The 116,139-nt window shown below is 48.4% G+C and overlaps 1 protein-coding gene across 1 annotated transcript; it reads left to right on the top strand.

The window, feature by feature from the left end:
• Nucleotides 1-23,541: 23,541 nt before the first annotated feature.
• On the top strand, nucleotides 23,542-88,869 carry LOC144153450 (sphingomyelin phosphodiesterase-like). Its single transcript, XM_077685094.1, has 14 exons — nucleotides 23,542-23,665; nucleotides 26,518-26,798; nucleotides 29,763-29,954; nucleotides 34,006-34,170; nucleotides 35,183-35,425; nucleotides 38,092-38,261; nucleotides 42,818-42,937; nucleotides 43,919-43,999; nucleotides 45,591-45,678; nucleotides 47,484-47,566; nucleotides 53,907-54,087; nucleotides 59,313-59,497; nucleotides 67,605-67,728; nucleotides 88,774-88,869. The coding sequence occupies exons 2-14, from the start codon at nucleotides 26,529-26,531 to the stop codon at nucleotides 88,816-88,818; spliced, it is 1,947 nt and encodes a 648-aa protein (XP_077541220.1). The 5' UTR covers nucleotides 23,542-23,665; nucleotides 26,518-26,528; the 3' UTR covers nucleotides 88,819-88,869.
• The last annotated feature ends 27,270 nt before the right edge of the window (nucleotides 88,870-116,139 follow it).

Genomic DNA, 116,139 nt, shown 5'->3' with positions numbered 1-116,139 from the left:
AAGAGGCGCTAGGCAGACCTGAACGAGGCTCTCGAGCCTATCATTGCTATATTATTCGCCTGAAAGAAGACTGGCGCGTGCTTGCCGAAGGGATCCGGTCCCCCTGGTACAAGAGGTAGGCAGAAGACGGAGGCCCCACTTATGCTTCGTCGCGGAGCGCATCCGATGCCAAGGTGTCGAAGGGACAGTTCTCCTTTTCTGGAGGAGATATATAGGATGCATATTTTTATTTTGTTAATTCAGTATTGTAAACCTTCCTTTTGTGTCTTTATTTTTGGATTTTTTAGATTTGTTCGACTAATTATCTCTTTTTTGTTTTTATTTTTTGTATCTGTTTTCTTGTTTTTGCTACATGTCTATTTTTTTCTATATAGGAATTGAGTGTGTCTACTGATTCAATAAGAGATTTTTCTGCGAATTAGCACACGGTTGGTTTTACGATTTTTTATTCGTCTTTCATCTCATTTCAGTTTACTTTCATTTATTTATAAGCTCCTTTAGGGTGGGTCCAAAGTATGTTAGGTGCGAACAAGTTAACACTTTGAGAGGTAATATCACACCGAAAAGAAAATTTCATTAGACAAAATAAAGATACAACATAATGGGGAATGCCATTTCAGTGTCGAGTTGCTTGAGGAAAGAAAAAATCTACAAAAGTAGTAGTATGAGCACAGGGGCGGGCGACTTGTAAAGAGTGGGATGTGCGATGACACGTGCGTGTGTAAGGAACGATGTAACCTGGGTAAGGAACGGGTGACCTTGGTACCCAGGGTGACATTTAGGAGACAGGCAGTGACTGGCAATGCGGCGACGCAGAATAAAGCCGGGAAGACCGGATTTTAATTTTAAGGACCATACGGTGACGTGATATCAACGCGAAAAATGAATGAATCTTGCTGCGCATTTCTGAACTGGCTCTAATGCGTCGCCGATATATGGCTGGGGTCGGTTCCAGGCAGGAATGCATATTGCAGTTTCGATCGAAGAAGGAATTAAGAAGCGAGTAGTTTAACATGCTCGGTACCGAGGTGAAGGTGACGTTTAAGAAAACCTAGCGCTTTGTTGGCGGATATTATGATACTGTCACAAGACGACGACGATGAGGGAAAAGAAACATAAGGCTATGGTCCCAAAATACTATGAAACAGGAGTTGTCTGGCGTAGCCTGCGCGGGCGCTCGCATCGCAGACATGTTGTACATACATGGCTTCGCCATCACCCATGGTTTTATTCATCTGTGCTATGCCGCCACGTAACATCTTTTGTGAAAGGTACGAGGTTCATCCCCGTTCTGACACCCCCTCCCCCCTTCGGCTCCACCCGTCTTAGCTCATGAAGCGGTTTCTTCCAGGGTCTTGGATCACGTCGGCATACCTCACCCCAGTGAGCTATGGGCACAACCATCCCCCAGCATCAGCCGAGACGTAACCTTCCGCGACATCACCAGACGACTATTCCACACCCCTGCCTCGTTCTCCGGTGCGTTTTAAAGAGCTTCGGACGCTCCTTCATGGCGCCGGTAGGCGTTGCTGTTCGGAGCTGGTGTTAATCAAAGTCATCATCCCCATCCGTGGCAGCGAGATCAACTTTATTGCATACAATCATGTCATCTTTCGTACTCGCCACACTCGCCCAACTACAACTGCCGCAATCTGCACGGCCGCCGTCAACAGCGGGGCTAAGTTTGAAGACGACTACGATGGCGAAAAAAAAACATGGGGCCGGGGTCCCACCATCCTACAAAAAAGAAGTTGTGTGTGGAGTAGCCTGCACGGGCGCTCTCATCGCTGACGTTGCAAATACAATGCTTCGCCGTCACTCATGGATTGTGTCATCTCTGCCCCGCAGGCAAGTATTAGTATTGTTGATATGAAGTTTCGGCGGCAGATCGTTAGGCAATGCGACACCGAAATAGTTGTAGGACTGAACGTGCTCAACGATTTGTGTTAGAGGTTGTGTAGTGGGACGTAAAATGATGATGATGGCATTAAAAAGAAACGGTTTTGCATTTATTTCGTCATGCTTCACTAGCCACAAACCACACCATTTTTGCACGTGAATAAGATTGTTTTGAATGGTTCGAATCGTCAATGAAAACCTCTTATGGAATGTTCATGTATCGAAGATCATTAAGGAATTCAGCAAGACTGTTCGGTGTCGATACTAAATTATGAAACTGGTACCTCCATGGTTTACGTTGGCATTGTATTATGCCCTCTTCTATTACAAATGCTCGTACTGTTTATTTGGTTTGGGGCAATACAACTGGTTCAAACTATCATAAGCTTTTACTGCTTCAGAAAAAAAAGCTTTGTGTGCAATAAAAGGCTATCGTGGCAATCCGATTGATCTGCCCACACTCAAGTCATTCAGTGTGACATATCCCATTAATTAGCAACCCACGGTAGTTAGAGAAATTCGCCTGTAACTGGAGGAAAAATGTCTGCTACCTGATTTGTGCACTGGAATGGCCTTCCCAATTGCCCAATCGCTGGGAAGCATACCTGCGGTCAGTGACTGCGAAAACAATAATGACAAAATAATGCCGGTACATTATTAGTATTTTTTTTTAATATTCATGCTAATTTCGTCAATGCCAGCCGAGGAAGAGCGTTTAACTTTATTTAGGAGAGAGGTACTCACGCGGTAAGGAATGTCATTTCTGGCATGAAATTGCACAATTTCCTGCGACTTGTCTATTGTGAATTGAAATTGAAACTTTATTTCTCTCTTGCTGTGGTACAGTAGAGAGAGGACGCATGGGAAAAAGCTGCAAACAACGCAGCTTGAAGACCCCATACGCCCAACCCGACAGCTTAGTTCATATACATTTCAATTCGTACATTGGGCAAAGCACAATTTTAACGTCTACGTAATATGTCGGTCGCTCAGAAGGATAAAATAAAATCACAAAACAGACTTGCACGAGAACAAACAAAACAAAATGAACACAGGCATAAAATTCATAGGACATATCTTTCTTCATTAAAAACTGAAGAAAATGCTATATTAATTAGTTAGTGCGCTGCCAGGCGTACAAACCTTCCCTGGGACTCCCTATCAGGACACCCACCAGAAAACTCTTCCCCACTTCAACGCCTGTAACACTCCAACACTGACGAGCAACACTGCTGCACCCTATTTATATTGATGACATCCCAACCATGTAGGACGCGCACACTTCTGCCTGGATTACAAAACGTGCGGGTAGCGGCCCTCCCTCGCAATATACGACGCATAGCACGAACACTCAGAATTTAAAAAGAACGTCGCCACCTCCCCTCCTTGTAATTCCTTACAAATGTACCACCATACCCAACCGGAAAGAGCACAGCGCTAGCAACTAAAAGGGCAGGATTGACTGCCGTGAATATGAAACTCTACAAGCCTCAAGAGGCCCAAAATAAATATCAATCGCTTTCGCCACCATGACAGATCACGACTTCCTCACGATTATCAGCGACTCCCACGCTGCGTACACAAACTACCTCAAACGTCAAGCTTTTCAACTAGCATTGAATATCCCCAGGCAACCCAAGCAACCACCAAAGCTCCAAATAATCTGGTTTCCTGCAGCCGCGAATTCCTCGAAGTGAACGGGCCGGCTCACGCTGCTGACCACGTCCCTCAAAAGGGCGAAGAAGACATTCCAACTTGAAACTTTTTCAGGTATGTTGCATAGAAACTGGGGGGGGGCAGGGGGGGAGGGGGGGAGGGGGGGGAGGGGGGGAGGGGGGGCGTGGACACCCACGATACCAAGTTGGTTTTGCAACAGCGGATATCCCTTGTGCGAAACCTAGGCTTCGTAGGATAGACTGCTCGTGGAGGACACCCAGACTCCAGGGTACAAGGTATTCGGCAAAGATCATGGTCTTATAAGCGCTGCTCTTGAGAACTTTCAACGCGCGGAGAAGCATATTTTGAGGTTCAGCGGGGTTCTGCACGATCTGAATCGCGCGCTGAATTCGATAGCATTTTGACTTCGTCGTACCATCATGGGCGTTTCGAGCCGCCCGGTAGGTGGACAATGAAACCAAAGCAGCCTTCGTGGAGAAGCTGGCGAGCCAAAAGCGCAGGATAACGCCCCATTGCAGTTGGTGAGACTATTCCGGTGGCTCCGTTAATGGAAACCATAAGTGAACAGCTGCCAGTAGCTTATGTCCCCCACTAGTGTGTTGCACCCTGCTTCTCTCTAGGCGCTGACGTGGCGCCCGCGGCTTACCACAAAAATCTGGCTGGAGGTTGACTGCGGGTGGATTCAGAGTCGAGCGAGTACGAGGTGGACTCTTCGTATGTCTCTGTTGAAAACGTAAACAGTCTACCGGGAAAGAACAGCAGTGTAGTGGGTGATACCGACGCCCTACAGACCAGCGCCGGCTCGAAGGACGACGAGGTAGCGCCCATGTTGTGCCATGACAGTGCGCGGTGCAGTAATTTATACACGTGTGCGTGAGAAACACGAATGAACAGGCGGGCCGCGGCATATTCCTCGCAGTTTAGTTGTGGCACGCCGCAGAACGATCGAAGCGGGGACAAGTACAGCACCGAAACGGCGGCGACGACGTTCTCATTGCCACATTGTAGGGTATTCCTTTTTGTGCCGTAACAACTGACACGGCGAGTCACACCAAGGCTTCCTTGGTGTCAAATGGCGGTCCATGTCATAGCATCCGCTTCCGTGCGGGTGCTTTGAGTATGCCGTCGTGAAAACGTCGTTTGCGCTCAATGGAATTCGCGGTAATGAAAGCAGAACAGGGCGCACACTGAGTTTCCGAGCGATTTCGCTTATGTATGTTAGAATCTCTTGAGGTGATGAGTTAGTGAGAGAGAGAGAGAGAAAAGACTTTATTGAATTTTCGCCTGCAGGAGGGACGAGGAAAGGCTCCGCGGAGCCACCCCGTCTCTCGACGCTGCCTAGGGCGTCCTCGAAGCATTGTGTCAGCTGTGCCTTTATGCTTTTCTTTGTGATGATGATGATGATGGTTGTTTTTTTGGCGCAAGGCTGACTAAGAGCAAAGAGCGCCAAGGAAAAGTTGTTTTAGGAGGACGAAGTGATATGAAGTGTAAAATATTTAACTAAAATATATGTGAAATGACATAAAGGCCATGAAGATGACTGGTGTAAAGGGCCAGGGTTTTTACATGCATGCTAAATAATGAGGTGTTAAAAAATTTCACCGTCTTCTCGTAGGGGTACATTCAGTAGTATGCGAGGCAGCCATGGGGTCGACTCAAGTTCCCATTAGTTCAGCTACACGAGCCCTCGTTGCATCAGTAGCAGCTTCTTGGCGGCGTTGACGTTTCCTTTCGGCTTCGCGAGCCCGAAGCTCGGGATCGGCCTGTCGCCGCTGCCGTTTCGTGGCAGCGGCTCGAGCCCTCTTCGCGGCGCTGAAACTGGCGTTGACGCTGACTCATCGCGGAGTTGCGGGAGGAGAATGAAGGGAGCGGAATGAGTCATTCATACAGCGGAACTACAGTGGCGCCCCCAGCGGAGTATGCAGCGGCTACCGCCGGTGTTGCCATTCGTTGCGCAATCCCGGAGAGGAGAGGAGGAGCGCCGAAGAGGAGAGGAGCGTCGAGAGGAGAGGAGGAATGCTTCGCATACTACTCAGGGTTCCCCTACGGGAAGATGACGACGGTGGTTGAAGGCAAAGCTATCTCGTGACGGATTCTTTGGTTGGCCAATCCCTAGGGGCATCCTGCCATAATCATCATCATCGGGAACTAATCAGTGTTCTCCAACAGGAAGATGACGACGGTGGTTGAACGCGAAGCTATCTCGTGATGGATTCTTTGGTTGGCCAATTCCTAGGGGCATCCTGCCACAATCATCATCAGCGGTGCCTGGTCAGGCATGCGCAGTGGCGGTGCGGTGCCGCATGGTGGAGGGAGGGGCATAGCCCCGACCATAAGATGCTCAGCATCTAAAACGTGACATCGCTAAGAAATTTAAAAGTACGCTTGTTGGTGAATATAGGGTCGACCCCTAAAAAGTACAATGGGTGTTGTGCAATGTGTTGTCTGTATAGTTGTGCAAAGTGTTTGTGTCGTGTTGTTTCGAGTGCCTTGCATTGTATGAGGAGGACGAGCACGAGAAAGCATTTATTACATCACGAAGATGCTAGGTCAAGTGGGGGAAGCGGGAGTAGAGGGTGGGATGTTCGTAGCTTATGAAATCTCGAAAATAAGCCGTTCAAGTTGGAACTGGTTGGCTCCTTACGAAGGCGGAAGAGGCCACGTGGGGTAGCAGAGCAGGCTCATGGCTCTAAACTAGAGAGTAGAGAGTACAGCCCAATTAAAGTTTGCGTGGATGGTTTCAGCGTTCGAGGGTCGATGTATAAGGAGGAGGCATTTGGACAAGGGTTGAAGGTTCTGAAACGCGTAAATTATATGGATTACGGATAGGCCCTCTCCACAACCGCTGCCCGTGGTTCTTGGAGATCCAGTGAGCAGGTGCGAGTGTGTTGCATGTGTGTGACCTATACGCAAACTTGCTAAGGTTACTTCGGTGTGTCTGTTGTGCGATTCAGTTGCGTATCGTCCCAACTGTGGCTTTATTACATGTAGTTTGTTATCTGTCTGTTCATTTCCTTGTTCTTGCTATTTGTTAGGAAGGTATTATCGAATTTGTGGTTTAAGGTCACTGTGTGGTAGTGTTATGCCTACTGTGTTCCTGAGTACGGCGGCTGCGGCCCTCTCATCATCCACGTCATTGCCAACGATACACGTGTCCTGGAACCCAGCACAAGACCACAAAGAGTTTTTGGGCATATATTGACATGATACTGTTGAGGACCATATTGAGAATTCTGTTTTTGCACGGCTTGTGTGATGCCAATGCGCGCACAACGCTCAAGGAATCATTATATATTGTTGCGTCCTGTCAAACAGGGACACAGGAAAGTTGTCTTCGCGAAGACGCAGGGGGAAAGTATTTATTAGGCGAGGTGCCTAATGTGGGAGAAACATACAGAGAGCACCGGTTGGTGGCTAGAAATACGGCGACCAAGAACCGAGCACACGAGCCGCTAGCTAACGCGCTCCTTCGTCGTCCTCTGCTGTGCCCATCACACGGCACGTACCCACGCGGGGGATTAGCATGTCCGTCCTACTTAATAATGATCTCATCCCACAGACTGGCACGTGACAATATGATAGAATTTGGAATTTTGTGTTCAAGAATATGTTGTGCAACGAGCAATATGCCATAGGCTTCAGCTGAGGAAATTGTGTTGTGTGTGCTCGTGGTTCTGCATGCATCAAAGTTTGGCCCATGAGCAGCGCAAGACACCATGGTTGCAGTTTTGGATGCATCACTATAAAACTCTGCACATTGATACTTATACTTCAGGGAAAAGAAGTGCTGCAAAATAGCAATTTGTGGTATCCTGGTTTTATCAGGTTTCAGGAAAAACAAGTCACAAGATACAGGTTGAAGCTTCCAGACTGGTAAAACGTCACTAAAAGATGTGTAAATGTCTAAAAAGGAGATGTTCAAACCCGAAGCTTCCTGCCTCACCCTAAGTGAGAACGGCAAACAAACGGACGGGTGATTTACAAACAGTGGAGATGCAGATGTATCATTAAAAACAGGTTTAAAAGGATGGTTATTCCGCGATGAAATTTTAGAAGTGTAGAGGAAGTCCATGTACGGTCGTTGGTGCTCAAGGCACGCCTTGTTACACTCAGCATACAAACTTCGGACGGGGCCAGTGCGGAAAGCACCCGACGCAAGGCGAAGCCCCAAGTGTAGCACTGAGTCGAGCATTCTTAATGCTGTTTTTGTGGCCGACCCATACACCACACTGCCCTAGTCCAAATGAGACCCAACCAAAGCAGTATGCAGGCGTAGTAGGATTTCTTTGTCGGCACCATACGATTGGTGTGAGAGGACCTTAAAGATATTCATTGCTTTGAGACAACAATGCTTCAGCTGCTTGATTTGAGGAATGAATGTGAGTTTGTGGTCAAACGCAACACCTAAAAACTAGTGCCCATTATTCACAGGAACCGACACGCCATTCAGAGTAATGTCTGGGTCCGGATGAACCCCACGCTTCCTGGAGAACATAGCGCCAGAGCTTTTTGCAGGATTCAGTTTAAAACCATTGTTGTCTGCCCAGCCGGCAAGTTTCTTGACACCAAGCTGGACCTGACGTTCGGAGATTGACATATTGCATGATTTAAAGGATATCTGGACGTCATTTACATACATGGAATAAGAGATTGTACGTGGCAATGCCTTTCCAAGAGAGTTCATCTCAAATATGAAATGAGTGCAGCTCAACACTCCACTTTGTGGCACGTCATTTTCTTGCGCGTGAATCCTTGAGAGTGCACTACCGACTATCACGCGAAAGGTACTCTCAGACCAGTAACTAATAAGGGTATTTAACATGTTGCCCGAGGAACCGAATGACGTGAGGTCACTAAGTAGGCCGTAACGTCATGCGGTGTCATGGGCCTTCTCTATGTTAAAAAACACCGTAAGACAAAACTGTTTGTGTATGAAGGCATCCTTGATATATGCTTCAAGTGCCACGAGTTGGTCATTCGTGGATCGCCCCGCCCTGAAGCCTGCCTGGCAGCTCTCTAGAATGCGTTGTACTCCAAAAAGTACACCAGCCACCGGTTTGTCATCTTCTCGAGAAGCTTGCAGAGGCAGCTCGTCAGGGCTATGGGACGGGAACTTGAGGGGGACGACGGGTCCTTTCCCTCCTTCAAGAAAGCCACTATTATGGCCTCCCTCCAAGAGTGTGGAATGTGCCCCGAAAGCCATATTTTATCATATAGATGAAGACGTGTTTCAAGTGTGCCTGCGTGTAGGTGTTCTATCATTGTATATGTGATGTTGCCGAAGCCTGGAGTTGAGGGTTTACACATGCTCAGAGCAGCCCTCAGCTCATGCAGTGAAAACTCTGAGTTGTTGACCTATTCTTATCTAGTAAATGCTTCTTTTCGGCCGATTGTTTGTGTTTCATCAAAGTGTTTGTGTACTATGCTGAACTGGACACGTGTTCGAAGTGTTGTGCGAGTGAATTAGCCTGGTCTTCCAGTGTGTCCCCTGTTGTACTGTCCAGGGGCAGGCTGTGTGTCTGATGTCCTTTGAGTTTGCGTATTCGTGTCCAGACTTTGTGAGTGTCGGTGTATGAGTTAATGGATGTTATGAATGAACGCCAACTATCTCGTTTTGCCTCACGGGGCACCCGCTTTCCAAACGCTTTTGCTCGTTTGAACAACAGGAGGTTACCTGAAGTGTGGTACCGACGAACAAAAGGATCATGGTTTGGGCCTGTTGGTGATGCATAATCGCAACTGAAAGAGCAAGAGAGACAGAGACAAAGAAAAGAGACAACAGGACGAGCGCTGAACTACCAACAAAATATATTTGGAAAAAACCCACAATTTATACATGTCAGGCTTTCCACTTGTTGGGCATACCAACCAAGGAGAAGCAAACCACTCCTCCTCTTTCATTCCCCGCACTCAAAATTGGTGAAGAGAGGAATAAATAACATGTTTTTTTTAGGAATTCTATCAAGAAATCGTGCGTCCATTCAATGGCTGCCATCCTTCGTCAACAATCGCAAAGATTGTCCTACTCGGGATATCGGGTTCATTTGCAAATCTCTGTTTCAGTCTTTGCTAAAAAAGTTGCGAGCCCAAACGCAGGAAGAGCAGCCAGCCTCACTCGAAACCCGTCCAAGGTATGCGGTTATACCTTATCTCCACAATATTTCCCACAACTTGAAGAAAATTGCAAGACGTGCCTATATTAGAGTGGTTTTTTCTGTCCCAGAAAAACTGCGCAAGTTAGGCACAGTGAGCAATCCCTGTCGTCAACGTTCTAACCGTTACGGTAACAAGCATGTGTAAGCCCACAACATGCACATTAAACGTGGTATACAAAATTCCCCTTCCCCGTGGCAAACGTTACATTGGGCAGACTGGTCGTTGTATTAATGACCGGCTCCGCGAGCACTCGGGCAATGTCAAGAATGGGAGTGGCGAGTGGCGCATCACTGTTCCACTTGTCGCTCCGAACCGCTCTTTGACAAATGCATCACAATAGGCAAGAATAAAGATAGGTTTACCAGAGAAATTATGAAAGCTGAAAAAATAAATAGGCTGCAGTCTCAATACGTGAGCACACCATCTGTATCCCTTTCTCAAAAAGAACTATGTTATCTCAGACGATTACAATTGCCTCTGCGCATGTGTGGCGGAATGCAAGTGAAAAGCGTGACATGTATAAATTGTGGGTTTTTTCAACATATATTTTGTTGGTAGTTTAGCGTTCGCCCTGTTGTCTCCTTTCTTTGTCTGTGTCTTTTTTGCGCTTTCAGTTCCCATTGTGCCGACGAAGGATACCCCCAGCCTTGTTGTTGGCCTCTCGCGCCCGCCTACAGTCCTGAGTCATCCATGGCCTCCTCTGATTGCGCGGGGCACCAGAGGCGTGGGGAATGGACTTTTCGGCGGCGTCAAGGGTGTGCGCCGTGAGCAGTTTAGTGGCTTTATCTACGTGTAGGTGTCTTATGGTTGTGTATTGTAGTTTGGATATCTCTGTAAATGTATTCCAGTTAGCTCTTGCTTCATTGAACCTGTTCTGGGAACACTGACTGCGTGGGGGTTTACCTATATATGTTAGTGAGGTGGGGAAGTGGTCACTGCCATATGGGTGAGTGCCCACAACCCACTCGAGAAGTGGAAAGAGAACTGCGGAGCCAATAGCCAAGTCAAGATATGAGAATGTGTTGTGTCCTATGTGACAGTATGTAGGCTGTTTATTCTTGAAAAGGCATGCTCCAGAGGATGTTAGAAACCTCTCGATCTGGCGACCCCGGGCATCCGTACGAGAAGAGCCCCAAAGAGACTTGAGAGCATTAAGGTCGCCTGTGAGGATGTATGGTTCGGGCAGCTGGTCAACCAGCGCCTCAAAGCCAGAGCTGGAAAATGCAAGATCAGGAGGAATATATAAGAAGCATACCATTATCATCCTATTAAATGATATTGTTCCTATTTCTACAGCCGCAAGGACAGTGTTCAGAGGGACAGGGGAGCATGCTAAGGATTTCCGGGCCACTATGGCCACACCTACAAAAGAGTGTGTGCAGCCATCCCTGTCCTTTCTGAACACAATGTAACTATTCAAGAAATTTGTGTGATTGGAATTCAAATGTGTTTCCTGTACACACACTGCACTTGGCTAATTACCCTGCAGAATATCGTGCACGTCCTCAAGATTATAAAGGAGGCCTCTGCAGTTCCATTGAACAATATCTTCTCTTCTCATTATGATGGGCTAGAGCTACTGGACTGTGACTATTTACGTAAGGTCTTTCGGGGCTTGCACTCTTGGGAGGGGTTTCCTAACCTTCTCTGGAGGGACCCGCTCTTTCCGCTGCGAAGCAGACAGGAAAGGTCCCACATCCGTGTCATTATCAGATTTGGGAGGGGTACCCGGCGGACCGGACCACCCGGACTTGGCACCCGTTCCGGTGCCCTTCGTTCGATCCGCGACCGCCGAGGGCGTCAGTAGCACCCCGGGTGGCACAGGCGGTGCGGCGGGGGTGGGAACTTCTGTGGTTTCTTCTGTCTCCATCTCCTCCGTGCTCTAGCGTGTGCTTCGGGCAGGTGGAGAGGAAACAGTGGATACAGCAGCATCCCCAGCAGACGTGGTTGCCACCACAGCCACTGCTGACTGAGCAGGCGGTGTGGTGGCGGGTTGGGCCGGCGGAGGCAACCCGATGGGGGCGGGGGCAGGACCAGGTTTGAATCGCGGTACCGGGTCCCCACCGAAACCATACGCCGCTCCACCCCCCGGTGAGCCGCGTCGGCGTACCTCCCCAGGGGGAACGAGGCGAACCTTTTTCGCGCCTCCGGGAAAGATGCTTTCTGTGACCTTTATGTTTATTATTTTCCTCTAAAGTTGAAACTTCTCACACTTTCTGGAGTACGCCGCGTGTGGGCCCTGACAGTTAATGCAGAGGAGTTGTTGTGAGCTACAATTATCTCTGGGATGGTCATGTTGGGCGCACTTGGCACAGGTTAGCGCAACACCTTAGCCACTGATCCACCGCGGCGAGTATACTTAGTATAGTATAGTATAGTATAGTACAGTAATCCCTCGTGAACCCGAAGTCGTAAAATAGGCTGAAAATTCCGACATAAGCGGAGTTTAGAGTTAGCGAGCTGCCAAGAATTTCTGGCCACATCACTGAAATAAGGGATAGTGCTGCTAACAAAAGCTCCTCTTCACAGGGGAGCTTTCGTAATAAAGGCAAAAATTTTCACAGGTAAAAAGAATTTGTATTATTGAGGAATAAAGAACTTCGTGATGTTCGCCTGTTTCGCTTTTGCATCTGGTCCAAGACGAGCGTTCTAGATCTGCTCTATACGTCGCATCAGTTTTTGGTCGCCACCGCTACATTTTACCTTGCTGCGAAGCAGGCGCAGCATCTTTGTTGTTTCTGTCGTTGTAGGCACTTCTCGAAACTCTTCGTCCTCGTGATCAGCCAGATCGTCCACAGCTCTCTCAACGATGTAGGCGTCGGACAGCATCCCGGTAACAAGAGCATCGGCCTCGAACAGTGTGAATTTGCCGTTCACAACCGAGTCCGGCGCGTAGTGGGAGCTAAGAGTTACAACGGAGACTGTTAAAAATATTAGAAGAGGAAGAGGTGGCTATTAGCAGCTGCCCTTAACAATCACCATCATTGAAAAGTTCCATCCGCCATTAAAAGGAATCACCCACGTCCCGCGGTCCCCGCCTCGGTTCTTCAACAAAATGGTGCCGTGACCAGGATTAATGGATAATACAGTTGAAGACCTGAGTGCGCACCGCCCCACAACAATGACGTGAGTGACCACAACGATGGGACTAGATTGTGACCGCTGACCACGGACCGCAGGCCGATGCGACTACCCAGGGATCAATTGAGGCCTCGCCAAGCGACCAACGATCAGACTGCCTCAACTGCGTTACCGACTCTTAACGAACGCCTGCCGGGACCAATGGAAGAAACGGCTTAGGTTTCTCGCCTACCATGACTCTACTCGGCGACCTACAGATATTACCGACGCCAAGCATCGACATGGAGGCCCTTTGCAAACAAAGAAACCTAATCCGAAACGACACCACTACACTGATCAACGACATAAAATCACGGATGAATACCGAGACACCATCAATCGGTGAGCTTATTTCGCTCAAGAAAAGCCTAATGACAAAACATGTGCTCCTAAAAAAGCTGGACAGCGAAATTGAAGTAGTTCTCGACTTGGATGATTTAGAGAAAGAATGTGAAGCCGCCTATGAATTCGAAGATCTGATCCTGTTGACCAAATTTAGAATGGAGCGATTGTTCCCGGAATTGGAAAAGCAGGATGGTATCGTAAACATCAACGAATCGGTTTTGGAGAACAGTCACCTTATGAACGAAAAGAGCAATTTGACGACGCCTCTGAAAGAACATCATCAGCCAGAAGTCAGGGAACAAGCTTTTTCCTTCAAGGAGGGGACTAGTTCAAGGAATAACCAAGTGGAGGAACCTGTTCCTGTTGCTCGCTCAGACGACTGCAACCCGAACGATGAAATTTCTCGATTACAGGCAACAAAAAGGACGAATAATTTGATCAACGAGACGGCTGTGCAGGAACCTGCTGATCGATCTTGTGTACACGTTTTTAGCGACAAGACGACGACATCAATGTGCAAGAAACGGCCTAATGAAAAACCACAGGTTAACGCAGAAGGACAGCAGAGCTATCGAAGCCAAAGAAGAAACTCAGGCTCACCCATGGAGACGCCGGATAGATGTCGCCTTTGCTGCAGCAAAGGTTTGAAAAGAATTTTACTGGCCCAGGTAAAACGTGGAAATGTGAAGACACCGACTTCCAAACGAAGACCACAAAAACAGCGAAACGCCGGGGCCCCACTATGCACACAGGCAACTAACAGAAGTAAGGTTTCCCCAAAGCAGCTGACCAACTGGCGTCTGATTGAAATAACGAGAAAGGAAAGGTGTGCGATGAACATCCGGACGAAAGGACCCAACCGGCACAGTAGTTCCCCCAACACACGCCAGGCTGTCCGATGCGCATTCAGCAATATGCTTCCGCGGGAATCGCTACGTGATTATCGAGGACGACCGACGCTCCAGACACACCGCTTACGACGGTCTGATTCCACAGAGCGGCTGTGCCACCGACGCTGGAAACAGAGGTGGAGACAGAGTGCAGCTACCACGGACATTACATCGATTTGATTCATGGACTGATTAATGAACTTTAATGAGCTTTGCTGTTCGGTGCAACGAAGGGAGCGACGCTAAATGGCCACTGAAAACTCTAGTTTCAGCACCTCCCTGTGCTAATCGCGCGGCCGGAGGATGTTAAAAATATTAGAAGAGGAAGAGGTGGCTATTAGCAGCTGCCCTTAACTATCACCATCATTGAAAAGTTCCATCCACCATTAAAAGGAATCACCCACGTCCCGCGGTCCCCGCCTCGGTTCTTCAACAGAGACCTTATCAGCTGCCTGCGGCGGACTTTGCCTTGTGTCTTTTCTGTCAACATTTCGAGATATCCGTGGTCCCCCTAAAAAAACGTTTCTAGATAAAGGAGGGGGTAAATACGTTGCGTCTATGGGAGGTAAATGTACGACGAAAAAAACTTTCGACTTAAGCGATATTTAGAGATGTCCGAATTCGAGTTAACGAAGGATTACTGTATACTATTGTATAGTACAGTATAGTATAGTATAGCTTAGTATAGTGTAGTATAGTATAGTATAGTATAGTATAGTATAGTATAGAGTAGTATGGTAAGCTTCCTCGGTTACTCAAAATGCTGGTATACAACAAATGCTTTAATGCGGTGATGATATATGGGGCGGAAACTAGGGGTCTAACAGAGCAATTTGAAAAAGGCTGATATTGATCCAACGGGATATGAAAGGAAGATTGTAGGTGTCACACTTTATGCTAAGGAAACAGCTGCGTGGATTACGGCGCAGACTCGTGTGGGAAAGATTCTAGTTCTAGTTGGGTGAAGAAAATGGGGATTGGGTGGGACACGCCGTGTGCATGAAGGACAACAGGTGGACCATCCGTCTAAAGGAGTGGCAGGCAATAGGCCGTAAACGCAATGAGGGTCGCTCAAGGACTCGATATTGGGATGAACTACGAATATTCGGGGGAAAAGAATAAAGTCAGCTGGCACACGACAGACGTGGCTGGAGATCTTTGCCTGATGTCTTCGTCCTGCAGTGGACGCAGCCGTGATGATGATACCCCAATTTTTCAGCGCGCCGAATTGTTTCGCTCAGATTTTTAGAAACCTCAAGTTTGTGCATGTGCTAAAAAATGCAACCACTTTCCACTGTCGTCTCATAATACCATGTGATGCATGTTTTGCTCATTCAAAAATAAGAATTCTGCTTTAGGCATCCTAAGAGGCATTCTGTTTTTGAACTCTCCCAAGTGTTGTTTTAAATGCGAATGCATTTCTTAGACGGGGGTTGTCGTGCGTTGGCCGGCGTGCGCCTAGCAACCGGAGCGCGTGATAGCTCGGGCGGCAGTAGCGGAGGGCAAGAGGAGAGGAGGAGTGCGCTCGGCGTGTGAAGGCGCTCGCATCGCAGAGCTCGGGCGGAGTAGCGGAGAGTGAGTGGAGAGGAGGAGCGCGCTCGGGGGTGTGAGGGCGCTCGCATCGCGGAGCTCGGCGGAGAGAGCTCGCGCGCGGGGCGGCCGTGTTGCGCGATGCCGGCTCCGACACGTGCCCCACTACCATTCACATGAGTTGCATTGATCTGGTCTTTACGCGAAACTGTGCCGCGCGTATGCTTCTCAAGACACTTTGACCGTGCACTTCAGCGACCACAAGGCGGTGATTGTGGCCGTCAGGTACAACTATAACACAAACAGGTGCTGATGAATGAATAAATGATTACGTTCACACTCTCGTCTCTCTTCATTTAGTACGCCATTAATAATAATTACTCGCAGCGCACTCATCGGTGCACCCAATGCATTCGCATTTCCGCACGATCCCCTTCGGGAAGGTGGGGGGATCTTTTTCGTCCTGTTTCCCTCACTTCATATTGAGTACTTGAGTGTAGACGCAATGAATGAACACAAGAGTGATGCTTATTTTCCTGAAGCAGAGCTCTGCTGGCGTCCCCAGACATCTATCCTGCTTAAGAAAAGAAACAGTGGACGTTCGGGTGGGCAAAGATTAAAGAAAAAGAAACATCCTTCTCTGCATGTGCTTTAAACAGCAAAAATATTTGTTAAATTCATACATGGTACGGAAACATTTCCGAAATCCGGCAGTTTTGCGGAATTTAAAATAAAAATCAAACCATTATGAATACCTACAAGGCTCCAGACTTCGAATGGCCTTACGGAGACATGATCGTGGGTGTAGACAGTTTCTTAGCCGCCGACAGTGCGATGCTGATTTTATGTAGGTTAATTTACGAAATTATATTCCTGTTTCAAAGTATCGATACGTGATTCTGTGCTTTTTTTCTTCCACGGCGATGGTATTTCCAAACATTTGGGTACGCTCATTGTGCCTACACTTTACATAATGATATACACAAGTATATTATTTTCTGCACAACGGGCCCCAAAGTAGCATTTTAGACAAATACGCTTAATTGCAGCTCTTTTTAAAAGAACATAAAGATTACAGCAAAGAGACCAAAGACGTCACCTTTATGAGCGTCACAAGCAACAGGAGCGGTGCAATGGCCTATAGGCTTCTCGCCACTTGAAAGATGGCGGCTGCCGGTTCTATCCCGTTGATGAGATGATCCAACCAATGTCACATATCCCCTATTATCATGCTTCAGGCAAGCCTAATAATAAATGTGAGGAGGCGCTTTGAAGAGCCGCAATCGGAGCAAAAGAAACGAAGACGACGAAGTGCGGGCCGAGGTTACAGAAAGGATCTTTGCCGCGCTGTACATTCATTCATCTTTGAATCACGCCGTCTACCGTGCTAGCCGCCAATTCAAGGTGGCGGGCTGCTCTTAAAAACATGTCTGCGCCTGTATCCTCTGCCTTCCCGCTCACTGCCTCTCCTTCTCTGCCGAATCTTCTTTGTTTATTTTTTTACGTACTTTACACGATTGTCCTTCGGCCTATCCTTTGCTTATTCATTTGTGTTGATTTTGTAGTTGGTGAGCTCTATCTTCTACCGCACCTCATTTTCTGGCATTTTACTTATTATCTTTTTATTCCCGTTTATACTCACCTTTTTCCTGTATTTATTCACTTTACTTCTCTTAATCCAAATTCCAGTTTTTCCTCTTCTCTCAGTTACCGCCCATTTCCTGGCTAATCCCCCTGAGTGGTACGAGCCATTTTTGTTTGGTACCAACCAACCAAGGACGTGTAAAAGGAGGAGGAGGCAGAAGTGGCGAGCGCTGGAGACAAGAAGAAGCAGGTGGTTCGAGAAGCTCTCGGCTGGGCGAGAACGCTAGGAGGTCTTCATTACGGAGCCGCCCCTTCCTCCTGGAAGCTCTTCGCTGGGCGTCAACGCTGACGAGATCTTCGCGCCGGGCTACGCCGGGTGTCTTCCAGTCCAGACCAGCCACGGAGCACCCGGGCCGTATCGGACGTGTTGTTCATCGGCCGCAACACCGGCATCGACAAGCGCACCGAGCCCTGTGCGCCGAGCCAGCTCATCGACGGGGACACACACGCGAGCGCGAATAATTGGGAGTGGGCGGTTTTCATGGGACTTTTTGTCATAGGACCGTTGATGTCAGATTAGCTTAATTTTCATTGGTGCACCTTACTTCCTCATTTGTGCCGTCAATATATTTGTTTTGTGTACATATCCAAATCGTCTCTACTCCTCTCTGCCTGATATAATTAACCTCCTCATTCAGAAAAATAACTTGATTCCCAGTAGGGCTAGAAAAAAAACTTTTTGTTTCTACAGCGCTTGACAATTGTAAAATATCACCCTTCCGGTGGTATCGAACTGACAACGCTGCCTGGAGATTTTAGTGTTTATGCCGTTTCCATTTGGCTCTTCCTGTTCTATTCAACATCCTGGTTCTATTCAATAAAAATGCACTTTAAAACCCTTGGAAATGTTAGGGAGGTCGCTTGTTTTGATCACGTAAACCGGAAATAAAGAAACGACGCAGCATGACCGGAAGTCGTAGTGAGGGCGTGTACTTTGTATAGCGAGGGTCTTTAGCTTTACAGGGACCTCAGCTTCACAGCCGAAAGATAGCACCATGGGAAAAGGAGGGCAAAAACTGAACCTAAACTGTCAATAGGCGACTTGCAAGGCCTGCCCGAGAGCCTTCTGTATAAATTCCGTACTCTGTAAGTACTTTTATTTCCCAAATCTATTATGCTGACGTTCACTACACGCCAAAAGATACACTTGCGACGTTTTGTAACGCGATCACAGATTTCTTCCAGCCCGCATAGGGTAGTTGGAAGAATTATTGCCCCAATGTATGTCGGCCACATCTCAGATGTTGTAAGTAGGTTAACGACCACCCCTCGTTTTGTTCTGTTTGTGTGGTGTTATTTTCTCCACGGTAAAATAACTCTTGCAGCACGACAAGGTGGGCACATGTGTTTAAGAGGACGGGCACATGCACGTACGTGGGAAAACGCGGAGACTTGAAAACTCGCATCGTTAGCTCTTTCTTCAGCTTTCGAAGGAAAGGCGCACGGAAAGCACACCAGAAAACTGAAGCCACAGAATTGGATGGTGACGACAATACCGGTAAGTTTTTCACTTTCAATGACTGTGAACATTGTCAACAGATACGTGGTATGCTTTTCCAATGAGTCATTGAAGGACTCAACGTTAAGCCTACAATCATGTGCCAAAGAGGCTTCCGTCTCCTCTATACTCGCATCACCTATAGCTTGCAAATTTCTAGTTGTTTAATATTGTTGTAATTAGATTATTTCTTTACGGTATGAAATGTGGTGCTATATATTCAACCCGTGATTTTAAAAACACGTGCGTCAGTGATTAGGATTACGCTCCACAGGCTGCACTTGTTATATATGATAGCTTATCTCTCCCCGAGGCTGCCATTTAGATCAAAGCAATTTTAAAACAGCGTACTCTGATCGGCCAATAAGAGGACACATACGCAATACGTAACAGTGTTCACAGTCAGAACAACATAGAGTCAGAACGGGAACACAAAACCCACCCATAAATTAATTCTAAGTGTACCAAAAAAACGTTCTAGTGTTTGTGCACATACATACTGTAAATTACAGAAGTAACTGAGAAAGAAGATTTTGGTTAGTATTTTTGGAAATTGGTACTACACACGATGATTTTATTTCCTCCCCCTCACTCGTTGTCGTCGGTCAAAGTGAAGCGTTCAAATTTGCTTCAAGACCTGAAGTGCTTCGACTGTGCCAGTCTGGCGCAATCGGATATACGTCGGCTTCATAGCGCGAGGGACCCAGGATCGATTACGCCAACAGCTAGGAAGCGTTTCCTTTCTTGTGTCATCAGCATCCTTACATGTAAAATTAGCTTTTCTGCAGTGCGCGTGCGGTAATGACACCGCCAGCAATCAGACCAAGATTAAAAACCGTTGTACATACACAGGGCAATATAATCAACCAGACGAGTCGAGCTCAATTTTCGGGGCAATCGGGTGAAGCGATTGTCATTTATGCGATTTTCTGCCAACCGGTATATGCAAAGGACATGGGTCGTCTCCGCTGCCACGTTACACGGGGTGTTTATTTATTTATTATACCCTCAGGGCCCGAAGGCATTACAAAGGGGAGTGGGTAATACACAAATACGGTGAGTGAAATTAGAGGCAATATAAAGCACAAAACTTTAACTTTAACTTTTAAAACAAAACTTTAACTTTAAAACTTGCCGGCTAAGCAGGCTTTTCCCACACCCCACCTGCTAAAATTAAAAAATATATATATTTTTTTTTCTACATAATGACTCAAAGAATCCCGTGAGCATTCACGAAAGAGCTTTGTACACATCCAACAAAATACTAGGTCTTATGCATAAGGGCACCGGAAACTTCTTATCGGTTTATTTGGTCAAATAATATAACGTTCTTCCACCGAACGAGAAGAGAATTCGGGAGAGAAAAACACACGGATCAAAATTAAGTGTATTTTTAAGCGCGTGCAGATTTCTTACGTCCTCGCGATAAATTCATTTAACGTCTATACATCACCAATTTTTACCTCAACGCTGCACGAAGTACCACCCACACAACTATCGAATCAATTGAACTATCGAATTGAAAATACTTTGAAATATTTAATAATTACAGCTACTGCTAACAAATGAGGCAAATTGTCTGCACGACCACTGCCATCACGGCTATAATGCATGAAGAAAGGAGCTAGTGTTTATTAAGGGGAACTGCAGTTGATATGCGCTGACTCCAGTTGCAACACAACAAACGCTTCCACTATTGCCTTTCGTTAATCCGAATGATCACGTGAACATGTTCCATTCATTCAAATTCGATGCAAATATTGGATCCAAATATCTGAAGTTGGAACTCCAACTGCTCCAAGGCAGACAACTGCGACTCAACACTGAGTAAAAAAGAAATCGCCATTCTCCATGGTGACTTTTTTGTAGGTTTAGGGCTTTGTTTTTTTCCCATGTTCTTAACCGGGTGCCAATTTCTTCGAACATTCAATAACTCTGCCCAATGCACTCCCACTGACTCTTGACTACAGGGCACACGCAGAAGTAACCCTATAAAAAAAGTCTATGCTGCTGTTAACGGCCTTGACGGCTCTAACGTTCCACTTGTCCAGGCAGCTGCGTCTGTTTCAGTACACGCCGTCGTTCGGGTTCTGTCGACGACGGCAACGTAAACGGAAGGGCTTACTGCCAGTACCAGCTGATGGAACGATACTCCGGAAATGTGAATGCTGCAATGCGACCCTGTGGGGGAATGCCATCATTCTCGCCATGTCGATAACAGCGATTAGCCCTACATACGTGGGATCCCGACGCTCACAAGAGCCGGTGTATGACCTCCCGCCAGAAGGATTGCGAAAACAAATACTGAGGTTGAGCTGCTGAAATGAAGTGAGCGCCCGGAACACTTAAACGTTAACTGAGTAAAATAGAGGAGCACCTCGTCATGGCGGCAGCCCCGATTATCGTGAGCCTTTGCGAGTGACCTTCCTGGCCGACAGCCGACCGCTTGCTACCCGCTATCTGCCGTCTGCTGCACCCTGACGACCTCTTATGACCATCTATCACGACGTCTGAGTGCTGAGGTCCCGGCAACCGAGACGCGGCCACCGCTGCCCCCGCCTAAGCTCACCTTACATCGCCCCATCCACACCCTAAGCGCCACTCGTCCTATACATTGCAATAGGGTGAACTTTTGATGTGAACTTTTCCTTGAGTTACTTTCTTAACTGTGTTTTTAAAAACTATAGTACCATTGGGCTACTTAAACCTCAGACTTTTGTCCTGTCAATCTGTTCCTAAATTCAGCTACCAGGCAAAAAGCTTTGGAAAGGTTTTTGCTTACGCAATATTATAGCATTAAGGGACAAAAAAGAGCGGAGAGGATCAGGGAACAAACGCATGTTAAGGACATATTAGTAGAAATTAAGAAGAAGAAACGGACGTGGGTAGGGCATGTCATGCGGAGGCAATATAACTGTTGGTCATCAAGGGTAACAGAATGGATCCCTAGAGAAGGCAAGCGTGGCAGGGGGCGGCAGAAGGTTAGATGGGCAAATGAGATCAAGAATCAAGAAGTTTCGGGGATAAATTGGTCGCAGGGAGCGCAGGACTGGGGTAATTGGAGATCTATGAGAGAGGCCTGTGCTATGCATTGGGCGTAGATAGGTTGATGATGGTGATGCTTTACTGGCAAAAGCTTTTCAAACCACTAAATCTGCTGCCGTACTTCGTACAAGTTCACTTCGTTCAGCAAAAAAACATCAGGCATAATTGAGGCAAAGCATTAGTGTACAACTTGTACTAGGCCGTGTTCCTTGAATTGAAAATACATGTCCGCTTCATATTTGCGGTAGCAAGTAAACAAATCCGCGTTTGAAATAATGTTTTGACGACCCAAAATGCAACAAGAGCTGGCACCTGAGTCTAGACCTCAAGGCGGCTTTTTATGTTTAAAAGTAACGAAATGTTCCTGTAGAGGCACGTGAGCAGTGGAACGTGGGAAAACTGAGTTTGCCTCAGAAAACGTGGGAGAGTTTGGCCAGCTTCAACGGTTTGCCTCAGAAAACGTGCCTGTTCATCGCGGGAGAGGCGAGACGGGAGCGAAAGGGTGTTAGAGTTGAGCTGAGCAGAGAGGAACGTCAAGGACTCGGGTTCGATTCCCGGCCACGGCACCGCTTTTCTAATGGAGGCGAAAAGCAAAAAATGTGCGTGCGTTCTAGATTTCCGAGCATGTTAAAGATCCCCGGGTGGTCAAAATTAATCGAGAACCCTCCGCTACGGCGCGCCTCATCGCTTGTGTAGCGTCAGTGCGTTAAAGGAGCCATGAAGACAAAATACAGGTTGAGTTTATTAGAAAGACTGCGTAGTCCCGATAATAGTGATACCAATATCATCGCAATCTTCGAACAAATAACGGAGATGTTAAAGAAAACGTGTGAAGCAGTCGCGACCCCCTAGCCGATTTCCCGCAACTTTTCTATAACGTCACGGAACCTTTTTTGTGCGATTGGCGGCCGTCTAACTGACCTGTCGCGACGACACATGACTGGACGTCTGTAATGGGGCCTCTAGTTCCATTTGACCGCATCACTTCAATTCTAACGTGCAGTTAACGCACTGAAAATTATGTTTTATTGTTGGCCCGTATGACGTCACTCTTGCTCATAACACGTCACTGTGGTGCAAAATTTGAAAGTTTTTATATACTTCTTGCTTTTTTTTTGTTAAAAAAAACATCTTTTGTGGCTGTAATGCAGCTGAGTGAGATACTGAATCCTAGTTCTTTCCAATTAAATGTATTTCTCTTCATGGCTCCTTTAAGCCCTACAATCAATCAATCAGCCAATCAATAAAACAATCAATCGATAATCGATCAATCAGAGTTAAATTTACTGACGGGGCATTGGCGGCAGAAAAATACCATCATTTGACAACCTTTGCAGTGAAGTGACCAGATACGCGGGCAATTTTTTGTACATTTGTTGCCAATTTCATTTCTCATTTCTACCCATTCGCTGTCTCTGACCAGTCGTTTCCACCATCTGTTATTCCTTAATATATGAAGGTTCTTGGCACGCAAAGGGTCACTCGTCTTGTTATTGCCAGTGTGGCATATCTCACTCGCCGCTGACCATATCAGACTTCTGCTGTTCGGTGTCCACGGCCGGATGCGATTGTGCAGTGAGCGTTTAGGGCGCGATCGTTACTGTTGCTGCGTGTAGTGTATGGTGGGGGAATGAGCTTTATTTATTCCCATTCGTTAGTGTTGTGTTCACGTCGGACCAGTGATAAGCCCAGGGCTGTCTGGCTGTAGTCAGCAGTCTGCGCGTTACTAAACACTTGCAGATGGAAGCAGGGGTCGAAGCTGGCCAGTGTCGCCGTCAAGTCTGAAGGGGTAGAGTTGGTATTGTGAGGGTCTGGGCCTAGCTTATTAGGGTAAAATCTTGAAGGGGAAAGATGCATCGATGTGAGTATTCGTTAAAGAATATTTTGTCACAGAGCGTGTTGGGTGGTAGGGGATAGAATCTGACGAAGTATATCAGGTCCTCTAAGGTGATTTTCCTATGGTATGGACAAACCGTTGACGTTGTACTCGGTTTTGGGAAGGTATGTTCTTGAGTGCAAGTACTGGTTTGGGCGTGGGGTGGATGTGTCAGGTTGGGATGTAGTTATGGCTGCCCGCGGTAACCCTGTGTACTGCTTCTTGAGCCGCGGTGTGTGCAGTGCTATTGCCGACTACGCTTGAGTGACTTGGTGTCCAGGAACTGCAGAGGTAAGGTAGACGAGTTGTTCTGGAGACTGTCCAATACACCTCGGCGACTATGCGCCGCCCTGCGGATACTGCGGTGGACTGTGTGAATTTTGAAACACGCGCAGGACGAAACACCCTGGAAGTAAACGTTGGCCATTACACCTCTATAGGTACCTGCAATGGCCTTTGTCGGCCGAACATTACGTAGTTCTAACGCTGCGCCAACCGAGGTTTCACGCAACGTCAAACGCATTGTACCTCAAGCTAGGGCGCTTTTTGGCGCCGTTAAACCTCAACGCGTACGGTTCGGCCTAGCGCCAGCCAGCTGAACTCATTTTCTTAAGAGGGGAATGGGAGGGGAGGGGGGGTAACCTCCTAGGGTTATAATTGCCTTTGTTAAGCTTAACGGTAGTAGCACTGCCATGCCATTGAGCTTTACTACGAACCAAGCAATGAGAAATGCGACTGTATGTATTAACGGTAGGCCTACGGTCTGGCCACCTGCAAGCCGTGGCGCTCCTTCCCTGTTTGAAACACGCGATATTCCATTCCGGTACAGTTACAAGCCAGGCATTTCCGGCGCGATGCATACCGCTAATGAAACGTGTTCACACCCAGAACTCCGGCCCTAAACCGACCTAAAGAATACCAAACCACCCGTATTTGAAAATGCATAGAATTGAACAAAGAGAACATTCACCATAAAAACTAATGGGTCTAGCAAAAATGTTAACCCTGCTGGTGCATGAACCAAGGCCGCTCGCACCAAAGCCCGGGATTCCACCCGTAGGCTACGGAGGGCGAACAGCGGTTTTAGCTGTTGCTCATAATAATAGAAAAAGCTTCCTAAGCCAAACAATAGATGGCGCGGGGTTGGTGCAGGAAGCAGAAGAATGGAATCTCCCCCGGAGCGAGCACGGAACGGAAAACATCCGCGGTATGCGTCTGCTGACCCATCTCTGCGGGCACGTTCTGCTGTTGCGCATTTATAACGGCTGTTTTCAGCTACAAAACAAAAATCCTCAGTTCTGAATTGTATGGCGTTAAAGTGGAGAAATGCCGGGGGTAAGAGTCGGCAGGCATTGGCCACTGCCTTTCTAAGGCTTAGCCTTCAGTAGCTGTAGTGTCAAAGTCAGAGCTGATTGATTGATTGATTGATTGATTGATTGATTGATTGATTGATTGATTGATTGATTGATTGATTGATTGATTGATTGATTGATTGATTGGTTGATTGATTGATTTTGGGATTAAACACGCCGGGCCACACCTGCAGGCAACGAGGCGCGCCGTAGTAGACGGCTCCGCAGTAATTTTCACCACCTGGGGCTCTTCAACGTGCTCCAAAATCTCGACACACGGGCGTTTCGCTTTTTGCCTCCACCTGAAAAACACCCACCGTGGCTAGGATTGAACCAAGACCCTTGGGCACAGCAGCACAACGCGTTAGCCCCTGAGACACCGCGGCGGGGCAGAGTCAAAGTGGAAAGCCTCACGACGAGCCAAGAGACGTGAAAGAAATTGTACGCCAAACTGGTGTGCCTGCTAACGTCGTGAGAACTCAAATCATAACGTTAGGCTACCTTTTTGCAGTAGCACAAACTCGTCCCCCACACAAGGGTCCTCTGGGAGAGGCGACATTTAATTCCAAAGTAGAACCAGAGTCTAAGAACTCTGGCACACCCAAGCCGGACACTTCATTAGGGTATTTACCACCATCCTGATGCTTCCCCTGGTGCACTGCATCCCCTGTCCTCATCAAGTGCTAAACGGACGCAGCTGTACGGCTGCCGTGCACTCTGAACGTAGAGTAGCGGGTTTCGATGATTATGGCTTCCCTTCCAGCTTCAGCATCTCCATCATTTTTTAAGACACGACCGGTGATTTTTTTACCGCAAAAAGTAGCCTCAGCTCAATTACACACATTCTTTTCAAAACGAGGCGCGGTTCGGTACTTTTTAGCTCGATTCGCGCATGTGGCGCCGAATATCAACGCATGTAATAAACGCTCTGTATGACGCCGCAAATTCCAGACTTGCACCTATCTCGGAACACAATTTCCCTCGAGAAAGTAGTCCTATGTAAACGGAAACGGGTTCAAGCGTACTATGGGCAAGTTGTGTTGGGCGTTGCGCGTGCTTTCCGACTCGCACGAAAACAAAAGACAGGGGGTAATCTTTGGTCGAGCGTTGTGGGTATGAATTTTTTCCTGCGCCGTTATGTTGACAGTTTAAGCTCCGTTCGGACGAAGCGAAAGCAAACGCCGTGGCGAAATGTATTACTGTCTCATTACTCAATTACTTACGCAACGTGTTTAACTGATTAGGCTTATTGATCCCGCCACACACAGCAAAAAATATCTTTTTTTTAAACAGTAACTAGCAAAGCCAGTGAATCATAAAAAGAAGGTATGCGGCTCCTTATATTCAGGTCACGGCATGACATTTTTACGAAATTGCACGCCCTTAACCTTAGGTATATTCAGTAGCTCCCTTGCCCTTAATGCGCATTACAGCTCCCTGAACCTAAATCCTTCAAGTAACTCGCAGTGTTTCAAAACCTAACAGGAAAAAGCACGATGCGAATGTTATCCTTGGTCTCCACCACGGTCGTCGCCACAGCGCTGCGCGTTGCTGTGGCCCAGCTAGCCTACTGGCACCTCCCATCTGGGCGGAACGCGACCAGCGTCCGCGACCCGGAAGAAGTGCTGGACGCTTTTTCCAGTCAGCAGTACAGCGCCTCCGTCGGCGACGACAATGAAACCGCCTTTTGGAGAGGGCAGCAGGACTGGAAGCAGGCGCTCGATTACCTTAACCGGTACAGATGGTCGGACGTCAGTTTTTCAGCGGTAAGTCGATACACCCCGATTCCGCAATGTGTGCATGACTGCTGAGGTTTCGACCGAGTCAAATGCTATTTTCTCATATTCTATGAAGGGCATATATAGGGGTTGAGTATACTCCGCGCATTCCTCTATCACCTGATTGATCGTGTGAATATGGTTCTTTGTTGAATAGCCTTTACGAAACCCTGCTTGATCTTTAGGTTGGCTGAAATCTAAGGTGGCAGAAATTCTGTTAGCGATTACCTCGGTAAGTACCTCGTAGAGGACTGACAGTAAGCTGATCAGCCTGTAATTTCTTAAGTTCATCATGTCACCTTTCTTGTGGATTAGGATGATGTTCGCGTTCTTCCAAGATTCCCGTACACTCGCGGTCATTGTGCTTTGCGTTTATAGGTGTGCCAGTTTTTCTAGTACAATTTTCCCGCCATCACTCAAGAGGTTTGCTGTTATCTGATCTTCACCAGGTGCTTTGTCCCCTTGCATTTCTTTCAAAGATTTCCTTACTTCTTCTGTCGTTGCTGGTGGGATGTGTCCCTACCCTGAGTAATTAGGCATTGCGGAACCATGGTGTACACGAGCATTCCGTAAGAATACTAGACGATATCTGCAATGGGTCCACAGCTACCATCGTCCTCCATAAGGAGAGCAGTAAAATACGTATAAGGAAGGGCGTCAGACAAGGAGGCACAATATCTCCAATGTTCTACACATAATGTTTAAGAGGTATTCAGAACAATGGATAGGTAACAGTTGGACGTAAGGGTTAATGGAGCATACCTCACCAACGACGTTGCCTTGCTAAGTAACTAGGGGGACGAATTGCAAAGCATGCTTTCCGCACTGGACGAACAGAGTAGAACCGTGGGCATGAAAATTAATATGCAGAAAACTAAAGTAATGATCAATAACCTCGGGACAGCACAGCGGTTTGAGATAGGTGGCGAGGCAGTGGAAGTGGTAAGCGAATATATCTACTTAGTCCAAGTAGTGACCCCGGATCACAGCCATGAGACAGAGATATTAGAAGGATAAGAATGAGGTAGAGTGTCTTCAGCAAGCATTCCCAGATAATGAATGGTAACCGACCATTGTCCCTGATGATAAAAGTATATTACATCTGCACTTTACCGGTACTCACCTACGGGGCAGAAACATGGAGGCTCAGTAAGAGTGTTCAACTTAAATTGAGAACAACTCATCGAGCGACGGAACAGAAGATGATAGGTGTAACATTGAGGGACAAGAAGAGAGTGGAGTGGGTTAGGGAACAACGCCTGTTCAGGAAATGTTAGTAGAAATTAGGCAGAAGAACTGGATGTGGGCAGGGCAAGTGAAGCCAAGGGCTTCATCACATCGCTCACTCTCTTCCCTGCCGGGTGGAGGAACACGAGCTAGCCGGGTGCATCTGAAGTGATGAATATGTGGGGATTCAGTTAATTGCAATAATAGCCCTTACGCTGGGATTAGGGTTGTTCGAGGATTATTAACATGAATAAAGATGTTTAAAGTAGACAAAATATTTGGGATGGACTTTCGACCTCGTAGTGATAATAGCAAAGATAAGTAAAGTGGGAATAATATGGATTAGTAGGGATAAAGTTAGTGAAGAACAGCTAAAATGAATTTATGTATATTACGATGAATTAGGTTTAATTAAGAAGAATTAAGGTGATTTGCATTGTATTACCGTCGATTAGTCTGGATAAAAGCAGAATGAACTGGAATAGGAAGGATTAGGTTAGCGTGGTTGCTGTGTCGACTGGCGGACGTGCATGTAATGGTGCCCGTCGCAATAATAAGAGAACTTTCGGTTTAAAGCAAACTTACTTACATGTCCCGAGAAACTTTTGCAAGGTGATAGTCAAGGCCAACGGCGAGGTGACCTGCGTGTTGGAGATTAGAAAGAAAACAAGAAGGCAACAAAAATTAAGTGGAAATGAAGACCCGCAATGAAATGTCGGAAACAAAACTCTAAATAAAGTTGTGAAAAAAAGTTTATCAAAGTGTAGTATTATCCTGAAAACAAGAATTGCTCCCAATCTAATATACAGCGTTGTACACGCAAGAAGGTTGTAATCGTGCCTCAAACATTGCCTACATTATTATAGCTGCACCAGACGCAGTTACTTCGGCTCTGGAGGGAATAATCACTTGAAAGTCAGTGCACTGAGTTGATTTGTTTCTTCCCATGGCCAAGCCTTCTAGCGCTGCTATATTTTTTGAAGTTACAGCTCAAACTCGCCAATTAATCCGCAGTACTCTGCCACGTACAAATTCTGCCATCACTCACGTACCCTACGCCATATTATCTTGGGGTGCGCATATAACCCTATCCCTCGCACCTGCAAAATTCTTCCCTTTCCCCTTCCTGAGCCGTGGGAGGACCTGATGGCCAGTGTAGGCTTGGGTGCCCAACAACTTATGGACTCCAGCGCTGAAAGAACACGGTTGTCACTTGGTCTTTTGGAAGGAGGAACCAGTCCGGCATCCCAATGGGCCTAATATACTAAATCTTTCCACCACCACCTCCAACGCTGAGCCCACACTATGTTAGTAATGGGCACTGCAACACGTGGTGCGCTTTCCTGCGACGAAGATATAACCTGAAAGAATGAATTGGTTCATTGTGCGAGAAATCCGGCGTCACCGACGCCATTGTCTGCAGCAGTGAAACAACGTCCAGGTATTCTTATTGGCTGTGCACGGGGGGTGTGCGCCAGCCTAGTTTTCTATGCAACATCGTGTGACCAAACGCGCGCGCACATGCGCGGTCTGATGTCCTTTTTGACCGCGGCGGTGCTAGCGGTAGGGGGAAGAGGCGCATGCACGCGCGGGCTTGATGTTAGGCCTAACGTTAATCCCGACGGCGGCGTCACAGCTAGAAAGAAAGTCGAACTGTTGGTGGCGCAGGGTCTTGCGGACCTCATCTAGCGGTGCTGAAGTCACAGTGATTTTTTGATCCCATAGGTTGCCAAGACCTTTGAGACAGGCATAACGACGCCGGAAACATGCGCGACCTGCGAGTTGGTAATGGACTTGTTGAAGAGGAACTCCAACCCAGTGTCCATGTCGCTTCTTGTAGGCTTACTGTGGCTCGTGTGCTACATGCAGTCCATTACAAGCACAGAAGTCTGCACAGGCCTTGTAAAGACATACAAGGTGAGTTTAAGTTGAAGCCCTAATTTACGCCTCGAGCCGATCGCTGCGCCTCCTGCCGCCGCTTCTCCGCGGAGTCTACGGGATGAGCGCTACGAGGATGATAGGGGCTCATGCAATGTTTTGGTTCTCTTTCGCTTCTATTTGGCTTTCCACGCACTAAACAAGTAGTTATGGACACGTCTGTACGCAAATGGTACGTATAGGGCACGTCAAAAAACAGCTCCGGATTGGTAGAGTGCTCTAACGCCAACAACAGCTACCCGAGGACGCGGCTCCGGGCACTTCCTGGCCGCTCTTACGGGCGTCGGCGACGGCAGCCGCATATCTCAGCCATCAGATCCGAACACGTCAGGCACAAGTAAATTTTATTGTCGCCTCGTTTATACCCGACACTGGCAGCGTGTACAATGAATACGGCTACGTTTTGAATATATACGTAGTAGGAGAATGTCTCACAGATGTGAGTATCCCAATACCTTAAAGCCACTTGTACCTTTAGGGAATACAAGCCACGCGCAAATAATAGGCTGCAAGGCTGTGCGTCGTTAAACAAGTGCACAATCACGCCTTATAGCGAGAACCAAAACAAGTTAATAAAACAACGGAGTAACAGATGACCTGATGTGTAAGTCGCGAAGAAACAGAATAGCTCATACGGTAATGACAAAACTGAGTGCAGCTTCGGAAACGCTAAAAAGGTTCGCGTTAGCTTAAGCTAGGTAGGACTCGCCAGACCCAACCAGGTGCGAAATGCATTGCTATTTCGCGGGACGTGGGGGAAAAGGGATGCTTAACTATTGTTGTGTCCGAACGCAGAACGAAACCAAGGAATGAACGTTTTAGTAATCACACCCAGAAGCTGCGCGTAGGCTTTCCTTTTGTTTTTGTTTTTCTTGAACGAACACTTGATCACTCGGCGGACGCATTTTTTGAAGTACAGGTTAGGCAGTTCACAAAGGATAAAAGCTGCCATTGGAAGAGTGTGGTATCTGATAAGGCCCTCTGATTTTAGTTTGTGCTGGTTTGTACAAGCTCCCTCTGTTGTGCTTTAATGTTTAAGAGGAGCGTTTAGTCGCGGACTCAGCTTGCTCTATAAGACCATCGCCGCGCAGCTCACGGAGGATATATGTAGCAGATGAGAACGTTTGCGAGGGACCTCAGTACAAGACGACCCAGCATTAAATTCTTTATGGTGTGCTGATCCCTCGGTATAATTTTGTATTATTCACCGTACGACTTTCGTACAATGTTCGTGAAATTTATGCCACATTGCTTGTCGAGGATAGTGATCAATATCCGAGGTGTGATATCGGCAAGCGTAACTGGCGTAGGGCTCCGCTAGGCTATGTAAGCGCACAAAACCAATTTATATCATTGTTTACAGCCGTAGCATGACCATCTGAGGAAACTCTGCTTACACTTAGTAAATTTCGGGGCAGTGGAATTAAAATCAGCTCCATGCTAATGCCGAATTTGCGATGCTGGTCCGTGACACACACCTGGCATGATACACACCGAATGTACCACACTAATATCGCATCAGGAATCTTTACAGTCTCGTAAATACACCACATTTGCCAACAGTAACTGCTCCACATTAGTATGCATTTTCAACGCGTACAAACGGTAAATCTCAGTTGTGAACGCGCCCCAAAAGCAGCGGTGACAGCGGGGAGAGAGAACCGTAGCTTGGGGGATTTCAGTGGCGCCCCTACAGGCAGCTCTCGAAGCGTAAAGCGACTGTAAACAGAAAAAAACTGCTATTTTATCGCATCCCCTCTGAATCGAAACTGGAGGCGCAAAAAGAACTTGCACTAGATGTTGCGGGAGTGTCGCTTGATATGTAATCATACCTTAGCGAGCTCTTAAGGCTTTTAATAAATTGCTTTTCTGTCAGCTCATCAGGACCATGTGGTTCGTTAATTTGAATTTGGCAGCTCATGGTTCATAAGAAAGTTTGTAGAAGAAAGCAACGCGCGTAGAAAGAACATGCAAACTGTAGGTACACACACTGCGCGTTTATTTGAATCACCTGTGATTGCGAACATGCATGATTGACACTTGACTGTCAAGTATAGAGGAAAACCCCGCTGGCACATTAAACGTTAAGCGGTATGTTTCACAGCTAGGAACACCTGCGTAGCAGAAACAGTTCTGGTGTCATTATGCCACTATTTAAAAAAAACCAGAAGAAGAATTAGTCTTGCTAGTATACTTGATAAATTTCATTTCCCCGACATAATATCTTTAGAATACTTCTTGTACACCAGACGCAGGATGTGATAACACAAAATTTGCACAAATGATATATGCAGGAGAGTTCAACCGATAAGCGATCGCGGAAAACTTTGTACCGATTAGAAACTCAGTCATGTGATGGCATAACTGAGTCGCGAACCGCCTTCTGGTTCCCTTTGTATCAGCGAGATACTTTGTGGAGAACAAAAGAAGGCACGCTTTCCTGTCCACTCCTTACAGCGTGGGCGCCTGGGCGCGGCCATCTTGGACGGCGTGAGTCGTTCAGCAATGGAGGCCGTTCTCACAGCTGTGTTCGCTGCCGCCCGCTCGCATCGGCGAGTGTGGCGCAGCTTTGTCGTCAAATTTCATCATTTGGTTTGCGTGCCCATCTTCCGAGACTACTAAGTTCCACAAAATTGCAGATAAGCTTGTTATTTATTGTTTTGGATGTCGTCCGTCGGCTAGTTTCCCGTTCGCACGCTTTGTCCAACATGACGCTGTTTCACGACATTTTTAATTTCTCTTCTGCGTAGTCTTTTGCGGCAGAAAAACTTTACAGCCGGAACATTACGCAACATGTATGACACAACTCTATGTTTTAGTGGTATTCAAAAGCTTATTTCCAGAGCTTTCCTTTCCAGCATACACTAAAATGATTGGACCTGGTCGCACGATTCTATGGCTATAGAGGGTTGTAAAACGAAAAAAAAAACCTTCATGGATGTAAAATTTCTATGTTTCTCTTTGACCACTGTTTCTTACCTTCCGACATATGATGAAATAGCTGCCGCACTCAGCATTACTTGTGAGTTAGCTCATGGCTGCCACGGGCAGACTTCTACACCTGTTGGGTGAAATCAGATGTTGCTGTTTGGTGTGTTCTAATGTGACGCCACATCAACATGCGTGTGATATAGTGGAAGGGGAAAAGAGCGTTAATATGTAAATTAACTTATTCCAACCATGAAGCGCGCTTGATCGCAAATCCCTCAACGTTACTTAACGTTTACGGTGGTTTCTAAAAGCTCCTTTTTTTTTTTTGAGCTGGGGCATGAAATTTATGCTAGCTTTTTTTTTTTACTTTTGCGAGTAGCTATGCGGTATTGGTTAGGCACGACATGTGACCTCAAAATTTTTGCCACCCCTTTATTTAGTTAGTGCGCCCTTTCTGTCGTGTTTACGTGTGTGTTTTGTTGCCAGCGTCCGGCCACGCACCGGCTGTCCTATCCTGTGTTCAAAGCGATACGCGGGTAGCTTGTCCTTTTTTGTAAGGTACACAGGCTATCTTATTTGGTAAGGAGGGTGTTTCACTCTCTCGTTACTACCAAGCATGTGCGTTACATGTACGTGAAGCTCGCGGACACCCTAGGCTGAAAATGTACAATCCGGGCTACAGTTGCCAACGCTAAATGCAACCGTTTTTTCGTTGGCAATCCTGGGCAACCAGGTTTTCTTTTTTGTGCTTACCTTGAGGAAAGTGGTAAACTGCAAATGGGCTTAAAAACGAACAATATTGTGGCCTGGGAGACTCGTAGGGCCACTCTTTCCACGCTTTCAGGTCCCAATCCAAGATCGTACAGCCAAATACCACGCGTGTTTGTTTTTTCCGTACATTCCACAATCTGCTAACGAAATGCTTCGCAGCGCACAATGGCTGTCTACGGCGGAAATCGCAAATGTCATGCCCTCAGAGGCCATAAGTGACGAGTGTGGCGCTAGCGCCATCTGGTTTAGGCAAGCCCACATGCTCGCTGTAAACTGTCTATAGACGGGTTTAACACATCACCTTTTTCATTTTTGTTCCTCGCCCAAGGATGACTTGGCTTACGTGATGAGAACCACAAGGTCTTCTCCGAACGAGCTATGCACACTGATGTTTGGCCGATCGTGCGGGAACCTGACATCTCCGGAGCACGTCTGGGAGATCACCGTTCCAGAAAAACCCTCAGCTCTATATGGGCTGAGAACGCCGATTCAGGCAAGTTACTATTCACGATTCTACCGCACGCCCAATTGTACCGCGCAGGACAATTTACGTGGGAAGTTTTAAAAAATTAATCTGATGCCCAATCTACCGAAGACAGGGTGCACGTACCTGGCAGGAAACACTTTATTTTACGCACGCAATTTTTCTAGTGAAAATTGCTTGCATTCATTAACTTGTCTATCCGAAATTTTGCTGGCACAAAAATGGAGCGGGGAGCATTGAAAGCGTTTGCCTTTTCAAGCACCTTGGTCTTCATAATTTCACACGTGACGAGCCGTTGGTTCATTCTCAGCCCCTTTATTGATTGATTGATTTGTTGATTGCTTGATTGATTTGTTGATTGCTTGATTGATTTGTTGATTGATTGATTGATTGATTGATTGACTGATTGATTGATTGATTGATTGATTGATTGATTGATTGATTGATTGATTGATTGATTGATTGATTGATTGATTGATTGATTGATTGATTGATTGATTGATTGATTGATTGATTGATTGATTGATTGATTGGAGGGTTTAACGCATCGACGCAACTCCGGCGATGAGGCGCACCGTAGTGGAGGTCTCCTTATTAATTTTGACCACCTGGGGATCTCGTACACACGGGCGTTTTTTCTTTTTGCCTCCATCAGAAAACCCGCCGCCGCAGCCGGGAAACGAACCCGCGACCACGTGCTCAGCAGCGCAACGCCTGAGTAACGTGCGCTCGGTGTCCGCCATTGCCACGTTGCCGCTGCCCCGTCCGGACTGCTTGCCGTTATAGCTTGAGCTGTACTTCGCTCAGTAGCTCTCTGCACGCGTGCTCCGCGGTGATAAACCCAGCCTATCTCTCTCCCTTACTTCTCTCCAAACTATTTTTTGTGCATGGCATGGGGTTGCGCTGGAGGAGTTTTCTGCGTACGCAGGACTACCAGACTTCTTTTCGCCTAGCCATACGAATCTTCGCTTTAATAAACCATGGCACAAGTGTCGGAGCCAAACGGCTGGTGTCCCCACAGGACACGTCACGGGGAGCCGATCTGCCACCGTTTCGTGTGCTCCAGCTGTCCGACACGCACTACGACCCGGAGTACGCCGAAGGGAGCCTGGCCGCGTGCGACGAACCGCTCTGCTGCCGGCTGGACTCGGGCGAGGTGAAGAACGACACCGACCGGGCGGGCCGCTGGGGTGACCTGCGCTTCTGCGACCTGCCTTTCCGCACGCTGGACAACATGCTCGAGCACATCGGTCGGGAGCACAACGTAAGGAGAACTGACCCATCGTTGTAAAATGCTTTTTACCAACTGCGTTTTAGGGCGCAGCCCTTTGGCGGCCGTCGCTGGGCTGAGCAGCGTCGCCGTCGGCGTAACCGAGTGAACGATAGCAAGACCGACGAGTGAGAGAAAAAGCGAACGATGAAAGAAAGCAAAAAAGGAGGCTGTCGCGCAGTTGGGAGGGGAGGGCGGTTCGCCGTGGCGGCGCGAGCCAGCGCTCTCCGAAAGTGTGCGGAGGGGGAGAAGAGGGGCAGTATGCTGTGCCCGCACGAGGCGCTCGACGGCGCGACGCTTGGCGAAAATGTGAGGGAGGCGTGCGCGTGACTATCATGTGCGTTCGCTTAAGACACAGTACGCGGTCCCTTCCTGAGACGTACATAGCGCCGCCGATGCAGAGGCATGAGTCATCTTCGCTGCCCCCCACATGCCAGTGCTGCCTCAGCGCACTGCTGCTGCGCCCAAATATCGCCTTAAGGAGAATACTAATCGACAGCCAACTTTTTCTTGTTTTTTTAACGCACTGAAGCTAAACCTGGGCGATTAGACGCGCCGTAGAGGGAAAGGGAGGGGAGGCTCGGGATTATTTTTGACCACCTAGGGATCGCTAATAGGCTCCGAAATCGTGACGCACGGGCATTATTGCTTTTCGCCTCCACCAAAAAGCCGCCACCGCGGGTGCAATTCAAACCGCATCCTTGGGCTCAGAAGCACAACGCCTTAGGTACTGAGTGTACGATTGAATTAGATTAGGTGCGTCCCGTGACATTTCTGTCTCGGCAGCCGTTACCCTCACTGTAGCAAAATCTGCTCCTTCTAGATTCTTTCACAAGCACAGATAATAATAGTCTTTATTTTATCTTCCAAGTAGGACACGAGGGGACGAAAGACAGAGCCGCTCTTGGCACCTTGACCAACACTACCCCTCCTGTTTACATCTGTAGCATATATCGCAACACATGAATCTTAACAATATATCAGGGCAAACCATCGAGGATTTCGGCTGTTTCACAGGTAACAATCGGTCAAGGAGTAAAAAGCATTACATCTTACTGCGTTAGAAACTTCCCTAAGCAATTGCGCGACAAAATCACACAATAACACTCATTTGAGTAGAACAGTAAAGCATTATGTTTATAAACACACTTCATCATAAGGCATGTTGAAAAAGACAGTGGAGTTGTGCACAGTAAGGCAAGCGACGACTTTAGACACAAGCAAAAATGAAATAAAAAGCAGAATTAAGAAATCAGAAGAATTACACACAGCTAAAAAGACAATGACAACAATTTAATTTACAAGAAAAAATTGTATATTACATTAGCATTAAGATTAACATTAAGGGACGTGCAAGCCACCATTTGGTCCGTCCTCCATCGCCACGAAGGCTTCTTTTCGAACAGCTCAGTAACTTCCCCACCCAAGGCGTCTCCTATTGCAATTGCGGCCGCGACCTACCATCCTTCCGCGGGCCGGTTTAGAGCAAAAGCTCCATTATGCTACATCTTTCGAGGTCATTGATCGCGCGGCATTTCAACTTGAGCCGCTGGCGCGCAAGCTGTGCCGTTCTTTCTAGTCGCTTTGCTCAATCTAAGCCTAGTTTCTCCAGTACCATGTGACTAGGCCAGTGGGAAACGTGCGTGCGCTGCAGCGCAGGCGAACCACCTGACTATGCGACGGGTTAACGTCTGCTTTGCCGGCGCTTGGCCCTCAATCTCTTCACCGATGGCGCGCTGGGTAGACTGTGTATGCGTGCCCATCAGCGCAAGCGAAAGAATGAATCCAATCATCCAGTACAGTAAATATGGCTAGACTTGAGGCTGGGAAATCGCAAGCAAGGGCAAACGTTCCCGAAGCATTAAATGGCAGGCGTTCACGAAGCACTATGTCTTTACTTCGCTCGTGGTAACTAAGTTTAGAAGCGTTAAACCTAACCCATTTTTTTCTTTCCCGGCGCGTGCTGCGCACACTTTCTCAGAGTCCTCCTCTTACCTTCCCCCTACAGAGCTGTCTGTTTTTGCCAACACGTGATTCCCGGCTTGTGCTCCTTAGCTCCCGCTCGCTCCAACTACAGCTTCAACTTTTTGTACCCGGACTCATTTTCTGCACCTCACACTGGGCGTGCTTAAGACACAGGCTTTCGCCCTAAAAAAAACTATGTGTTAAAGGACGTTGTAGAAGACAGGCGAGATAAAAGCTAACATTAAAAAAAATCTCTTCACACGCTGCTCCAAGAAGACAAAAACCAATATAGAATAAAAAAGACAAACAGTATTCCAACATAAGGCAAGCACGCAATGTGAACGCGAAACATTTGAATTAAATTGAACAAACCTTCAGTAATTTTGTCACGGGAGAAGCAAGTGGGGGAGGGATGAGTGGGGGTGGGAAGGGGTAGAGAAGAGAGGAAGTTCGTGGCAGTGGTGTGCACAAGCCTATCGTCTTTTGGCGACATTTGCAGAGACGTAAACGAATACGCGGCCAACGTTTTCTGCGTTCGAAGGTCAAATGCCATCTGGCCCAAACTTTTCGACTAAATGTTCCGCCCCCAGCCCTTATATTGCGCCTCTTGCGAACTTGGCACTTAGTAGTTTAGGTTTTAACCATCGCCATCACTCTCTTAGTAAAACTTGTAGTGGTATCTGCTTCTTTTGCAGCTGGATTTCGCCTACTGGACGGGAGACCTGCCACCACACGACGTCTGGAAGATCACGCGGGAGGCAAATACTAAGAACTTTAATACAACAACCGCTGCCATTTTCAAGCGGCTACGTGGCCTTCCTGTGTATCCAGTGGTGGGAAATCACGAGTCGGTTCCTCCTAACATGTGAGCTCGAACACTTACCGAAACGTCGGTCGAATCACCCTTCTCCGCTATAGTACAGCTTCTGCAAACGTTTGTTAAGGCATACAGAAACAGCACGCGTAAAACTTCGTTCGTGTTTATAAGCTAGAGATAACTGCAATAATTAATAAATATAAACAAAAACAAAGTTTTCAGAAACACCCCTCGAAATTATGTAGCCTCTAGGGGAAGGTTTGGTTGTTAAAACGTTCCTATCTGACTAATAAGTCAGAATAATGCCTTGTCAGATGTTTATATCGCCAAATGCGAGGTTTTTGTTAGAACTGTTGGGAAGTTGTAACAACCATTTCATAGAATATTAGGAAACATATTATGCTCTCCTCGCTTTAAGACCACTACCTCCAAAACTTGCACCTGACGAAAATGTGAATATTTGCGCCTCTCTGTTCAAACGAGTCCGCCTCTCTGTTCGAACGAGTCCGCCATGAATGGAAGGTTCTCCCAGACTATCTCTATTCCGCACCTTTATTCACAAAGGTGCGGAATATATTGGGATTGGCGTGGCACGGTCAAAACAATACACAGAAACAAGTTACAGAGGACATTAACATAACTAGATCCATCGGAAGCGCCAACGAGTGCCTACACATTTGCTACGCGCCCGAAAACGCGTATTCGAGAACGTTTTTCGCGCTTTGGGAGAGCCACCGAAGGCTGACTCTCACACTGCGTCACCTGTAGCAAGGACGTGGAATGCCTCCACAATTTCTCGCCTTTCCGTGTCTTTGTGCCAACACAAAGAGGTTGTTTCTTTCAACTCCTAAGAACAGTTGCACGCGCGGCAATGCTCCTCTACAGATGCAAGTGGGCTCGCTATTTTGCTGGACTCTCGCTCTCTAAATCTGACGTTCAAACATGCATCTAGGCGAGGCCTTGCCGCGCCTGCAAAATGCACCACTAGGTTGATTCCAACCGGTGACTTGAGTATGTTTACGTGTGTACGCGGCGTTCCAATGGTACGAACTTAAAATCGGCAGTAGCGAAAGGTCGTCGTTTCTGCCGGTCAGTACACCGCAGATGAATGAAGCGAAAAAATTCACTATCGTCCTCAACTCTCCCATTCACGGCGGCATAAACGAGCAGTGGTGGAACGCGTAGCCGACAGATCGAAGCCATTCGAAGTCGCTGAGGCGGATCTCGAAGCAAAGCGTCTCCTGGGGCGACTGCAAAGCCCTTTGACAACGCCAAGAGAAACGAGGCTTCGCAGCCATTCAGCTGGACATTTACGCTTTTGCATTCAAAGCCCATAAGGAGTGCTTAGGTGTCCTTGGATTGATTTATTTATTTATGTATTCACCTGTTTACATTACTGCTAGAGCCGATGAACTGTTCATAATAGGGTAGATAGGGAATATACGCATAGCACCTCTGCAAGACCAGACTGGATTTCATAATCGACCCCAATTTCTCGTACTGTGTCTGTCACGCAATAGGAGCGCAGAGATAAAGTGTTAGTCGAGCATAGGCGATAAAGCGCCGTGTACGTGCTCAAGCGGCCCCTCTGCCACCCTTGGGGTCAGCCAGTCACGGTTACGAAGATTAAAAACCCCGGTTTGTCATTCAAGAACACACGTGAGGGTGTAATATTTTGAGGCCAATAGGATGCGGAAAACGTGGAGAGACTCTTAACCCTTGCAGGAAGACCCCAGTTGTTCACCCCTTGACTTCACTGCCATGCTGTACATCAATAATAACTGAACCTGTGTTTGGACTTGCCAAAAATTTCAACCAGCTGGCTTGTGCTGTAAACGCTATCTGTAGCGAGAATGACAAGATAAGATACGCTTTTATGCTCCAAAGACCACAATATCAAGTTAGTCGGCAGATACGGGACCAAATTCTCCAAAAAAGGGCAGTCGTTTTGAAACGACGCGGGAGCGCCTTGAAAATGCATGTGTTTTGGGGCGGGGGCGCCGCTTTGAGGTGGGGAAGAAGGACGAGTGCAACGAAAAAGAAGCACTGTGGCAAGGGCGCAAAACCACAAGCAAAACGACAGAGGGCAGTGCCCGTCGCTTTGCGCATGCATCCCAGAACACATGCATTTGCAGGGCGCTACCGCGTAGTTTCAAAACGACGGCCCTTTTTCAGAAAATCGGGCCCATGGTTAACAGTTTGCTCATATAAGCACTGCCGTGCCAGCTACACATTTGCGTGGTCGCCGCATTCACTTGCGTGAACACAGATATTGCGCAAGCGGCCCTTAGCGAGTGCAAAACCTTGTGAAAATAAAAGACACGATACTACCAGAAAAAAATTAAACCAGTTCCACTCAATGTGAAAGCTGTCGGAAGTGCAGAGAAGTGATTCGCCATAATGGGCTGTAGAGCCCTTATCCGCTCTCTGCTACCACCCAATGCAATTCAAATTTCCCGCCTCGTCAGTGCTCGCGTGCCCGTGCCTGAAACTGCGCCAGCGGACGTTCTGTTCTTTTAAAGGCGATAGTCTTTCTTGGGCTACTTAAACCCAGAAATTTTGGCCTGTCTGTATGTCTGTCTGTGACTCGATTCAGCACCCGGCCAAAGCAAAACAAGGCCTGCGCAATAGTCTTATATAGTCACAGCTAAATGTTCCCTTCTAAGCCCAGTGTAATGTTCATACTTGTCAACATTGTTGAAGAACAAGACATTACGCAAATATAAGACAACAAATTAATACAGGAGTGATATTTGCAGCGTTCCCTTATAAAAAATCATACGTTTGATTTGTGCGAGATTTGCGAGATTTGTGCGAGATTTGTGCGAACTGCAGAAAAAAAAATTCACTCCGCCGTCGCCTGGTGTCGCCCGCGCCATATAGCTTCTGGCGGCATATTAAGAAATCAAGTGGCAACAGTTACGAAAGGTTCCACTAGATAGTTTCCACGTTCTGCTTGGAACGCACGTGGAATAGGGAAACGGGGTACTATAAACATTGAAGTAGGGCGCCTCAATTCACGCGCGTTTCGACCGTACGGCAGCGCTGACATCGAGGCACTCGGCCTGGAGCAGTGAAACGCGGTAAATTTAAATAGGCTTGAACAATCCTTTAGCGTGTTTCACTTGGGAGCAGCGCGATGCAAGAGGAACGACACGAGAGGTGAGCGGGAAAGCAAAAGGAGGCATTTACTTGGCAAATGTCGACAAAGGCTATCGTCTTTTGTCGACATTTGCAACGAAAGGAGCAGATACGCGGCCAATTTTTCGTTTACTATCGTAGGAACAAACCCAACGAGCGTTCCAACCAAAACAACGCGAGCGCTGCCGGTGAATTACGTATTTTTTGCCTCAAATGTACCTGCAGTTTTCTTTGCGCTAAACAACGGAGAGATGTATGACAGCAGCTAGCGGTCCACGAGTTTCGAACGCTCATGACTATATAAACCCCGTGGCTTTCGAAGCCTCTGGATTACGCAGCGACGACAGCCGCTACCACAGAACGCCATGTGGCTCTACTTGGGTACAGCGACCAAGGTACGACGAGAAGGCGAGCCCCTAAAGTGCGGTGCACTTAAAAACGAAATCATAGAGGCTTTACACAACAATGAGAGACGTTAATCTTGAGTGACTGACCAGCTTCCATATCTCTGTTTACTTCTGATCAGCATGTGTTTTATTTTCGTGCACTTTGTTCAACCCAACACTCCTACCAGATGACGTAACGCGCACGGGATCAGCGTTCTAAAAAAATTTAAATCCGCTCCACTCAATGTTAAAGCTGTCGGAAGGGCATAGCAGTGATTCGCCATAATGGGCTGTCCCGCCGTTATCCGCTTACTGCTACCAACCCATGCAATTCAAATTTCCCGCCGTCGCAGTGCTCGCGCGCCCTCTGCCTGAAACTGCGCAAGCGGGAGCTCTGTTCTCTTTGTGCTTTCTCCCCGCACGTGACGGCGTTGTACTGCCACATTTTGGGTTTGCTATCGTAAAAACCAACCCAACGGGCGTCCTGAACTAAAACATGGGCGCTGTCGGCTAATTACGTATATTTTTCCTGAAATGTACCTATAGTTTTCTTTGCGTTAAACAACGGGAAGATGTATGACGAGCGCCAGCGTTTAACGAGTTTCGAACGCTTATGACTATATAAACCGCTTGGCTTTCGAAGCCTCTGGGGTACGCCGCGAACAACAGCGTTACTTAAATTGGACTTGATTGGATTGGCTACACTGGCCGAGGTTGTCCAGTTTAGCGTAGCTCCCTGAGAACCGTGCTGCGCAAGCGCGAATATTGGATTGGATTGGATTTGATATGTATTGGATTTGGATTGGATGATAAGCAGCAGTAAGCATGGTAATCAGCTAATCCTAGACAACCAAGAAAGCTAAGAATAACCAGCTGAACCTTAGCTCACGCTACGTATATCCTGGCATAGCCGCTTGGCTTTCAAAGCATCGGGGTTATGCCGCGGCGAAGGGACCGTGACAGGCTACACCGTAACGCCGTGGCGATATGCTTGGTTCCAGCTAGGACGAGAAGGCGAGCCCCTGAAGTGCTCTGCACTTAACACTGCGTCTCACCGTAGCGTCAACCTTCATGCAGGTTCCCCATGACCGACAACAGTGACGCGGAGAAAGCCGCCAAATCCAAGTGGTTGTACGAAACCCTAGCGTCAGACTGGGAAGAGTGGCTCTCGCCAGAGGCCTTGGCGAGCGTGCGACAGTAAGTACCAGCCGCTGCGGAAATGAAGTTGAAATGAGCGGAAATAAGTCCTGGCATAACGGTCAAGGAAACTCAAGAAAAGGGCTCGCTTATGCTGTTCTTTATCGCCGAAAAACCGTTTGGTCACGCGTATTCCAGCCGCTTTTGATGATTGTTTTAAGCCAGTCAGTTTCATGTATGAATTTCCCCCGCAAAACAGCGTCAGCTTTTACACTTGCGGCTGCGTTTTAAAGATGATCATGTGTGTTGGGTGCACGAGCTAAGAGCTAACAAATGCTGCTTTCTTCGCCGAGGTGCAGCGTTCGTGAAGCATAGGTCGTAAATGCAGCAATTCCTTTCCAACACGCTGCGGATGATGCGGATGAAAAACCATTAGCATTGACGAATTGCGTGTGGTTAGAAAGGAAACTTTTAATCCAAAAATACATAGCCTTCTATTTCGAGGATGTAAATTGTTATGCCTGCCTCAGGCTGGGCACGACCAAGCTATGTCCCCAAGGACCGACGCAGGGGTGGTCTGGCAATGGGGACATCAGGTGGGGGGGGCATCGAGGGAGTTTTTATGAGTGTTTTCGGTCTATGCGCAACGAATAGGTATTTCGATGAAAGGTTCTTTGGAGTCGCGGATCTAGGAACGCTGAGTCTTTGGCGAATGAGTCCCGTAATGCGTGAGCGAAGCTCAAGCATTAAACAGTTTATGTACTGTCAAACCGACAGGCGCTCCCTGGTCTGACCTGGCAGGGCGGCTTCGCGTGTGTGGCAGACACCAGAAATACATAAGTTCTCATTGTCTTCAAAATGCAGTGAACAAAATAATTGCCATCTACTCGAGCATAGCGCCCATTTTGTGGGTTATTCACGTATATCGGCGAAAGCGTGAACAGCGTGAAATTTTGTTTTAATTTTGTTCTACCGAATCCGTGAAATATTCTTTGCTGCTGAATTTATTACCTTCAATACTGTTGTTTCTTCCTACCTTAGAGGAGGATTCTATGTGGAGAAACCAACCAAAGGCCTGCGACTTGTATCTCTCAACACGAATTTCTGCTATATTTTTAACTTGTAAGTACGGGTGGATGTTTAACTGGCTGGATTTATTGCGCAAGCATTTTTAGGATTTGCTGCCCCAGATATCTGTCCGTCCATCCGTAACGCATGACACTATGGGCTTCATAGGTATACATGGCTCATAATGGGTACCTAATAAAGGCCATTTGTTTATTAAAGCTCGTAATGAGACACTCCAGCCTCCTGACGTGTTATATGTGGCAGCCTCGTATGCTTACGCTACACTGTAACAGCTTCTAACCAATCAAACGAGAGCTCCCGAAGGCAGCTGTCATGGACACGGGCCAATTTTTTCGAGTGAGGTTATAGGCGCGTAGGGAGAGGGAATGATCTTTAATGAGGCCTGGCGACGTTAGCCGGGCTAAAATGTCGAGCTTGCTATGCCAGGTAAGCGCGTATGTTGACGCCGCAGCCAATGGGAATTGGGAACTGCACCTGAGCTCGTGGCTGCAGTTGTCCCCGTCAGTGTTCCCCCTCCCCATAACGGATATGTTAGGACTGTAGGTAGGCAGGTTAACATCGCAGACAAACGGAGATCTGTGAATTTCCCGTCAGATGTTGACGGCTAGTAGCCCCTCATCTGTCGTGACTAGCCAGTCTCTGAGTAGGTATGCGAGGATTGTGGATGGATGGGAGGACGGATGGACGGACGGACAGACGGATGGATGGATGGATGGATGGATGGATGGATGGATGGATGGATGGATGGATGGATGGATGGATGGATGGATGGATGGATGGATGGATGGATGGATGGATGGATGGATGGATGGATGGATGGATGGATGGATGGATGGATGGATGGATGGATGGATGGATGGATGGATGGATTGAGGCGAAGTAGTTATTTGAGCCTGATGACGTCAAAGTGGTTGCTCATTTTGGGAGAGCATGTGATGACTGGGCTGGCCTAGGCCTACAGGCTAAAAGTTTCTGGTCGTCAAAGTCAGTGGTGATCGTCAGGTTCTCCTGCAGGAGGGAAAAAGGGTAGATAAAGGGGGCAGGTTTTGACTAAAGGAGCTGTCGAACATCATGTATATTGGAATCCCTGGGTGATGGCAGTATTTTAATGAGGCGCGGGATCGAGTGAGGCAAATTCAATCCGATCGTCCTCTCGAGAGTATTGCTTCTTCTCCTTTTGGAAGGCTAGCGTGACGAGTGGGAAGTGTTGTCTTTAGGAGCGACATTGTTGGGTGACACCTTGGAATATGTCCAAGGAAATTTCCTTAGAGGCCTCGAAGGAAAGTTCGTGGTCTTGCTAATAAGTGGCTGCCCTTCAGTGAGTAGTGTCATGGGGTCAACACTTCTAATATTCTGGTCGCAGGCATGTTTGCTGAAGGAGCTTCCACGTACCACGGTCTATTTTACGCACTAAAAGATTATCGCATGCCGCTTAGCAGTCGGTGATTATGGTTGTTACCCGAATTTTAGTATTGCCGTAGGCAATGAAAATATTTCCTTAGGGACGAGTCGGTGGGGCTATATTAAGACTCCTCACCAATTTTCACGTTGTCCATATCCCATTTTACCTAGATCGGCGTAAGGCCGTGCTCAAGGGCCCTTAACTGCTCCCCTTTTTGCACAGCTGGCTGTTCGTCAACTCCACCGATCCTGGGGGTCAGCTGAAATGGCTGGTGGACGAGCTGTACGACGCTGAAAAGGCCGGTGATAAGGTACGAAGCAACTGACGGTCTGCAACAAGAATCCAAAGTGTGGTGATGTCAGGGTTCGGTGGTTATGAACAACGAGACTTGCGCACGTGAGAGGCAAAGACGGCGTAGCAACAAGTAGTTCCAGAACACGTGAAAACAACATTTATGCACAGACAGACGAAAGATAGAAAAAACTACTGAAAGAACAACTAAGGACTAACGTCCTACTCGCGCTAGTCCTGCTAGCAACCAAGCTAGGCAAATAAACCCACAAGATCACAGTTTATGCTGCATGGTAGAGCTTTCGGCGATCAGGCGTCGACTTGCTAGAAGTGACGTGAGCCGTGACCGAGGTCGTCGAAGACGTCGTAAACGGATGTGGCGCAATGGTGCTGTATTACCGCTGCCTAATGGGCCGAGAAATATACGACCGGACACCGTGGCAGGAACGGGACACCAAAGAGGTAGCCGAATCCAAAAAGGTCGCTGACTCTAAAGAAGACGCACGAGCTGAGGCTCCCCGGTGCAAGGCACGGGTGCCTTGATTTGTGGGAGGAGCAGGTGGTCCGCCCGACGACGTGGCGGCCACCGCAGGAGGGAACGATGACCAGGCTACCCGGCACAAAGCTCGAGTGCCTGGACATGGACGGGTGTCCGGCCCTACGGCGCGGGCCCCGCTGTGCCGGCAGAGCTGGCGACGTCCCAGCGCTGCTGCATGGTCGTCGCCCTCGGATGAATGTCGCCTTTCTGTAGGGCACCCGAACTCCAGCCGGTCTAGCGTTCCGTCATCCGACGTTTTCCGCTTCTTGCACGCCCTTCTGGCACGCTATTCTCTTCTGGCACATACCCGCGTGCGGAAGAATGTCCTGCTTTTCCGTTAACTTCTTCGCCTCCTTCTTTACTCTTTACCGGTACCTGGCATCTCACTACACAAAGTATAATTTGTGTGTGGCTGACAAAGACAAAGATTGACAAAGTGCGTGCACAACTCTTTACAGCCTAATCATGATTTTCACCACTTTCTTACTGTTTATTAAGGAATTGACCAAATGCCTGGTTCACACTTGTGCTAAAGTATCTGAACAGGGGGCTGCGGGTCACAAACTCCGACCTCTGGTTTGGTCATTTCTTCGCCGCCTTCAGCAACTACGTGGACTTGTTCATAAATGAAACGAAAAAAAAAATGAAATGCACCGTGAGAGGAAAAAGCCCGCCAATGTTGCCCAGATGAGGATGTGGGCATAGTGGTACATAGTGGTACACCGGAACATTTGTCGCACAGCGACACTATGTACCACATTGGCCTTCTGTATGCACCGGCCGTCGTATCACCATGAACGGTAGTCGGCCGCTTCCACATTCGCAGAAACCGCTTAGCTTGATTGGGTCGGCACTACACTGAAGCGCAATTCCCATTCTCACCATACGCTGCAAATCTTCTCCACCCTGTTTGCTTGCAACGTAAATCTAACGTGGTGCACACATGGGTGCTCCGAGGCAGCTTGCATAACAATGTAAATACATTAAAATTCCAGCGCAGAAGCGGTAACATTGGGTTTTAAATTTTATTTAATCGTAGCTTTCATTATTACCGAAAGTAATAAAAGAACTAGGGGCCGTCTTAAATTGTTATTTGTCTCCAAGTTTTCACTACTTCTTCATGTTGATGGAAGGTTCAACCGCGACGATTGGTAGGCTAGAAATTCATGTAGCGTTTCCTAACACTCTTTTCGCTTCTCAGGTTTTGCTTCATTCGTCACGTAATAAAATAATAGTTTGATGGCATGTCACTGAATGGGTAATCATATTTCATCGTTCTTTCACAGGTGCACCTGATCGGGCACATTCCTCCAGGAATTCCTGACTGCCTGGATACATGGAGTGCGATGTTTCACAGAATTGTCGAAAGGTAAGGGCACAACAGAGATCGGTCAATATGTCGTTAATTAACATTTTATTTAAGACTACCTCTAGACTTATTTAATATTTATATGTAATATCTGCAAATAATATTTAGGATACCGTACCTTTAAGTAAAATAAAAATAGGGATACTAGGTTAAAGAAATAGATTCAAGCGGAAACAGTCACAAGCCGAAGGTCACAAATAGGCATGTAGGCAACCAATAATGTATAATGGCAGATAATGACAACAATATCCTAAGAAATGTGATTTCAGTTGGCACCACTTGGGCGAAAGAAAAATGAAAAGGCATTTGAGCAGGCATATTGTCAGCGGAAATTAGTCAGCGATGCCGTGAGGTATGCGCGATGAGGGCGCAACGTAAATTGTGTTATTCAGAACTATACAAAGACTAAAACTGAACAATGGCTGGCGATGCCATGACTACTAAGACACTTACAGGATGCAATTCTTTTTAGTGTGTTATATGTGTGATTCGTGACTTTTTTCTGAGCCGTGTGCTTGGGGTGCGACTAAAAAGCCTTTTAAATCAGCGGTGGACAATAAAGTTTACCTAGCCTGACCTGACCAGTCCAAGTCTTGATAAAAAATTTTGCCGTGGTTGAACGCGGTTAAACCAAGTTTGTCGAACGGAAGGTCGGTTTTCGCACCGAGAGCACGCAGCGAACGCGCACACAATTACGCCGCGATGCAATACACAGACGCCTCTCGGCGCCGTGGGCGCGGTCGTAGATTAAACTTGTATGCATGCAGCTAAGGCCTCCTTGTATCATTTTCTTCTGGAATGAAGGAGCGATTGGTCGCTTTTGCTGTGCAACCGTACGAGGCGCTGGCTTGACCTTGGCTAGTTCGATGTCCAGATTGGCGCTACAAGGAACGAGCCGTTTTGTGGGCTTGTACATGAAGTAAGAGAGAGAGAGAGGAGAGACAAATCTTTATTTTATAAATAGCCCTAGTCCGGGCTGTCTTGCCGCAGCCTCTTAATTATAGGAGCCGGCCAGTCCGTAGAATTTCCAGAGGCCCTCACTTACACGAAGGCAGTGAGCCTCCAGGAGTTCTTGCGTCGACTTCACGACCATGGCATGACCCGGGTTCAGCCGGCTCTCTCAGGAAGCGATGCGGGAACGCAGGTGTGGCGGCAGGTCTGGTGGATGGCAGTCCAAGTAAAGGTTGAAAACTTCAAAGCGCACAAGAAAACGGAGACAGAGAGGAGCGACACACCCAAGCGCTTACTCGCAACTACGGGTTTATTGAAAAAACACAAAATTTATACATGAACACAAATCATTTATTAGACAAACATGGTGCCGATTAGCCCGTGCTCCTTCCCGTGAAGAGTGGCAGATTATTTGCTTACACACTTGTTATTATGTCCCTTGATAAAGTAGGCCTCGACTAGTTCCCTGACAATCTGATCATTATGCCTGTAGAGCACCACTGTCTCATCAAACAAAGGGTGACACTTACACTTTTTACAATGAGCAGGAAGATGGGCGCCTGTTGAATTTGTCGTAGTGGACGCATGCTGTTTTCGACGAACGTTTAGACAGCGTCCAGTCTGGCCCACATACACAGACTTGCATGATAACGGAATTCTGTAAACGACGCCAATCGCACAACGAACAAAAGGCTGCACATGGGGGACGCCACACTTGTTCCTCTTTTAAGTGCGAATGCACTTTATAAGCGACCCCAAACCATCCACCGCCGGCGGCGGCGGCGGCGGCGTCCGCAGTGCTCCTCTATATTTAAAAAAGAAACAGCATCCGGCGCCAGGTTTCGATCCGAGGACTTTGCGGCCGCAGCGCGACGCTCTACCGACCAAGCCACGGACGCGACGGTGATATCAGTGTTAGTGACGCGCCTTATATCTTTAACGCATTCAAACTACGTCGTCAGCGGCGTGCGTTGGCGACTCAGCGGCGTTATAGCGGCTTGATAACTGCGTGGTGTACACGTGATACTACAAACCCGATGGAAGAGATGGAAGAGAAGGCGGCGAGGCGGTGGGCTGCGGGGGCCGAGCGCAAGCGCCGCAAGCGGGCCGACAACCGTGCATTCGCACTTTCACATTCTCCCCCTCGGGGAAATGCGGGGGAATTTTTTTCCAAGGACGATCCTCGTTATTAACAACGCGGCAGAGACTGCCCACTTTTGTTTTTGCAGAGAACAACACCCTTACGCCGTATCGGGACCCCACGTTCTTCATACCGTGCGCCATTTTATGGACATACGGGACTACAGCACATTTTAGATGCAGAGCATCTGATTCACTCGCCTTGTCCCTCCGGCGTCGTCGTCGTTGTCGTCGGCGTTGTCCACCCCTCCCCCATTCTCCTCGCCGCGCCAGCTGCGCTCTCCGCCGCTCACCCCTTCTCCTCTCCGATAGCGAACACTCTCTCGTGAGGCGCATTGGATTGGATTGGATTGGATTGGATTGGATTGGCTTGGCTTGGCTTGGCTTGGCTTGGCTTGGATTGGCTTGGCTTGGCTTGGATTGTGTTGGATTGTGTTGCGTCATAGCTGCGGCAGACGCGCTGGGGCCGGCGCATGTGCAGTACTCTCTCTTCCGCGGTTTCCTCTCCTTCGGGCGCGCTGCGCATATAACCGGTGTGCCGTTCTCCGGCGAAGCAACATCCACGCTTGACTCAAACACCTAGAGTCCACGCCGCTTTACAAGTACGCCAACGTCGTCATCGACTGGGACCGGCTTGCGCAGTCCCCTCAACGTAATGCGCGCTATAAAACGCGGTCCCTTCGCCGCTCCGCCTATGCGTCGCATCTACACAGGGGTTCCCGCGAGGGGAGGTGGGAGTTTTTCTGTATCGCCGGTCCTTCTCCTCCTCTGAAAAGTTGCACTTGATCTTGCCCACAAGGCTACCACACACTGTCGACAGTACAGACGTTGTTTTGTGCGCTTTGAAGTTTTCAATCATGCGCCAACTAGTCCAGCTTGCGGTACTGTCCCAGTAAAGGTGTCATGCTGATGGGTAAGAGGGGCAGTTGGATTTAGGGAAAGCTACGCGCGAGAGGGTACCATGTATGTAGTGGATACGGGGTGGAGTGACGCAAGAGGAGGTTTGTGCTTTCCGGACCACAAATGCGGCTGCACGGCAGCTTTCACCCCAAACTTCCTAGGGGCACTTGAGTCTTCTTACGTGCTTTGAATGCAAAATGTTTTCCCTAGCAATCCTTGGTCCTTGGTTTTTGTTAGTTGGCGGGAAAAGTATAAAGAAAAATGGACACTGCATATTTTTACGAAGGCTGCAATAAAACTGGAATGTACAGTGTTCAGATCTGTTGTCTCAATCAGTGGAGGCCAATGATTTAATATTCACTGTTAAGGGAGCTTTGCGGCTAGATTGTCAAGGGGTCATTAAATATTACGCGAGTTTTCCGTCAGAGGCTTCTCTTCTTCGTTGTTTTTCCTCAATTTTAATCAATTTGCTAACGCCGATGTATCTCGCTATCCATCTGATAACTGCCAGCTTTCCGCGATACCATCGCGGAACGCCGAACAGCCATAGTGACAAAGCAAAAAGAACCATTGTGACAATGGTTGTTCTCTGCCAGGCGGCTGCTCCACCAGCTCCATCAGATGTTAGGCGGCTCCACCAGGCGGGCGCCCTAACATCTGCGCCCCAGGCTCGCAAATAAAGATTTATCAATCAATCAATCAATCTCTGCCAGTCTCTGCTGCGGCGTCGTAAAGAACCTAGTTTGGTAGGGTTGAGTATGATTTGCGATACGGAGGTCAGGCATGGTTACAACTCCTCCATTACAAAGCGTGGCAACGCCAAGACGAGAGTGCGATGGACGACAAACACCACCGAAGATCGCGCCCGAAAGGCCAATTGTAAGCGGCGTGAATATGCCGTTCTGACTGCAAAGTGTTGTGCGCGTCTGAAACGTGGTCAGCTCAGATGTATCAAGTCGACGGTCACACCGGCACCGCTTCTGAGGGGCGTATGGCATTGCGCACGGATAGCACTGCGGAATACGCAAAGGACATCTGCGCGTGAGATCTTATGTCCTGAACTCGCAGCATGAAGGGGTTATTGCGTGTGGCGGCGTGTGTTCCGTACAGACGGAGGACAAGATCGGGGTATGTACAATGTACATATCGCACACAATAGCTCCCTACGATAAAGAAAGGTTTCTGGCTACTCATTTTGGGCGGGCCTTTTGCGATGACAGTAACCGGGTGGTCGCAAGTCAGTGAGTTTTACAGAGGTGTGTCGGGGCCAAAACGAGCGTGGTTGCTCGTTCAATGTTACCGACATTTGGCTTGCGATGCCACACCGTTCCGGCCCTACAGACCAGCCAGAGGCGTTGGTGCATCAATTTGAGACTGTCTAAAAATGTGTCTGCAAGCCATTGTGACCATCGTTACAAAGTTACAATGTGTGATGCAATACAGTCACTTTCACGCGTTTTCTTACCACAATGTTTGCCGTTCCACCGGTCACACCCCTTGGAAGGTTTTGATTCCTCATTATTTCAGCCACTCTTTTCTTCGCGGTAGCCGAATTGATCATCGCACAGAGCCTTCAAACAATGAAGGCTGTCAAGTTCTGGCGTAGATATTATGAAACAGAGTACAGTGGATTGGTTTTCGTATATACCGTCGGGAGTTTTTGTTCTAGGACAGGAAAAGATTGCGTTACCGCAGCAATATGCATCCCCTACTGAAAAAAGCGGAGCAACAGGTGCTGGCAATATTGTGTCATCGTCTAGGCTGTTTCGGATCGCTAATAAACATTTACGACAGCAAGAAAAATTATTGCAAAGCTCAGTACACCAACTATTGTACAAATGAGGGAAATAGCAATATTTACGCAATTCTACTGCGATGAAACCGAATATAAACTGGCCCGAGACAAACATGCATAAATGATAATCTGAAGAAATCCGCAACCCCGTAACGACGCTGACGGCCGCGTGGGAAAACATGTTGTAAATTAGGCTGTGAGCGCCTATATCTAAAATAAAAGCAAAAATCCCGACAAAATGTTTACGCACAAAAGCTTTCATGCGTTCTGTAATCCTGCTGACTGCCGACACGCGAGTGAGCGTATCTTCTATTCAACTGTAAGGAAGCGAGGGTACATTTCAACCAGTAATTCACGCGCCAGCAGTTCTGTGTACTGCTTTTACACTCATTCTTGAAGCACAGTGCACTACCCGAGGGCAAAGGCAAGGACGCGGACACGTCCCCCCTTCTGGGCTTCAATAGCATCAAAGTGCCAACTAGAGTCTACACCCGTCGACTTCACTCGGCAAATTCATGGACGCCCCCGTTCCCCCGAAAGATCATCAATAATGTGAGCCGTCAATAATAACGAATCAACGTCAAAACCACAAACATCAAGGAATAATCAGTCCAGGAAATAACTCGGTTTATCGAGCTGATGCCTTCAATTCTACTGTTTCCAGAAAGCGCACCACGTACTGCGCGTCCCTCCTAATCAAGGTTTGCGATAGCTGTCTCCAAGCCACGGCGGGCTTCACGTCGAGTAACCGTTGGTCTTCTTCATCGGCTGCTTCTGTCGGCGCAGAGCTTTCTTCGAGTTACACCAGCTTAGCACCAGCCATTGCCTCAGCCGAACTGAACCGAGAAGCGTACAGCCTTGCCTTTATGCGAGACGAATATTTGCACGAAGGTATATCGTTTTGTTGTCTTGCCCTGAGTGAGGTCAACGAATCAAGAAAGGACTTGCTCTTTCCGGTGTACGCCCCGCCGGACAGTCTTGTTTGATAGGGAAGGAATGTCACCTTGTCGTCACTACCTTGCTGATGTTCGCTGATCACAAATATTCTCGATCTAATTCCATGGTACTGGATTGAATAGCGTTGCGAGTTAAATGCATGATTCGGCTTTGTATGCTTTGGCCAACAGTGAATTCCTGGTACGCGCTGGGGCCTCTGGGGGTCAACAGTCATTTTTTCTATTTTTTGCTTGGTGGAACCGTGTCCATAACAACAAGACAAAAATGTCTGTATTTATCCGATTTGTCCACCGAAAAACCGCCCATAATCCGGACAGCGGGTTTCTATATTCACGAGAGAATTGCATGGCGAGATACCAGTCGCCGAAAATTTCGTCCGAATTGCGGGTTGTCCCTATTAAAGTGGTTCATATTAATGAGACATAACTTTATTATACGCATTTCGAGGTGTTTGCACTCTTTTTCGACAATGACGCAGCCATTTATCGTCTTCTCTACCCATTTGGGAATTTAAACCATATCCATGCAACAGCGATATGCCTTAAAATGTCGATAAATTGTTCAAAAGCGGTATGTAAAACCCTTGCCTTCCATCAGGTTTTCAGAGACGGTTGCGGGCCAGTTCTACGGCCACACGCACTACGACGAATTCATCCTCTACCAGTCCTCCGCCAACCGCAACCGGACTTTTGGGGTCGCCTTCATTGCCCCCAGCGCCACGTCGTACTCCTTCCTCAACCCCGCCTACCGAATATACGAGCTTGACCCAAGGTCCAAGGTGCGTGCCTCCTGCTCGAGTGTTCTCTTTGCCCGAATGTTCTCAATGTTAGTCCGGTATAACACAGAACAAGTCCAGTGCTGGTTTCGTGACCTTCCAGTCTTGGGCATTTGCAGGCCGCATTATCTTAGCATAAGTTATTTCAATTGGATTTGTGTTGCAAGGGAAGCAGGGGCATAGAACGCCAGTTTGATGATGTTGGGTCGAAATAATGTAAGGTTATCCCGCTAAAGATAGGGCGATGGATGCAATGCAATTAAGGGTGATTTGTAGGTGTATAAGGCCCCGAACTGAAACCATGCAGACTGTAATGGCGGATAATAATGACGATGCTAAAAATCGCGTAATAAGTACGGGTGATATAAAACCGTCTGTAAAAAGCCCGTGCCTCAGAAAATCTAAAAATGCGTTTATATGCAACAATGTTCGTCTGAAGCAAACCATGGTTCGTCTGAAGCAAACCATGGGAGTCCAACGAAACCCGGCATGTGAAAACTTCTGGAAAATGTTTCCCTCGGTCCTGATCGCGTGCACCGCATTCGATTGACACCTGAAAAATGGAAATCCATTCTGCACATCTCCCGCAGCATGGCCTCCGCGTGCGTCCTCGGGGGTATAAGTGTGTGCCCTAGAATCAGTCTGCAGAGTGTAACTTCTACGATGCTTGTATAAGCAATAGACTTTTCCGGACTGCATTTGAAAACCACGACTTGTATATACAACGGAAAAAAGTGGTTGGTTCACCCGTTCAAGTTGGCCCAAACCATGCTTGAATTGTCGTCTGAAGCAGGGTAATTTTCGAAGTACATAAATTATAGTTACTTACAATGTACACTAGAGAGGAATCTGGCACTACCGTCTATGCGGCCCACATCAAGGCCGTCTGTGTCGTCATGCACAACCATTACATCATGCACTCGCCTTAGTTTCATCATTGGCTTGGATTCAATGCTTTAGTGGCCGTATATTCTAACACTGTACCACAAAGAACGCGAAGAATGCTGTGTTATTATATAAGCGGAAAATAAAACAGGCTGTTTTAAAGCTGAGGAAAAAGAAAGTAAAGCGCATTTTCGCAGGAACGGTTGTGCCTACTATTCTGCAGGCCAAGCTGGTATTTAACAACAATGTCAATATTTTGGGACAAAGTCATTAGAGACTCTTATTTTATCCATTTTGCCATTATTTCAAATAAGTTGCTTGGAGAGTTTGGAAATATTTTTGAGCGTGCCTATGAAAACGTAGTCTTCGCGGTGAACCGATGCACCGACCGTTAGCTACAGTTTAACAAAACTTGTTGCTGAGCGAGTTGGTTCATACTTAAAGAAAAAAGAAAACGTGGTGTTAAACAGTCGCGGACGAAGACAAGATATGACAGATACAGGCGCCCGTATCTGTCGTATCTTGTCTTCGTGGAAGCACTTTTTGTTTCTTTTTTTTTCGTCAGCTATAACTTTCGCGGCGGCATATTACCCGCTCAGTCATACGTCCTTCAACTGCGGCATGACCAACGTCAGGTACGATCACGCACTGCCTGCCTTTTCACTGAACATGGCTACCACAGAACAGGGAGGATTTCGTCTTCCTTGTAGATCGTAGAGGTGTTAATGCATAGTGAAGAAAGCAAATCCCAAATACCGCTTAAGAATCCAATTGTCCTGCCAAGCCCAAGCCAAATGAGGGGGTCTTCCCACAAACACCCACGACGACAAGGATTACGAGGTGCAGCTTCCTGTCTAGTATACTTCCTAAGAAACTCTATGACATAAACACTCGCATAAATAAACATGACTCTTGTAGTGCTTGAATTGCGCACATTTATTTCTTTCAGGTGAAATTGCTTGAATCTAGCCCAAAAAGCCATTGCTTTGACTGGGGGAAAATAGTACGGAGATTGCACTGAATCTCCAGGCAGTAAATGCCATATTTGAGCAGTAATTCTCGTTCGATTATCATTGAATAATTGCAGCCGGCCTTGGAAGTTTGACGATGAGTTTGTAGTGCTCAGCGATGATGGGCTTGAAGTATGTCCAGAAGCGAGAAAGTTCCCATCCGCTCCATCATAACAGTCCTTCAATGCGCGGGGGGTCGACATTGTTTAGATGTCTTTATTCCATGCCAACGACGTCCTAAATATGTAGCGCGGGATTGCCCATCTCAGGAAGAGTACGTCCCCTTTGTAGCTTTAGGGCTTGCATCCCGCGGACTTCGGAAGATACTGGAGACGTACAGCGTTGAAATGAGTCTTGCAATGCGCTCATCTCCAGGGAAAGGATGCTGAGCCAGAAATAACGAGCAGGGCATTCCCGTTCCTAATTAAATCTTGGCATGCGCAAACAGACTTTCCTACGACAGGCAAGAATGCTGCGCCATCGATAAGGACGAAGGCGCCTCTTTCGTGACGGCAGAAACATTGCTGGCGCTGCGCTGGGCTTCGCCGCCACCTTCAGCCATCTTGGCTCGCTGCTAAACACGTAGTGTCTGTGTGTAGTGCTGTTGCTATAGGTAAAGCTGGACCATCAGTTGATTGCATGGTGCAAAGGTTGGTGAACAAAATAAATAATAGCGTATTTCCACGTCGTCTCGCTTACACCCGGTTTTGCTTAACTTACAAAATTTTCGATTAACGTAAACGTCATTCAATTCCGGATAATATAATATCCGTCAGTTAGTTTGTTGGTAAAACATTTCTTAAGCTTTAAGGGAAGGGCAGACGGATGTGGTTTGCCTGTGTTGCAACCGTGTCATCCCAGTGCTGACACCAGTTGTTGGGACCGGGAGGGGGAACCCGATCCGAGCTCCGTGGCCTCCGACATACGAGTGGTAGCGTGTATGATGCGAGCGGCCAGCCGCTGTTGCAGCCGTGAAGAAGTCTACAAGACGTAGGCTAACGTAACTGTTTACTTCATAGCGAGAGGTGAGTCGAAGCCAAAAAAAAATGCCCCGACGGACGAGGTTACAATACAGGACTCGAGCAGAGTGACAGCAATGATTCGCTGATCTAACAGGAATGGGTTATAGCGCTTGCGGGGCTCTATTTATACCCAAAATCGGTAACGGTCAAAACGCCAACAAGCGGCACAACGCCACGAACGTCCCAGACACACACAACGCTCTTTCCAGAGTTCGTAAACAGTCAGTAACAGCGGCGCACGCTGATTCCGAGAGAGGGGAGAGAGGAGGACTTCACTGCGATCGCGGGGCCTCTGTGTCCTTGAAGGGCGTTGAGACGTGCCTCGCCTGCCGGCAACCGTCGAACTTTGAAACGCACCGAAAGCGAAGCGTCTGGCCCGGGCTTTGTCGAGACTTGAAAGCATGAGTCACCGACACGATGATACAGTAAAAGCTCGTTAATTCGACACCCGTTAATTCGGAAATTCGGATAATTCGGACGGCTCTATTGGTCCCGGCCAAAGCGCATGTTAGTCTATGGGACCAAACCTCCGTTAATTCGTCATAATTCGGCGCCGCACCGCTTAATTCGGACAAATGCTGGTCTCCTGACCAATGAAGAAATTATTAATGATGTCGCGGGCGCCCAGGAAGGCCACGATTCTGACGAAGAGTAATGCGAGGAGGTGCAGCCGCGACCTCATCGCACCTCACGAGAAGTCTCAGAGGCGCTTTTGATATTGGAGGACGTTTGCCTGAGCAGTTCCGACACTTTGCGTGCAGTTGGCGCTTGAAAGAGTTAAGAAAAATATTATTGTCAGCCGGAATCTGCGCGAAAAAGCAGACGACTATTACAAAATACTTCAGCAAATAAAGGTGTGCTCCTCCAACGTGATTTTAATGTTGTTTTTCCTGTTCATTCAGTAATTCGGCATTCGGATAATTCGGACATTTTTCCCGGTCCCGTGAGATCCGAATTAACGAGCTTTTACTGTACCTGTTTTGGAAGGCGCACGCAGTGGCTTCGCCGCACAGCCGAGGAGTGATGCGGGAAAGTACGGCGGCGGGCCGATTCGTAACCCCTGCTAAGCCCAGGAGGATCAGTAATGTGCAGTAATAAAGCTGTACATCGCAGCCCTGAAATAACTCCGTCTTGTGTGAAGATCATGGCTAATGACTTCATGCATGCCTACCTTTTACACTCCTGTAACCTCACTAAACCGAGAATAAACATGTATCGCCAAAAGCAAGCACCTTAATCTCGCACTAAACTCGAATTCGCCACGGGAAACCACGTTAAGTTTGTGTGTACACGTGCTTCCGAAACAAATGCGCTTAACCAAGAATACAAATGCCTTCTCAGTTTTAAATGCTTGTAGCCAATTATTCACAATGTCCAGCATTGAATTACAGTCGAGTCCACTTATAACAATATTGAGATGCCATGAAAATATCATTGTTATAACCGATTATTTTTATAAGCGGGTTATGCCGAAAATAGCAAAGAAAACGTGACAAACAAGAGCATTTAATGAGGGGAACATGATAAACATGACATGACATGAACATGACAGGAACATGACAGGTACAGTGACAACAGCAAGGAAAACGACGCTGGTAAGCACCAGACTCGGAACACGTGCAAACGGCGCAGCTGGAGACGTGGCCAAATTAGCGAAGAATAGGGGAGCTCGGCACAGTGAACACAGCGCTGCTGCTGCGGCGGCTTAGGCGCCCCGGTGCTTTTTCTACAGGCGGCGCACCCTCAGAATGGACTGCCCCACTGCCCTTAGAGGCGCCCATCCGGTCCTCCCCCCTCCCCCCCCCCCCTCCTTCGCGTCGCCGCGGCAGGCGAAATCAGCGGTGGCATGCGAGCCTCTTCGGCGCGCACTCGCCGCGTGCGAGGCCAAGTGCGCTATCGCCTGGCCGCCGCGCGTATGCTCTCATGCCCTTTTGCGTAATATGCGGGGTTGCGGTGGCATTGTCGCAGCGTTTTTGCATTTTTGTTTCGTTCAGGGTTGGTTCCAGTGCCGACATTTAATTGTTATAACCGATATTGCATCATGACAGCATTGTTATAGGCGGTTTATTTTGCCATAGAATACAATGAAAAGCTGACGGTGCCGCGGCTGTCCATTGTTATATCCGATATATTGTTAAAACCGGTATTGTTATAAGTGGGCTCGACTGTAGTACCATGGGCTGTGCTGAACTGCAACGTTGGGTTTTAATTTTCACAAGTTCTGGGTATTTCCAGTTACTGAACCAAAGCATCTGGTTAATTTGCGCCCCACTCCCACCACCATGCCTTCTCTGTCTCCTAATCTTCTTAGTTGGTGACGAAGCACGATACGCACTTCCTAAACCTGACAGAAGCCAACCAAGAGGACGCTGAGCCAACGTGGAGGCTCGAGTACACCACTGAAGGTCTCAGAATGTCTCAAGCTGGCCACGAACAGTGGGCGGATTTCCTTTCCAACATGGAGAACGAACCATCTCTGTTCACAAAGTACATGGGGTGAGTATGTGGCTACTGAGATAAGCGAAGAAGGAAGGATTTCCAGGAAAGAAAATCCCTCAATATTACCAGGATTCCAGCTCTATTTGCGACTTAGCTGTTCTGTAGAGGCTGTGTGCACGCTGAATAAGTTTTTGCCGTGGTTTTGGAGAGCCCCATGCAGCTATTATGGCATGTCAAGCTTTGATGTTTGCGGTGTCATCTGTACGAAACGTCTATGTTACAGTAGAACGAATTTTAAAATCACAGCTGTTGAAGCTTGAGCTCGGTCCGTCGGCGTTACCAAAACATACAAAGAAAAACCCCACAGAAGGCGCCTAGCACGACCCTGGCGCAGTGGGTTTACAAAAAAAAAATACCGAGCGCACGTGAACCTGGGCCTCGTATGTATAGGTGGGCTATTGCCGACGGCAGGCGCGCATGCGTGCTCTCGTCATTTCGTTTGCCGCCGGTGCAGCTACACGGCGCTCCTATGCGGTTCAGCCACAGCTCCCGTGCTCCAATTACTTCTGACGGCACCTGTACATACTTTAATGAACGAGTGTTCATTGCTCTCTGGTGTTTCACGACGACACTATACAGAAAACTTGACCGAGTTCCCAAGCATAACCACGCATAAGCATAGCCGAACAAAAAAAAATCATGCACCCCTCCATTTAACGATATATGTATGTATTTATTGATAATCAGGAAGAGAGGAGGGTCCGAAAGCAGACGTAAATTGTCTCACCTCGGGGCGGACAACGGAACGCCTCCTGGTGTAGGGTAGGTGGGATGGGGAGGAAAGAGTATATGGCGATAGGAATAGGGAGATAGGAGAGAAGGTTAGCATGGAACATAGATAACACACAATGAATATTAAAGGAACGTATATAAATCTCATAGGGAAAAAAGAGCGGTTCTGCTAAGAAGGAATACACATAGATGCCTAACGACGACGGTGCTTGAACGCGAACCGGAACTCACTCATACAATTGCTCACTGACCGCCAAGCAGCAGGTACCTCTTCCCGCCGTAGACCCCAAACCCAGACGTTAGGACTACGGAGTACGGACCCTATGGTTTCTGTGATTGGATTGATTGGATTCAATACACTTTATTTCGGCCTGCAGTACGTCGTTTTTACTAAGCGCGACGCGGGCCTCGACGTCATCCTGGTGGTAAGGTACTACTAAGCCGAGACATGATCTTGCCGGTGTCGACTCGCGATCTTCGAGCCTTTCGAGCGCCCGCAGGACCTGCTAGACGGCCCAGTGTTGATGCTCGTAGGTGTAGCTCCTTGCGGCTTCTGCAAGCCGTGGCGGGATGTTTCTTGGCGCCGCTTCTGCAAGGTTCATGATGCAGTCCCACAAGACGTGCTTCTGGTCTGCAGTCTCCCTGCAGCAGAGCTGGCACTAGTTGGTCGGGTACGCCGCCGGATACATTCGGACCATCAGAGCCGGGGTAGGTACGGACCCGGTCTGAAGCTGTCTTAGTAGCACTGCCTCCGCCCGGCTCAGCCCCGGGTCCGGACGTGGGAAAGTTCTACGAGCCAGACGGTACGCGTTGGTGATTTCGCCATAATCCGTCATGCGGCCATTTGCACCGAACCACGTTAAACGGTCAGTTGCGGGAGCGCGGTTGGTTAGTGCTCGCGCCTCCGGGTGGGCCGTCTCGTTGTGGTTTGCGTTCTTACTCGACGCGTCCCTGCCCGCATGCGCCGGGAGCCGCATGGAAGACAGCCAAAACCACAATGATTCCTAAATAAGGAAAAAAATGTGGTTTATCCCTCTTCCGTAGGAACCGGTAAAACACGAAAGTTAAATGTGCCTCCACAGGAGCAGTTGAATGCTTATTGTGCATCGATATGAACTTGAACACATCGCTATTTATATTTCGTCGGTGTGACACCGTTATACGCATCAGCGTTAAAAACTGAATTACACGCGCCGGAGCATTGCGTAAATTCGGCTGTAACCACAGGCGCTCGCAAACCGTCCGTGCGAACGAAACCAAACGGGGGGTTGTCAGCGAATTGTTTGGTGAACACACGGTCAGCGAAAGGAGCAGCGGACCGTGCTTGGAGCGCGACATTCGCAAGTCGGCGTCGATCTTACTCCGTGGTCGTTGCCTTACAGGCTTCTTCGCAGGTTACACTGCGCGTCCCCCGTACACGTAGGCGCTGGCATTGAGGCGCCAACTGTCGACGCTCATTAGCGTCATTATGCACAACCTCACTTCGACTCTCCCAGACGGCAGCACCACCTGAAGAGAAGGATATAAAGCGCGTTTGTCGTGTTTACGCCGCTGTTCGTAGCCGTAACACAGTCGGGAGCGCGTTCGTTCCTCCCGTTGCGGCGAGAGAGTCCGTGGTTCAAATACCTGCTCAGCCGCATAAATCGAAGTTTTTCTGGCGATGTCATTTCCGTAACGGGTATGACGTCAGTCAGATCTTGGTGGGCCCAGGCATAAAACAATTTTATGTTAAAATCTTCAGCTCGGCAACCTCAGGCCAATCTCGTTAACATTATGTGTAGGAAAATTATTTGAACACGTTGTGCTCGCTCGCCTTAATCCCTTTATGGAAAACAAGCTTCCGTATCCACCACCAAGGTCGGCTTTCGTGCCGGTCTTTCCACGCAAGACGTAATGTTACGCCTCAAACACGAGATAATCGATGGCTATGGCTGCTCTCCGCTGGACACAACAGCCGTTCTTACTCTAGATCTAACTAAGGCTTTTGACAACGTCCGCCATGACGCTATCCTGGCCAATCTTGCTGATGTCGACGTGCGTCAACGCGCTTATAATAACATCAAAGACTTTCTTTCCAACCTTACCACCCGGCTCGTCGTTGGCGGACTGGAATCAGATATTATTACGGTGGGCAGTAGGGGACTCCACAGGGCTCCGCTTTGTCCCCCTTCTTGTTCTACGTGGCCATGATTAAAGTTCCGCAGCTACTCAATTCCTTGCCGATAATATCATATTATAGATGTCTGGGGCAGGGATGGCGCGATTCAAGAGACGCTCCAACAAGCCGTTGATATCGTGCATGATTACGTAACCCCTCGAGGCCTCGCGTGTTCTCTGCAAAAGACCGAGCTTCTTCTCTACCAACCTTCAATTCGCGGGCGCAGACGCCCTCAAGCTACCCCAGATATTCACCCGCAAGTACAAGGGCACACTAATCCTCTAGTTCCATGCATCAGGTTACTAGGCCTCAGAATACAAGCTGATGGCTCCAACTCAGCAACCATTCTAGCACTACACTCGAGCGCGACACAGATAAGTCACCTCATCTCTCGGATCGCAAATAGGCATCATGGCCTCAAAGAAGTAAACCTCGTTTGGCTTGTGCAGGCATTGGTTATCAGCTGAATTACTTAGGTCGCGCCATTTCTGGCTCTCAAGAAAGCTGAACAAGATAAACTTAACTGCATTAAGAAAGCTTACAAACAGGTGGTTGGAAGTCCCATCACCGCATCTACTGCACATTTTGAAGCAATGTGTATCCATAATAGCCTTGAAGAGCTTCTTGAAACGCAGGGAATAGCACAACTTCAACGGTTCTCCAGTAGCGAAACGGGGCGCACTATTTTTCAACATCTCCACATTACTTACACCTCCCAGCATGGGAAAAAGTTGGTGCTTACTGACTTACAGCGGGCGCATATCTGCACACCTCCTCTTCCTCGAAATATGCACCCGGTATGCAACGTTGATTGACGCTACCCAGTGCGGCTGCTCTCCACTGCCACCTTCGAAACAAGGGTTCTACGCCGACGCCGCGGAATACCCAGACAGAGCGGCCATGAACATAGTGACAGTGGATCAGCAGGGTAATTCAACGGCCCCTGGTTGAGTTTGTACAATTCACCCAGAGACCGGGGAGGAAGCAGCCATTGCACTTGCCGTTCCTCCACACCCGCATAAATAATTGTGACTGACTCGCACAGCGCCTTCAACCCTTTACTGGGTCAAAACTCCGCGAGGTCCTTCCTATATGCACGCCAGCACATTCGTCCTTGCCAGGTAATGAGCATGCTCACGAAGCAGCCCGAGGTTTCAGCTACCGGGACAGCTTCGATCTTGATGAGCAATCGCTACATACGGGGGACAGGGACATCACCAATCATTGTCGCTTAGGCCGCCTGAAATACCCTGCGGCGCATCACTCCCCCTGTCGGTGGCAATCTGGGGCCTAGCGACTCTTGCAGTCCAACAGCTTTCCGAACCCCGTAGCCTACAGCCGCCCAGACCTTTACAGAGAGAAATGTAGCTGGTGATCGGAACGACCTAACCTGCACCACGTCGTACGGGCCTGCACCCAGAAACCACAACACACGTCACAGACAACAGTGGTAAGGACTCTAGAGCAATGGGAGGCCGTGTTGCTCAGCTCCGACCAAGAGACTCAACGCAGCCTTGTCCAACTGGCCGAAGATGCCGCTAGGGCTCACGGGCTCTTGGCCGTCATCTGACGGGGAAGGACCCTCGAACGCTCCCTTTCGTCCCCTTCTCCCCCCCCCCCCCCCCCAGTTTGGGCAAAATAAAGTTTTCTCATCATCATCATCCACTTGACTCGAACAGTCCTTGGGCCTTCTAGACGTGCATTGCGAAGCACCGCAAAGCTTCTTTGCAAATGCGTCCCTTGCCGTAGTTCCGAATTGCCGTTCTTGAGTCACTGATCACCGACTGGCAGCCTGCGTAGGTATTCTAGAAAAGTGGCGCGCAGCTATCACGCAAAATCTTTTCTTCTAACGTAGACGATGGTTTAACGCGCATGTTCGATGGTAATCAGCTTGAATAAAAACAAACACAAAGAAGGGGGAGATACACGACACACTGCTGACTATGAACTGAAATTTCACTGAAGGAAACACAGATATCTACGTATAAAAATACGAAAAATATAAAATTTGCTTAGGCCGGTCAGTTTGCTTATTCCGCGGCGTCGGCGTAGAACCCTTGATTAGCGAAGACCGCTCCGCAGAAACTCTTTCACGGTTCGTTACAGGGCCACAGACGGCACACTGACGCAGCCATCTCCTGCTTCGTCTATCCCCAATGCTTCGACTGTCTCGTCCGATCCTGCTCCTCATCTTTCCGATAACTGCGATTTCGTGCAAGTAGGGGTCGCACTGGCAGTCTCGAACGTGGGTAGCAAGGTGGCCGGAAGAGGTTGCTTGGAGCTAAGCGGCATGCCCTCTGGCCCTGTCGTTCAGGCAACGGCCTGTTTGTCCGATGTAGACGGACCGGTACCTGAGGGAATTTTGTACCCCACATTTTTTTCTGCAATCTGCGTATCTTGTGCGGTGTTTTTTGTCGCAAACTGGCCTCTCCGCGCACCCGTTCACCTGACGGCACATGCCGTAGGGCTTGTTAGGGCAGGAGAATACGACGTTGATGCCATGTTTCTTCCCCACTTTTTTTATCGCATGGGAAAACCCATGTACGTACGGCAGAACTTCCATCCGTCTTCTGTCCTCTTCAGTGGGTTGAGGAGGCCGTCTCTTCTCTTTACCCTTTATCCTCTGCATGAGTGTTTCGCAGACAGGTCTCAGCAAGCTTTTCGGGTAGTCGGTGTTCTGTAGGCGACTTGCCTGATTTTAGAAGCTGCTGGCCATCTGGTGTGTACAGGATTTCTTGAGTGCCGATAGCAAGGCCGTAGTGGCCACTGTTCTCTTGACAGCCTTGGAGTGCCCAGACGCGTGGGGAAGAAAGGCCTTGGAGAGAGAGAGAGAGAGAGAGAGAGAGAGAGAGAGCTCTTTATTAGATGAAAGCAGAGAGGTTTGCCGGCATGTTACCGCCTGCATGCTACTCTGCGGGGATGGGGAGAAGGGAGTAAAGGCCCTAAAAGAAGTCGGGCAGAAGAAAGATGGGAAAAGAAGAGATTAAAAGAAAAGTGAACACGAAGCTTTGTGTGGTGACTTAAAAGTCCACACGATCTGACACGTAAAGTTCTAAATTGTCTCTGCGAGGCCGATTCCGTGTAAATAGTCAAATAAAGCAACCAAAACTTTTCTCTGAGACGATGGAGAGGGCCAGGGTCCAAGGAGACCTTTCAAAGATATAGATGCGTTGTTGAGGCACTCAATCTTTTCTGCGAGGTGAGTTCTTTCTTGGATGTATGCCGGACACTCTAGAAGGACGTGCTCTACTGTTTCGGGCAATCCACAATTATCGCAATAGGGGTTTGCAGTTAGACCGAGGCGATGGCGGTAAGAGTTCGTGAGCGCTGCGTTGAGACGCAACCGGTGGTAAAGGGTTTCAAGCTTACGTGGAATCCGCTCTGGTAGCCTCATTCTGAGTCCAGGGTCTATATGGTGCAGGAAAGGGTGCCGAGTTTCAGGACAAGACCAGAGGCGGTTTCGCTCCGCTAAGGCAAGCTCCTTCGCTAGCGCCGCGGCCTCGTGTTTTGTGAAAAAAATCTTTGTTACATTTCGCAGCTGTAGGCCTCTGCGAGCTGTCTCATCCGCTTTCTCGTTGCCGAGAATGCCGCAATGTGCAGGAATCCGGGGCTCGTACCTCCCACACGAGTTGTGCTGCCGAAAGTGAATGATGATGTCCAGAAACATGATTGACGCATTTTGCGGGCCCCGTGTGTGAAGGAGAGATCCGGGCAGCATTCCTTGAAGACTTTGAGGACAGTGTTCAGGCAACGGTTTGGTAGCGCGCCTGTGGTTGTGTTGCACACGACTCTGCGTAGCGAAAAAGGGAGCGGACGCTGTCTTCTTCGAGACTGGGCTCGATTGCACTTCCGCATGCTGCCAGGAAGATTTCGGACAAGTACGGGGCTACACGGGACCCTCTGCATATGCCGTCCTTTTGGACATGGTGCGCATCTTCGTGCTGAACAATAGTGGACACCAGGGCTTGCACGAGCTAAAGAAAGCTATCTACAAGAACCCAGCAGCATTTTGAAAACGTGTAGCCCCCTGTTCCTCAATTTCTGAGCGCTGTTACGTCAGAACCTTGGCTTGCGGTATGGGGAAGTACATTTCCGCAATGTCGAGCGAAAAAGCGGAGGCTACCCTTGCTTCAATCTTCTCCAAAAAAAGATGTCACTGCCTCAGAATTCGGTACCTTTTAAGGGTCGCGTACACGTACCTAGGCTAGATGCTTGGCAAGGTAGGCCGATAGGTGGGCTTGCCAGTTGCCTGCTTCGGAGATGATAGCTCTGAACGGGACCGTCTCGTTGTGGGTTTTCGCCGCAAAGAATACGCACACGGAACCATTCTTCGTGCTGCTGACTTTGGAGCGAAGTTGTCCAAGCTTGGCCGCGTCAAGTTTAGCGATGGCTGCTTGTTTGGCTTCCTTTACTTGGGAGGGCTTTACATGCCGAAAATTCTTGTTCATGCCTTGCAGCGCTTTTTCCCCGAATGTAGCAGAATCTACATGCAAGCGTTTTAAGTGTGAATACACTTTATAAGCGACCCCAAACCATCCACCGCCGGCTGCGGCGGCGGCGGCGTCCGCAGTGCTCCTCTATAAAGAAAAACAGCATCCGGCGCCAGGTTTCGATCCGCGGACTTTGCGGCCGCAGCGCGACGCTCTACCGATCAAGCCACGGACGCGACGGTGATATCAGTGTTGATGCGCCTTATATCTTTAACGCATTCAAACTACGTCGTCAGCGGCGTGCGTTGGCGACTCAGCGGCGTTATAGCGGCTTGATAACTGCGTGGTGTACACGTGATACTACAAACCCGATGGAAGAGATGGAAGAGAAGGCGGCGAGGCGGTGGGCTGCGGGGGCCGAGCGCAAGCGCCGCAAGCGGGCCGACAACCGTGTATTCGCACTTTCACATTCTCCCCCTCGGGGAAATGCGGGGGAATTTTTTTATCTACGTTTTTATGTAAGCTGATTCCCATTGAAAATGTACCAACTAGCATTTTATAAAATGTTGTTTGCCCAGTCTTCGCACCACTAGAGAAGTATACATCCTCCTCATTCCAAATCCGCAAATTAGGATTCATAAGAATGTATCCGATGGAATACGTGACACTGATGAAACGCGGCAAGGTCTCGGTTTTTCTGAATCTTAGCACCACCGGTATCCCTTCGAAGATTGTCTCTTATGCAGCTCAGTTCCTTATTACAGCGTTCGACTGCACTGCGCAGGTACACAACTCGGCTCGGTGATGCAGCGGCACCGTGCGACGACGCCTGCAGGGAGCACCTTCTGTGCCGGTGGAGGACAGACCGCGCCCATGACTACTCGGCCTGTACCCGAGACCCGACTAAGGTAGCGGAAGCTTGAAAATTGGCGCACAATTATCCGGCATGCGCCTCTTATTGACGGCTGCTTGTTAACCATCATTCCAATAATTTCACATCATACCGACATATTCTTCCTGAAACGTTACGGCCAGTCCCATGCCGTTTGTCATGCCCTTCCAGCTTTCAAGTTCTCTCTACGATACGCTTCACTGCCGGTTTCGAGGCCGATATTTGTATACCCCCTTCAACTAACTTTGTGTTCATACGTCCTGGATTTTGGTGACTGTTGAATTTTGGCATTAGGTTTTTTTTGTGTGTAAAGCTGTGTACAAAGTATCGGCAACATCTTGCGCCACAAGCATGCCTTCTAGTCTAAACCCTTCTACCAATGCGAGCTCTAAAGTTTGCAGTATCTCCCATGATTTGCAGTATCTCCCATGATGGCTTCTGATTTTAAGTGTATCTGTATGGTGTACCGAGTTATAGCTGTGTTTGGTAAGAAGGTTCGGGATAATAAAAGAGCTACTGAATAGAATATTTTTTGTATAAATTCAGTGTAAATTATCAATCGCGCGGGGTTTTCTGGAATAGGCTAATTCTGTGTGCCTAATCAAAAGTACCGTTCATAACCGCGTTGCTGCGCCCGTACCACTGACATACGCAAGGGGAACGGAGGCGAGGGGCGACGGCGTCTCTCGTGAGCTTTAAAGCATGGTACTGGGGAGGGGACAACACGGAGGTATGCAAACCCTTCCCATCGAATTACTACTGCAGATAATTAATATTAAAGACGATAGTCTTTCTTGGTCTACTTTAACGTAGAAATTTTGGTCTGTCTGTCTGTCCGTCTTTCTGTCTGTCTGTGACTCGATTCCGCCACCCGGCTAAAGTGAAACAAATGCTGCGTAGTAGTCTTATGTACCCACAGCCAAACCTGAGCGTCTATGTCCGGTATTACTGTTCATACTTGTCAACATTGTTGAACGCAAATATAAGGCAGAAAATCAATACATAAGTGATACGTTCAGTGTTTCTTTATTGAACAATTCATGAACGCTTGGTTTTTGCGATAGCAAATGAAATGCATCAACGGCAGAAAACCGTTGCCTGCTGTTGCCCGCGCCTCCTGGCGGCATTTAAGAATTCAAACGGCAACAGCAACGAAACGTTCCACAAGATAGGATCCATGTTCTGCTTGGAACGCTCCTGGAGCTTGGAACGCTCCTGGCTGGAAGGGCTCCTAGCCACCACGTTGCCCTACTATGGTGGCTAGAAGCCACCATAGTAGGGCAACGTGGTTCTATAAACGTTGTGGTAGTGTGCCTCCATTCACGCGCGTCTCCGCCGTACGGTAACGCTGGCATCGAGACACCCGACTTGGAGCAGTGGAACGCGGTAAATTGAATTGACTTGAGCATACCTGCAGCGTGTGATCCTGGGAGGAACGAGACGGGAGAGGAACATTGCGAGAGGTAGGCGGGAAAAATAGGAGGCATTCACTTGGCAGGGATTCACTTGACAGGGATTCATTCACTTGGCAGGCATTCACTTGGCGCCAGTCGACTATCGTCTTTCGTCGACATTCGCAACGAAAGGAGCAGATACGCGGCCATTTTTTCTTGCTCGTAAGCTACGCTGCAACCTGCTATACTCGGCTTCGATGTCTGCTCTCAGCACGGTAGTCAGGCACTCTTCCATGCACCTGTTTTTCCTTAAGTGCCTCAAAGGCGAAATTGCCTGGGGATATTTATTAAAAACTCGTTCACTGCTTCATCGTATTTGCGTCTATATTTTTTTTTCGTTTTTCGCTTTCTTTTCTTTGTCTTTTGGGGCAAATCACTTTGACCGGCTTTTTTTTTTTTTTTGCTACAACGTGTGTACCTCTCTCTGTTCGCATTCGTTTCTTCGTCTTACGGCGAGTCACCAAGCCGACTAGCACACGCCACCGCTTCCTTGGCATCAGCGTTCTGCGTGGCTATTCCACTCACGTGTCATCATGTTCAAGAGTCGCGGGGCACGCACTATGCTAGAATTTTTACGTTTTTATTTCATAGTTTTGTTAATTTTGTGAAGCCGGCACATTGCCCCTCAAAGCTCCCGACTCGTGGTCAATTCCCTCAGTGTGTATGTGTCGAGAAGAAAGGAACAACAATGACCACAACGTTTGCTCTACGCTGGGAACCTGCAGAGATTGGTTCGTATGGCGGCACTCTATGTGATGTTGCCCTGGGTTGTCATGTGTTGCTTCTCGTAATTGGGTCGAAATCTGGTAATAAAAAGGGAAATAACAGTTTGTGCAGAAATAGGCCGCTGCTATGCAGACGCGGACTCAAATGTCATCAAATTTCACATGTGTTTTTTTATTTACTTTTTACAGCGGCAGTCATTTTCTTGGCCGGGCGACTACAACATCAACGCCGCTTTTTCGCAGAATGGGAGACTTAGGGCGTTCACCTTAATAATTCTAGTTCACAAGCTACGTGCCAACCTACTATAGCCAGCTCGGATGTCTGCTAACACGGCAATGGGGCATTTTGTAATTTCTCCGAGAAAAAAATTAATCAAACGATCAAAAGCATATGTAGTGTGCGACACGGCCTTCCGAGGTTTCCTTTATGAAATATTTAATTATTTCTTTCTCCGTTCTGCGTTTGTGTTTTCTTGTCTTGTGTTTTAGTGTTGTGTTGTGTGAATGTTGTATTGTATTGTATTGTGTATTTAGTATTGTATTGTGTATTTAGTGTTTTGGGTGAATTAACCAAGTCCAACTCTTCACCATCGGATCGTACTTATACTGTCCCCCTCTTACATAAAAAATTGTGCGATAAAAAATGCCAGCTTTGACTAGAATTCTTTCATTCAGGATAATAACAACGCCACTGCATATGCCAATTTCGTTCACTGTTTGGGCCAGATAAAGGAGGGGTGTAATAAAACGGTAGTAATAATAAGAACGGATGGTTGGGCATCAATGGCTTACCCCTGATGTTTTGGCGTGAATGAAAGAAAAAAAATAGTTTGGGCAAGGTGTCACCGAGCCCCTGATAACTCAGCGCTGCGCGGCGAGTTCCGTAAGACAGGAAATCGAGCAGCCGTGGAGATTCGTTTGTCAAAAAGGCATTTCTGCGCCTAACAATTCAAAGTGTCTAGTCGAATGGGAAAAACTTGGTACTTAGTAAATCAGTCGTAATGTAACGAACCCGTTTAGAACAAAAAACATGCTAGAACGTAACCTTGGTTCCTCTACTTCCGACCTAGCCAACAAATTCAATAAAACGTTTTCCATGGAACAAAACGAAGCAGTTCAGTGTGCAAGTCCCATTATACTACCCAATCATTTGTCATTCCGTTTTTGTCAGAGCCTGACCGCCTTTGCAGAGTCAGTAGTTTAAGCCGCAATAAATCATCAGGTCTTGATAACATGCATATAGGTGATATTTGCAGAAATATCGGGTATTTAAATGGTGTCATCTTCTTTATACTAAACAAAATAATAGAACATTGTTCTTGGACCAACAGTATAAAGTGCGCACGCGTGGTTCCCCTCCATAAAAGCGGAAAAAAGGACCCTTCCTTTACTGCCCTGTTTCGGTTGTATAGTGCTTATCGTAAATTCTTGAAAAACACATATTGGGTGTCATGACTTCCCTTGTAAAAAAGCATGAGTTACGGAGTTTGCATCACTGCGGGTTTATCTGCCGCGCGGGCACGCAGGTGTTACTTGAAAAGTTGTCTGATACCCTTCATAAGAGCGGAGATCAGAACGAGGTTTTGATTGGGTTATTTCTTGGTGTTAAGAAAACGTTTAAAACAGTGAACCATGATATGCTTTGCAATAAGTTATACCGTTATGGCTTCCGCGGACCATTTCTATATCTGCCTCTAAGTTACCATCGGGATTGTTCTGAAGTGGTGACACCTGGATCAGGTCTGAGCGATAGTATCAACATTAAGACAGGTGTCCCGCCAGGATCTATGTTGTCACATCTTTTTATTTTGTGTATTATTTAGCTACTGTTGTTAAAACTACAAAAATTTATCAGTGTGCAGCTGGCAACTCAGAGTATTCACTCGCTATTCCAAACTTTCAGGATGATCTAGAAATGTAGTCGATTGGTTCGAGGCAAATATAATAGCAATTAATTCTGTAAAAGGTCGGCTACTTTGTTCCCGAAATCGACAGAAAACAGTGCCAAATGACTGTTTCATTACGATACACGCGTCTAATTGTGCATCTTGTCTCTGTACCTGTAATTTCTGTGTCTGTATCGCAAGATTTACCTAGGTGTACATCTTGATGGGAATCTTTCGTGGAACACACAAATGACTTGCATATTTAAAAAAGCTTAGAGGCACTGCCTAAATTATTACAACTTAAAAGTATTTCTGTCTTTCTCTGTTCGAAATGTACTTGCTCAAACCTTGGCTTACATTGTTTGTTCTTCGCTATGGCGTGTGCTGTTTTTTGAACTGCACCCCTACCTAGAAAAATGCAGTTAACAGTATTTTAAAAACATAGCCCAGAGTGTTTTTTATAAGTCGCACGTCCGTGTTCGGACAGTGTATTTAAGGCAAGCGGCTTAGCGTCCTTTGATATTTTGTTTCCGCAAATCGTCGTGCTGAATATTTCTGGTGTACGGATTACCGAACTCTCAATGTTAAACCTGTAGACCTCTGCGGCACTCCAAGGGTCCGTGCCCTTTACGTAATGGCGGCAAGGTCGTATTATATACCTGCTATTTTCAATTATTTGCCTGACGAAATGTTCTCTTCAACTTTCTTCGCCTTCTATCTTTTTTCTCTTTTCCCTTTTGTTCTCTCTCTCTTTCCAGTGGCGCTATCAACGGGCACTTTTGACATAAGTGAAGGCCGCGGCTGCCAGGCGACGCCGCACAAGCCCACCTGTTGGCTTTGGCGGGCCCATTTTACCTCTTTATGTACTCTTTGATAATAAACAAATTATTAATATTACTCATTTTCGCGCCGACTGAAAGGAGATCCTGCATTCGCCATTGTTCCCAGCTGTTATCCCGTTGCGCGTCCGGCACAACAACCGCAGTGATAGGCTTAGCTGAAGACTACGAGCCAGTTTTTTTTTATCCCGACCACTTTCTCAAAAGATTTAGCTGAAAGAAGCTCCAAAGCAACTAGCTCACCGGAGAATTTTCAGTATGTGTATATTCACTTTCGGTTGAGTACGATTACTATACCTCGCACGTTAAAAACAGCCCTTCAGAAATTGTCCCTATCAAGCATGCGATGACCATTACAACGTGTACCTTACCATATACTGTTTTGGGGCGCGAAAGAGTTACATCTGTAGGCTTCATGCAACAGGTGAGGTACACAGAATCGTCGGAAAAAGAGTGGAAGTTTAAATACAAACGGGTTCACTCGGTTTCGGAAATGTTATGATGACGCGACAAAAGTACTGGGAACTATGTAGAACAGAAAGCTGTAAACGAGTATTTTGAGATATTTGAGGGCTCAAGAATACTTGACAAAAGAATTTGCGTAGAGCATTCAGGTAAGCTCCGCATGTGTCAGAACCATGGCGGGACAGCTCGCTTTTTCAGAGCTCACATGGACGTCTTTCGCAAATCGTATTTAGCAGCAGAGCTGTTTAATAGTTCCGCCGTCGGCTGCAATCGGAAAACTCAGCCCAGCCGAGCGCTCGTTTGAGTGCGCCTCATGAGGGGCACCCGGCCTCGTCAGGCTTGCGCGTGGGCTTGCACAACGTAAGGAGCTCGGAAGAAATACCAAAAAAAAATACCAAGCACACGTGAGCGTACGCCTCGTGAGGAGGGCCAGACGTCGGCCATCTCGACCTTCGAGAACATTCTGCCCGGCGTTCGTGGCGTGATCTCTCGCGTGCTGTACTCCTGGCCAGATAACGTACGTTTGCGCCTGAAATATGGAGCGCAGATGCCGAGTTCGCGAAGCCAGTTGCCCCGGGTTCTAGCACGTGCTAGCGCGGTCGACATTGGGAGAGATGTGAAAACCTGAGGACAAAACGATCCAGGCCTGCCAGTCATGGAGAACTTTAAGCGGCAAAGTTCGGAAATCCACGTGAGGTGCAGCAGCCGGGTCTCTGGCGAGAGGGGAAAGCCGCCAGCTCTGTTGTTTCACCAGCCTTGCACTCCCTGTTCAAGCTGGACCAATTTTTTTCTAGATACAGACGAAAGATTTAATGAATTGCCACGACAATTGTAAGACCTGCGATGTTCAGAAATGTCGACATTCACTGCATATTTTCTTTCGCAACAATGCACAAGGATTTCGTTTTGTCAAAGTGTCTGTCGATGTCAGTGCGTGTATTTTCGGCGGTGCAGTATACCTATTGGCGGTGAGCGCGACCACCGGCGGCGCTGCGAAGCACGCCTCCGTAACGTCGGCTTAGGGATTCTCGCATTTGTCGTCTGCTTCACTCAGATCGCTCCCCCTACTGTATCTTTGCGCTCGGTAGACACCTGATGCTTGTCCGCACAAGACTTTGCATGCGCGTAACTTTTTATCATAATAATAGGCTTAAATCGCATACACTAGCTCATGGTGTGGGTTAAAGTTTAGTTTTGGATATCGCTAGGGAAGAAACATTGCCGGCATTGCCCCATTCCTTGCGAAGCCGGTCCTGTGCGGAGCGCGAAGAGTCGGAGCTGGGCGTCAGCTTCTGTATTAAGCAATCTTTCGAACAAAGGGAACAGCCAACTGATAGTAGGCGACAACAGCGAAAGTACAAGACCAAAACAAATTCTAGGCCTTCGGGGCTGTCGGATTTGGCAGAAGGAATTACGATTCCCGATAATCACATGTGAGGTACAACAGTTTTTGCAACCTTGCCGCACGCTCGAAAGTATTGTATCACATCACTTTATGTTGCCATGGAATGCAAGTTTGCCGATATGTACTATGGGCTGCAAAAACTGTAGGTTGAGTTCCGAATAAACCACTGTGTGTATAGGCGCATGTTTGTTTTATACCAGGCTTCTAACCAGTATGGAGGTTTATTGAGCGAAACCGGTCACGTCTACGTTAAACATAGAGTAACACTATGTTTGTTCAGTCCTGGAGGGATATTTCGTTACATTTCCCGCAGCCATATCTTTCCAATATTCGGAAGTGCGTTATAGGAAAACTGCACTCAAGAGGAGTAGTAGGAGCAAGAGAAAACTTTATTTAATGATGAAATCGAGCTCGTAGTGGGCCGGGTACACGACGAGAGAGTAAAAGTAATTTTCTTCAAGTCATAGAATGCCATCCCGAGTAGAAAAGTATTTGTTCTTTGCGCATGGAAGGGTTGGAAGGCAATAAATAGCTGCTTGAAAATATTCATCGGTTTCGATTCTTGTAATAGATGCAGGTATACTGTTTATTGCCTTAGCGGGTATATAATGCCTCCCAAACCATAATGATGTCATCATTGTTCGGGTTGAGAGTCAGTTCATTATGATAACGACGGTTACGATAGAAATTCGGAGCACAAAAGCCGCCTTCGAGTACTGTGGACAACATTGTTTGGGGCGCGATCGCGGTGGCGTAGCACAAGCCTTCTCGTTGTATTTGCATGTGAATAAACAGAGCACGCTGCGGATATGCACCTAGCTTCTCGCACACAGCCGTAACGGAAGCCAATTTGTGAAGAAGGGAATGTATGCCATACAACCTGAAGAAAATATTCAATATCTTTGTGAGTCGGCCAAACATTCCCAAACCACCTAATAAGACGTTTGTGACGGTACAGAGAAATTGGTGCGTTGGGCATAGAAAAAAAAAACATTCATCTAATACAAGTAAACAACGAAATAAATAGAAGACAGCCACTTTATTTCCTGCTCTGCGATGCGCATGCAGGGGCCTGCTGCTTGGTACGTAGCATTAGACTGTTGAGTCTTTATACGAGCATCTCAAAAATAATCCTATGCATTTTGAATATTTATCGCGGAGCTCTGAGCGCTGAATCTCGCAAATAAGCAAGAAAGAACGAGTTACACACGATCTTCTGGCCAATGCTCTGAAGAAAGTTATTCTCTCTCTCCTAGTGTGTTACAAACTTGTAAGCGATACAGCTTGAAATTATTCAGATGTTTCAGAAGCTCGCAAAAATAACTAAATTGCTAGAAATAGGCTTTTTATTGCACTAAAGCACCAAAGCGGGTGATTTCTAGCAAAGGCGCTGCTGCCCCTCGCAAGCGGTGTAGCAGACGACAGCGGCGCGAGTCCCTAACCCGACGTCAGGACCACGGGGCGGCACTCAAACATCTCACCGCCAATACCAGAAATCACTGGCACCTCCAGGAATCGAACCTGGACCCGAACAGAAAAACGGTGCGACAGCGCGTCGTCTTGCCGACTAAGCTACACCCGCACAATGAGACGTGGAAACGGACGGTTTACTCAACGAGTACTGTGGCGGGTCTACCACCTGCGCTCAGTCAAAGCTCTCGTGTGTAGTGCAAACCACATAATGTATGATTATGGCGTTCACGCCGTTAGGATTAGCGGAGAACGGTACAGAGTCTGTGGAGGACGAGGGCGAGGAGGGCGCTCCTTGGAGGCGACGCATGAAACAAGAATCGGGGAAGGCAGTGGGAGAACCACAGCCGCGCATGCCGGCCTTCTCCTGACCTTTCGCCAAACCCCCCCCCCCCCCGTTTTCTTTCTGCCATCGCTGCTGCGTGCGGTCAGCCGTTTCTTCTCCTTTTTTTTCTCCTTGTAATAATTTCTCCTTGTCGAGGGGAATAATTTTACAAAACAGGATTGCAGTGTGGAAATTGCGAAGGTTGCTTTATTTTTGCGCAATAAATTAGGTTCCTAAACTTTTGTTTAAATTTATCCCTGTTCTAAATTTACTACAAAAATCAGTCATAGCAGGACGTCAGCCTACATCGCTTTCGCTTGAAGAATTCAGCCGTGCGAAAATAACAAAATCCTATCATGCCTGGCAGACAAATGCTGAGTCAATAAACAATTATTATGCTGGGCAAATCAACAACTATTAATCAAGAAAAACAGCGTAACATTTTTACGGAAAAAGGTTAAAAACAGAAGGTCCGTTTTGCCTATAATTTGAACTACAGCATACAGCAGCGACATGTTTATGGAACATTCATACCACTGGACTAGTTACTATAAGCACTACCGCAATAACATGATGGCAGTGCCAAGAAAAATCGCCACAAACTCGATACCATAACTAAAATACTGGTCATACATGTAGCTAACTGCATCTGTACGTGCGAACAAACCGGCACATTTCATTCTATCTATGGAACTCCACTCCCAAGAGGCAATTATATATGTATATTGAATCTGATTGAAATATGCCGAGCGCACAGAGATCACTGAAACAATGCACATTGTTGCTTACGTACGGACAGAAAATACTGAAACAGAATTCATGACCAGAAATCTCTTGGTACATTTCCGCATAGTTCTACTCAAAATTCAAGGCAATCCACCCTGTGAAGGTGGATGACAAGCAAAACTGAAGAGTCCCGAGTGTGAGTGTCTCTGGAGGGAAGGAGGGGGGTGGGGGAGTGCAGAGCCGGGGCACATTACCGCGCAAAAATCATGCGCCCCTCCGTCTAACTACGACCATGGTTGAGCGCTAAGCTTTCGCGTGATGGATTCTTTAGTTGGCTACTCCCACGATGCATGTATGTGTTACTCTTACGCATTGTGGGAATAGCCCACCAAACGCACCACTTTTCTAGAATAACCGTACCAACTCTCGGATATGCCCTCCATAGGCCTAACTTTTCGGTTTTGAGTCTATGGCATGTATAGATACCTGCTGTACCAGCTTCTTGGCACACATTGAGTACTTTTTCGAGTGGTCACCGGTTTAAGGTGTTAAACCTCAAACTGTGATGTTGGGCCTAACGTCCTGATCTTCAAAATGAGACTTTAGGCCCAACGTCCCGGGGATACTGGTCTTAAAGCATAGAGAGCAACGTCATTCTAAACGCACGTCCAGCTGTGGATAACGGCTGTCGGCGTTTACCTCACAACATCACGTTAGTCCTATATCCGCCACGCTGTCGCACGTCGTCGCACGCCGTCGCGTGCCTGCGTCACTTACTCCTTCTGCTGCACATCAATCTTCAGAGGAGGGGGCGTAAAGGCGCATTCCCACTGGCGATTCGCCTCGTCGCGCGACGAAACACGCAAAGCGATGAGCCGGCCGTCGCTTTTCGTCGCTTTGCGACGGCGGAGCAGATCGCTCTCGGTCCGAATTCCCTCGTCGCGCGACGGCCCCGCAAAACCGGATAGCCAATCATGGCCGCGGAGTAGGCTGGCGCAGCCGGAAACGAAACGTTTGTGTACATCCTGCAATGCAAAAGCCCCCAACCAACAGGCGGAGTACCAGGAAAGACTGGGAAATCAACCCGGATGAATTCCCCCCGATTCCCCCACGCCCTACAACAGGCGCCCTTGAAGCAAATACAACACCTGAGCTGAATGGACAGAGCTCACTAAAGGGTCGGGCTCCCCCTATGAGTGAGGCAAATACACCAGCCGAGGTGAATGAACAAGGCACACTAGAGGGTCTGACCCCCTAATCAAGTGAGACCATGTGTAAGATTATGACAACCGACCAAGAAGCACATAATGACCAAACAGGCAGAGTCGCTCTGGAACAAAGAAAAAATCACACCTACGGAGAAAGAAAGGAAGGTGAAACTACAGACGGACACCTTGAACGGAAAACAGTCAAACAGTGAAAATCCAGGGCAGTGTACAAACGCACGTACACATACAACCAACCACAGAGGCAGGCTACGTCGAAGCGGCAACCGCGTGGAGAATTAAGACCCAAAACAACCGAGAGTTCATCCCAGACAGATCACTTTCGGGAGGAGAACATCGAACATCACAAGACCAATGAGAGCAGTAGGATTTCCCAAAACACCTTAACGGAACGGGCAGGTCCTTGGACTGGCACACCTCCCCCTGCTCTCATGAGGCCTCCCTCAGGACAAAACGAGAAACACGGGGACACCCACAACAGAGGAAGAACCATAGCACCCCCCCACACACACAGAACTGCCCTATAGGATCACTCGAGCCCCAGGAAAACCTCTCCGAGTGGGCTCCACCCATCCAAGCAGCAGAGGACACTACGAGTTTGACCTCTGCGGCCACACTAAAGGCTTTAATCAAAGTGATCCTCAACACCACCAGTGCTATGATGAAGTACATAGTGGACCTGCCCGAGGCTGAGGACATCGCACACCTGCTGCACCGCCTGCAGACAACACTTATGACCACAAGCATACAGGCAACAACGTAACATACAGCAGAACCATAGCAAACAAATCCAACATGCACAACCAGCTGCGATACCTTCAATTCTGCAATGGAATTGCAACGGGATGCGCCAACGTTTACCAGACCTGAAAACACAGCTGCGGCAAATGCCGTATGACATCTTGCTTATACAGGAGCCAAGAATGGAGGCATCTAAGCTACGGATCCCGGGGTACACAGCATGCCAGAACAAACCTCAAGACAAGCTCCCTTGAGTGGCTATATTTGTGAGGAATGACGTAGACCACAGCTTCATCGACCTCTCCGGGCACTGCATAGACAATGCAGAGTTTGTGGGTGCGCGTGTAGTGAAAGGAAACAACTTCCTGACGCTGGTGTCCTCCTACATACATCCCAGGGGCCACTGGCACCCACAGGTACTTGCCCAGATCTCAGCATCCGAACCCGGAGAAATTATATTTGGAGGCGACTTCAACGCCCACAATCAAACCTGGGGGGACAGCCGAACAACGAAGAGAGGACGGCAACTACAACACATCATCGACCAAGCAGGCCTCCAAAATTGTGGATCAGGTGAGCCAACATTCTTCCGCCCAGGAGTGGAAGGGAGTGTCATCGACCTTACCATCGCATCACCGACCCTCCGCATCAGGGCCACACCCCTACCAGATGGTTGGGGGAGCGACCACATGCCCATCATTATTGGACCGCCCCCCAATCCCCCAACCAAGAGGTGTAAGGTGATCGACTGGAACAAGTACCGCTACCTGTTGACCCAACTCCAGGGAACGGAACTCCCGTCTGAACACCTCGCTGCAGCTCTGGCATCAGCTACGAAGACAGTCAGTGTACCAGCACACCGACCAAACCCCGACATTCGGTGGTTGGAACTAAGAGCTAAGAGACGACAGGCGCAACGGAAGGCTCGACGGACACACACACAAGAACACAATGTCAAGTTCCGCCAGCTATATGGCCTCTTCAAGAGGTACACCCTAAAGCTGACGAGACAACAGTGGACCCTGCGATGCGAGTCGTTTGACGCCCCACGTGGTGCGACGCGTGCCTGGCACATGGCCCGAACACTGGCAAACAAACCAGGGCCGCAAAGACCCATATCGAGTCTGGCTATTGCCTTGGTAATCAGCACAGAGAGTGCAGTAAACATACTGGCAGACGTACTCCTTACCCCACCCTGCCCACCCCCAGTGGATGACCCACCGTACAGAGCATGGAATATGTGGACGCAGACCGCAACAAGGACCATGACAGGAGGAAACGGTGACTTTGAGATGTGGGAGCTGGAGCATACCCTACGCACCTTGCCACGCAAAAAGACAGCTCCGGGACCCGACGGAGTTACTGCAGCAGCCGTACGAAACATTGATCCCAAACTACGTCCAGCCATGCTCGAGATGCTGAACCGGGCATGGCGAGACGCAGCGCTGCCGAGTAGCTGGCAGACCGCAAAGGTGGTCTCTCTTCTAAAGCCAGGCAAGCCAGCATCTGAACCAACATCGTACCGCCCAATTGCCTTAACATCTTCCATCGGCAAACTGTTGGAAAGGATGGTGCATCGCAGGCTCTCACATCATCTCGAGACAACAGAGGCACTCCCAGACTGTTTTTATGGCTTTCGACGACACCGCTGTACGGCTGACGCCATCGCCGACATTGCCACAACCCTTGAAGAGGGCAAAAAGAAGAGCTGGACGACAGGTGTCGTGCTTTTGGACGTCGCACGTGCCTTTGATGCAGTGAGACACGACAAGATCCTTGTTGCACTGCGCCAGTGCGGAGTCACGGGACGGACGCTACGCTACATCGAGGCATTCCTGACAGGCCGAACTGCCAGTGTTTCCACGTCAGGAGAAACAAGCCACCTGAAGTGCCTCACGTGTGGAGTCCCACAAGGCAGTGTGCTGTCTCCCCTCCTGTTTAGCGTAGCACTTGCCGCCCTCCAACAGGCCATCCAGATATCTAACAACAAACGCCTCAAGACCCAGGTACAACTGGCAGTGAACGCTGACGACATCGCACTGTGGTCAAGCGCCCGCGGAATTCAGCGCCTCACCGTTCAGACGCAACTACAAAAAGCTCTGAACAACACCCGTCAATTCCTTGCTACACTTGGCCTAAAACTATCAGCAAGCAAATCGGTTGTATTGTGTGCAGCCCCCCGTCAAACACATAAGTTCCAACTGTAACTACACTTCGGAGGCATACCAATCCCAGTGCGAAGAAGAGCCACTTACCTAGGCATCTCATTGGACGACAAAGCAACATGGAAACCCGCTGTCAACAATGTCCTCAAGGCCATGGCGAAACAGAGCAACATTCTCCGGATGCTTGGGGGACAGAGTCATGGTACGTCACAAAGACTTCTGCTCCAGCTTTACAAGGGACTCTTACTGGCACGACCCCTATATGCCCTACCGCTCCTACATCTTGACCAGCGGTCAAGGGTGCGCCTCGAACGAGCACAGCGGAGGGCTCTTCGTATCTGTCTCGGAGTGCCGCCGACAACCTCACCACGGCACACGCTCAATGAGACAGGCGTGAACACGGTTCGAAATGCGGCAACTGAGCGAGCCCTCCGCCACCTCGTCCGCATCGCGGAGACACCTGGTGCAATGAACCCGAAGGGGCTCTGGAGTCGCGTGAAGGGCAGACAGAACTCACAACTGGGTAAGCTGATTGGCCTTCTCCACCAAATTGCTGGAGAACCAGTGACATTACCATCCCCACCACCACCAGACGAAAGACCGCTTCGAGTGGAAATGGAAGCAGGGCTACATCGACCAAAACGAGAGCTCCCCACCATGGCCGCACGTCAGCTTGCCGAAGGGCATCTAGGCGACAATTACAAAGGCTGGCACCGGGTCTACACTGATGGCTCGGTAGACCCATTACTGCGGATGGCGGCAGCAGCAGCAGTGACAGGCGGCTAGGAAGAAAGTGTAGCAGAACGCCTTTCGTTCTATTCTTCCTCAACAACTGCTGAGCTGGTGGCACTCAGTCTGGGCCTGGGTCTGCTTGAACGGCGCGCAGCTGACCCAGAGAGGGTCGTCTTTCTATGTGACTCTAAAGCCGCACTGGGCCACCTGCGGAAACCAGATCGGGCACCCGGGCTCGCTAAGAGCATAGTGGTAAGGGCAGGCCAGCTACAGCGGCAAGGCTGGGACCTCGCATGCAAATGGTTGCCCGCACACTGCGGCATATTGGGGAATGAAACGGCGGACAGAATGGCAGCAGCGGCCCTAGAAGGCGCAGGCAGCCAAAACCCCACTGTCCTACCCTTCGAAGACGCGCGCCTGCTGATCCGCCGTACAATCGCCCTAAAACATCCAGAACTGGAGATAGGGCCCCTCCCGGCCGCGTATTCCCAAACCATATCCCGTAGGGGCCCAGGCCGACCACACCCTCTAAGCAGGGGCGCAGCCAAGGAGGTTAAAAAAATTGAAATTTTTCAACCTCCTTGGACGCAGCACCGTGACGTCTCTACCTATATGTGCGCGACTTCATGCGAGGTGGAATTTTTCTTTTTTTCCCCTCCCCTCGTTTCGACAGCTTGGCAGGCGGCCGATGGTTTCGATCCGTGGGCGGGGCTGGCCTGCGGCGCTGGGGAAGCTGACGCACATGTGGTAGAAGCTAACCTTTTATACCTGAGCCCCTGATCTCTCCGCGCTCTTCTTGCGCACCTGCAAGTTGACGCTGACCTCCGATCATGTTCCTAGATAAGCGCTCGACTCGGTGCTCGAAGTGCGCGCGCGCGGATGGACGCTTTGACGCCCATGTGGCAATTATACACGGTCCGGAAAGCAAACACCCTCATTGAAAGCTCATTCTACAGCCCACAGAAGGGTATAAAATTGAGTTGGGTGCTCTTTCACTATATACACACCTCAAAACACGATTCGGTGCTGCAGGTAAGGATTACAAGAAAGGCAGCCAATTACCCATGACTACATTTACAAACTGTCCTACTCTTGCGAAATATACAGCTGCATGAGCTGCTACATTTTCGCACTTTCATAAGCACTATTACATTGAATTTCGTCAACATTAACTTCATTGCATTATTCTTTATCAGGAACAGTGCCACTAAGGAAAACATTGACATTTTTTTAACAGCAATGGAAGGTGTGAATCGTTCTTGCAAGGGTGATACATTGATAAGAAATACACCAGCTGAAACGTACTCGTTTTACACTCGGTCATGAATTCTGCATAGTTGGCACTGCTGGTCATAACAATTTAGGGAAACAATATCGAAAATATACAGGGTGTCCCAGCTATCATGCACCAAGATTTTACAAAAGAGTAAAGGCGTAACTCGAAGGAAACCAGGTGCATAATGTTTGCAGTACTGTGAAGAAGCGGACAGTATTTTTTTCGTTAGTGAGACTTAATTAACTAATTGTAATTAATTATCTAACTCGAGAAATATTGTCCTGATCACTAAAGTGTCAATGCGGCACTTGTAGGTAACCACGAGGGGAATCTAACTGCGGTATTTTTAGCGATGACCTAATTGCGTACACATTTATTCTGACTGATAAAGGAAACCCCCGAAATATGAAAAATACCACGTGACGGCGCCTCCGCGCGCACCGTAAAGCAACGCCCTCAAACAGGCTGCCTCTGAGTTAGCCAGAATGAAATAGACAAAAGAAAGAAAGAAGAAATCGCGACCGAGTTTGTTCCTTATCTGCACACGCGTCCCGCGAATCTTGCTGCTGCTGCTCCTTTCATGCATGCCATTATCAAGGTGATGCGCTGTCTCTTCGGGCGGGTAACACGCGAAGCAGTTGCTTTCAATCAGCTTTGTTTGGTGACGCTGCTTTACACTGCGCGCGTAAGCGTCGTCACGTGGTATTTTTCATATTTCGCGGGTTTCCTTTATCAGCCAGAATAAATGAGTACGCAATTAGTTCGTCACTGAAAATAGCGCAGTTAGATGCCCCTCGTGGTTACCTACAAGTGCCTCATCGACCTTTGAGTGATTAGGACAGTATTTCTCGAGATAGATAACTAATTACAATTAATTAATTAAGTCTCATTAATGAAAAAATTACTATCCGCTTCTTCACAGTACTGCAAACATTATGCACCAGGTTTTCTTCGAGTTACGCAATTTGTCTTTTTTTTAATCTTGGTGCATGATAGCTGGGACACCCTGTATACCAACCAAGGGCTAAGTAATAGTTGGATTGTACAGCAACTGGAGTAATCGAGGAGTTTGATATATGTCTTCTGTACAGGGCTATTGACCACAGTCTCTTCACTGAAGCCACCAGGCCGAGTTTGATATCAGTAATCATGCGTGCTACCACTCACGCTGTTGCCAATGTCGATTAGTTATTTTTAACCATTTGTGCTTCATGCAAACAGAGATTTTGTTGCATAAGATCCGTTATTTATAAACAGACAGCTCCAGCAGGATCCGAATTGCGCTGATGCCCCCCCCCCCCCCTGTAATCGGGAAGGCACACCAAATCGTTACCACTTAATTTGGCTCTGTCCATTATTGGACCGTAATCACCCCCAACTTTTAACTCTAGGTCCCGCCCCTGCGACTGAACAGGAACATGTTAGTCGGGTCCGTGACGATCCCACCGCACTAGAAGCAATTACCGAGTACGCCCTTGAAAACAGACTCTACAAATTGGTGTAGCAGCCTGGCCGACTTCCCCGTTCGGTAAACAATGTGAACTGTCTGCAGCGTGCACTGTGAAGTGTGAACCGCATTGTCCACAGTGTAAACTGTACTTTAATTGTGAACTGTGCGTTTTGCTGCCACTGACTGACTTTAATGTGTTCATTTTGCGATTAGGACCACAAGACTGCAACTGTGTTCATTGTGCGAGTTGTGACCTTCCCCTTTTCTCCTCATCCTTGCTCCCCCAGGGCCCCATGGCCTCTCATTTAATGCAGTGTTACACTCACTCAGATACGTATATTCTTTTCGCTGGGACTAATGGGTAGTTGCCCGTAAGCTTGAAGTCACGGTAGTCGCAGCAGAGATAAAACTAAGTAAAAAAGTTATCTCCTTGGCGCACTATTTTTGCGAAAGTGATTTCGGAGTCCAAATAGCGGCAAAAAATTGCCACTTTTAGAGATCCGCTGATGGGTATAGATGAGCAGTTTGTGTCTGTTTCCTGCGACGCATTTTTAGCTACCACATATATATATTTCTGTAGTGACTGGCCTTTTAATTCGCCAACATTGTGTCACAGCTCCTGCCTCAGCTATAAGCCACACACACGCAAAAAAGAAAAAGTATACAAATGTATAAACAAGAAATAGCAGGAATAGAAATATAAATAGTACAACACAAGTTGCCCGCGGAGCGAAACCATCGGCCGCCCGCAAAGCAGCCGAAACGAGGGGAGGGGGAAAAAAGAAAAAATCCACCTCGCATGAAGTCGCGCACATATAGGTAGAGACGTCACGGTGCTGCGTCCAAGGATGTTAAAAAATTGGAAGTTTTTAACCTCATTGGCTGCGCCCCTGCTTAGGGGGTGTGGTCGGCCTGGGCCCCTACGGGATATGGTTGGGGAATACGCCTCCCGGCCCGAGTCCCGGACGGCATATCCAGGCAAGCCGCCGCCGTCCTGCACCGGCTCAGAACTGGCAGCGCCCGGACACCAGCGGCCCGGGCCCAGTGGCAGCAAGGCAAGAGCGGCAAGTGCACAAGTTGTAACGTGTTGGCAGACGCCGAGCACTTGTTGCTGCACTGTGCCGTCTACAAGGAAGAACGAAGTGCTCTACAGGCGAGCTACCGCTGTTTGGGCGGCGACTCAGGAACGTTGGAGCCGCTACTGCGCCCAAGGCTGCCGCGACACTCTACAGACAGGGCCCTGAGGGCACTGGCCTTTTTCGTGGTTCAAACGGGCCTGTGCGACAACATATGAACGTTTGCCCGAAAACTGAACAACCGCGAACAACTGTGTACAGCGTGTACAGCCATCGCCTCCTTTGGCTCTCCTCCTTTCTCCTTACCATCTTTCCCTCCCTACCCAACCCCATTACAACGGTGACTTGCGGGCCAACAGCCGCGCACCCTATCGTTGTGTTTCTACATATATCATCATCATCACCACCAGCCTGTCTACGCCCACTGCAGGGCAAAGGCCTCTCCCATTATTCTCCAATTACCTCGGTCCTGTGCCAACTGTGACCAATTTATCCCCGCAAACTTCTTGATCTCATCTGCCCATCTAACTTTCTGCCGCCCCCTGCAACGCTTGCCTTCTCTAGGGATCCACTCTGTTACCCTTAATGACCAGCGGTTATCTTGCCTTCGCATTACATGCCCTACATATATATCGAAAAATAAAGCATTCTCTCTTTCTCTCTCTCTAACGGCGGCACGGCGGCGGACGAGCCGCCGCCGCTGGGCTCGCTCGGCCAGCGCTCGGCCCGCTATCGCTGTACCCGCCGGGACGGGCCGGCAAGCAACTTCCCGTGCACTTCGGTTCTTTGGTCAGTGGCTTCAGCGTGCGCGTGCACTAATCAACGAACAGCGTGGAAATCATCAGTGTGGAGAAACTTGTATGGATTGTAAAAGCAAGTAGTCATCGTATATAGCCTCTTCGTACTTCTATCGGTGACTGGTAAACACGCGTGGAGTTCGGAGGCGTCAGAACTTTGCGCCTGTGAAAAGAAGCGAAATTTATGAGCCGTGATGTGGGTGTTGTGGCGTGAAAGCAAGCGTGTGCATTTCTTCGTGCAATAATATGTTGAAAAGAGCCTTCTTGAGTTTGTTTTTTTCTGCTCCTACCGCAACCCGCAATGCTTTCGGCATTGTTCCAGGTTAGTAGCACGTGTTTTAGTTTGATTTCTACCTGCTTTTGTCGCGCTCGTGTAACATAATTTTCTTTGACTGCGAATGGTTGACGCACCAAGGAGGTCGTACAAGTCGGGAAGCAGCTGCGCTGAACGCAGTCGCATCATTGCTCATCGCAAGTGCGAACACCGCCTCCTGGCCTCATCGCGCGACGCGCGCCGTCGCGCGACGAGGCCAGTGGGAATGTGCCTTAAAGGGACACTGAAGTGATATGTAAACATTGCGGGATTACTAGCGCAAATTGTAGTTCGGAGTCCGTAGGCATTGTTTCGACCACTCTGTCCGCGTTTACGCGAATTTATTTAGTAGAAAAATCAATTCGAAAATGCTGTCCTCCTCTCTTTACGCTCGCCCATTTTCTGTGGCGTTTTCGTGTGACGTCAGCAGGAGATGAGCTGGAAAATGGCTGCGCTACTGCACGGTTCGCCGACCAGCCGACCTACCGATCGAGTCAGCCGGCCCAGCGTTTCGTCCGCCGGCCGCCGACGGGTCGTCGCTATTCGCTCGCTCAATTGAAACTAAGCCACAACACCTTTGTGAATGAAAGAATGTGCCTTTCCTTACTTTGTTAGTTTGTAAACTGTGCCAAACTCAGAATCCGGGTCGCTCCACACAAGCGCTGCAGAAGTGCACATGCGACGCTTCGCTGACTTTACGCTAGTAGGAAAATCTAAGGCCAATTGAAGGCGGGAGAAGAGTCAGCGAAGTCAATATAGGTACTAAGAAAATAAAATCACCTGAAACTTTTACCGTACAGCGCAAAACTAGGGAGCAGGAAGCACTTTTTGCGCTGGGTAAACAAGCACAGCGGTCAGCAGCACGACCGCACATCTGCGAACGCTATTCCGTCAAAGAAATGCAATTGCTAGACGTGAGATATTGTGGAAGTTTGGGGGACGCTTACTGCAGGAGTGATATACAACAAATAGTCACATAAAGTACTTAAAATGCTTAAAATAAATAAAAGTGTAAACTGGTCATACATTATAAACCTTATATATCCAAACCGCCCAGCGCCGGCTCGTGGCCTAGCGGTCTGAGGCGCAAGAATTTGTTTTGAAAGTCGCAAGTTCGAATCCCCGAGGGTACATATATTTTTCTTTTTTGTAAGTTGATTTGTTCGTATGCGGCCGATGTTTTCTGAACTGAGTTTACCATTTTTGGGCCGTAACATTCACTGCTCCACGAGTGAGATCGCAGAACGCGCGCATACTGACAATGACGCGCTAGCGAGTTCTCGTTGGCGTGCTGTTGCCACAAGCACCGACTGCTTGCGGGCAGTGGGCCCAGGCCTGAATCAGCACACCCTTGGCCTGGTGCGAACTAGCTTTTTACGAACAGACATGAGTGACGCAAGCTTCGAATATGCGGGACAAGCGCATGGCATTTGAGAGTCTGCGGTGACGCGGAGGGCGTTCATCCACTGCGTAGGCCTCGTCTAGTGATTTCTGCGATTCCAAGCCGCCCTGGGAGGTTTATCTTAGAAATTTGACAGCCGACAACATGGCAGAAGCGCGGTACGGCGATAATTGAGAAATCGAGAATACCCATCCAACAACGCCATCAAATGTCAAGCATGTTGTTTTACAGAACCGAAACCGAAACCGAAACTTTTGACTGCTAACCTTGGGCATCGTCCAATCACAGTGCCCCCCCCCCCTCCTGACGTCACAGCCTTTAGTTGGTGCGGCCGCCGCAAACCGCGCATAGTAGTTTTTCTTCTTTCGCGCTTTGTAAAATAATTACCGATTTGTCAACCGGATAAACGATGAATAGTGTGTTAATTTGAGCCAGTCTACACAGTGCAAGCAAAAACGGGAGCTTGACAAATTCACTTCAGTGTCCCTTTAACAGAGCTGTGGCCAAGCTTCGCAGGGAAGCGTTTTGACTTTTCCACACAACAGCCACGATAATCATGATCTTAGAATAAATTTGGCTTTCCTGCAGGTCGAAAGTACCGCTCGCGCCCAAGGACTGCCGGCCGCCAACTGAAGGGAAGGAACCCCGGAAGAATTCTCCTTCCTCCGTACTCCTAGTTAGGGCAAAATAAAGGTATTATCATCATCGTCAGTGTGTTTTCTCGTACGGGCATCATTAGTGAGAGGCTGAAAACTTCGCTTTAATAAGGAATCCTTGCTCGTCACTCACACGTTAACAGGACTGATGCGCAGAAACGCGTCGATTGCTCGCTAACGCTTCGCAAAATCTGGAACGCTACAAATACCCGTGAAATCGTTTCGAACCACAGCCCGTCACGCACCACACAACTGCATCCGAAATGTCCGTATACGCGCCCTTGCATACGCGCCCTTGTTATTGTCACACTTCTGCCTCCACTTCCCAACCCTACTTTCGAGCAGCGGAGGGCTCCCTGGCCAGCCCAGAACATATCTCTCTCTCTCTCTCTCTCTCTCTCTCTCTCTCTCTCTCTCTCTCTCTCTCTCTCTCTCTCTCTCTCTCTCTCTCTCTCTCTCTCTCTCTCTCTCTCTCTCTCTCTCTCTCTCTCTCTCTCTGTCTTTCTCTCTCTATCTATCTCTCTCTGGCGTAGTACCCACGTACTATCTTTCTTTGAAGCATGAAGCTTTCTAGCGCAAGGCGGTATTTTTTTAGTACGCGTTACGAAGCGCTCCAGCGCGAGGCGTAAACGAGTGTCCCGGTGTTTTTTAATAGGCGTTACGTTCTACCGCAAGGCGTAAACAATTTTCCCGGAGTTGTAGTACCGTGACAACATGAGACGAACAACGGTTACGACGGCGACGGCGACGACAGCAGACGCCAACAGCTTGCCAATAAAAAGGGGCTTCGCCCTTAAAGTATTGTTCGCGCCAACTCTGAATAAACTCTCCCCTTCCTGATCCAGCAAACAGCTACCCCCAACCTACAATGTGAAACCCTCGCTCGCATTCATGCGACCCTTCAAGACCTTGGTGCATAGGACTTCCTCATAGCTTTCTACGATGCCGTCCACGTAAGGGTGCAACCACCTCGGCACAAGATGGCGCTTCTACGCACAATCAGTGATATAACATTGCCCTGAAAACGTCCCCATTAGTGTAAGTTTCTCACTAACTTGCAGCGGACTTGTCGTGGCGTCCGCGGGAACGAAAACCTTTTCCTCCAGTACATGGCTCCTCCAACTCATTAAGTAAAAATTATTTTGTCGCGGAAGAATTCTCACAGACAACGCTTTGGGACTACTGGTTGTAACTTGAGTCCACTCCAGAGATACAGAAGTTTCCATAGAAAGGCAGGTAAAGATGCTTTATCTGCCTCCCTGGTACACACACTTATATCTAAGTTGTTCAAGAAGCTGGCGGCATGTTTCTCATCCATGGGTGTTAAATGTTGGCCCAGCCAAGTGTTGCCCGTTGTTTCCGAGACACTGCGAATATCAGCACCACAGCCACCATGACCACAGCTACCATGAACACCCCTCTCCCCCCAACCGGCGCAACGATAGCCCTACCACCTAAAATGACACGACACACGTGCACACGCCCGTATCTAACATGATTCCACCGCAACTCTTTGATACGAGCACCTATCACCAACGTGACGGCCTAACCCTAATCATTACTAGTATACTGGAGCCCAACGTTCAGCCCTTTGCCTTCAGTAAACCCTGATCCCCACTTTGAGCGCTTGCGATACCGTCTTAAGGATCGCAAACAGCGCTAAGGCGCGACGAAGAAAAGGCGAGACGAGACTGGGCGCTGCTCGCAGCTTCAGCACCCAGTGTCGTCTCGCCTTTTCTTTGTCCCGTCTTAGCGCTGTTTGCGATCTTTATGTATGCACGAACAGGCCCGCATTAACACCGTTTTTCAGTTCATGCTATACCGTCCTCCTTCGTGAATTGAATTGTGCTCATACTATGCGAGGCTCCGATCTTGTCGTGCCACTCGGCACTAAATTGGCATCTTTTGTGAAAATTAGACCACCTTTTAACTCTCCTCACCGAAACATCTGCGCCTACACGACAGGAAATAGCTCAATAGCCGAATATCACACCTAACCACGCCTGTATTCGCCTATTTCTCGGGGCGACTTGCGAGAACACCGAATACACGTTAGGGAGTGATCATTACGTTCGCCAAATGCCTCCCTGTTTAAGTACCAACGTCTCATGCACCAGTTCCAACTATGCTCATATACTCATGTAAAACCTGTCAACTGGCTGAATGCCAAAGCAGATTTGAACGTCATTGATACACGCCTTCTGTTCCTAAGTATTTGGAGTGCCGCAGTAAAACCCACGATCTGCCAACACGCGTAGGAGGTCACACTCGCGGAGGAACACCCCAGTGTTGGCAGCCACGTCATTTCTTTAGCGGGTAAGCGTCGGGCCTTATTAGAACGATGGCGCCTAAGAAAACGCCGTAAGACTCTTCAATCAAGAATCGTAGCGCTAAATCAAGAGTGCTGGGAAAATGCCGATAGAGTGGCCGCACCTCAGTGGCTTGCTTTTTTAAAAGCCCTCAATGCCCTCATCACCTTCACTGTCAACGGCCACACAGTTTCCCGACGTCCACACACCAGCTTCTAGGGTTGTACATGGCAACGACATGGGAAGAGCACCATGTGGACTGCAGCCGTAGTCCAACGGATTAACCTTGTTATCATCATCTCTTTTTTTTTTCTTTGGAAGGAAGATGCCGGACAAAAGTCTGTGGAAACATTTTGACAAGGCCCCCACCCCTATAAGTTCACAAAGTGGCAGTTCGCACATTTTTTTTTATTTGTTTTTAGACAGAAGAGTACATAAATGTCGTAAGCACATGGCATTGAGAAAATCATGACACAATATGATGGCAACTCTTAACTGTTATACAAAACAATAAGCGCCCTAGCGAGAACATTACCATAATAAAACGTGCTTTCAAAAACGTAACGCGTGCTATAAGATACATGCAGCCCAAAAAACTGCCTAATTCTATTGGTGCTTTTTCTGAGAGGGTCAAATCTCATCAATAAAATACTCCGCCAAATTAGCCACTGTTGGGACTGGTGCATCCCACCGCAGCCACCATTGCTGTGACTAGCCATCCCAGCGTAGTCACCTGTGCTGCGACATTGCCTTGCTCCATCTCCTATCGACGCTACGCAGAGCAGAGCGATGAAGTTCTCGAGCTGGCGAAGAGTTGAAGCAACATTTATATACAGTATGTACAAGGGTAACAAAAGCGTTACATGGATCGTACAAAGGCGACAGCATGTCTCAACTTGGTTCCTCCGAAAAGTGCTGCGATCGCTGTGCTTCTGATCTGGTTTTGTACCCCCGGGGGTCCTTTGCAGCCGCGAGCGGTTTGAAACGCTCCAATCAGGACTGTTGCTGTACTAAGTTTGATTACGACGAATGGAGGTGAAGCGGTTGCGTCAGCCGAGCCACCCCGACGGGGAAAGGGAACGCGAGGGAGTGGCACCTTCTCCAGGCATGTCGCTGCGTGTCTGCCGCAGGCCGTTCGTCCGAGGCATGATTCGGCCCAGCCGTTGAGAAGTGGAATGCATGGAGAGGCGACTCTGCGGCGCATTCAAGTTTGGGCACGTCTGCCGCGGGTGTTTTGGCAGAGGCGCAAATCGGCCCCGCTATCGGCGCGTCGCCTCGTGCCGTGAATTTGGGCTGGGCGCTCTGGCACAACACCGCACAGGCCTCAAAGGCGAACTCCCAATGATCGCGATAGCAACCATCTTCTCCAAAGTTTTGCAAGCCCTTTTTTTTTTACTTTTGCATCAACAAAACGTCAGTGCAACAAATTGTAGATCACCAACCGGAAATGCCTACGAGCGCATGTTGGTGCGCCCACGTACGCCTCAGATTCTTCTATCGTCGGCACCACTTTTCACGATACCTTTGAGAAGAAGGTAGCTTCCGACATCGCTGCACAACAGCGCAAGCTAACGACATCCACCAAAGGTTACGCCATCCTGACTTTTATTGTATTTACAATTTCTCACCTCTCTCAGTTCGGAAAGAACCTCCACCGCGAAAAACAATTCTCGCATAACAGTCAACCCAACTCACCATCACGTGGACCCGACTTCGGACCCTGGTAGCCTTCCATCCCGTTAAGCTACTGCAAGGCACATTGCATTTACGCCACATTTACGGAAACAAAATACACACAGCTGCCACAGTATCAACAACAGAGGAGCTCAACCTCCATTCTCTTGTACAGCCGGCCACAAACTTCGCATACAAACTTCACATGAAGTTCTGTGCAAACATGCTTAAACCCATGCATGCTTTCCTGAGTGCGTAGGCGTCACGCCACCTGAACTGTCAATCTAACTGTTCTTTTCTGCATTTCTGCGTCCTTTCCGTTTATGTTTTATTTGTTGATGCTCCGATTGTTTTTGGGAGACTTGTCCTTAAGAAGACCTGATTAACCCCGACCAATACCCGATGGGAAGCTGACAGTATCCGCTGAAGACAAGAATAGGAAGAAAAGAAGAACGAGGGACATGTCGAGGAATCACTAGACAGAAACCGCCATGGCAGCTACAGGGTCCCGCGATTACGCATCGCTGTCGTCTGCCAACAGAACGACACCTCTGGGCTGTCGTGACGCCGCCCAGCCACGACTAACGCCACCCGCTACTAACCGGCCACAAGCCATGCCTAGGAGGTCACCTGGCGTTCAACGTTCTGCGAAGATGCCAAGCAGCGCCCACACACCGCCAGAATCTCAAAACGCCGAAAGGCCGCCTGAGAACACTGACTCGCAGCCGGGAGAAACTGCAACCACCCCTTCCCCGACGAAAAGGAAACGCAGTCCGTCTGGTTCCGCAAAAGCTTCTGTGGAGTCGCCAGGCCGAAGCGCGCCACACAAAGTGGTTGGTGAAGCGACAAAGTCACCTACAGGACGTGATTCACTCAAAACTGGAGGAACTCGGCCCTCATCAGATCGAGATTTCTCCCGTGACCCAACCGCAAGCGCGAAAAACGCCGAACGCGCCCTGAAGTCCCCCACGGATGGGAGAGTCGGTCACCATGAAAGTGCTTCGAACCCTGCTGGAAGACCTCAACAGCGCCTTCCCCGTATCCCTACCAAGGCCTCACAGGTTGACACTGCTAAGAGCCAAAAACAAGCTACCGGGACCCGCAGCACCGACCGTTCTCCAAAGTTGCCCAGAAACGGAGGTTCTGGTAACATCCAAGAGAAAGCCAGATCTCGGGGAGCCAAGAAAACTTCAAACTCCCTTAGTCCCATACACGTCGCACCAAACACAACGAGCGCCTCCGTATCCCGCAACGTGAGCCAACCGCTCGATCATAAATCCGGTGTGATGCCACGTGATGCGGGCAACTCCAGCGGTACGACCCCGGCCGTACCGAGCACATCGCACACCACGGAGGTGACCTCAGCAAAATCTCGAGACGGGAAAAAGTGAGCAAAAACTACACTGTTTTTGGTACTCTAAATGAGATAGCATACTCCGAATAGATAAACTTGACGGCTTCAAACAATCTTTAAAATGTGTCCCTTTCTGTCGAATCTGCTCCGGCATTTTCATCGAAGGACCCCATGTCGCCTGGCAGGTTAGATCTCAGACGGTTTAGATCTCAGGTTAGATCTCAGCCCAGGAGGGTTGAATGAGCCAACGTGTAAACAATCGTGGATTTCGTTACGAGGGGGGTGGGGGGTGGAGTCAAGGAACCGGATATCCAGTGCATTAAAAGTATAGGGAAGAAATCAGAGGTAAGGGCTGAATGGTGACTCGTTCATCGAAAGCGAGTGACTTTTGCGGCGCATCGTTCCATAGTGCAGAAACCATGAGGTCCCGACCTCTCAACAGAGGCGCAGGACTCATTGTTTCAGTCCAGGGCATTGAAGGTACAATTAAATAAATAAATAAACTGAGTTGGTCAAAATCATACACTGCTCAGGACGCCAGCCTCGTGGGACAAGAAAGGTGGATCGAGCCCAGCGTTTGACAACGAGAGCGACAGCGAGAGCGACGACGGGAGCGACACGACGTCCTCAAGCTCCCCCCTAGGCCACCCTGAATACGACGTCGTCTCGCCGCTTGACGCCACACCAGCGCAGCCGTCGTTGGAGAAAATGATGAAAGGCCGACGCCCCCCGGCATCACCCGTCGCCGCCGATGTGACCAGTGGAAACTTCCAGGTATACGGCCAGCCCTATAACATTTGCACAATACCCCACAAAAGGTCATTCGCTAGAACATGACCGTGCCATTTCGGGAATACAAATGTTCCTATGACATTTCGCTATGATGCCGAGCTTTTTTGGTGTATATACGCTTTTTCTAAATTTTCAGTAAAAAAAGGTACGGAATAAATAACCCTTCATTGTATTGGGCGACAGCTCGTGGATCCGTTTCAGATGGCGAAATTATGTGCTGCTCGAAAATAACGAATCAGGAGGACTTGTAGGAAACATTTCTTTAGCTCTTATTACTGAACGGAAAGGGTGAAGTATGGGCCCAGTACAAAAACGGCCATGCAGATACCGCAGACGAGAACAGCAGTACAGATTAAAAACACACCGAAAAGCTGGCTCAAGGGGCACAGAATGATAACAGCATAAAAACGAATAACTTCAGGTGATTGGCGTACTGTCGTTCGTGTTGTGTTTGTAATCATTCATTGAGAAAAGCAGCCCCAGAGTCCGACACTCGGGAAGGGAAAGCAGGAAGGATGAAATGCATTGTGAAAGTCTTTAGAAGGTCTGCAAGTTGGAAAGTTTCTAGAGGAAATTGGTGAAGCATGTGTGGGCAAATAAACCCCAGCCTAGGGGTTTTTTTTTTCGAGACCAGTTTCAGCCGCGCAGTTGAGATCACCATAAACGGGGTCATCTTATGAGGGGCCGGAGGAAAGAGCGTTGATGGATAAAGCTGCAAGCGCAGAACTCGAAGCACGGCCAGATTGGATGTGGCAAATGGGACAGAACCACCTTTTGGCGGTTAGAAAAGTAATCAGCTGAAGTGCCGGAATATGTAGTCATTAAGGGTGATGCGGGGGGTAACAGCGGCGGCCGCACGAACCTTGGTGAGGTACTTCTTCTGTGGTCCATGCAACAGAAACGTGACTACAAAATACCTAGTGGTGTAATCGCTCAAAGGAAGCATTTACAACCATTGCGGGCGCGTCAACGTTTATGACGAGGGGACCCAGGTGAGGGAGAGAAGATTGATCCACCAGGAGGCGGCATTCAAGAGTTGCTCCGTCGTGTGCAGTACGGTTGTCTGACCCTTCACCGAAGCCCTGTCTCCCGGTGCCCATGCGACACCAATTCTCTTCGCACTTCGGCAAGAAAGCTAGTCCGTTTTTGTAATACGATGCAAATAATTTATCGATGTAATGTGTGCGCAATTGATGTACAGCTTGCTTCGATTCTCTTAAATGTGCATACGAGATTGTAGGAGGGACGGGGTAACGTGCGTTAAGTGATTCAATGTGCAAAAAAATGCTTCAAAGTCTTGGTTTGAGTAGCGATGCGCTGACAGAACGGCGAAAAAGTCTAATTGTGGGCGTACGGGCAGTGCCACCCCATCTGGGGATGAAACAGCCCGGCGTCAGTGTATCCATGTTATTTGCAGGTAGTTCTCCACGTACGTTGGAAGACCATTGCCGAGCAACGGTAACGAATTTAGGAATACCCGCTTACTGCTTCGAGCCCGTATTGCGTAGTCGTTCCCAACCTGGAACCGTTACATGTCCGGGCTAACAATGGATGACATTCTGCGCTCTTGCTCAACGAAAGTGACCACCGGCTGCTTAGCAAACTCAAACTAATCGCTTAGCGAGAGACTCAATCAAACCTTTACACGTATGCTTCACCTGTGTGTTCCTTGAGACCACCGTGACTGGGATGTTTTTCCGCCATATCTGACGTTCGCATTCTATTCTTCTTGCCACGGCACTGCCGGGGACATTCGACCAGAGAAAAGTCAACTAATGCACGGCGTCTGTGAAGTCTTTGACCGCGGTTCGAGTGCAGATAGGTATAAACAAACAAGTCCCCTACGGATTGTATTGTAAGGCTCTATGAACACTGCTGGAGATCGTGTGAAACATACTTACGCATGACTTGAGCTTTTCCTTTTATTGCCGCTGATAGGAGGAAAAAAGGCTGTTTTACGCTGTACACCTAAAGTGTAGAGCGGCATCGAATCAGCCTGAACGTGACGATAATGGTTCCTCTAAGCTGTCACTCGCAACCACCTTCGTCCTCAGCGCCTTGCGTCGAGAAACACAGTGACAAGACACCCCCTACCCCGTCTGCAACAGAGTTTTCCTGGCGCTCGTAAAAAAATTTCACCATCTTCCCGTAGGGGAACCCAGAGTAGTATGCGAAGCAGCCATGGGGTCGCCTCAAGTCGACTGCGTTTAGCTTGTCCGCAGACATCATGCTCACCTCGTCTATGATCACGCATTTCACGTTGCGGAAGGCCACGCGGAAGGTGTTCAACTCGCTGGCGCTGAGGCCTCCGTCCTTGTTGGGGCCGGTGGTCTTCCGAGAGAGCTTGAAAGCCGCGTCCACCGTGGTTCCTCCCGCTGCCACAGCCGCCTTTCCGGTGCTCGCGCAGATGACGAACGCGTTGTAGGCGGTGTTGTTGCCGGTGTTGCTGTACCTAATGTAGAGGTCCATGGCAAGCCGGAGGGGCGAACTTCTTGCCGCAACCGGCCGGTCCGGTGAAGGAGACCGGTAACGAAGGTGCTGATGGCGTCGCCTGCCGGTGGATGATATCGCGCAGTAGCTCATGTTGTCGGCGTTTGTAATCCTCGTCAAGTTGTACTATTCATCCCGGTTCATGATGTCCTGGCGCTTGCGCATGGCCGCACACGAACTCGCGTGTTTGATCAGGCGCACCAAGTCTTGGCTAGGGATGAGGTCGGCGTCTTCGTGTTCCGGGTGGACGATCACAGCAGGAGGAGGTGCTGCTCCTTCTTCTTGTTCTTCTTGTTGGGCCCTCTTCTCCGCGGCGCTGACACTGGCGTTGACGCTGGCGTTGCAGCTGGCCTTACCGGCGGCATTGCCCGTGGCACTCATCACGGTGTTGCGGGAGGAGGTTCCCCTACGGGAAGATGACGACGGTGGTTGAACGCGAAGCTATCTCGTGACGGATTCTTTGGTTGGCCAATCCCTAAGGGCATCCTGTCACAATCATCATCAGCCGTGCCTGGCCGCGCACGCGTAGTGGGGGTGTGGACGCCGCACAACGGCGCCCACGCAACGGCAGAGGAAAGAGGCGCCACCATAAGCTGCTTCGCATCTAAAAATTAGCAGTGGCTTAGCTAATCCAATCCAATTCAATCCAATCTAGTCCAGTCCAGTCCAGAGCAGTCCAGTTCAGTTACTGCACCTCGGGCATGCGCAGCACGGCTCTCCAGGAGCCACGCGAAGCGGCCATCAAGCGGCTCCGGCGCACCGTCAGACTTGGCTACTGCGCAACGAAGGCGCACAGATGGGCACGCGCCGGTGCCAGGACGTCTGCCGCGGCTATGACGTCACTCATCTGGAATGCGCATACCGGCGAATGTGCAGACCCAATTCTCTGAACGCCTGTACTACAATTGGATTGTATTTACAAAATCCAATCCAATCCAATCCAAATCCAATCCAATCCACTCCAATACAACACAACGCTCCTCACACTTCCGCAGAACGGCCATTCAGTGTCCACGCGAAACTGCTCAACCTCGGCAAGTGTAGCTTACGCTACAAAAGATGGAAGCCAATAATTTACTCTGTGAAAGTGGATGGCCAGCGAGGCTGCATGAAGTACACATCACACACAGGGGAGGATCACCCATGGTTCAAAGGGTTCAAATAAACCGGGGCCCCCCTGACTTATGTCCTCCCCCCACGAGGACTGGAAAGGAATGGGAGACTTCGCGGTTTGGTTCGAAAATAATGGACACGGGGAGAAGCCGAGTTGGGATTTGTTGAAGCGCCAATGATTAAGATCTCATTAACAAACTGTCCCACCAAAAGACAGAAAAACGCTTATAGAAATGTCCACAACTTTATTCTTTTTTTCTTAAAAGATGAATGAAGGGAGAAGACATGGTAATACGTATACACGCCTCATTTCAACGTTCAATTTCTGCGAAGCGCATAACCTATTTTCTACACTGTGTTTAAATAGTAATTTTTTGTAAAAAATGTACATTTTTCTGCAATTTATTAGCAGAAAAGGCGTGTGTTATCAGTGTGTTTCTCGCTCTTATAAAAGTGAATATTGGGTGCGTTGAATTGGATTGAAGAACAAGACATTTGTACATCCTCTCATAGGCGGCCGCTTTTCTGATGGAGGCGGAAAGCAAAAACGCCCGTGTGTACGAGATTTCGGCGCACGATAAAGATCCCCAGGTGGTCAAAATTAATCCGGAGCCCTCCACTACGGCGCGCCTCATCGCCTGGGTTGCGTCGGCGCGTTAAACCTTACAATCAATCAATCAATACATCCTCTCATACGTGGCCTACGTCGTCTTCCTTACCCCAACCTCGCCCAGAGCGCCGCCAGACGTTCCCGGTCTGCCGGGCTCCTGCCCAGCCAGTGCCACGATTAGTACTTGTTGGACGGCCTCGATTTGCAGGTCCTGGTTTTCTTCCCGCGTTGCTTCTTCCGTTGCCGGCGGTAACTTCCGTGATACTGCCTCCGTCGGGAAATTGATGCAGTCCCAAACTATGTGCTCGAACGTTGCTACTTCCTTTCGACACACCGCACACTTGTCATCTGGGTGTGCTTCTGGGTACATCTCGTGCTTGACCGCTGGGTTCCGGATCGTTTGCGTTTGTAGTTGCCTGTGTATGACGGCCTGCTCCGGCTGAGCCTTTTGCGGGGCGGCGGTAGCGTTCTTCTAGCCGTCCTGTAGGCCTTGTGATCTCGTTGAAGCTTGCCATGCGATCCCCGATACTCAACCACAGTAGTCGGAACTCTCCCATGGTACGGCTTGTTATTTCTCGCGCTCGTCGTGAGTGTGCAGTTTCGTTCAGGTTGTCATTGTTCTCCGAACCCTTCTCTGCACGTGCCGGGAACCACTTGATGCTAACGTGTCTATCGTTTTCGATCTTTTGGATTAGTATCCTCGCCTTACCGGGGATGGATGGATGGATGGATGGATGGATGAATGGATGGATGGATGGATGGATGGATGGATGGATGGATGGATGGATGGATGGATGGATGGATGGATGGATGGATGGATGGATGGATGGATGGATGGATGGATGGATGGATGGATGGATGGATGGATGGATGGATGGATGGATGGATGGATGGATGGATGGATGGATGGATGGATGGATGGATGGATTTATTTACCGCGCCGACGCAACGCAAGCGATGAGGCGCGCCGTAGTGGAGGGCTCCGGATTAATTTTGACCACCTTGGGATCTTTAACGTGCGCCGAAATCTCGTAAATCTCGAAATCTCATTTTTTCCTTTTCGCCGCCATCAGAAAAGCAGCCGCCGCGGCCGGGAATCGAACCCGCAATCTCGTGCTCAGCAGCGCAACGCCTTTAGCCACTGAGCCCGCCGCCGTCGGGGAGATCCCACCGCGAGTGTAGTTCTTCACTGCCTGCCTACAGTCTTTGAGGACTGTTCGGCATCCTGGGTCTACGATGACCAGCGCGATGCCAATGTGTGACCTGTTTCAAAGTGAACGTTCCCTGCATAAATAAAAATGTATAATTCTTTAATCGAGAGCTTTATTAAAATTTTTTTTGTGAAAGTTCGTTATCGACCTTGTTTTTGAAAGGCGCTATCTTTTATAAACAATTTAACTCCTTGCATTATGAGAACATTTCAGTAATTAATCATTTAAATTAATTGTGTTGAGTTCGCTTATGTTGAGTTCACTCAGTGTTTGTATGGAGACGCTGCCTTAGGCGAGCTTTAAGTTCTACTGCTGGATGAAGTCACAAAATTTCCAGGCAACTGCTGGCGTATTTACTGAAGGGATGTGCGAACAGTTTCTGAAAGAGGCCCGCCTGCACTCTAAACTTTTTTTCCTCCCATATACTCCCTAGAGGTTCTTTTTCGCCTGTCCTGTAGTGGTCCTCCTTGTAAGAGTTTTTTTACTACATGGAACAGGGAGGTTTTGTTTACCTCCTCAAAACAGGGCGTTTTTAGGTTATAGAAAGGAAGTATTTAGGGAGTGTTAAGAAATGTTCGGGATAATTTAAGGAGGTCAAAATGGAGTATTCTTTACTTCCTGAAGGGCGTTTTTAAGTGATGTTTATGGAATTTTTAGGCGGTTGAATAGGAGCCTATTATGGCTCCCTTTGGAAGTACTTATGTCAGTGTAAGGGCGTTTTTAGGAGGTTCAAGGGAAGCATTTACCTCTTTTGAATGGAGTTTGACGACAGCTTGGGGAGTTTTGTAGGCCTTCCGAAAGGAGGTTTTCAAGGCCACAAGGGAGAATTTCTATTTCCCTGCGGGAGTACTGATTTCACACGGTTTTTCTCAATTTCAGGTTTATTTCAAACGAACTTTCGCAGACAAGTTTACATGGTACATGGTGTACACAAGGAGGTTCCGAAATAAATACTTATGGCGACCTTTTATTAGAAATCACAAATGGTACATTGCTAAATAACACGCCAGTTAGGAATTGAAGACAGCAATACGATGCTAGCTGAACAAACCGTAGAAACAATATTACTACAAAAACTGAAAATACGCGAAAAACAAACATAGGCACAAACACAACCGCATGGGAAGTGAAATCATTATAGAATACTAGCGGATCGAGAACGCTCCAGTACTTATCACAACTTATCAGTACGCATCAGCGCTCAGTACACAGTGAAAAAATGGCTGCAGTGGTTTACAACAACAAAAAAATTCAGTAGGTGGTGAAATGAGCGAGTGCTGTCTGCTAGTTGAACAAATTGTAGAAACAATAATAATACAAGAACTGGAAATACTTGAAAAACAGATAGGCACAAACACAACCGCATGGTAAGTGAAATCATTATATAATACTAGAGGATCGGGAACGCGTCAGTATTTATCAGAACTTATCAGTACGCATCAGTACTAAGTACACAAAGTGAAGAAAAAATGGTTGCAGTGGTTTACAACAACAAAACAATTTTTCAATTTGTGGTGAAATGAGCGAGAGCTGTGCAACGATTTGACATTGAAAGGTAACAAGCATTTTGTAGGTGGTAAAGGCACAAGAGATAAATGATGTAGGAGACAGACTGCAGTGAGATGGCTATGGATAAATGAGTAATATAAAGAACGAAAAATATGCTGCGGAGAATACCGGTGCGTTTTGATAAAGACACAAATGCGCCAAGAAAAGTGACCGAGTCTGACGGGTTAATTGCAATGATATAGAACAGAATGGGTGCTATCACGACAGCTGCTTTAGAGCGAGAACAAAAAGCCATGAAATTCGTGTTTTTCGGATAATTTTTAGTTGATTCATTTCGCACCAGTTCCCAATATTATTTAGATAGTTGTTTCAAGCTAAATTAGTTTGTTAATATTATTGCTTCACTGAAAGATAGCTGTGTTATCAGCATACAGAACGGCCCATCAAATATCCCCTTTTCAGTAAAAAAAGAAAAAAGAAAAAGTCAGAAATATAATACGGAATTCTTTTTGACTACTATACAATGATTACAGGATTGAAAACAAGTATTAGTGAGCGATATTGAAGTGATAAAAGTTAATTATTTCTAAATCCTTCACACGGGGTTTGTTGCAGGCAAGGTCCAAAAAGGCATGTTCCACAAACGTTAGAGCTCTGTGTGCCTTCTTGGGATATTGAATGTTGAAAACCCGGAACGATGCAAACAGACTACACAGTACTCCCAGTAAAGATGATGCAGTCAAGACACGCTGGCCATCGATGTGGAGGCTAACTTTCCCGTTCACGGAATGCAGGCAGGGAGTCAGAGGAACATCTGCCTGAAAAAGCAAAAAAGAAAAAAAATTCCCCACACGCAAAATTCAAAACAGACACTATGGTTAAATAAACTTAATAATTCGGTACAGTAATAAAATTGTAAGGCCAGGTTCCCTGCGAATTCCAGTACCTAAATTAGGAATGCAAAGGCTTCATAAAACCAAGCGCCAGTACATTAACCGTCGTGGCTTTTGCAGCAATAAAAAAGATGTTACTTCCGCACAATATACTCGAGCACAACTTTAAATGACAGTGAAGATAAAATGCAAGTCTCTGTAGGTTGATAGATTAGTTTTTGTTTTTGACTGAAAAACACTTTGGTATTGCATGATTTTGTTAACTGCTGTTTCTTGCTTTAAGATGCCAGCTTGCATCTATTCAAGTGAGTGGGCACACACTGCCTCTCCCCTATCATGGTGGCTCACTTTCATAGAAAAAGTGCAGCTTTTGCGAGCTGGACGGCTGTTGCAAGCCGTGGCAATACTCACTTCTGCTGGAGGGGCCAACTTGGTTTCCGAATGCAGCCTTGCCTTGTACAGCACAGCCTATCCTGCCTTAAGATCTATGAAGTCATTCAACTCGATCATGTATCAGGATCTGCAGAAGAAAATCGTGTCAGCAAATAATGAATTCATGCCAGACAGGCACCCACTGTTTCAGTTATACTTGCAGACACCTTCACCTATTTCCCTCCTGGTGTTACATCCAAAGCTAATTTGTTACGGCTTGTCTCATCAAGTATGGTCATCTGTCATAACACACCTAGTCATATAGGAAAGTCCTTCACTGGGTCAGAAAACACTTTCTTTTTTTACAGTAGTAATAAACTAGGCGACTCAGTCATCCGTATTCTGACACCTTAATATTCTGTGTCACCGAGCTGACAAGCATGATTGGTGCATAAGGTCATTTGTAGCCGCAACCGTTACTACAGCCTTGTTAGCTAACGTAAACCTCGTTCATGGCACCAAATTACTTGTGATTGCATGGCAACAAAAAAAAACAGCTGAAATGGAAACGCTATTCTCGCAAACTTACCAACGCTGCATGCCACACACACCTACCTTAGTTAATTTACCGTGATTATAGAAGTTTCCGTCACGCAAAACCACAGTGCACTTTTTGGAGCTGCAATTTCCGTGTCAAAAGCGAGTGTCAGATGAATCGAGTAATTTTTGTGTATGGTCTTACTATTGATTATGACAAAGTTATTACCAACAAACGGAGAATGTGTGCATTGTTCTTCTAAAAAAATGATATCCTTTTTTATGCCCGGCAGACTTGTGTCATGCTACGGCAAACTCGGTTCTCTTCCATAAAGGCATGAATTTGTGTTTTAATTACGTGGCCTTAGCTGGCGACTGACGGGCCCAGATTGTATACAGACCCCTCATTATCATCCGAAAGGGAACAAAAACATTTCGGTTTCGAACCACGTCGCCGTCGTGGTCCACACTATATGCATTTAATCGTTCGATAGGCTCATAGCATTTTTTACGCATGTCACCGTTTCCTTAATAGGGTACGCTGTTAGATGTGAAGAGTCGACTCTTCACAGGCGATTCGGCTCGCTTGAGTCGATCGACTCAAGCGAGCAAACAACCCCACCGAATCTACAGGGCACAGTTTTCGAAGGGGGTGGCCGTCTGATCTGCGGCTTTCGCCGACCAGAGCGCGAAGAATGAGTCAGAGCCGTGAACGAAAACAACGCAAAGACTTATATTTGGACAGGCAAGCCATCAGGAGAGTTAAAAAAAATAGATATTACAAAGTACAGCAGTTAACTAAAAAGAACACGAGCAGTTCGATGCATATGAGAGACAGAGTCCCACAATAATCAACGACCGGGCCCGACGATGCACCGCAGTCGGAGGCGATTCGGCTACCTGAGTAACCATCACGTTGCTTTGAAACGACGCCGCGCGCGACAAACGATTTCATCTCGAATGCCCTGTTACAAACCGGCCTACAAAAGAATGCGAATGCATACCCCAAAAACCACAAACAAGTACAATAAAACGAGTGTGCGCTTTTTTCTTCGCCCATGCATGTACGTGCTGTGTGCGGCACGGGTACTTCGCAGTTAACCCTATCCAAACGTTTGACAAACGCATCGACTGATGACAGACCACTTACCAGCGAGCTGTCCACAGCTGTCGCCGTATCCAAATGTTGTTAGCGGCCGTTCGTCGTGTGACAGGGGCACATAAAAATCTTTCCACCAAATGGCACTAGTCCTTCTCAAATAAGAAAAAATGATGGCCCAAGGCGAGGCGCTTGAAGCTCCGGCCGCGCTGCATTGATAGCACGGAGGCACACAACAGGGAGGATTTTAGAGAAGCAAAGGTCTAGCTTTTCCTGTAGTGCCAGAAAAAGCGTAGTGGCGGCGTCGTGAACTACCGAGAAAGCCCGCTTGATGGCGCTGTAAACAAGGCGGATGCTTATTGCACAGGCCGCTTGAGCTCCTTAATAACATGGCTGCCCTCGCACGGCGGCCGCCGGCTCGCTGCTCCTGCTGGTTCCTGGCATTCCTGGCTGGCACGCTGGCCGCGTGTTTACTTGCGCCGCAGCTAGTGCAGTGATGTTACGCCAGGTGACCAGATGGCCTCGACTGGCACAGACCACAGTGAGCAGCAAGTGAGAACAAATCGTTTATTGACATCCGCAAGTTTACAGAGGCCAGGACATCATTTCATTTCGATCGCTGCAATTGTACGTCGCTTTCGTGACAACATTTTTTTTTTTGCCATAACAATTCGTTCACTTGCGCTAAGATTTCGAAGGAAGGGCACACATTGCTTCCAATATTCTTCTGCCCGTATGTTTTTTTTTTTTCTTTTTGGACGTCGCAACAAGTTATGAAGGCCAAAGACGCTTGGAAATTCTCTCGGATTAAAGCGATAGTTATTGCGAACTCCATCGCTTACTGCGAACATATCTACATTTGAACGTAGCAATGGAACTAAAATCCGTGAGCGAGTGTTTGAGACACGGCTACATCTCCAGACCTCCAAGACAAACTCTGACCCCTCACATTTCTTTGTATTCAAAGGTTTAAAGGCCACCTGCAAGGTCCACACAGCGCTATTAACAAAGGAGACACCTACTCGATCACCAGAGCATAGAGTCATAGTGTCTATCAGAAATGAGCTGCTCCAATAAAGCTTACTTCCTCTCAGCTTCTTGCACGAACTTGCTTTAGGCTAGCAGGAGCTGTACAGTTGGTCTTACAGCAATTTTTTTGTGCGAAGTGTTGTAAATGTACAGAGAAAGTGAAGTACTCTTGAGCAGCAGTGAAAGGGAATGGAAGAAAGTAAACTAGAACCCGCTTTGCTTCCTTACATTTGCCAATGTGTACACATCGTGATTTATTAATAAACGTTGAATTTCGGGGCTAGAGTGAGCTTAGTGGCTAGCTAGATAACAATATCACACCGCACATTTTGATGCGTGTCAATATTTGCAGTATACAGAATACTCGCCCGAAGTTAAATATTTTTAGACACCGAATATCGTGTTCTTGAATTGAACAACTATTCCATTCATACTCAGAAATATGCATATCACATGTATGAACGCATTGATATATGCTGAACTTCTTTTTAACATTTGGTGAAAATACCTCGCACTTTGTAACATTTATCTACAGGCAACATCATACATTTGCTCGTGCTGAGAACTTGATCTGGTCGCCTTCCGGTGTGTGCTTCCTTGTTCTTTGGTTGTATCTGCAAAAAAAAATCAAGGAATGAATGAAAAATGTAAATTAAATTGGAAGAACGAATAGTTAAGAGAATAATGTCACACAAATTCAGATAAACAAATATAAGTGGAAGTTAAATACATAAACACACCAGTCGGGCGCATGGCTGTCATATCAGGCAAGCACGAAGAGTTGAAATGGCTTGCCAGTCCTTGGTGCAGTTGTTGCGTGCGCCGACAATGTTGAAGGTTCAGCCAGAATGTCTAAATGAACACCGACCTCTGAAAAAAAAAATAACGCAGTATTTTTGAGTTCAGGCGTATTAGCCATGACGCAAGCGTCATCTGTCACAAGGCATGCTAACATAACCTGACTCGCATTACCACGTCTCTATGAAGGCAAACTTTAGTTGTAGCAAAGCGCTGTTGACTATATAACGCGTCAAAGCAGAAAGGCAACAGTTAGGTAAAGCTCGGGGAATTACTGTCTTTTGGTAGCCTCAAAAGTTCCATCCAAAATAATGCCACACCTGTTGAGGCAAATGCGCCCACAACTTTTCGGGTTCTAGATAGTCAGAAATGCCAGGACAGTTGAGAGTAATAAGACAATATTCAAGCGGAAGTCATGCACAAATGAGGTATTGACGACGACAACGGTTTTGTTTGCACCGTCTTTCTAGCGGAGTGCATAACACTCACCTTCTGTTGGAAGAATCAAATATTCTGGCCTCGACAGCTGTCTTCCGATGCAGAATTTCCCACAGTTGTCACTCCACAAGCACTCAATTCCCGTGTTTTGCCAGTCCTCTCAACAACTGATGGGCGCAAAAGCACATAACAGCAATAACAATCACAAAACCAGTGCTCCGCGCACATAGAAACGGTGGGCCGTTGCAGCGGTTTCAATTTGAATTGTCGGCTTTGTGGTTGCGAATTCAGAAGTGAGGTGAGGTGGTGCACCAGTCGGCTGTTCGTAAAAACTTGCGTACATTTTTTCTCAACGGATGTTTAATGCGGAACTTGTTAATAATATTTTTAACAAAACATTGTAAGCGAACTTTGTTGGCTTTCTGAGTCACGGAATGAATGTTTTGTATTCTATACCAAAAGTAACCTTTCGGTTGCGCTGTCTGGTGGACTTGATGGTCGAAAACGACGCTGTAGGTTGGTCACGTGGGGCGTCGATTTTTACGCCGCCTATAGGGAAGACAGGGAACGTCCGAGCTTCAGAGGCCTGACGGAGGTTGTTTACATCCGGGCAGCAAGTAGTGCCGCCAGGGCAAGTTGAGTCGCTGCAGTCGGCTGCGTTGGCGCGCTGGCACGAGAATTTAAATTGTCTATATATGCGCAAGCAAGCGAAGCAGATGAACATTGCAATTGTTTGCAACTGCGAGAACTGTCTCTTTGTTAGCAGCAGAGTTCACAACACCTACCGCCCAAATAAACAGATTGAAACAACACGGCCGCGCTGTCTGCTTGTGATCGCGCTGGCTAAAGCATCTATACAGGTATACGTACGGTATCGGTTTTCTAGCTGCATGCAACCGTCGCGTCCTGCTTTCTCGTTCTAATTAGCATTAGTCCACGGTTGAAGTGCTGACACACGGAAACAACACAAGACTAACATTGCGACCGCCCGCTTGAGATGATTACCCCAGATGGGGAGTTTATTGTGGACGTGGTTGTATACAAGGAACCGAACGCCATCTCACAATAGGTGTTAAGTCGTTCTAAATCCTCCCTTTTGCTACACGGATGGGTAACGGTACTACCATGGAGGTGCGTCCACTTTTTTACACCATGCCTAAGGAGTAAATTTTTTGCTATAGGTACTTTTCAGGTCACATTACTTGTTAAAAACTCAATTTCCGGCTAGTTTGCGTTTACAGTGTGTCTACTTCCCCAGTGCTCACATGCAGGCAATCATATAGTATGCACTGCCGAATTAGTGAAGGAGATAGAGGAAGCCATTCTTCATGAATTCGCTTCCTGATTTTTTGAGGCAAGGTGTCCATTGAAACAAGGGTAAAATGCTCTAAGAAACACATACGACATTTAGACTGCACCCCTAAGTTTCGTACGTATTTCTTCCTTTCGTCTCAACCTCTCGCGCAATTTATCATTCTTTCAGCATGAAGCAACTAGCCTGACAAATCCTAGTGCAGTATATGTCTCTTCGTCACGTGGTATAGTTCAATTGCGACGACAATCTCTCCACTTCTCTGCGAGAAAGTAGACGCCCAGGTGATGTTCGGAAGCACTCCGGAGATTCTTCGAGTAAAGAGGGCATGTGTCTTCTGTAGCGAACTCTTATATCAAGTCTAAATAATGATCAGAGGGTAAAGAGGGAGGGGGATGGAGGGCCCCCTCGTTTTTTTAACCGGGCCCTCAGCAATGTTAATCCCGCCCTGATCACACACATGGTTAGAGTATGCACGTTTTGCTTATCATCTGGCAATGCTAGTAATGGCTTGGTGATGTGTGATGAAACTTCCAGGGATTACAGCTAGCACACCAATATGGGGATGTCCGTCCATCTCCCGCCGATATGCGTGAATTGACAGCAAACTGGAATATTGTAACATTTACTGTTTCACTGTTAATTAATTAACTGCTACAAGTAAATGAAACTTAGCGTGGCGATAGTCCTCTTATCGGTCGCGGGTTCGATTCCCGGCCGCGGCGGCCGCTTTTCTGATGGAGGCGAAAAGCAAAAACGCCCGTGTGTACGAGATTTCGGCGCACGATAAAAATCCCCAGGAGGTCAAAACTAATCCGGAGCCCTCCACTACGGCGCGCCTCATCGCCTGCGTTGCGTGGGCGCGTTAAACCCCACAATCAATCAATAGTCCTCTTATCACCCCCTTGCGCATAGTTGTTGCTGGAAATTTTTTTGATACACCGAGAGTTGCACCCTTTTCATGCATCATTCGCGATGAAGTTCGCTTAGCCGCAAGGCGTTTGTCTCATCACACCTCTCCCCCCCCCCCCTACTTGTTGGCAGGTAGGTAAAATCTATGTAACCCTAGCCATGAACACCTTCGCTGTAAAAGCATCTGGAGTTCTAACGAACGAACAGCAACGCGCTGCAGTCATTATTGGAGCTTTAAAGTCTACTTGCTGCAGCGGTGGTCAGCTTCAGTCAATAAAATGTCGCCAAAAATAGTTCCGGGCGAACTATCTAGAGTCTGTGCGCGAACCGTCCCGCGTTTTGGGAGTATGTCGCAAACTCCTGCTGCTGCCGAAAATCGTGCTGCTTGCTCTGCGTGCCGTGCAAGGCTCCGCCCGGTAGCACATTCCACGGAATTGGAGCGCGTGGCATCCGCAATCCAACAAATCGACACGCATTTCCTAATATCGAGCAGCCCACGGTCGCATACACACCAATTTGTCTCGACAGCAGACGCTCTAGGCCGGGAGGTGGCACGCCGATACCTTCCGCGCATGGTTTGTTTTATTTCCGGGAAATCGAAAAGTTACCGTCACCATCGTCCGTCAACAGGAATGGTTGTTAAAGCCCTTTAAAAAGAAACTAAATCGATAAAAGCACGCTTTGATCCGTAGGGGACCTCAGCCTCAGCCTCCAGAGCAGGAGCCAAATGCATCACTGCTGAACCAACGCGGCATCGTGCTAGGGAAGGAACCAGGAGTAGCCTGCTTCGTGCAGCGGGATTGGTGAGCGTGACAACAGGTGAGGGGAACAGTTGCACGCGGAGGAGAGCTGTCACTGTGAGGAGGTTGCCACATGAATCGCGGCCCCCGTCTAAGAGCTGTCGACCAGCCAGCCAGCTCCAGCGGCTACGTAGAGCGGTCGTTGGCGGCCACGTTTCATGCGGTGGAGGCCCAGGGGTGCCCACTGCGACTTCACGGGCTGCCATCGCACGTGGACATCATGGGCAAAGAGGTTGCAGATGCCCTGGCGACGGGTGCTGCTCGCCAGACAGGGGTTCCAACCTTCCGGGATGAGGTGTCATTCGACGCTGCAAGGACTATCCTGGCCCGAGCGGTGGAGGCCCTGCATCCAGATTCCCGAGTGGTCAGTGGTCAGGCCCCACGGGTCCGGCCCGGACGCATCAGCAGCGACGCCCGCGGTCGCTTCTTCTTCGCCTGCGGCTTAATTGCTGCAGCGTGGGAACCTGCCTGCACCACCAGGCCCGCCGGGCGTCCCCCACCTGCGCCGACTGCCCAGAGCCCGACACGCTTGCTGTGCTCCTGCCACCAGCACGACACCGCAAGGGAGAAACTGCGGGCCGCACTATAGCGACTCGGTGCACCAAGTTACAAGCTGGAAGACTTGCTGTTACCCACGGGATCGGACCCTTTCCGACGGGAGGTCTTCCAGCACGTCCTCAACTTCCTGGTTATGACAGGACTAGTGCAGCGATTGTATCCGTCGAGTCTTCGACAATATCCCCAGTTCTTTTCTCTTCCCTGCTTTCTTAATAAATTCCCACCACCACTACCACAAGTGTGCCTGTTTTGGTAATTCTCGCCAAAAGACGAAGAAAGGAAGGTGAAGAAAGAGACGCAAGCACATTGTAGCAGCAAAGAAGTCTTTGATAACCATTGATAATTTCTACGCTCTTGCCATCAAAGCACATAAGCACAAGTTCTGTCGGATTTTTTCTCAGGCTAATGTACCGAAACCAAGAAACAATGTGTTCCCGTGGATACTTTTTTGTTACGAGACTGCGCAGATGGGCACATATTTCTTAATGGTTTTGGCAGCTAAAGATTGCTGATCAATTGCTAGAAAGTGTGCGCTGTGAACTTCAGCTACCGCTGCTGCTGAACTCGGCGTCGCTTAATCGCAGTTTTGGACGGGACAAATGCTGCCTGTTTTTTTTTTTTTTTTTAATGTGCTCTTTAACTCGGCAGAGATGGCTGTCCAGCGAAGTTCTGACGTGCGGCTCCGTTCGTGCCGCAACTGTCCCTGCCCGCCGTTGTCGCATGAGCTGTGCTTGATGCAGTAGCTCGCTGGGCGCGCGCTCTGCTGCGAGAGCGACTTCTCTCTCGCTACGATGCACCGCTCCCACTCATCAGTGTACGTAGGTGCGGGAGTGAGGCTGCGTCGTCTATAAACCCAGCCAATCTGTCTACCCTAACTTCTAACTTCTCTGTAACCTGGCCTCTTCGCGCATGCGCATGTAGCGCCGGGGGAGTTTTCTGCGTACACGGGGCCACCGGATTTCCTTTTCGCCTAGCTGTTTAGAGTTGTTAACAGCGAAGCTGCTTAGAAAATCGTATTTTTTGTGTCCGGAGTAAAAAACTAGCTGTGGCTTAACTCAGTTGTGCCTGGGTGTGCTTAGCAAAAGGTACGGTTAATGTTGTTGTCCAGTTTGCTTCGCTGTACGGTTTCGACGCTTCTCGAGGCGTGCGGCTCGTTCTTCCACCGTCTCCTCGGCTCGCTGCCTCCTCTTGGTTTCGTTCCGACAACGACGCTTGTTGTCTTTTAAGTCTCTCCGATTCACTCTCCATATCTGACGACGAATCCCACCGGGCCGCTCCTTTTGTATATACAATTTTTGTATTTTTTATATTTTTATTCGGTTATTTCGAATTTTCTCATTTTTTACTTTTATTTTTATTTTTATTTTAATAATTTTCGGCGCGGCGAGCAGCGCTGCTACCTGCGGCGGCTAGGGAATCGCAAGCTTCCCAAGCCGCCACAGGTTCCCTAGGAACCGCTGCCACCTAGGGAACTGCTCAGCTCGCGGTGCGGCCACCGGTCACAACGAAACGGCGAGAATACGGCCATTGTAGCTCTTGCTACAAAATACCAAGAAATTTCCCAGCACGCACGCGTGAGCGCAGAGAAGCTCGACGGCGGGCTTCACAGCGACCACCCGGCAGCTAACTAAACCAAGAAAACGCCGAGCGCTCGTGTATGCGTGCCTCGCGACGGCCGCCCACAGAGAGTCCCTGACGCATGTTTGTCAATCCAAGCGTACCCACTTATGGAGATTGGCGAACAATTGTCAAAAAAAGGAAACTCAGCGTTCACCGTAATCGCGGTAACACTTGCTCGGACCGAGCAAGACATGTCATAGGGTACGCCAAGACATGTCATAGGGTACGCCCCTCCAAGGTGATCTCCGAAGATTATCACTTCCAAAAAAATGAAGGAAACGCACACTTATACCAACAAAGGTGAAGCAAAGCCGTTGCATTAGCTAAGAAGAAAGAAATCGGCTGCAATCGTGTACTCAAACTTTCATGATAGTCGTGAAGGTTGCGTACAGCTTCGCTACCTTCAAGTCATCCGCGTTAGCGTGAGCTTCCTTCATTTTGTCTCAAAGAATACGCTATGGATTTTTTTCTCACCCTCTGCCCTGCACCCCATAGGACCGCATGCTCAGAAACCTACAGGAACAGACGAGCCCACCAGGTGAAAAGTCAAGCCCGGCGGCCCCACCGGCCCCTCCGTCGAGCTGCGCACCGCTGCGCTGGTGGGCGTGCTGCTGCGCCGTCGTACTGGCGCTCGTGGTGGCCGGGATGCTCTGGTTCCGCTCCAGCCCCGGGTCCGCGCCCCAGGCCCACGTGTCGGGAAAGGAGCCGAGCTTCTGCGAGGACCTCTCGTGCAGGGACGCCTACGCGCTGATCAATGCCAGCGTGGACGGCTACGCCGACCCCTGCGATGACCTTCACCTCCACGTGTGCGGCCGATGGGAACATCGCCATCCTGGGCTCTCGATGCGTGCCTGGGCTCAGGTGGGTCAACTGGACTGTCAACTGGGCCAGTTGGTGAATATTTATCAATGACGAGATACAAATAAAAACGCGAACAACCCTGCACCAGCTAGGCTATAGCAGGTTAATGGCGATCAGAAAAATAAAAGAACATGTTAGAAAATTCACACAAATTCGCTTGCCGCTTTATTTCTTAAAATGCGGCCAGAAGCTATAGTGGCGCGGGCGACAGCAGCCGGCAGTGTGAATTTTCTTTTATGTGAATTCTTTTGTTCTTTTCGACAGTGGGAATGGGGTTCGGTCGGCACCAGAATCCCGGGACGCTCGCCGCCGAGTCTGTACACAAAGCAGCCGCGTCGGCGTGTTGCCTCGAAAGCGCGTCATCCCTATTTCATATCTGCCGCGCTTTCGAGGCGCTTTTTCAAAGAAAGTGCTACGAGTTGTGCCGCGCCTCCACCAGATGACGCCACGGGTCCCGCGACCGAGAGAAGACGCAGTGAAACATCCCCCTCGCGAGGGGCACGATCAAATGCAGAGCATTTCCGGGGGCGCACGACGTTTAGTAGTTTGCGTTACGTTAATGTTGTTGAACTTGTGGTAACTGCTGACGAGAGAGCGCTCGTCAGCAGTAATTTGAATGAGTCAACGATATAAGGCGCGTTCGTAGTGTCCCATTCTGTGTCGGCTTTGTGGCGCAGTGGGTAGAGCACCATGTACATTGCGTTCCGCCCGCAGGGTCGAGGGATCGAAACCGCGCGCCGGATAGTATTTTTTTATATAGTAGGGGGGGGTGCGGTGCGGACTACGGACGTCAACGCGGGTGACATCGTGAGTTACTGAAATGTTCTGCATTTAAAAAATTAGCAGTGGCTTAGCTCGGCCATGCCAGGATATACGTAGCCTGAGCTAACTTTCAGCTGGTTATTCTTAGCTTTCCTGGTTGTCCAGGATAGCCTGATTATCATGCTTACTGCTGCTTCAATGACACACACACGGTATACGCATTACAGTCGAACACGGATATATCGAACTCCAAGGGGATCGCGAATTAGTTCGATATATGAAAAATTCGATATAAAAAAATATGGGCTCTGAGACCTCACCTATGGCGGACGATCACTTACCGATCGTCGCATTCAAGAATGACAACTAATTCCGCACTCACGACGCAACAGGACGCTTTATTTCCGTGAGAAAAAAATCGCTGATCTTGACCTGCTTCTTCGTCCAGGAAAGGAAATTAAGTGACGCTGGTCTCGATCTTCTCGAGGCTGCACAACTAGAAAATTCCAGCAGTACGCTGCGCCTTCGCACACCATGCACAACACGCACGCAAAAGAACAGCGCGCACGTACCACAATAAATTTGAAGGTAACAATTACAATTCCAAGGCTCTCTCAAGGGACTCCAACAAAGCGCTCGCGATGGTCATCTCCCAGAGAAACAGTTGTTTCCGAAAGGTGCGGGACAACTCGCCAAACACCACCAACAGCAGCAAAATGTAAAAGAAGGAGAAGGCCGCCAGCGCCTTCGTTCCCTCTTCTCTTTCCCGAGACGACATCGGGGGAAGACAGACCCAGACAGAGAGAAAAAAAAACTCTTTTTCGGCAAGCCGAGGAACGTACGCAGCCGATCCCTACCTCGCACTGTCACATTTTCCGAGCGTTCGGACTTGTGTGCATAGAGAGATTTAGAATACCGGGCTCCGTCCGCTAACGCTACGGCGGCCGGTAGCGGGGCCCGACTGGGCAAGCGCAAATTCGCTCCGGTAGGGGGAATTAGTTCCGCGAGCCAGTCTTCGCCATGCCCGCGCATTCCTCCATATCCTCCTCAACCTCAATCAGGGGTGCAGCGACCACCGAAGAGCACCTTCCAGCTCGCGCGGCGTTCGATATACCCAATGTCGGGAAAAATACGGTTCGATATAAACGTACGAATTCCTATACTTTTACACAGACGTTTCAAGGGGATAATTTATGAGTTCGATATAGACAATAATTCGATATACCCGTGTTCGATATATCCGTGTTCGACTGTATGTGACACAGCGGCTGCGGCGTAGCGTCACCAATCGCCCCAGAGATATAAGCTGGTTCCACAGGCACACGCCGGTGTTGCTGCGACGCAAGAGCCATCGGTTCCATACCCGGCCCTCCCTCGCATTATCAAGTGGACCGGGCGGCCACGTGCGGAAGGGAGGTCGGCGAAGACGCTGGGCGCGTGGGATGTTCGAGAGACGCCAGGCAGTGAGCAACGTTCTGTGCGCCGTGTGACGTCACTGCTCCTCGCGCATGCGCAGCACGGCTTTCCAGGAGCCGCGCGAAACGGCTCATCCTCGGCCAGTGTAGCTCACGCTACAAAAGGAAGTAACCGATGCGGCAGCGCTGTCCTGTCAGTTAATTACTTCCTTTTTTTGTCAAGTCTTTCGTGCCCTGCTGAGATAGATCTCCGGAAGGTCTCCTACAGGAGTATGAAGTGTATGTGGTTTTCGGCTATTCTCTTAAAATGGCGCGTTAGTTCAAGTCTAATTATGTTGCGCATTGCAACACAAAGGCAAACGTATGTTTAGAACCAATTCGAATCAAACTGGTTGCATTTGAATGCAAAAAAGCTGCTCAATTTCAGCAAACGCCAGCGTTAACGCTGAATTCTTATGTGGATTTAGTTGGAAATCCTGTAAAGCTCGCTGTTCAAATTCGCGATTCGTACTCTTCAGGGCTTTAGTAAAGATCCGCGAAATTCGTCGTTCCACGCGTTCTTACAAACCGGCGATTATATACCAGGCACCATGGGCGCCGATACCTTTGTGATAATGGCGCCCCTCGTTACGCGAAATCTCAGGGTCGCAAAGCGAAGGATTTCTTTCTATGTAAGCACTGAAGAACACACCGCCACGTATTCCATGACATTCGAAATTGTTTATTTAGATGTTCCGTCCTCGCGTTTCACTGTGGTAGTAGTAGTCATCGTCCTATATATCTATAAAGTCGTCTTCCTCATGCATGACTGACGGCCCAGGATTGTTTTG

This window comes from Haemaphysalis longicornis, unplaced genomic scaffold (assembly GCF_048455015.1).
Source record: "Haemaphysalis longicornis isolate Haplotype H1 unplaced genomic scaffold, Haemaphysalis longicornis Haplotype H1 scaffold_9, whole genome shotgun sequence".
NCBI lineage: Eukaryota > Metazoa > Arthropoda > Arachnida > Ixodida > Ixodidae > Haemaphysalis > Haemaphysalis longicornis.
The sequence above is the reverse complement of the archived record's forward strand: the minus strand, read 5'-3'. Positions and strand labels throughout refer to the sequence as shown.

Excerpts from the sequence above, each read along its gene's own strand:
- LOC144153450 (XM_077685094.1), top strand. The coding sequence starts at position 26,529 with ATGCGAATGTTATCCTTGGTCTCCACCACGGTCGTCGCCACAGCGCTG. Across the intron at positions 34,171-35,182 it reads GGCTGAGAACGCCGATTCAG|GACACGTCACGGGGAGCCGA; the intron begins GCAAGTTACTAT and ends GTGTCCCCACAG. Across the intron at positions 35,426-38,091 it reads ACATCGGTCGGGAGCACAAC|CTGGATTTCGCCTACTGGAC; the intron begins GTAAGGAGAACT and ends CTTCTTTTGCAG.